This window comes from Manis pentadactyla, chromosome 3 (assembly GCF_030020395.1).
Source record: "Manis pentadactyla isolate mManPen7 chromosome 3, mManPen7.hap1, whole genome shotgun sequence".
In the NCBI taxonomy this organism is placed as follows: Eukaryota; Metazoa; Chordata; class Mammalia; order Pholidota; family Manidae; genus Manis; species Manis pentadactyla.
In genome coordinates, this window is record NC_080021.1 from 93,020,214 (window position 1) to 93,164,392 (window position 144,179).

Sequence of the window (144,179 nt, forward strand, 5' to 3'; positions counted from 1 at the left end):
CTAGAACAGGAGAAGGTACTGGGGAGGCGCAGGGTGCACGAGAGGAGGGCTCTGATGCCCTGCTGACAGTCAGCTGATCCCCAGACTGGTAACTGAGCCCAGGCTAGACCAAAAGAACCACCAGGCCAAATGGTGACCCACAGAGTTGTGAGCTAAATATATGGTTATGATTTTAAGCCAACTGAATTTTTGGATGTTGCAAAAGACTGTTTTTGCAATCAATAACTGCTATTATTCACCAACATTATGTTCAGTGTTTGAATTAAATTTCCTTTTGTTTATAGGCTCCTTGACATCTTCCTGTTCTTATTACTGACTTCTGGACTTTTTGTCTTCTTCAGAGCAGTAAGCCACACTCCTTTCCCCACCACCTGCCTTCATAAAAGGGCCTAATACAAGGTTCTGAGAGAATAGCTCCAAGAGCTTACAAGTAAAAACTACTTACTGTATATATTGAGATTCAAAAGGGGGTCTGGCACTTCTGATCAACACAATTAGAGTAAAGAAATATATAACCCAGAACCTCAAAGGAGCGGAGAATCTGAGGAGCTGAAAATCTTAAAATTCAGGAAACTAAAGCTAGACCACATGAAATGATTATGCAACAATGGCAGCTGATTTGCATGATATCGACTAGATAAACAATAGGGGTTTAAGGAGGAGCAACTGGTGTATATTAGAATAAAGTGGAAGGCTGTTCTTTGAGCAAGGGCAGGAAAGGCAAGCATTGCTTGGGAAGTGTGGTGGGAACAGCAAAGTCAAAGGTATAGAAACAGGAATGAGTTTCAGGACAATGAACCTGACATGTGCTGGGGTCATTGGAGAGAGTGTCCCTCAAAAGTACGAAGTACATGCTGGTGGACAGGGAGGACCGAGACTGATAGGACACCAGATTTCCTTGAGATGTTTGTGGTATGCACAGTAGCCAACAAGAAAGGCAGATCAGCTACAAGCCCTCACAATGCTATGCTTTTGAACCACTAAACCCAACCTTGTGAATTTATACCCAAGCAATAACTCAAAAGCAGAACAAAGCTATATACCTAAAGATATTTTGTGCCAAGGCAGGAGAGAAAAAACTTTCAGTACACAATGCCCACTAACCTGAGAAGTGACAAAGTATAGCAACTTCAGGGAATATTCTACAGCCATTTAAAAAAGATACGTGAAGACAACAGATACACAGCAGTGTGCTTATAATGCAGTATTAAATAGAAAACAACTAAATGACATATATTCACATGGGAATAAATTAAAATAGTAATTAAATAATTGAAAATAGCTATATGTGAATTTGAGACAAATATTTAATTTTTTTAAAACATCATACAGTTTAAAAATGATGTAATAACAACCACATTTTGAAATTAAAACGATGAGTTATACAGAAGTGACATAATAAAAGTGGAAAAGTTTAGCCAAACTGATCTGAACAGCTCTGTGTTCATATTTTTGAGTACTACATACTCATACTAATTGTGATTCGACCTTCCCACCTCTGTCCTTCCTTTTAATTACTTCTGTCCCCTTTCATTGCTCCCTTAAGCACTCTTAAAATATGCTGATAACACAGGACACTCCAGAACTGTACCCCTGAGCTGCCTATTCCTGGTGACAAGTTCAGAGGCACTGGACAACTTCACAGAACTGGATGTCTTTGGGAAGTTGCTCAACTTCTTATACAGGGTTTGGGATATAGGAAAGATTAATACTGTATCACAAGCTTCCAATCCTGGAGACCATCCAGAAAGGAAGCAAGCTCCCATGTCTACAGACAAGGAACTAAGGCCAGAGAAATTGCGAGAATTCAGAGCTACACAGCCAGGTAGTGGCTGGGGTGAGGCTGGCAGCCAAGACCCAGACTCTGAGGCTGGACTTATTCCCCTTGGCAGAGTCTTAGACTCTGGGACATGAAGCACTAAATCAATGCAAAGCTTTGTGCATAAAGCAATTCTGTCTGATGGCAAAGGCTTGTGACTGCATTCAGGGGAAGAGAACCAACAGGGCAGAAACAAGCACGCAGATCTCTCAGGAGGAAGCACAGAAAGATACAGGAGGAGCACCAGGGACAGAGCCCTCTTCCTGAAGGTGGTCAGGCAGCTGAGCAACCCCAAACTGAAACAAGGGCAGATGTCTTTCATGCCTATTTTTAATTCCTACCCATTGGTTATTTCCCAAGAAGTCAGTTAGTCTTGGCATTATGGAATGAATTATGCTCCCCCAAAAGTTGAATGTTGAAACCTAACCCCCATTGTGGGAAGACATTTGCATGTTAAATGAGGGAAAAACAGTAGGTCAGTCTTCTTCCTTTAGTTCTTTCTTGTCTTATGGAACTGATATTTATACTGATTATTTATCTTAATTTAACAAGTGTCCTTTTAGGTAAAAATTAACGTTCAATACTTTTGCAATAGCTATTGAAGTGATCATTTTATTCTTCAATCTGTGCATTGATGAATACATTTATCAATTTTTTAAAAAGATTCCAGATATATATTAAAGATCAAGTCTACAGGATTTGCTGGTAGGTCAAATGTGAATCATGAGAGAAATGGGAAGTCAGGTATGATGCCAAAAGTTTCAGCTTAAGCAAGTGAGTAAATAAACTTGCCATTAATCCAAACAGGAAAGGTATAAGAAGGACATTTGATTTGGTGGGGACAGGGAGCTTCCAAATCAGAAAGACAGTTCTGAATTTGTGAAATGTGAGATGCCTGAAAGCATTAAATGGAGATGTAGTCAAGGCAGTTGGGTAGACACATAAAACTAGAAGACAAGTGTGGCCACAGGTGGAAATGTGTGGAGTTGGGGGTCATCAGCATTTGAGGAAATTGAGCTGAAAGAAACATTCTTAAGAACCTACATACACAAGAGTAAGTACATCTCAACATTACTTGCAAAATGCTTGTCCCTTCTCTTGTTTAGGAGAAAGTGTGCACACAGACAGGACAGCTGTCATGGTATTATCCAGCAAGCCTGTTTTTCAGGGTGTCAGGGATATTTCTCACCACGCATGTGAGTTTTTCCTGTGAGTAGTGACTTTGTCTGATAGTTTGCCTTCAAGAGTACATTGATCTATAAAATGTGATGGAAATTTTGCTATTTGGCACTTGACCTGAAACAGATCACACACATACATGTCAGTATTACTCTAGGCAAATTTAAATTTTAAAATATTGTGAATGCCTCAACCTTACAAGTTCTGCCTTGGAAGTTTTCCAAAGGCACCAATCAGTCTAAAGAGAAGGAATGAACTCTTTGGGTAAAGAGTAGGTACTGGTATTTATAAAGCAGGGTGGCCTATGACTATGGGCCTCTCCTTCTTTATAAATTAAACTACGGGGAGTCTGAGCCAAAGATAAAGTCCTCTCATCCCACGGGTTCTTGAATCTAACTTTATAGCATCAAAATTGAAGATTGGATGTGACCTCCAAAGATGGCAACTACCCAGAAGTTCGCTCCATGTCCTGCCTCTAAGCGACACTGAGCCCTTGTAGACTGAACTGTGTAACAGTCTCGTAGAGTTAGAGCCGGAATCCAGAAGGACAGGCAACGGTTAGGGAAGGAATTCAGAGCTTTATACCTGGAAGCTTTCTTTCTTATACCTCTCCTATAGGTCCAAACTTCCTAACCATTCCTTCCGTACAAGTAAGGGCCCAGGCCTGACAGTGCTGGGGGCCCCCAATGCCGCTCAAAGCCTCTGTGGGGCCCTTCAGGCCCACGCCGCACCCAGCTGCAGCGGCCCTCTGTGCGCTTTGTTTCCCAAGCCCGGCAGCTCTGCTGCATTCCTGGTGAGGATACACTTCCACGCCTTCCTGTGCCCTCTGCTCTCCCATCCCTGAGTGACGTGCGACCTTTTTGGACTGAATTATTGAAATCTATTAGTGCTTTATTGCTTCTGATTGCTGACATTTGCCGATTGTGCTATGGCGTTTGTGAGCCTGGCCAACGACCACTTCCGTCATTGATTTAAGCTCCAGGAACTAATTTTCCGTAACCAGAATCAGCTCAACACCACTGTCCTGGCTAATAAGCTACTAATGAATTTGCATGGAGTTTGCAACAAAGGAAATACACAGAATTAGTGAGTATTTAGCAAAGTGCAAAAGGTATTGAGCTTTCAGAAGATGGGATCTTTCTCTACAGTCTGACAAGATTTGGGGTGATAAACCCCAGTGGAGTCCAAAGCACTGTTTCATGCAGTCCCTTCTTGTGGGAAGTGCTAGGCTGGCAGGAAGTTGCTTTACCTCTGGGGTACAGAGGTCTCACATTCCCCTTCCTTTAACCCTAACCACCTGCTGTGCTGGAGTCTAAGATGACCTCTGGTAATCCAGAGCCCCCAAAAAGAAAGACATTTACATCAATGTGAAATAGCCAGGAAGTTGAGTCACACCTTGGAGAAACCTCAAGCTGATCTCACTTTACTGCTCAAGTAGTTTCAGAGAGTTTGAGAAAGAGTCTTGCCTTAGAAGTCAGAAGATCCAGGCTCTTACCAGCTGTTGGGCAAACCACCTATCCACTTAACCTTGGGTCCAGTTACATATCCAGTAATAGTAAGGGTGATAAACCTTACCTGTGACCAAGAACAAAGTTTGGGCAGATGAGTTCCACCCAACATCTCCTGGTCAGATATAAACACAGGCTATATGGCAAAGCTCTCAGACTGGGTGCTCCACGGCTAAAAGCTTTGCTTAACTCTCCACTGGCCCTTTTGCTGATTCACTTCCACCTGAAAGAATGACTGACCCATCTTTTTCTGCCTGAGTCCCTCAGTATAAGAAACAGATGAGCTTCTGACAAAGCTGACCATCAAGGGCCCCTGAGAAGAGGGACTCTGCACACACAGAAAGGGTGGCTGTGGAGCAGAGCTGGGGCCAGGGGCTTCTGGAAGGGAGCAAGTAAGCGCAAGTCAGTTCAACTACTTGATCCCCCTTTTCTCATCTCCGCTGAGCCCTGTGGGAGCCCCAGGCAGGGCATCTGGAAATGTCGAAGCCCTAAAACAAGGAATCAAAAGTTTTAGGTCAGTCCCAAAGTGGGAAAAAATTCAGCCCCCATGAGCCCAAATAAAGTGTGTTTAAAGGCTGGGAAGACCAACAACAAGTGCGATTTTTATCTCCCTGAAAGGTCTGTGCACCTAACTGAAATAATAGGATGAAAACAGATGTTGTTGCCTTTTAAAGCCATGGTAGGAAATCCATCCAAAGGACTCAACCCTGCCTAAGGATGTGGAGCATGAAAGGTCAGGCCTGGGGGGTGGAAATGGTAGAAAAGGCGATGGCTCCCAACGTCCTGTGTTGGGAGTCTTTCTTCCAATCCCATCCCAGTTACCTCCTCTCCTGTTTTCTTCAACTGGTAATCCAGATCTCCAAGTACTTTCTAGATAGTCTGTGATTGATATGTTAAGCCCATGTCATTGTGTCACTTACCCTATCTACCACACTGCTCCCTGCTTAGTTTTAGAACCAGTTTGAACCAAGTGTGACTCCTGTCTCCTTCTTTCACTCATCACTTATGCCCTCATCCAACCACGGGGAAGGAGCCCATCTATTTCATGTCTCAGAAGGACCTCTATATGACCTGGCTTGGCCCCCGGGGTCCTTACGTGATAAGGCACTAGGAGGGGCAGCATCTGCCACAGTCAGCCTGCTGTGGCCTGTGTTGAGGGACTGGGCTGCTGGGAGCATCTCCTGTGACCCAGGACTGGGCACTGAGGTTTCCACCTGTGCTTTGCCATAAGCATCAGCATGCAGCTATGGAGCTACTTGGAAACAGTGTTGCTTGGAAAGTACTGGCACATGTAATTTTTAACGTGGTTAGTAGGACCATATTATCAGTCAAAGTGCTTATATTACGGGCTTACTTGGTGGAAATAGGCATAATTTCTTCCTCAGGAATCCTGAAACAAAAAAACCCATATGAAACTCATCTTAAAAGAAATGCTCCTGTCCACTCCCAAAGCCACTGCCCTAGTTAAGACTCTCATTACCTTTCATGAAGCCTTTGTTAAAAGTGCTCTCCTAATGGCTCCCTGCTTCCTGCCTTTGTGCTCTCCAGTATTAATCCTCAAAGTCATCATTCTGAAGCACAGCTATGACCACACCTCAAAGTCTGCTTCTTTGCTGTTAATATCCCCTGTGTTGCAGAAATTGCCCAGTCATCACTCCAAAAATCGGTCTGCAAAAAGAGGTTCTATCCTTCCAGCCCTGTCTATCCATCACCACACCCTCTGCTTGTCCCAACGCACCAGCCAAAATGTGCCATGCTGTCCCATGAACATAGAGCTTTTGCATATTTCCTTCTCTCCCCCCCAAGAATATTTCCCATGACCCACTCACACAATCTTTGCCTTTCAAAATTCTTCCCAGATGTCAAGGCCCTGCAAAAACACCCCCACCATGAAGCTTTAATATCTTTTTATTCAAATGTGGTATTTTTTCCATTGAGTCCCCAGATCACTTTTTGGGAGGCTCTCTTGTGATCCTTCTCTTAATAGCTTTGTGACCTGGCAAAGTCACTTAGCCATGAATCAAGAATAACACCTACTTTACATTGTCATTGAGAACATTAGATGAGATTAAAAATAACTGAGTAGTGCCTGTCATGTAAGAGGTATCCAGTCTATAGTAGGAAGTACCCACTGTATGGTAGGAGATACCCAATGTATGATAGCTTTTCCAGAAGTTACTTTTTTGTCTCTAGTATCAAACATACACACACACACACAACCATAAGCCTTCAAGGTGCCAACCTCTGTTAATATGTGTACCCTTGCAGAAACTCTCATGTGGTATGTCCTGAACTGAAAATGCCAACTCCCACACTGAGATTCCAATTTTTAAAGTCCAGATAAGGGAAAGTTATGAGAAGGGGACTAGCTCACCTACCTTGTCCATAACACCTAAGATTTATAAATATATTTCTCTTTTCTCCATTTGTGGGTCAGGGAGGACAGTGGAGTAGCCCCTTCATCAGAACCTGGTACAAAATTGTGTTCCAGAAAATGCTTTCTGAATATCATTGAACAAGATTCTCATTCACATTTCTTAGTGAGGCCATCAGGAAGGAGAAGCAATAGATTGGGCTTGGCATGGTCAGAGGCTCAGCAAAGCCTTGGCATTTTCCCTCATATTTCAATCTTGTCTTTACTTCATTATCCTCAGGAATTTGGTCAGGTGTATTTCTACATAGGCCAATTTAGGGCAAAGTTCTCGGATCTCTGAAAGACGTCAGAGCTGTATTAAGTAACTAAGGTTTGACAGAACATATATTTAGAAGCAGACTTGTTACTCTTGTGTTCACAAATTTCTTCTGTTTACTCATCAACACACCAGAAACTTACTGTAGGAGAGAATATTAAACAATCCATCACAGGTCTCTGTTTGAGGGAAATCAATCATAATGAATGTATTTGTTAAAAGTGCTTCTGTTCTAAGTACATGATTAAGAAAGGGGGAAAAAAACAATCCCTCCATTTATGCAGAAGACATGGAATCTTATTTTTGTCTAGGATCTGGGTGGAAAACATGAGTCTCCCATGAGAGTTTATAGCCATGATCCCAGAACTCATGCTGATGTGGGATCCACATTCATGCACTCTATAGATATGCACGTCATCTGCTTATTTTCATGCATGAAATATGCCTGGGTAGAAGCACAAGAAATGTGTGAGTTTGGTTTCTTCCAGAGGAAAAACTGGATGGCTAAAAGACAAGGGTGGAAAGGAGACTTTTATCTGTATTCCTTTATGCAGCTCCTGTATTCTGAAACGTGAATGCGTTACTTATTCAAATAAACAAATTATTTTTAAATTGCATGTTATATTTGCTCATGATGCAAACAAGTAACACACCTTTAAGTCTGCCAAGAACTTTCACAAGACTTTCCCTGCCTTCTCTCTGGCAAGAAGAATTAAACACAGAAGCCCCTTGTGTAGAGAGGAGCTTTCGAGTCTGAACAAGACAGCCACATCTCTGAGAGCAAGTGGTACGTTCACTTCTGTTGGAAATGAGGAATTCTTACTCACTCCTCAGTTCTCATAGTAGGTGTGATCTTTGATGTCTTAGAATCTTTGGGTGGTCCCCAGATTGGATGAGGGGCCCTGCAGGATACCCTCATGCACCCTGGTCCTCCCTCTGTGGTGGTCAGCCATCTCACGGTCCTGCCCATACCCTGTCCATCTACAGCCAACTCCAGGTCACCCAGCAAGGGACAGACTTGGCAACCTTCACTTGCATTCTCATCTACTGCTATTAGGAGGGCAAACTGGTGCAATCACTATAGAGGGCAATTGGCAATATGTTTCAATTATTACAATATCTTTTAAAATTACAAAAGTGCAGATCCTTTGAACCAGCAGTTCTTAGACATCTAACCTAACAGTGAATCTGAGAACTGAAGGATGACTAGCATTATCCATTCTCAACAGGAAATGAGTTCATCGCTTATTCTGAGAGACACGGTTCCTAGAGCAAGATCACGACTGCCTCACTCTGTTTTCAATCACCAACCAAGACTATCCCTTACACCAACAGGCATTCAGTAAGTATTTAAGTGAATAAATGACCTTGCCAAAAAATTCAGATTTTTTTCATCTTGTAAAAGCTATTTTTAAAAACCTAGTGTGTTCGTCCTCCAAAAAGGACAATTAACCGGTCCCATAATTTTGAAGTGACAAAACAGAGCATCTCTAAAGCACTTTCCTTGTTGAAAGTTGAAACATATTTACTGTTGACATTTAGCTTTCTTCTACCTACTCCCCCCTTTGCAAATATTTCTGAAGAAAATCCCTTTCTGGATAGATTTATCCTCATTTACATCTAATTCTCTTCAGACTACAATCAGTGGAGGAGTGTTAGAAAAGGTTAGGGCGTTGGAGAAACGTGACAGCCCAAGAATCACGTGAATGCAGAGCTTCAATCCACAATTAGTCAGGATAAGAATGAGACAGAGGAACCAGATGCCTATCTGAAAAATCATGTTTTCTTGATTATTGATCATTTTTCTGATTAATACTGTCAACAACTTTGCCATCTGCCTGCTACCACCTTTATTCTTGTTTAGAGAAATGTCTGTTTGACTCTTTTGCCAATTTTTATGGAGTTTGTCTTTACTGTTGAGCTGTAAGTGTTGTTTACAGGTTCTGGCCTTTGTCGAATATGCATTTGCAAATATTTTTTCCAGTCTGTGGCTTGATTTTTCATGTTTTAAACAATGTCTTTTGATAAGCAGAAGACTTTTTTTTAACTTTAATTTCAGTTTATCATTTTTTCTATTATGGTTCATGCTTCTCGTCTCCTGTCCAAGAAATTTTTTCCCAATACAAGGTCATAAGGATACTCTCCTATGTTGACAGATAGAATCCTCATACTATATACTGCTGCTACAAGTTCTTTTTTGTGTCTGATGTGAGGTAAGAGCTGGCACTTCTTTTTCTCCATTTCTCCAGTTGCCCCAGTGTCATTTGTTGAAGATATTTTTTTCTCATTTAATTGCCTGTGTGCTTGTCAAAAATCAATTGGCCATACATATATGGGCCTATTTCTAAACTTTCTATACTGTGCCACTGATCTATCTATAGATTCATAACTATATCCAGTACTATAGCTGTATAATAAGTCCTGAACTTGGGCAGTGTAAGTTCTCAAACTTTGTTCTTCTTCAGAACTGTTTTAACTATTCTCAGCCCTTTGCCTTTTCAAAAAAAAAACAAAACTTATCATCAGCTTGTTAATTTCCACAAAATGCCTTTTTCAGGATTTGGATTAGAATTGCATTAACTATAGATAAACTTGGGAAGGACTCATTATTTGTTCAAACATGTTTCCTAGCTCTGTCCATAGAAAAGACCTAAAAACCATAATATCCCAGCAGCAAGAAGCATGCCTGGAGTTCCCCACTAAATACCATTTCTAAGTACCATTCTCCACTAAGGAAACACAGGGCTTCTTGGGGCAGTGTTTGATCCCAGGCTTTCATAGTAAAATCATAAAGTAAATGTAGAACGTCTTGTTTTACCAAAAAGTAAGGATGTATATATTTTTTAAAAACTAATGGGTCATCTCAAAAGACATAGGAGCTAGGTTGAAGAGCCATTATTGGACACATTTTACATAACTTGAGAATTTCTAAAAAATCATAGTGATGGATTATAACACATGAAATTTTTAAAAGGAAAAGAATCTGAGTCTGTGGTGATATTCAGAAATGAGAGAGAAAGATAGAAAGTGAGGAGAGAATAGGAAAAGGTATGGGTGGGTTTCCTACAGAAGAACACCAGCCAATAAATGTAGAAGGAATTATAGAATTAGAAGGTCACTGTTTGCAAACCCCAATGTTATCACTGATTCAATCAGATGTTATCATTAAATGTTAAAACCACTGGGAAACAGGATATTCACCTGCTTTCAAAATATCAACACACACTATTTACTAACTAAAAGGAGGAAAGGCACATTACAATGGAGACATCTAGCAATACCACCTTAACGAAGTGATCAAAATTAACACTACCAGTAATGGAACAAACAACTGACATCATACACTTCTTGATGTGATACAAGAAGCACATAACATCACTGAAGTTGTATTCTTGCAAAAAGCATTTAACCTGAATCAAAATATGAGGAAATGGACATTTCCAGACTGTAGGGCATTGTAGAAGATTCCTGACCTGTAGTCTTCATACACACACACACACACACACACACAATCACAACATTAACAGTTGGTTAATTTAGGTAAAGAGTACACCAGTGTTCATTATACTTATAATTTCTACTCTCCTGGAGGTTAGAAATTTTTCAAAATAAAAAGTTAAGATTAACAAAGGACCCATTTGGATGACTCCCTTGTTTTGCAAAGGGGATGGCGCAGTTACAATCAGGGCAGAGCACTGACGAGCCTGCCAGCTCTTCAACAACAAAGTCTGCAAATAAGCCTAGGAGAGAGATGAGACTGTTGGGAATTATTGCTTAGGGAAATCTTGTTTTCACGGTTGAGCTGCTGCAGAAAGACTTCAGAGAGCAGAGATATGTTCTCATTAGCAGCTCAGGTTCAACCCAGACTGCTCTGTGTTCTATGTGGTATGACGTGAGTGATGTTCCCTGCAACCACCGGAGCCGAGCAAATGCCTGCTGCTCACTGAGATGACTGCTCAATCCTCCTTCCCCACGGGGGGACTTGAGGAACCCCAAGAAACTCAGCAAGCCATCTGTCTGACATACAGCGTATGAAATAAGAATTGGAATGGCAGAGTGGGAGAAAAAGTCTCAAATGAGCAGAAAGAGATGTAGCTTTCAAATGTTTGAAAATGCAGTGGGAAGGGGGAAAGGCAGAATGTAAAATAATATCTATGTTTTAGCTATAAATACCTGTAACCCAAGTTTTCTGAGTCTACAAATCCAGGTGTACATGCCCTCATCTGAATAACATGGGACCAGTGGTACCACACACAATAGGCCCAGTGAGATATTTCAGAGGATTCTTACCAAAATACTGAAGGGTGCATTTAATTCTTCTACTTCCAGCCTCCCACCATGATAACTTGGAAGTCCTTCCCAAGGCTACAGACCCTAAAGTGACCAAAGTGACATATTTCCCCTCAGCTTGCACTGGGGAAAGCTGCATTCTGCAAAGAGTGTAAAAGCTGATCATTTCTAATCTTCTTGAGAGGTTAACTTTCCATTCAATCGCCTGATTCCTCAAACTTGTCTGCAAAAATATCCTTCTAATAAACCCATCTGCTGGTGTTTCCCATAGCTGCTTTTCTCACCTGAGACTCTACTTAAAATGCAGATTCTAGTTCTTCAGGTGTTGGGTGAGGGCTGAGATCTGGTTTCTCTAACAAGTTCCTGGGGATGCTGCTGGTCCATGGACCACACTTTGAACAGCAGGCTCCTACAGTAGGTAGTACTAAGTAATATTGTACTTAACACCTACATTCCTCACACTTAGTAGGTACCCAATAAATGTGTTTTGGAGGGATGACACAATATATCAAATATTTCTACAATAGCAGAATAAAGGAAAGAAGCTTTATCAAGATACCTGCCTTTCATCCTACTCATGGGCCTCATTTTTGAAGCAAAGAGGCTGGGGCATTGTTAGGGGACGCAGAACTGGCAACTGGCAAAGGGATTATCATTTGGCCTGTGAAGCAAAACAAGAACTAGCATCACTAGCTGAGGGCCTTGACCCTCCTGCCCAGGGCCCTGGCATCACAGAACCAACCTGCTTTCCTACCTGTGGTGGCTTCCCTCCTCACCCCCACACCAATTACTGCAGAGGCATTTACTGCTTCCTCCCCACTGTTTTCCCTACCTTAAACACATATACAAACAAGCCTACTCCTTTTTTTATTTAATTGTTCCTTCTGCTTCTGTAATGAAAATTAACTGCAGGACTACACTATCTAAAGCAAGCTCTCAGTGGCATGACTGCCTTTTAACCTAGCCCTAGATCTGCATAGGGCAAAACACACATTCTTCACCCTTCCTTGATAAAATGTAATCTCAATGTAATCTGACTCCCTACATTTGTCTTCTTGAATAGCTAATAATCTCTCATTTTTATTTAATTTCAATTACATTATCTTCAATTATAGACTCCATGTCTGAAGCAATGACTCACTCTCAAGCAAAGTTCTGTTCCCTCCTCTTGCAGAAATGCAGTAGCACACAGTTTGCAGCCAAGATGACCATGGAGAACGTTCGTATCAGGAGGCCTGAGCTCTGGCGATAACCTGTGTGTGACCCTATCAGCGTGACTGAACTAGACTCAAGGTTTCTTAGGCCAAATGTTCTATGAGTCTAGGGAAATTCAAAGAAACAAAAGCATTTAAAATACCTAAAGAATATCTGTTCAGGTATATGTGACTGATTGCAATTGTATATACATGTATTCAGTATATGTAATTGTATATATATATATATATATTCAATGTTCAGCTTAATTTTATATATATATATATATATACATATATATATATATATATATATATATATATATATATATACACAAAAAAGAATTGCTAGTTCTTCCTTGTTCTAGATATTACAGCTTAAGCAGATTAAAATATGTCCCACACAGGTAGGTCTAGGAATCAAATGGTTTTCATTCTTCCCTCTCTCTGCCACAGCACTTCTACCACCACCAGCACTGCCAGCACCACCAGCACCACCACCTCCACCTCCACCACCACAACCACCACTACCAGCACTGCCAGCACCACCAGCACCAGCACCAGCACCACCACCCTCCCTTTAGCAATGTCATTTTTCAGACTTGTGTCTTAGGAGGGTTGTTTGGTTTACATTTGGGTTTGGGTTTATTTTCTTTGTTACAATAATAAAAGCTTTGTTTTGAACAAAATTTTATGCAGGACCCCAGTATACAAAACAAGGAAAAAGAGACATTCTGGTTAAAGCGTGGAGGGCAATCTAAAACACCCCCGCCTCGGTCATGCTCACTCTCATGCCCCCCACTTAAGAAACATGCCACGGAACCAAAAGTTTCAACATCCTGATGGATGGTTATTTAACTGTTGTTTACTCCTACCAGCAGGAAACCTGCTTTTTTGGGTTTTTTTGGTTATATGAGAGGAAGTCTTACAGCTTCAAGACTAAGAAAATTCTGTCCTTCAGTAACTCTTATTCATTAAACCTATTTCTATCAACTGGAATCACATTCTTAAAAAAATCTACTCTCTTCTGTCTTCTCCTCTTCAGATGAAACCCCTGTTTATTTGGCTGCTGTAGTATATTCTCAGGTGTTTCACCATCTTACTCAGTCTCTTCAAGTCAGACTCCAGTTTATCAACATCACTTTAAATACATAACACCCAAACCCAGTGATGTTCTCAGTATATATGTGTCTTCAATGGCATTCTCAAATGAAATGAATTTTGCATTTTCCATTATCCTATTATCTAGAGATTTTATCTCCTCTCTTAATTTGCCAAATTACACATTTGAAGCATTTGTAATAGTAAAACTTTACAAAAAACATCCTGCCTATGGAGGACATGGTGAGGATATCTTTGCAAGTAGCTATTCTGACACTTGTAGAGCAATTCTACAACCATCTTTCAGATGGAAAACTGAGCTCACTTTGCTCACTCACTGCGGGAGCAGGTATGTAGCCCTTAGGGTTCAGTGTTCAATCTGTGGTGAGCACACAGTCACAAGTCCTGCTCTGCTACTGCCGTCCTACATGCTTGTTTTAGAAAGTAAGGATTAGGGTATGCTAGTAAAAGATCCTGCTTCTATGACAGAGAATTTTCTCCATATCATTTCCACTCTACTGTCCAAATAATCAAGTCTTATATGGATTACAGTACATATTCTTTACCACAGTTACAAGAGTAAGGAAATTCATCACTCTGAAGTCAAATGAGATTTCTCTTCTTTTTCTTTTTAAAACAGGTAATTCCTACCAACATCCATCTGAACCCTCTCGCAGCTGGGTTCTGCTGTCCTGTTGGATTCAGGAGAAGCAGCAGGACAATACTGATTTAAGGAAAAATGGCATCTCATGATAAAGAGCACAGATCACTATCAATAAACTAATATTTGGGCAAGGACTAACTACTAATATATGTTCAATTATATGTTAACCACCTGTCTGAATCATTTTATTAATATCTCATGCATTGTCATAAGCCATACAGAGAAGAGAGAAAATAAAAATAATTAGATAAAATAACATACAGCAAGTGGGATTTCTAAGGAAGTGAGGGAGAGAGTTTACTGAGCAAAGGTCTTGCTCCCACACATTCATGCAATAGGTGTAGAGGGATAATATTTTGATGTATTGAAGTCTTTGTGTTTCTCAAGACAGTACATTCTTTCTTTCCCCATCTCCTATCTAATTGGTTGGGCTAGCCTGTTGTTACTCAAGGGAGGGTGGGACAGGCAGATAAATGACAAGTGTGGTCTTGGCTTTGGTTTCAAAGACCCAAGCATAAACGAGAGCAGAGGGGATGCCTGGCACAAAGCAAAATGTTTGGGAGAATCACAGAGTCGAAGTAAAGGAGTAAGGGTCTTCCCTACAAAAATGTCACCAGGATTAAAGCGGGTGGTGAGTGGGAGGGAGAGGGTGTCTGGAGGAGGAGGGGCTGCGAATAGAAAGGTTAGTGGGGTCTGACATGAAAAAGAGGGACATTGCAGCAAAGAGCCACCAGCAACACAGCCTGGGCTTAAGTGAGCACTCGGCACCCCCACCCAGGCCACTCCGCCGCCTCTCATAGAGCTCATCCACTGCTGGGCAGAAATAACATCCCAGTTCAACCTAGACTTAAACATTCTGACCTGACCTTAAGCATGAAGATTCCGGGACACAGCCCTGCTTCGCAAACATGTGTCCTGATCTTCATCTCTGACTTTTTTTTTAAAAGATTTGGAGAAAAGGATAAATGAACTTTCTGAAGATTCTTGATGAAATTTCAGAAAACGTTTGTACTACCACCAACAGTGTCAGAAAAATGACCAGCCTCACTAACACGAAGAAAAGCAAATGAAAACAAACAGGGAAACATTTTTATAGTGTTAATGTTCAAAGCTAAGAAGCATCTGAAAAGCTAGGTTCTCACATACACTATGACAGTATTGGCTTAAGTTAATAGAGTTTTGATTTCCATTGCCAGAAAGAAAGGGAGGAAATTTAGACCTTGTAAGCATTTTTCAGGCTAGGTACTGTGCTGGCTGATAAGACACATTTTATTTAATTCTCACAACCCCCCATGCTAGGTATGCTCACCCTAACTCTTGAGGACAGCGGTCTGAGACCCAGAGAGTATAAAACACTGGCAGAAGACCAGCCACATTCAGGTTGTGAAAACAAACTTGTCTAATTTCGACATACACCGTCTTCCCATGGCATAGTTTTGACCTCCCCAATATGACATCATTTCTCCAGAAGTGCACTGTCCAATCAAAATATAAGGTGATCATGTTATATGTAATTTTAACATGTTTGGTAGCCAAATTTTTAAAAGTAAAAAGAAATAATTGAAATGAATTTGAATAATATACTTTACCTAACCCAATACATCCAAAATATTATCTTGTCTCATACTGCAAGATTGTCCATTTTATGAAAAAATTCAAAACATGTATTTATTGTAATTTATTTGTAACTCCAAAGTTAATACCTGTGGCACTGGCGCAGTCATTCGGGGACACGCACATGTGCAGAGTGGTGAAAAGTTTGAGCCTCCCAAAGTGCACATTCCCAGCTACAGTGGAAATGAAGTGCTGCCCAGTGTTCCTACGTGCGAGAAGGCTGACATGCCTCGTGGAGAAAACACGTGCTAGATAAGCTTTGTTCATGCTTCAGGTATAGTGCTATCAGCTCTGAGTTCAATATTAATGAATCAATGATATATATTAAATAGGGCATCTCTAAACAGAAGCACCTATAAAACAAGGTTCTGTATTGATCAGTTGATGAAATAATGACCACAGGCTTGCAGGAACCTAATTCTTAGGATCAATAAGGCAGTATTTGCTAATTCGTTGTTCCTGGGGACTTTACAGACCACAACCACTTGGAATAATTATAGCCAACTTTATTTCTTGCCTCTACTGATGTTCAGATTCAGTGTGACTTGTACCTTTCCTGGGGACCTAGTGGTGGATAAAGCTCAGTGTCAAGCCACTGACAGATAACAGACAGAAATAGACCACAACCAGCTCCAAAGCCTAGGCTTGCCAAGGCAAACAGATTAAAATTCACAGCAGATAGGAAGAGACTGGTTTTATTTCTTATTGATTGATTGACTAATGATGGAGCATTGTACCCAATTAACCTACAGGCATGTGGACTGAGGCTCCAAAACACATTTAGTGGTAGAGGTGATGGTTAGAAGGGCAGGAGTGGCAAAGGTGAGCTTATTGCCCTTGGAAGGATTGTATCTTTTTGACCACATTACCACTGACTTCACTGCTCCATGGGGAACCATGGGAGAACTCACAAACCTGGACCTCTGTCTGAGAGCAGGCTGCACAGTCTGTGGCTTTGTGTAGACACTTCAAAGAGTTCCCACTTCCTTTGTCACTAGAGAAAACATATACCCTCTAAGCAGAACTGTTGGTATTGATAACTTTGTCTACACATCAAGCAAACAGACCAGTGACTGGGCCTGAGTGTAAGAAGGTGGCAGAGGACAGCCATGCCAGGTCATCCAAGAAAGCACACATCATCCCTTTCCCTAGGGAAAGAAGGAAAGCTTTTGATTCTGTTTCATGTGCCCTGATGGAGGCAACTGCATCTTGCCCATGGCCCCCAGGAACTTTGCTCTATGAATCAATCAGCCATCAGAGAGGACCATAAAATGCCTGATAAGTCAGTTGTGCACCTGGCTGTGGAGATGCCCACAACTTTCCCCACAAGTTTCCACTGCTGCTGGTTTCAAGGTGGATACAAAGTTCATGAAAACAATTTCTGATCTGGAAGGAGGCATTAGAGAACCTGTATCAGAAAGGGCCGGAAATGACTGCAGGGTAATGGGTGTGTTATTTCTGCATGAATGCTAATTATGAGCCATTAACCCAGCCTGCAGGTTGGGAGAAACCCAGGTCAAGGCAAGGCTCTCTCCTACCCAATGACTAGAACAATTTCACCCGGTTATAAGGGGGCTGTATTCATTTTTTTGTGGGATGCAATGAAAGCAGAGCTTAGAGGAGAAGTTGTAGCTTTAAATGCTTATGTTATAAACTAATAGAGAGAAAAATGAAAACGAAATGAATTAATCCAGCAGAATACAGAAAAAGAAAACGGGAATAAATAGGGGGAAAAAAGGGGGCAAATAGCACAATTAAGATGACAGAAAGTTCAAATATATCAGTAATCACTGTTAGTTCAAACGTGTTAGAGACCTTGATGAAACAGAGATTGCTAGACTAGATTTTTTTAATTTTAATATATACTATTTAAATTATATTAAATTATATTTAAATATATTAATTTAAATTAATATAAAAGAATTTTGACACAGAAAAGACTGGAAAAAATACACTATGCAAATGTTAACCAACAGAAAACTGGAGTAGCTATTAAGGCAGATTTTAAGACAAAAAGTGTTACTGGGCAAGAAGGGGTTTACAGCAAAATGATAAAGGGGACCATTTTTGTGTACCCAACACTCCAACTATAAAAAGAAAAACTGACAGATCCACAAGAAGAAAGTGACAGATCCACAAACAATGGGAGATTCACACACATCCTCTAAAAACTGCCAAGTCAACTAAAAATCAGTCAGGGAAAATAAGGGGAGGTTGGAACAATCAGGGTGACAATAATAGTCTTGTGTGCATGTAAAACTTTACCAACTTCCTACAACTACTATCTTGACATCAGCCTTGTTGGAAAAATTGGGGAGGTACACTAATCTACATTTTATAAAACAGGAAACAGGAGCGGAGAATGTGACAGTCACAACCAGATGACCAAGCCAGCAACAGAGGCAGAAGTGGGAACTCTTTCCTGACGGCAAGGCAAAACCTCTCTCCTACAAATCAAGCCCTATGATTCCCTAATTCCCTTTTCCTGTCTTTTTCTTTTACTGTCTAGCTCAGGAGTTGAGACAATAATTACTTTATTATGTGTAAGTGCTCTGAGCACTTTGGGGAAATGAGCCATTTCTATTCATATATGATGCTGATCAGCTTTCTCTTAAAACCTTGGCCCTCCACATACTCTCTGCAGAATAGTCTCATCCCTAAACAACATTCTCTAATGCTGGCATAGAAGATACAATGGTTCACCAAGGCCAGAGCAGAGTGCCAGAGTAGCAGAATACCACATGCAGAGTGGGAAGGGAAATCATCATTTACTGGAAAGGCCACCCTAGGAGGTTTTGCTCACTAATCACTCTCTTTCTGTCCAAGACTCTTTCCAATCCTCCATCAGATGTAGCCAGATGCAGTCTTCAAATTATAAAGCAAATGGACTGCTTCTTGAGGCTTTACTCTCCAAGGAAGTTACTGTTAGGACCACACCTCACTCCTGGCCCAGCTCTGTGAGGGCCCCACGTGGAGCCCTGTCCACTCACACACTGACAGCTCATGGGAACTTTTGCCAGTCCCAGAGCCAACCCAGAATGGGCCAAGGGGCTGACGGCTCCCACCTCATCCATGTGAAGTCTCGGGGTCCTTCTCCACAAGCGCTTTCCATTTGTCCCGCAAAATACCCATGAGTATTAGAGAGCTTTGATCATTCCAGAAATCCACTCACCCTTTCATCTAGAGGGATTTCAGGAGATAAGAGTGCCCCTCTAGGACAGAAGCTGAGATCTTGCCTGAAGGCCAGGGGAAAACATGGGTTCAGACCAAGGTTCAGGGTGGATAGGAAAAGAGCCCTGGGCACACCTGAGGCCTGGAGTTTCATTCAACTGTCCCCAAGTGCCTCTGTGGTCCCCTGTGTGTCACTCCTCTCATAGCCCATGCCCTCTTCTGGAAAATCAGGGCATCACCTGCCTCAATTCCCCTCCACCTACACCATTACATTTGGAATGCAATCCAGATCCCCAGGCCCAGTTCTGGCTCTTTCCAGTGTGACCTGGCCTTCCAACCACCACTGCCCACCCTCCTTCCACTGGCGCCTCTCTTCTTCCTCTGTCTGAACCTCTGCTCTCCTCCCTGGCACATGCCACCTGTTCTGAGTCTCCAGGACAAGGGTACTCCTTCTGTAGGACGGCACTGGCCATGCTGAAATTAGGCTGTTTTTACATATATTTCCAACTTGCAAGTGCCCGGGAAGAGCAGGGGCCTCAACTTACTTCTTTGAATTCCTGAGTGCCCTGGCAATACCTGGTATGCACAGGTTCTCAAAATATATTCATCAGATGGACGAACAAAAGTGGGTAAAATTCAAGTGATTTCCATCAAAAAATTAGGTACTTTGTGCCTGCCCGTTTGTGTGGGTAGCTTGAGATAACACTGCAGGTCAGGACCCATGAGATTTATAGGACAAGAGATAGCTTCAGGCTACCTTCTCTACTTTCAAAGGGGTCCTGGCTCCAGCTTTCTAAAGGGAGGTGTAGAGTGATGGGATGTAGGAAAGCTGAGATTAGTAGGAACTTTGATCAGCAGTGAAATCTTCAGAGGCTGCTTCTCAGTTTAATACTGTTCTTTCTGTTCATCAGCGAAGCAAGTTGCTGGGCAGGAGGGAAGGCAGGAGGTAATGGGAGGGTGGGTGGGGACGCAGGTAGGAGGGGTCAAGGATGCACAGTGCCTGTCATCTCCATGATACAGGCAGCTCGTGTGGTTGTATTTTAAACGAAATTGCATCCCCGTGTAGACACAACGTCTGGAATTACAAGCCTCCCTGTGATCTGTCACTTTTATATATATGCTCGAGGGAGCGGAGTGGTTTCCATAGAGAGGAAGTCTCACAGCCCACTTAGGAACAATACAAGAAGGAGCCGTGACCCAGCGGACACAGAAGTTCTGGGGGATGTCCCTGGGGCCCACCTCCTGGTCCTGAACTGCAGCCGCCTCAGTGAGCATTTCCACTCCGGAGAGAAGGCCACACTCTCAGGTGAGTCTTGGCTGGGGACTTCTTCATGAAGGATACATTCACTTGTCTTAACTGAGGCAGGAGGGGTTGGGGGAGAGATGAGGGTGCCCGCTGAGGGGCACAGTGCTGAGCACCATGGCTGCATGTTAAAGAAGGAGAAACCGGCCCCCAAGACACCAGGGAGATGCTTCTTAGGTGGCCAAGAGACCCTCCCTGTGTTGGGAGATAACTGCTGTGCAAAAGGTAGAAGAGGGGAGGCAGAATGGGCTCAAACAAATGCACTTTTCTGAGCAAAGTTTGGCTGTGAACATGACAAGCCTGTTTGCAAACAGACTTGGGGTGAAGAGTTGAAACTAGGGGACATTATTCCCCATGCTGGCAGGATGCCTACACTGGCCACTTAGCTGCAGAGTCTACAGCCATAACATCTGCATTCCTTCCCTCCACATACCTGGGAGGCAGGTGGTATCTCCTTCCAGGGACATGGCAACTGGGAGGGTGGGGGGTTCTCCAACCCAGGTCCTCTGCCCCTAGAGCACAGAGTCCTTCCCCCTGGCTATGCTGGGGCACCAGAGGAAGGGGCCAGATACCTGTAATGAACAGGTACTCCCTGTGAAGGGAGGAACCATAACAAGAGATGTTTGACGTCCAAGCTTTCTGAGAAAATGTGTCTACAGTGTTCTCAAATGTAGCAACCTGGCGCATGCACACACACAGGGACATACATATACACCCAGAATGGCTGAGATAAGGAAATGAATATGAAGACTGCCGAGAATCAGTGTTATTTGAAACATATCAACTTTCTCTGGCTGTTCCTCCCTCCCTAGGGGATAACTCCGTCATGTATGAGCCCTCACTGTTCACTTTGAGGATGAATTGTTAGAATTCTGTACATCTGTGTGAGTGAGTGTGTGTGTTACACATAAATACCTCCAGAGTCTAGAAAACATCTCATTACAAGAATACCTGTTGAAATGCTTAAAGGTTCCCTAGGTCCTACAGCCAGGGTTTTATAAAATGTTTTTTAACTCAACTTCTTCCTAGTTTGCAGATGAACTGAGTAAAGTGGGGGAGGCCTCTGGCATCCTCTGGCTCATGGCCCACCCTCTGCCCGCCACCCTCTTCCCTCCTAGGTGCTCAGTTTCAGTCTGATCCCCACCAGCTTGCATCCTAGGGCGTGACTCTGCTGCAGCTCCAGGGAGGGAGTGCGAACCTTGGAAGCTCCTAGAGGCCCAAAAGCAAGTGAGCTTCAGGTTTCAGATGGAGCAGACTCAGTGGAGAGCTTCCCCCTGAAATCTAATAGATGGGGTCACCTCTTTGCGGCCAGCAACAGAAAAAGCCTTAACCTTTGTGTTAACCTTTGCCAGCGATGATGGCAAAAGAATCCAATGAGTGTAAGAGGAAAAAGTGCCTAGGAAGTAGACTTCAGAGCACAGCAGAGCATGTCCTGTGGAGATGTTCCTCCTTTAACACTGAACCCTAAACAAAGCTAAACAAAAGACAGAGAGAGGATCTGGGACTCAGGCCCTGATATACAGATGGAAACACGGGGACCCAGGGCAGTTAGTTGGGGAGCTAATGAGTGGGAGGCAAGACAGAGTCCAGTCTGTAAAAGGGACAGGGACAGAGGGACTGATAGAGAGATGGGCCTCTTCAAAGCCGTTCTGCCAGCATCGGCCCTTTTTTCTGTGAATCGGTTTTTATTTATTTTTTAATCCTTTCAGGCTAAACAAGCCCTTTGAAATTGCTCCCAAACTTTCAGAGCCTCCACAGGGTAAGACAGCTAGAGCCACAATTCACACTACGATCTGGATCCTCAGTAAAACAGCAAAGCTTAACATCTGGTGATTGAGCACAGCATTTAAAGATAGGATAAGGCCATTGTTCCATAGAGACAGCCAACACCCTGTACAATGTCCTCTGGGAATTTGGCACGCAGTTCTGAGGAGCTCAGAGATGGACTGAATTCTGAGAAAGGTGGTTTGTGTTGCCAGTTAGAGACCCAGATTCCCAGGTCTCATCCCAAACCCACTGATTCAGAAACTCTGGGGATGGGGCCCAGTAACCCATGTGTGAACAACCCCTTTACAGGATTCTGAAACTGAGAACTGCTAACTTGGACTGACATCAAGGCAAGAAGAACCTGCCTGGGTTAGGATGGAGAAAGCATTATATAGACAGAAATACAACACAACAAAGACACTGGCGCACAGGATCAAATTAGCTGCCATAGATACATATCTAGATGTAGATATAAATCATTTCAGAAATGGTTGTGTGTGAAGCAAATCTTACCCTAATAGAACCTGCAGATTATTTATGTGTAAACAGATATGAATCAGACTTCTTTAAGTGTGGTTCAACCAAGAGCTTTTCCATTTTAATTTAATTTTTCACTTTTTGAGATAGCTGTCATCCCCCTTTACCTCCATTTTTAAGCTCCAAATTTTTGGGATGCAAAATAAATGAAGAAATAAAGCAACCTGGTTTCTTAAGAAAAAAAGTTAAAGGAAGGCAGTGGCTGTAATGTGGAGTACCTAGGAAAACAACAGGCTTATATAGACAAGCAGCCAAGTCAATGTGCAGACGTGTGTCCAGGGTAAGGGAAAGAGCAAGGACTGATATGACTCTCCTCTAGAGAGAACTAGGGTCAGTTTTTTAAAGGGTCAATCCTAGTCCTATCTATTCACAGTATAAAGAAGGTTGGAAAGGGCTTGAGTTCAGTCCCATCCATTTTATGGGAAATGACCTGCTCAAGGCCATGTTGACAATAAGCTGCAGAGTGAGGTGAGACCTCAGCCTCTATCTGCCAGCCCCTCCCAGCTTCTCTGCACTGTCACCACAGAAAACGAAATGACCCTATGCCAGCCTGCTCTGCTTACTGCCCAGAAGAATCCCCAGATGACCCCAGGAATCCCCAGGTGGATTTTACTTACTAAAAAATCCCAGTGTTTCTTATTTACTGCAAAACTGTATTAATAAAAGAACTCCCCCAAGGTCCATAGCTAACGTCTTTCTTGCTTCCTATTGTGGAAGATAATGATGCCTGAGGCAGAAAATAAATTTCAAGTCCAAGTGAAGCACCACAGTGAAAAAGTTCAGGCTTTCCCCTTCATGTGTCATCCTGACAATGGCACTTGGGAACAAGTGATGCAGGGACTCAGCCTGCTGGGCATGCAGGGCAGCCAGCTCTGCCCCCTCTAGGAGAAGACAAAATCCCACACATTCTGACCTCACATGTTTTCCACATGCATGACAAAGGGGGACAGCGAAGTTAATGATTTCATGTCTTTATTTCAGAGCTGGAGAGAGTGTGCCCACAGAACAGGCAAAGGGGTCCATGGAGTGAGTTTGGTCCTGGGATACAGGAGATAAATTCTGCCAACTTCATAATTTTCCTAAGGCACAGTGACCAGAGACAAGCCAAATTCTGACCACCTTCTGACACAGTTGTGAGCTGTTATTGCAAAGGAGACTGGGCAGGCAGTGTGAATAGCCCAGCACAAGCCTCCGGGTCCTGCAGGGAAAGCAATTGAAGTCCTGGTCTGCACTGTGGATAGGTGGCCCAGGGACTACTATGGCTTCAAGCCCAGTCCATCCAAGTTACAGGAGGGCCACCGATCTGGCTGTTTGCATAGCCCCAACATAAATCATACACTGAGACTTAGATTTGTTTTCTTTTATCCTTTTTTAAATAAAAGAATAGATTCAAATGGTCCCTGTAGACTATGATCCCTTCATACCGCTCAGTACCGCTGCTAGCCCTGGACAATTGCACAGCCTACGCAGCATTTGGAAACACCAGCAAACAAGCACCTGGACAAGACATTGACCCACTCTTGGTTAAGCATGTCTTTGAACATCAATGTCTCTGCATTAATTCTCAGACCATCGTTCTCATTCAGAATGATGATAACCAGGAGCCCACATGTTCTCAGAGACAACCAAGAGTTTTAGATCGCGGTCCCATCAGCCCTAAACATGAGAGAATATAGGTGTTCTTTGTAAGATACTTAAAGTCCTACATGGAGACCAAATTCACTTTCACTTCATTCATCTAGTAGTGAAACCAACCAAAATAACAAACCTGAAGGTTTCTAAGAAACTCCGATGGCCTGGGGGGGACAAGCCTTAAAACTCTGCCTCAGGAACTCCACTGTCTTTAAGCACTAAAGACACATTCAGTCAGCCTTGCTAATGATGAGAGAACTGAAATCAACCATTATAAGCTACTAAATGCTTACTTGGCACATGTGATGCTCATTTTGCAGGGCTGGTGGTACATGCAAGACTGTATTAAATAAACATCAACACTTGTATTGGTTCTCAAGCTTTACTGATCAGAATCATCTGAAGGTTTGTTAAAACACAGATTGCTGATCCCAGAGCTTTTGATTTACTAGTTCTGGGAAAAGACCTGAAAATTATTTGCATTTCTAATAAACTTCCAGATGCTGCTGCTGGTTCAGAGACCACACTCTGAGAACTGTTGTAGAAGATTCATAAAGCCCTGCTGAATTTAATCCATGTCCTCCTGATCCCTCTCCTCCACCCCTGCCCACCCTCTCTTCTACTGCAGGGAGAGATGCTGGTGCTGGCCCACTTCCCACTGCTGCTCCTGCTCCTGGGGGTGCCCCAGGCCGGCCTCTCCCACAGGTCCTACAAAGCCAAGCCCCTCTCCAGCTGCATCGATGTGGCCCTGGTTGCAGCCACTAAGAGCCAGCTGGAGGATGCACCCCTGCTGAGCAAGAGGAGCTTCCCCTACCTGCCCGGCCAAGACCCATCCTCAGGGGAGGATGAGGAAAAGGAGGAAGAGGAAGCAGACAAGGGGAAAAGGACCTTCTCTGGCTCTGGAGGTGGTGGCAGGGCTGGAAGCACCCAGTACAAATACCTGTCCCAAGGAGAGCTCAGGGGGAGGCTGTACCGGGACAAGGCCAAGAGTGACCGGCGTGCCAAGTTCACTCTGTCCCTCGACGTCCCCACTAACATCATGAACATCCTGTTCAACATTGCCAAGGCCAAGAACTTGCGAGCCAAGGCAGCTGCCAATGCCCACCTGATGGCCCAGATTGGGCGGAAGAAATAGAAGCAAAGGCCAGCAGGGGGCACAGCACAGGAAGGCAAGGACCCGGCTCGCAGGCCTTGTGGACGGTGAGGGTGTCCTAGGGTTATGGGCTGCTGTCCTGCCTCCTGCCCATCTCCCTCCTCCCTGTATATACACAGCATTGCTGCGGTCACACACAGGCCATCACAGGCTCATCCCTCCTTCTGGGTCTTCCTCCCCATGACAAGTGGCAAAGGTCATGCAGGCCTGCACCCCACTTCTCCCTGATGACCCCATGCCTAAGAAGAGGGTGCTCGGGGCCCCTCTCTGCATCCAGCCTGGCAGAAGCCAGGAGACCAGAATACGCACCGCTCACCATCCTGCCACCAGCTCCCTTCTTCCCTCTCACCCCCATTAAAACCCATGGCTTCTTGAACCTGGGCTGGTTTTTATTCCTTCTTGGCCAGCTGTGTTTAAGGTTCTGCATGGGAAAGGGGAGGCAGGTTAGCTAGGTTCTGACCAGCGAGTCCTGCCTCTCCCAGAGGCATGGCTCCTGGAGGTCTGAAGAGGAGTAAAGAGCCTGGAAAAGCCAGGCAGGTAGGACTCTGTCAGCTGTCCTTGCATCCAGAGCCACACAGAGCCTGATCCCACCAAGGGGGTGCTACCTGAGTTCTGCTGCCCCAGGGGATGCAGTTATCCCCCTTGTGGCACCCAGACCCCTCTAGGCCTTGGCCGGGTCCCTAAGCCTCTAGGAAGTGCTTATAGAGCTCAGCGGCAGGAGACACCCTGGCTGAGCCCTGGGTCAGCTGTTTCCTCACATAGTCACACTCTAGGCTCCCCATTCTCTCCTCTCCTCACACCTCCAGTACATCCTCCCCTATCCAGCCTCACCTAGTGACTTAATTCCTATTTCACTAAAAAAAACTTGATGTTTCAGAAGCAAAATTTCACAGAATCCCCCATCTACCTTCCTAAAAGCATCTCTATTATATACTCTGCCTTCCCCCACAGGTCAGAGGAGCTGTCAGGCTCCCAAGGCCTGCACTAGGCTCCCGTCCCTTCCTACCTCCTCGGGGCACCATCCCAGGACATCCCAACAGCAGCCCATTGCTCTGCTCCTTTTACAGCAGTTCCCGTTGAAGCTTTGCTTCCTACTTTCCCCTCAAGTCCACTGAACCCACCTGAGGCAGCTCTGCACCTATCACTGCACCGAGGCTGTTCCTCAAGGCCAGCCAAGACCTCCATGCTGCTAAACTCAATGGTTGAGTGACAGCCTTCAGCATCATGTGACACATGAACCACCACCTCCCCTTGATACATTTCTTTCTGGCCTGGTTTTCAGGACACTGTGCTGTGTCCCTTCTTCCTCAATGGCCACTCCTTCTAAATCTCCTTTGTGGGCTCCTTTGCCAGGCTTGTTCTCTCTCCAGATGCTGCATTCTCCCTGAATTCTTCCTTCAAGTCCTTGTCAAATCCTCTTTCTCATTGAGGGCATTTATTAGGTGACCACCCCATTAAAGCTGCAGCCTCCTTTCCCCCTTACCACGCTGTGTTCCTTCACCTTGTCACATGCAAAACAATTCACTTACTATGTTTACTGTCTCTTCCCCCCAACCCTCACCACCACATGAACTCCCTGAGGACAAATATGATTTTTGTTTCGCTCAATGTTGTATCCCCAAAGGCCCAAATGGTGAGTAGTACCTGACAGGCACTCAGTAAATAACTGGGGAAAATGAATAAATTCATCAGGGACATATTAAAGTTCTTGTGATAAGGAATCTGTACACACTGAGCATTTGAAGTGCAGTGTTTATAATACTTAAGACTATTTGGCCTAATAGAATCACATTCAGTTTTATAATTCCAATTTTAAAGTATGTAAATTGAGTAAATAATTTACATTTGTGATCTTAAACAAAAAACTTATTAGTTTGTAGGCAGTTTGGAATACTTCAAACTACTTAATCACCTAATTCATAGTATATTAGATTTTGAAAGAATTACTTAGAGCACTTGGCAAGATTCATCAGACTTTACAAATAAAGAAAATACATTAAATTTGTCAGTGCAGTCCAAGATATTTAAGAGCATTTATCTAAGATTGCTCTTAGAAACCAAAAATTCCCTAATTTTTGCCATTGCAAAGGGGATTACAGAGGGGCCCAAAAACTCATGTATATGCCCTTTAAAAGTGATTAAATTTGCTAAGCTTAGAAATAATGTCTCAAGCTGAATTCTAACAATTTAATCCATAATTAGGTTTTTATCTTAATTTTAGTAGATTTTTAAAAACAAAACCTCTAAATGGTCTTTGCTGAGTGTATGAATATGCACACTCATAAATGCCCTCCAGAACACCAAGACATGGACTGAGCAGTGATTTAAGCATTTCACTAGTGCCCTCCAGTGTCTGAAGAGAGAAATAACACATGTACATAAAAGTGAAATAGTTCAAAGCACTATGTGGGAATGAATGCACATGAAACAAGCATATTTCATCAATGAGTATTTATTACAATATTTTCCTTGGACAGAGACATTCAGAGTGTTTCTTGACTATCCCTAAATCCTGGGGTGGAAGAAAATGGAGTCCAGGGGCTCCATGGAAAAGACAATGTTCGAACTAGGTTTGAAGTAGGCATTACGTCACATGGTCACAGAGGGAAAGCATAGAGGAGAGCAGAGGCACGGGAGAGAGGCAACTGTGACTTAGGGAATGGTGAGCAGTCTGGATGCATGGAATGCAGGATCACATGGTAGTGGATGGGATTGGAAATTATGCAGGAACTGGTTGGCACAGGCTCTGCATGCCATGTGCAGGAGATCAGACCTTAAGCTTAAGACAATGGGGACTTTTTAAAGCTTTGACTAAGTTAAAAGAATGATCCAAGTTCTGCTTCCGAATGTTCAGTCACAGATGGATCAGGAAGACAAAGTGGAAAGGAGAAAAGCATTTAGAGACTGGTATGCTACTTACAGAGAGGATTTGATGACCTGAGCTAGGACGACTGCACTGGGAAGAAAGGGAAGGCAATGGATGCCTGAAACATTACAGAAGTAGAGTTGACAGCACCTATTCTATGTTGAGAGCAAGAAGGAGACAGCAGTGAAAAATGACATCACTTAGAATGTGCTTATGAGAGATGATGACACAAATAGGCAAGTAGAGAATGCTAAAGGAAGAGCAGATTTCTTCTGAGGAAATTGGTAAATTCTTAGAGGTTTAAGTGTGGGCAATACATCTGGGAGGAAAGGTCTAGCAAGTAGGTAAGAATTCTAGTATAAAACTCAAGAGAGAAGGAAAACTTAGAGTTTACAATGTCCCCCACACAGAGGTCGTGAATAAGATACATAAGGGCCAGAGAAGAGGGCCAAGGTGTCTCCACTAGGAAAAGACAGTGCAGAAGAGAAGTCCGTGGAGATGTCAGATGGAGGAGAACCAGGTAGGGCCACAAGAGTCAAAGGACAAGTTTCAAGAAAAAAGAATAACCAAATGCTTATGGTCAAGAAATCTGAAGGCTGAGAGTCATTGTTTTAATAAATAAAGTACAATCAGTGGTCTCTGAGATAACAGTTTCTGTAGAATGGCGGGGAAGACACTAAGTTACAAAGGTTGAGGAGTAAGCAGAGGATGAGGCAGCGGTATGGAATGCATATCCTTTTGCAACGTTTGGCAGAGTGCACAGATGTGACAGCACATTATGGGAGTAGTAAAATCCAGCAAAAAGGGTTGATTTTTTTGAATGAGGGAACCTTGACATACTGGTAGGGAGAAGAAAACAAATCAATGAAGAAAAGGAGAGAGAATATACAAGGGAGACTGAAGGAGCAATCTTCTAGAAGGTAAGTCAAAGGGAGAAGGTTCAAAAGCAACAAATGGCCCTAGAAAGGGGAGCATTTTTCCTCTGCAGTGGTAGAGGGTATATGAAGATCCAACCTAATTTTAGGGAGAGACTGAAGAGGAACATAAAATGGTAAAGTCAGATGGGTGGTATTCAATAAAGTAGTGGGTAAGATCATCTCCTGGCACTTTTCAATTTAAAAGACATTTGAGTACCTACCCATGCCTGACCCTATAGGTACCCAGTGAATAAGAGGGTCCCTGCCCCAAGGTCGCATTTAGTTAGCACGTAAACCCTCATCTCAGGCGATCTCACTCTTTGAATAGTCAAATGTCATGTCCTCTCAACCCCAGGTCCACAGTAAGAGTAGAAAAGGGAGTTATTTTGACAGAAAGAAAATGACCCCAGATGGAAGTATGGTAATACAGGAAGGAATGAAGAGTACCTTTGACATAGCAGGTGGGCAAATCTAAGCAAACCGTGCTGGTTAAAGCAATAGTAATCAATGTCTGTGGGGTTTAAAATACACAGAGCATCAAACCATAAAGTAACAATACACAAAAGGCAGAAGGGTAGTAAATGAAGGTGAGGTGTTCTATGGTCTTTTCATCATCCAGAAAGTGGTAAAAACACTTATGTGTGGCAGATGCTCATCAGTTCAATTTCTAGGATATACACTAAAAGAATTTTTTAATGAATGTTTAATAAGCTAATAGGAAATATGAATAAAGAAAAATATTTGGTAAATCTAATATTTATATATGTCATGTAGAGGCAAGCAGCATCACACATTAATCAATACTTAGCCTGACAAAATCTTGAAACTGGAAAGAACCTTAGAAATATCCTTATCTGAGATGAGGACTTTAAGATATGGAGAGGTATATATTTTAAGATTACATCATTATAACAGTGCCATGACTTGGATCTATCTTTCCTAATATCTAGTTAAATATTCTTTCCACATTAGTCATTGCCATTTGACAGTGATAAACTTTATTAAAAGGAAGAGCCTAAAGAAAAGTATTTGAGTCTTGATGACTACTCTTTAAGAGACCTAATCCTAAAACTCACAATTATGTGAAATGTCCATATGTAGGGAAAATGGAAGTCCACGGCCAGGATCCTCACCTGGTCCTAATCTACTCACTGTGTACATGTAATGATGTAATACTTAGCCTACTGCATAGGTGAATGCTTGCACTCCCATTGGCAATAGGCCTTTATTGCAGGTATTGCTATAAAAAGAGCTCCACCCAGTGCTAAGGGCAGAGGGAAGCAGCCAAGGAGGAGAACAGAGGCTGGAGGTGAGGGCAGAGCCTGGAGTGGAGGCAGCACCTGGGGCAGAGGCTACGACAGAGGCAGGATTCTAGCGCTTGATCTGCCACCATGAGAATAAAGCTTGGTATAAGCCCCTTTTTACCCCCAAAGGTTCCATTGTCATTTCTCAGTCTCACCAAATCCAGAATGAACTTGCCCGGGGCTGAAACCCTCAGGTGAGACACCATAGTATTTAGGTTATCAAATACCTTTACTTACTACTGAATAAGAGACATGATTTTAAAATGCAAACATGAGAGACACAAGTGAATTGAAAAATAGAGCCCCCAGGAATTTGGATACTAGCAGAGGCCTCTTCAAGCAGTGAAACAGGTTTTCTTCTACCCTTATGTAGAGCCCGATAGTCCACTTTCAGATTTGGTGAAAGTGACAGTGGGGTTCACCAAGTCACTCCTTTTATTTGAAGAAAAAGTATTTTTTACTTTCCTCCAAATGTTTGATCACAGCAAGTCAGAGACATGAGAGTGAGAATCATATTTCTTTCCCTACTGCTATACTGGAAGTCCAGGCAGACCTTAAGGTTAACAGGCCTCAAGTTCCAAAGTGAGCTCTGGCATGAAGCTGTTTTCATGTCAGCAAAGATTGAGCCCTTGGCAGAGGGCCATGGAAGTAGAGCTCAAAGGGGATGCAGCCAAATGCTGAGAGGCTCAGGATCCAGCAAAAACCCACTGATGGTTGGGTAGGCTGGACAGCCATACCTTTATGGGCATTGGAGAGTACCTGAATATTATTTCCACCAAACTGTGCTCATTGGGTTCCACGGAGACAATGGCTGGGTCTAAAAATAGACAGAATGGTATATCATGTGACTGGTGCTCTTGAGGCCACATGTCAGGGCAGTGGTTTTTCATACAGAAGAGCAGCTAGTGGGAAACTGTTAAGGACAGAGCAGCAGTCCTGGGGTCCAGGTGACACCTCCAGCAGGCAGTAGTGTTGCAGCTTGGTACACCTCACACAAAGACACCCAACTGCATGCCCCCAGCCAACGCGTGAGAGCCTTTCCTCTGAGTGTCCACGGGACCAAAGCACTGGCCATGCTGAGGCTACTGGTTTTAAGGCATTAATAGCTCTTTGTTCTATTTTAAATTCTCACTTGTTTAAAAAAATGGGAGAGTTTAATACCAAAAATTAATTCCATTAAGTGTTTTCTAAACTTGAAACTCTCAGGTCACGCATGCCCCCTCCAATCCCCAGGGCTTGATGTTTAGCAAGTCTGTGGTGAAGCTTAAGAATCTGCAGTTTATCTAAACCTCTTAAATGGCTCTGATGGGGGGTTCTGCTGGCCACACTTTGAGAACACCTCAAGGGCAGGGGAGCCAAAAGAGGTCATTTTCACCTTCTGGGCTGTAAGACACAGGTTCACATTGTTAAAAGACCAAGAATATTCCTGTTGTTTCTTTATTTGTTTGAATGAAAAGCAAACTGAGATGGTAAGGCCCACATTTGGAAGAAGGAGAAGAATCACACTGAAAATCTTCATTATTTGATCAATGTACAAATCATAGATATGGGGGAAATAACATTAATAATCAATATGTGCTGTGTTCTGCCTCAGGTGCAGGAAAGGGAAATCATTGACTTTAGGGTTTCATAGTCCCATGGTTAACAAAGCGAAGAATAAAGTTAGGTTTCTATCATGACCAAAAAAAAAAAACACATAGAAATGATCCAGAGGTTCAAAGGACTCCAAACCTTGCAGGCTCCCAAGTAGCAGTGCTGGATCCCAGGGACAGAGAAGGAAAAATGTGCTCTTTGTTAACAGTGCCCCTTTAATTTATGGTGGAGCTGGGGATCTTGCTTGATTTGATTTCCTTTTTCTTGCAATCAAGGCAACTCTACCCACTAATGTATAATCTCTCGGAAAGAAAGCATGACCCTTCAGCTTAATGTTCATTTCCATCAGTCACATTTGCCTCAGAGACTTTGCCCTGCTTCCTCATAGTCCTTCTCCAGGGCTGCCAAATCTTCTCTGGCCTCTAAGAACTCGCCTTCCTCCATGCCTTCTCTGATGTACCAATGTAGAAATGCCTTCTTGGCATACATGAGGTCAAACTTGTAGTCTAGGTGGGCCCAGGCATCCACAATGGCTGTGGTATTGCTGAGCAGGCAGACAGCCCACTGCACCTTGGCCAGTTCTCCCCCTGGCATCACCATGGGGGGCTGAGTGTTGATGCCTACCTTGAAACCAGTGGGGCACCAATCTACAAACTGCACAGAGTTTCTTGACTTGATGGCTGCAATTGCTGCATTCACATCCTTAGGGACCATATCTCCTCTGTAGAGTAGGCAGCAGGCCATATACTTCCCCAAGTGAGGATCACACTTGACCAGCTGGTTGGAAGACTCAAAGCAAGCAGCAGTGATGTCTGACACAGAGAACTCCTCATGGTAGGCACTGTCAGCAGAGATGATGGGAGCAAAGGTTGTCATGGGGAAATGTATTCTTGGAGAGGGTCTAGGTTGGTCTGGAATTCAATTAGGTCCAGATTCAAGGGCCCTTCAAATCGTAGGGAAGCCGTGATGGAAGATACCACCTGACCTATAAGCCTATTAATGCTGGCATAAGAGGGGCGTTCAGCACCAAGTTAATGATGGCAAATGTCATAGATCGCCTCGTTGTCCACCATGAAGGTGCAGTCCGAGTGCTCTATGGTGGAGTGGGTGGTGAGGATAGAGTTGTAAGGCTCTACGACAGCAGTGGAGATCCTGGGGGCTGGGTAGACAGAGAACTCCAATTTCATCTTCCTGTCATATTCTGTCGAGAGCTGCTCCAGTAAGAGGGATGTAAATCCTGATCCGGTGCCTCCTCCAAAGCTTCAGAAAATCAAAAATCCCTGCAGCCCACTGCACTGTTCTGCCTGGGGAAAGTGAATGAGATGTGAGAACTCAGCCAAGTTAACCAGAAGCCAGGGTGGTGGCAATACGAGTTCCTAAAAAAAAACAAAAACCTTCAGAAAGGACTGGTTTTACCATGCTCAAGTCCAGACAAACATCCATGAGGGAACACATTCGAGGGCCTAGTTCTGTAGTGGGGGAAGCACTTTAGAGTGTTACTCCAAGTTAAGCATAAACATTCAACTGTTGTTCGCTGCCCTCCATGGATTTATCTGTATGTGATCTAAAGCAAGGTCTTTATCAATAACAAAGAAGAGAAAATGACTAGCAAATGTTGAACTATCACTTTCCCTCCCAGTAGATGAAGTACATACCACTTCTACACCCAGCCTACTGGGCTTGTGTGAAGGCATGGCATCACCTAAGAACTATGCCAAACGCCAAAATGTTTACTGGACAAGGAATTCTCCATATGGAGGTCCTTGGAGAAGAATTAACTGTTAGTAAACAGAGTCAGCTTGTGGGGTGTTCCCCGAGCTAACTTTATAAACAGTGGTCACTATTGGAAATGACAAGTTTTAGCATGCTTTGGAAGTCTTGGATAACAAGATAAACTAAGAGCAGCAGAAGAGTAGATGGGGCACTGTCGATATGAAGGAGGAAATCCTGCCGTTTGCAACAACTCGGATGGACCTTGTGGGCCTTGTGCTAAGTGAAATGGAGTAAGTCAGAGGAAGACAAATATTGTATCATTTCATTTATATGTGGAATTTACAAAAGCCAAACTTGTAGAAAGAGAGAGGAGAAAGTAGTTGCCAGGGGCGCAGGGTTCAGGGAGACAGGGGGATGTTGGTATAAGGGCACAAATTTTCAGTGAGAAGATTAATTGAGGTTCTTGGAATCTGATGTACAGCATGGTGACTGTAGTTGAAAACATTGTACTATATACTTGAAAGTTGCTAGGTGGGCAGATCTTAAATATTGTCACTACAAATAAAAAAAGAGAGAAAGGTAATCATGTGAGCAGATGGGTGGTTAAGTATAGTGTGGTAACCATTTCACTGTGTGTGTGTGTGTGTGTGTGTGTGTGTGTATACACGTGTCAAATCATCATTCTGTACACCTTAAATTTACAGAGTGTTACATGTCACTTATATCTTAATAAAGCTGTGATGGGGGAGGAAATAACACGTTTCCTCATAAGTCTAACGAGAGGGAAAAAGAAGATGGGGCTTTACAGTAAGTAAAGAGGGTACTTTTGCCCTTCGTAAGTAGCAAAGCCACTCAAAGCCAACACCAGGACGCCTCCCCACTGTGACAGCCTCAGGAGGCTCCAGGGTGCAGGCTGGGTGGTGTGACGTCGAGGCCAGAAACACAGGGGCTGCTGGGGAGGTGCCTGCAGACCCCCAGGCTCTTGGGTGTGGTCCTGCCTAAGGAGAAGGGAGCCACTCGCCAGCTTCCAGATCCTCTCCAGCACGAGGTCAGTGATCCTTGACCCCACAGAACAGCGACCTCTGGCATAGTTGTTGCAGCAGCTTCCTTTCCGTTCAGGAGCTGCTCAGGGTGGAAGAGGGAATGGTACTTGCCAGCACGGATGCCATCTGCAGAGGGAGGGGAGGGTCAGTGTGCTTCACACCCTTCAGCTGCCAGCCCCCTGTTGATCCATGCACAGCCCTGTACCCTGACCCCCGGTCTTCCCCCACATGGTGGGAAAGGGATGAATTTAAACTGCTGACCCAGACTTCCTCAGGCTAGTGAAAGGAACCAGCATTTCCCTATAAACTGACGGTATGTTTTCCCATCATGCCCCTTTGTTACTCTCTTAGGGCTGCCGTAACAAATTACAACCCATTCAGTGGCCTCAAACGAGAGACATTTTTTCTTCCACAGTTCAGGAGGCCAGAAGTCCAAAATCAAGGCATGGGCAGGGCTGGTTCCTTCTGGAAGTTCTGATGGAGAGACTTTTCCATCCTCTGTCCAGCTCCTGCTGACTCTGACAATCCTTTGGGTTCCTTGACTTACAGCCACATGCCAGTCTCTGCCTGCAAAGGTACCCCCTCTTTCCTGTCTTCTTCTCATAAGGACACAGATCACTGGATTTAGGACTACCCTCATCCAGTATGACCCCATCTTAGCTAAGTACATCTACAAAGACCTGATTTCCAAATAAAGTCATATTCTGGGGTGCTAGGTGGACCTAGATTTTTGGGAGACACTATTTAACCTACTACACACCTGATGGTACCTTGGCATTCTAAGACAACTATTTCTATCTACAAACAGCCAACTGTACACTGGAAAGGCATGACAATCTGTATTAAAAGAGGCTTTAACAAAGAAGGCCCATATGGCAACTCAAACACCCACGAGACTCAAATACAGTTCACATAAATGTGTGAGGCAGGGAAATTGGTGTTAAGATGTTGGCAGTATTGAATGTAACCAGTGCAACTCATGCTTAGTTTCACTGCCTTCAAACCCTGGGTAGCATGGGAAGACAGCAGAACACAGCGTGTCTGAGGCCTGGGTCCCAATCCCCCACCTTAGAACGCCCAGACAGAACAATTCCTCAGGAGTCACATAGCAGTGTTAGAGGACTAAGTAGGCTACAGCAGGAGTTCATGAATTAGTTTCCTGGGTTCACATCTTGTCTTCCTCATTGGACTACAGAGCAGTTACTTATCAAATCTATGCCTCAATTATTTCATCTCACTAAGCAGGATATTAACAAGACCTGCCCTACTGAGTTATGAGGATTAAACAAGTTCTCGGGGCATGGTACACAGCCCACATAGCAACAGTTACACAAAGCAATAATAACACAGGCCTCATGGCATGTATTTATGCAGATCTGCGTCCCAGGCCTTGGCACCAGATATCTATAGTTAGTAGGAGAAGCTCACTGCTTAAGAGCAAATGCTCTAATTTTCTAAGAGCAAGGCAGTTTTCGCAATTCACCGTGCTCTCCTGCATATGACCGTGAATTCCTAAACCCAACTATATACTCCCAAAGAAGCCTGCTTCATATGCATACCAAACTGCCACTCTAACTTCCTGCCTTTTAGCACTTTGTTTGGAGACTTCAGTGCCTGGCCCAGCATCTTCAACCAGCATCTGCAGGGGCTTTGATGGTTTTTAAACACAATTATTGGATGGCTTTTTGGCTGCCTCACCTCCAATGCCATTTAGCTCCTCTCCACTTGATTGTCCATCCCTTACAGCTGTTCCCTGCAAAGTCCTTTCTCTGTCCAAATTCCTGACTTCCCGCTACCAGGCCCATGGCCCAGACTCCTTTCTCATCGCCCTCCTGCCCACACCCTCCATTCCAGCCACACTGAACTATTAGGCTGCATGTTCCTCTACACCTCTGTGAATTTGCAAATTCTGTTCCCTCAGGAGCAGACATCTGATGACTATCCAGTCAGCTTTCAAGCACCCTATTTGTCTTTTATAGGTCTGCACCTGACTATGTGGGTTCCATGAACACCGAAACTATACATGCCTCCAATGTCAAGAACAGTGCCTGGCACGTGTGCTGGACAGAACAAGGAAAACCAGGGCCTCCTCCCTAAACCCTGGACCTTAGGCCTTTTTGTTTGGACAGCTCAGGACCCTCAAAATCACCCTCCTACCAGGCTATATTCTAAAGGATTAGGGAATTTCTTCTGGGTCTTTGCCTGCCCCTGTCTCTTCTCTTACTTGCTTAGCTTCTGATCTTGGGCCTTAAGCCTCCTATAGGCCTAGCATCTGTGCATTGGCACAAATTAAAATGTCTGCTACAATAATCCTAATACTGGGATGTGGCCTCTCACATGGCTCCTTCAGCTACATTTACTGAAGTCCTCTGGGGACATATTCCACCCTGCTCAGGTTCTGGGACAGCAGACTCCAGCTAACTCCCATGTGTCTGAAACAAAAAGTCAGATATTCTCTGAGGACACATGTAACTCAAATCTGAACATACCACAATTGCTCCTCCTCACCTCTGTACTAGTCTCCTCTGTTCTTGAAGTTATCAATACCTCCTTATTTTTAATTCTTTCACAGCATCTACCAGAGTAAACACTAAATCTTTATTGAAGCATCTTGGCCTTGACAATTTGTAACTTCCCCCTTTCAATAAAACCTTCTATCTTTTCCTTCACATTGACATCAATCCACTGTTCTGATGGACTGACTTTGTTCTGATAGGGAAATGGACTCCAATCAGTCCAGTATGTACAGATTGCATTTTCCAAAGAAGGCCACAACAAGATTTTTCATCTCACATGTGCTTCTAGAACCTATTTCCACATTAAGAGGTGAGGCTTATACCCCTTCCAGGGTAGATCTTTGTAACCACCTTGACCAGGTGAAAATATCTGAAGTGACATCGTGTGACTCCCAATGCTAGGTTATTACAGTACAATGAACCTCTGCCTTGTTCTCATGGGATGCTTGCTCTTGGCATCCAGCGCCATGCTGTGAGGAAGCCTAAGAAGCCCAGAGAGAGGCCCATGTCCCCCACAGCCCTGGCCTGGCTCTCAGCCAACAGCCTGAAACAGCTGGCCACCAAGTAGATGAGCCTTTTTCAAAGCAGATCCTCCAGGTCCCACTTGAGCCTTCCTAGCTGATACCACATGGAGCAGAGAGAAGCTGTCCCCTCTGAGCCCTGTTCAAACTGCAGATTCATGGACAAAATAATGATCATTATTGTTTTAAACCACTCAGCTTAGAGCTAGTTTATTACACAGCAATAACTAATTAATACATAATCCCAAACCCAAATCCACCCTCCTTTCCACACTGGGGCCACTTCTCAACCCAGGATTGCTCCAGCTCCACTTTAAGTGTTTTTTGCACAAGATACTACAAAGGCAGCCATTAATCATCATAGAATTGTATTGATTTTGCCCACAATTAGATTTATTTGGCTCCTTGCTTCTGTAGGATCATTTTCAAATATTCTACCCTTTATAAGAAGCTAATGTCAAATTTCAGGTTCTTTGTCAGAAGCTTCTAGCAATTGGCTTTCAAATCCAGGAGAAAATTTAAAGTTTTGTTATGATAGATGTGTGTGGAGAAATTAAGAATTAATTTGCTTCACCACACAGAAAAAGGCTCCACCAGTCTTCCCTCTGGGTGTGTTTGCCATGCTGCTCATCATAAGTGCCATCGAGTGATCCTCTAAATTTGGAAAACGTGCACATGATGCCATTTACATAGATTTGTATAATCTGATAATCCCACCATTGGATACTTGGTGTGTTTGTTTTGATTGTGGGCCTGAAAAGTGCACTAGAATGTAAACTTACATTACCTATAACAGTTGGCTCCAAGTCCATGAAGAGTGCTCTGGGCACATGCTTCCCAGCTCTTGTCTCACAAAAGAAGGTATCAAAAGATGCATCCATACTATCCATTCTAGCATTTTCCAACTGACCCTTTTCACCGTTGAGAACAATGTCATCTGGCTGGATTCCATGTTCCAGACAATAGAGTTCCCAGCAAGCATCCCCAATCTGGATGCCAGCTTGGCCAATATGAATGGAAAGGCACTCCCTCTGAAATAAGCCACAGTAAGTTAGCACTGAGTGGGCCTTCTCAGATAACATGAGCTTCATCACTCAGCATTCAGACACCAAGCTAGCCTAAGCCAACAAGAGAAATATATTATAAGGCTAATTAAAAGTATCTCATGGAAACCAAAAGTCAGGGTACAGGAACAGTTGAATTAAGGACAACAATTCCATTAAAAGGTTTCAACAACATAAACTAAGCACCTATTGTATAATGGGCTAAGAACAAGTCAAGACTATATATATATTATATACCATGTATGTATAAAATCAAGCTGTCTTACCCCCCAAAAAATTAGCTAGTTTTTGGAAAGGCACAAAACCAAAATCCATGTATAGCCTTGACACAGTTTAAAACCCACTACAGATAAATTAAAGATGTTACTTTTTCATATCTCAAGATTTTTACATTTACTGTTCATATGTGCTCTAGATAAGGAAGGATGGCCTAAGCTTTAAAGTAGTGAAAAATTAATGGGGGGAATCTAGTAACCACAATGTTGCTCATGTGATTGTATATTAATGATATCAAAAAAATAAATAAAAAGATTTTTAAAAGTAGTGAAAAATTCACCAAGGAAACATGCAATAGATTTGACAACTCCAAAATGTAAACATTCTATACCATAATAAATACTGCTGTATACAAAAATTGATTTATATACAGCCCTTCATATATAAGGGTTATATATAAAGCAGTTTTATATTCATCAGTTACAAAAGAAACACTTGCGACATCTACTAGGTAAACAGGCAAACGACATAAACAAATGAATTACAAAAGAAAGAAATAATCTAAAACATAAAGATTAGGCACAATGGCATTCACAGTATTATTAACTATAAGAGTGAAAACATCTTCTTAACCATTCACCTACTGCTGGGCATTTAAAGGAAGATCATCAATACAGTAGTATGTTATACATTATTATCCTTAATATTACCTTAATTAATATTATCTTAAATATTTACCCCCAAAAATGTATGAAGTGGGAAATGTTCATAACATATTAAGTACAGAGTACATAAGCTGTATGTTGATTGTATATAAAGTATGTCAAATACATTTAAAACTAAGCATAGAAAATAGTCTTGAAAAATGCGAAGTATTGGCGGGGGGGACTTGATAATATGGGTGAATGTAGTAACCATAATGTTGCTCATGTAAAACCTTCATAAGATTGTGTATCAATGATACCTTAATGAAAAAAATGCAAAGTATTAACTCTAGTTATATCTGGGTAGTAAGTGGTCTTTTTTGGTTTAAATTTCACTGTTTTCCTTCACCCATATGAGCCCCCACATCTCCTATCCCACTTTTAAATCACTATCCACATTTTTTTTAATAGCAAACAACTCTTTTTGTAATTTAAACAGACACAGTTTTAGTAGACATCTAAGAGAGGGAAAGGAAAAGTTAAATCCTAAAAATCTGAAGGGATTACACTCACTGACTTTAATATCATTGAGCTTTGATTGCCAGGGTCATGGAACAAGTCTACACAGGAGGTCTTAGAGAGTGAGAAGGCCATTTTTTGCATCATCAGGGCCCTTCAGGAGGTTTGCCTGTTGATGTGCTAGGTAACCCTACCCTCTTTTCCCAAGGCCTGAGCGTCAGCTACAAAAAGCCTACCAGTAGCCGGTGGGAGGGAGCTCTGGCTGTTCACACCCCTGCAATCTGACTTGGACTCTCTTCCTGCTCAGCCCCATCAAACCTTGTACTTCGTCTCCTTGATTCTCAAGGCACAACTCAGCTCTCTTTCCTCTTTGAAGAATTCAAGTTCACTGCTTGAGCAGAGCTTCCCTCTTGTGTTACTTTTCTACAATTATCAGTCTCATGACAGTGGTTGTGAACTCAAATTGCAGTGCACTTAGTACCAATCAATACTCCCACCTTTATCTGGCACATAAAAATCAAAACAACACATTCCATCATAAACAGCTTTCTACCACCCCTATCTGCAAAGAACAGTTTCATTCCTTTCACCTGTGGGACTTAAAATGATCCCAGTACATTGTAGGCTACTGTAAACAGATTAGACTCACCTAAATCCCTAGTTGTAGGTAAAAATTTAAAAGTTAGGGGGCATTTTGTGTCTCTACATCATTGAAACCATGTACATGTAGATTTCTCTCACAGCAGTCTTCCTCAGCTGTTTACCACCCAGTCGTGTGTGGTGCACACATGCCATGTGCTCATAATACCAACATAAAAAAAACAACTGCTGCTTTGCATGTGATCTGCTACCCACGTAGTTCAGACAGAGGAGTGATACTGTCCTTTTTAATTTGGCAGGAAAACTTGGCCCAAGAAGAATCAACTTTGCCCTTCCTGGTTTGAGAAGCAACTGAGCTTACAACATCACTCTGTTCCAAGGTACCGAAGGCTGTCTTCACCTTATTCTTCCCTCCTTGCCAAACTATGTGTTAAAATATTAGTCACACTCTAAGACTATAAAATGCCCACTGAATATCAACAATGGTAAGTCACAGCACATTAATAAATGCTACTACAAAGCTTCTTTGAATTACTAGGAAGGCATAATCTTCTAGTTAACTCTTTTTTTGACATAAATAGGAACTGCAGATTCATACACAGTTGTAAGAAATAATACAGAAAGATCTCATGGGCCCCTTAGCCATTTCCCCCAATGGAAATATCTTGCAAGACTATAGTACAATATCACACCCATAATACTGACATTGATACACTTAAGACAGGATATTTCCATCCCTCATGTGGGAAGGCATAATTTTAAGAGCAAAACAATTTAAACATCTTTACAATGTCAAAGAGAGGGTCCAATGGGGTGAGAAGATCAAAGATGAAAAAGCAGTTTGAAAGGTTTCAATTTAAGAATTAAAAATTCTAAGATGTTAAACATTTGTATGACTGACACATAAGTGATTACAGGGACAGTGGATCTTAAAAGGTGTCCCCGAACAGAATCACTGTAAGTAACTATCGTCATTATTGTCCCCAAAGAACTACAGAGAGGACAGAGAAGATGTTGCACTTTACCCTGCCAGGCATTTATGAGCTTGGCAATGGAAACCTGGGTCTGAAGTCCCCAGAAACTCTAAAAGCATAGTTAAAAGTGAAACGATTGATTCCTACAGGAATATCAGCACACCAGGTCTCAAACAAGCACAGAAACTGAAGGAAGCAGAGGTGCTCGCTTCAGCACTTCAATTAAGTGAACAACTTCAGATCAACTACTTTTCCAAAAGCAGCAAAAGTGGAGATGAATAGAGCAGAGCCTATCCAGATCTGCACCCAACATGGATATTGCAAGAACCAAATGTCTTCTCACGTATTAAGAATTAAGTAAAGAATTGTTTGGTGGGAAGAGGGCCAAATCCGGAGTCAAACCTGCTTCAACAGGAAAGCAACACTGCCGGCACCCTAGGAGTACAGTAGCCACTTACCATGCCCTCGGGAAGCTGCTCCACTGCCCGCAGGAGTGACGGAGAAGTGCACCCAGGTCAGCTTTATCACAGGGCAGGAAATGACCCCACCTGCGGACTGAGACACCTGCTCCACTTAAAGCAGTACAGACTCTTCGCCGTTTTGTCAGTTCAGTCTCAGAGTAGTGGAGGTGGGCCTGAGCACACCCTGAACTAAGTTTGTGCAACACTACAGATGAATTACTTCCATCTTATCCCTAGATTGAAAATAACAAATGCATTTTTTAAAAATCCACCTCACATAATTAAGAATGTACTAAGCATTTATGGGGAAAGGAAAGTGAGCAGAATCTGCTGTGCCAGCAAGGAGCTCTTTCTATTGCTTAAGTACTGTACGAAATATCTATTCCTTAAATAAGATTCAAACAATCCCTAATACGTAAAGCAAACCAAAAAAGTGGCCTTTTTACCTCTACCTTTCACCCTTTCACGTGGACCACCACCACTTCCAAGTATATGGGGATAGTCTAGGTTTTTATTATTTATTTTATTTTTAATTATATCATACATTTTTTTTGGTTCATTAATTTCAGAGAACATACTCTAAATAATTTCTCTCTTTATATACTTAAGACATCCTTTATATTCTGCTATATGGTCAATATTTTTTTTTTGTGGGCATGTATTCTTTATTCTCTCTTCCAATTTGATATTAAAAAAATGATGCTTCTGGTGGGGGGGAGGGCAAACATTCTATAATGTAATCCCTTGCAATAAGCTAAAATGCTGAATTGTAACAATCATGGAAATTAGTGTGACTGAGTTCTCTAAACTGACACATCACTGATGAGAATACCCGTGTGCCTAGGGTCAGTCAGGGTCTGTGAGCTGTGGTTTCAGGGAGGGCAAAGTAGAACAGTGGTAGGAAGAGCTCAGTAGAAAATCAGCATGGGGTGGAATTGACAGGCCATGGAGTGGAGTCGTCTGGGTCTGCATCTGCTTTTGAGGTAGTTGACAGGGTTGATGGCTGTGAAGCATTGGTCCCTGCACTGAATGAACTTCATCAGAATGGAAAGCCCTGGGGAGTAGAAAGGAGCATCATGGCTGGGCTGGTGAGGCTTGTGAAGATGCCAAAACGGAGAGCACTTCTATTGTCCATGTGGCTGGTGGCCTGGAACCTGAGGCCTCGCCATGACTCCTTGTTACTACTTGTGCAGGTGACCCTTGGAAAGGGAGCTCCATAAAGAGAAAGATAATGAATCTTCTAATGCCATCTCCTAGGAAAGTGCTTTGTGAACGAAATGCATGTCCTGGGGTGAGGTGGGCCTTATTGCTTAGCCAAACGCATGTTGCAAAGAACGCAGGATGTGTGTACCATCTGGATGGAGAGGCAATGCACAGCCTGGCTAAACAGCTCCCTCATTTAATTCTCTTTCCTTTATATCTGTCCGGGCGCCCCTGCCGTGCCGGAGGGCGCGGTCTCGCTCCTGGCCCCACGCGACCGCCGGGCGTCGCCACGAGGTCCGGAGGTTGGTGCCAAGGCACCGGGAGAGTGAGCGATTTTATATGGTCAATTTTTAAAAATGTTCTGTGAATGCTTGAAAAGAATGTGTATTCTGGAGTTGTTGGATGCAATGGAGATATATGCATCTCCATTACATCAAACTCATTTATTGTGTAGTCTGAATTTTGGGTACTGATTATTTTTAAAGATGTATTAAAATTTCCCATTATGATTGTTGATTTGTCTATTATTTCTTTATCTGACAATTTTTGCTTTATCTATTCTCAGAATGTTATTAAAAGCATGTGAATTTTAAATTGTTATAGTTCCTGAAGAATTGAAACTTTTTGTACCATTTTTAAATAACTATCTTAACTGGATTGTTGCCTTAAAGTTTGTATTATTGAATATTAATACTGTTGAACTACAATTAATATTATTGAATATTAATAAAGAATTACTACTTTAATGTTGTTTTCTTGGTTAGTGTTTGAATATCTTTTTCCACTTTTTACATTCTTACATTCTTTACATACTTCATTGTTCTCACATTTTTTATGTGTCCTTTGTAAACACACTGATTTTTTTTCTATTTTTGTCTTTAACTTGAAGAATTTAGTCCATTACATTCAATGCAATAACTCATATAGTTGGGTTTAGATATAGTTTTTACTTCTGTGCTGTTTGTCCTCATATCCTAGGTTATCTTTTGCAAGAAAAGGGTAAAGATATTGATTAAATTTATATATGTAGTAATATCTTGGATAATTGCTAAAAATAGAAATGGAGTGTTTAGCTTTCAAATAGAATAAGGAAAAAGGAACAATAAAAATGCTTCACTACCCCAAAGAAATGAGAACATATGTCCACACAAAATTTGTAAACAAACATTCATAGCAGCATTTTTGTAAGGGCAAAAGTGGAAATAACTCAAATGTCCATCATCTGGTGAATAGATAAATAAAAGTGGTATATCCATACAAGGGAATACTATTTAGCAGTAAAAAGGAATGATAACGATATGTGGTACACCATGGATGAACTTTGAAAACATGCTAAGTGAAAAAAGCCAGACACAATGACCACATATTATATAATTCCAAATTTTAGCAATTATCCAATATATTACAACATATCTAAATTTAATCAATATCTTTACCCTCTTCTTGCACAATACCCTTTTCTTAGACCTTAGAATAATTGAATTCCATTTATCATTCTTCTGTGTTTTTTTGTTGTTATTGTTGTCATGTATTTGTTTGCAAGGTAGTATTGTTGGTTTAAACAATGTTTTAGATTCACCCACATATTTACCACTTTCTTTGCTTTGCATTCCTTCTCCCATTTTAGATTTTACTTTTCTTACTTGGGCCTGAAGTAAATCCTTTAGACTTTCTTTGAGAGCATCTTTCAGTTACAAACTTTTTTTTTTTTTTTTGCTTTTGCCTGAAAATATCTTTATTTCACCCATATTCTTGAAAGGTATTTCACTGGGTAGATTTCAATGCTGGTATTTATTCCTCAGTCTACTGTTGCATATGAGAAGCTGTCAGTATAAATCTTGTTCCTTTTAAGGTCTTTTCTCTCTGGCTCCTCTGGAATTTTTGTCTTTGTCCTTGGTTTCTTTGGTTTTACATAATGTGTCTTTATGTGGATTTCTTTTTATTTGTTCTGCTTTGGATTCGCTGGGTTTAATGATCTGTTGGGCTTAATGATTCATGTCTCTCTTGAGTTCTAGAAAGTCCTCAGTCGCTATTTTTTTAATATTGCTTTCTTCCCATATTCCCTTTTCTCTCCTTTTTGTTAGACCTTTTTGCTGTACCTTGTAGAGTCCTTCACATCTTATATTTCCAATCTGAATGTCTATGCTACATTCTGGTTAATTTCTCCAACTATAATCCTGTTCACTTACTGTCTTTCTTTGGCTTTATCTAATCTTTTAAAGTCATGCAGTGAGTTTTCTATTTTAATTACTGCGTTTTTTTCATTTCTACAAGTTCTTCTAAGTTCTTTTTCAAATCTGCTCCATTATGCTTATTTTTTTGTAATTGTATACTTCCTGAAGATATTTTCCATCTTGTCTTTTCTTTCTTTCAACATAGTAATTGTAAACGTTTCTGTCTGATTATTCAGACAAAATCTTTGCAGGTCTGTTTTTTTCTGTCAGTTATGTCTTCTGATTCTTACCAGCAGTGGTTTCTTTCCTTATCTGCTTGGTTTTTTGTGTGTGAGCTAGTGATTTTCCTTGAAAAATTATTTGAGGTAAGTCTCTGTAGTCTGGGATAAAAGTGTAGTTCTCCAGAGAGCATTGGCATTTTCAACAAGACACCTGAGGGATGTTTATTTGTTTAAATACATTTGTTTAATTTTCAGACCATCCAAGTGATGTGATTCTGGATTGCCCACTGGTCTTAGTGCCAGCTTGTGGTCATAGCTTCTGAGAGACAGTCCCTCCTAATGCCCAGCCCTGCTCAATACCAAGGAAAATCACCTTGTGGTCTCATGGGTGTTGTGGAGGTGGGTGGGTTTACCCTTATTTTGAAAGTATTTTGGTGGTTAAACTGTATGGTGAAAAGTCTCCTATTAAATTACCTTGGATTGGGCTCTGGGCATTGATTCCTCTCCCTTGCACCAATTAAATCCATGAACACTGAAATTTCCCTGTTTGGAAAGTACCTTTAACATAAAAGGAGTTTCTGGCCTCCACTTATCTTCTCATTTCCTCAAGATTTGGCCCAATAATTCTTTACTATCTTATTCATCAAAGCCTCAAGATGTTCTTTTGCACTTTAGTTAGCATTTTTTGTTTTGCTTAATAATCAAAATGGTCTCGATAACTTATTGCATCATATTACTGGAGCTGGAACTCCATTTGTTTATTTTTAAACTTGTTTTGGATGTGTCTTAATATAGTGAGAGTCTCTGTCTTTCAATGGGAAAATGCAATGTAATCACTTTTATTGTGATTACCTACATTTGGCTGGGTTTTCTATTAATAGAAGTTTTCTATTTCTTAATGCTTTCTTTTAACTATGCTTTTTTCTTTTTTCCATATTTTCCTCCTATTTGACAGATTGATTGACTTTTTGTTGTACCACAATTTTTCCTCTTATGGAACGCCTACAAAGTTGTAAGACATTTTTCAGTACTTCTAGCTGTTACTCTTAAATTTTTAATGTGTATACTTAATTATGTATGTTTATATACATATATTATCTCCATCATATGTATTTTAGTCCTTTAGAAATATTTTCCCCAAAACACACATATGCGTGCGCGAGCACGCGCACGCGCACACACACACACACATTTTCAATACTCCCTTTTTAATCCCTACCCTTGCCCCCATTGCTTCCACTGATAATATTTTGGAACTTTAGTGCCAAAATGTTATTAAAATAAATTTTTTACCAACTCCCTAGTGGACATTTCTGTATTGTTTAACTGCTACAAAGCAATATTTCCTTCTTAATTTGGGAGGAAGGGTATGATAAGGCAGAACAGAGGTAGTTCTCAACTATGGGCATCTTACTCCCTAACTTCTTTCCCTTTTTAAAACTAAACATTCTTAACCTTGTGCTATAAATGTAATATAAGCTCAATACTTCACAATTTAAAAATTATAAAATATAAGTAAAAAAAATTAATACCCAAAGTCTGACCACATGGAGACATTTTAATTCATTGATCTCTTTTTCCTATTAAATCTCTTATAATTCATAACTCTGAATATACTAGATATACCTCTAGATTCCATGTATTTATTTAAAAATTACAACATATTATTCTATTCCACACTTTATAGTTAATTTTTATTGGCTGAAAATATTCTTTCCAGTGAATCAACCATAATTAACCATTTCCCTATCATTGTTTTTTTAGATTGCCTTTATTTACTCTTTCTGATATCATAAACAACAACCATGCCATTAATATCTTCATGTTGTAGGGGAAACAAAACTTCACTTCTACCCTGTTAGGGTGTCCAGCTGGGCATGACAGTTAAAATGACAGAAGACAGATTAATAGGAGAAAAGTAAAGGGATTTTCACACAAACAAGGGAGATAGATCCATAGGACAACGAAGACCCACAGGAGTGGCAAAATCTTAGTGCTTATTTATATACTAGAGTAGGTGTAGAGAGGCAATTGTGGGAAAGTAACTAAAATATATAAGGAGACCAAAGGAAGATATTATTTTAATAAGGTCTGTTTGTACATTATTCTCTCTCCCTTGACTTCCCCCCATCTCCGGGAATAAGAATGTTTCTTTCCTCCTGGTATAGAAAGGGCAGTTTTCACACCAGAACTTCATCTTCTGCTTTCAGTAAAAAAAGGGAGGCCAGAATGCCCTTCCTGCACCTGGTGTTCTTCAACTGCCTGTAGCGCAAAATAATCCTAATGCCACAGTAGCATGTTTTAGGATGGCATATTCTGCCACCCTTCAGTGCCTATGTAATTTTATTTCTTAGGACAGATTCCTAAGTGTCAAAGGAAAAGTTATTTTTGAAAGAGTTTGAGACAAAAAAAATCAATATTTAAATTCAAAGAACGTGCTATTTAACAACTTCATTATTTGAGAAGGTCCATTATTTGACGTTGTGCCTTTTGCTGCCTTCTTATAATTAGAGGATGAAGGCACTTTCACTCCTCCCCATTGGGAAGCAGGAGGGCTCAAAATTAGGTTTTACTGGTTTCCTAGACAGCCCTGAGAACTCATTTCCATTTCCTTTGATAACTGGGATTTCTCTCACTTTAATAATTTGGTGTGTATGTGATCAACACCACCACCTCATATTCGGTCATTACTTTCTACCTCTCTTCTCCTCAAATACTGGTAAGGAATTAAAATGCTTGCAATTTGTCTTGGCCTGTGATGAAAGTCCTAATAAACAGTGCAATAGGTATTGGGCTTTGGGGATTTAGGAACGGAGTCATTATTAAACCAAGGCCATCCACTAATCTGCTGGACTGCCCAGGGCACCACCTCACTCTTTAAGCTTCGGTCAGGCGCCGGAGGGCCTGGGAGGGTAGAGGACGGGACTCCACGCATCCTAGCAACGACCTGCTGTCCTCTGATTGGCTGGCCCCTTCGCGGCCGCCATTTTCAAACCCCGGAAAATGGTGGCGGCGGCGCGCTCCTGACCGGAACTGCTGCGGGGGCAGAAGCGGCCGCGCGAGGTGCCCGTCCCTGCGGGTCTCCTGGGCACGCGGCCACCTCCTCCCCGCCACCTCCGCGCCATGGGGCCAGAGCAGACAACCCAGAAACAGCCCCCGCCGCAGAGGCGAAGCCGCCGGGCCTCCAGTCTTAGTGCTGGCGGCGCCGCGGGGCCTTCCGCCGACACCCCCGACCCCAGGCCGGACGGCAGGTGAGAGCAGGAGCGGCAGCGACCGGGAACCCGGGCGTCCGGTCCGAGGCTCGGGGTCGGGGGAAGCGGGTACGGGGAGGGGCGAGCTGCTCACTCCCTGTCTCCTCCCGCTCCTCCTCGACCCCAGCCCTTCCCCCGCCGGGGGCTCCTCCTCCTTGGGCTGGGCGGGGACGGTGGAAGGGGTCAGCCTTGCCCACCCCGCGCCTCTGTGCTGGGATGTGGGCGGTCCCTGCATGCAAACGCAGGGCCCGAAACTGTCAGGGAGCCTGCTGGCGCGCGGAGAATTGTCACGGGAGTCGCAAGACTCCTAACATGCACCAAACTTTTAGCCTAAAAGCGAGCGTTAAATGTTTTGCCGAGGCCAGAATCCCATCTTTCCGAGAACCGGCCAAGTTGGAACGGAGCACACCGCACAGTTCCATCCTCCCGGGCAAAGAGATGGGGGAGGACGGTCGCTGACTTTTTCGCTGTTTGTCACATTTCATATTCTGCCTTGCGTGTCTGGAAAAGGTCGACACTAGCAGAGGATTTCAGAAGGCTATATCTGGAAGCGGAACAGTGTAAAAATAAAAGTACTGAAGACATTGCTTCCCATCACAGTATTGGAGGTGGTAGGTCCCAATGACTGGTTTTGGGACCTTTTGTCTTTAAAGCTATGTCCTCATCTGTAAAATGGGGTCATAATAGTATCCATTTCCTATGTATAAGTCGTTGTGAAATTCATTGAGATAATGCATGTAAGGTGCATACGCATACCAAGTGCTTGTACACAAAGAACTCTCAATAAATGTTAACTGTTGTCGATTTCTATCTTAGAATATTTCCATATCTGCCCCATCTTTTTAAAAGTCCCTATGGTCCGTTTCACAATATTGCTTTAGATAAACTACAATCCCTTAGGTAATTTGCATTCCAGTCATGCCTGGATGTGCGATCCCTATTTGAGAGAGAGGAAAACCGTACTTTCATCAACAATAAGCCCATTGTAAGTTACTCTGCAGAGAGCTAGACTTTTCATCGTATACTGAGACTTATTTTGAAGTTTAGAGTCATCCTTGCCTGACTATACCTTTGTGAAACCTTTATACTGATTATAGCCTATACTTTAGTAGTCAAAGAGCAAAGAAGTTATCATCTCTGACAATGAGAAATGGGAGAACCAGAAAAGGCTAGTGAAGAGAGAAGGAAAACATGTCAAAAACAATGAAGAGAGGCAGTGTTAAATTCTACACTAATTCAGTAATACTCTTCAGCACTTGCCTAATGTCAGATATTATAGATACTGGGAGTTCTGGTGAGCAGAACAGATAAAGTCCCTGCTCTGATGAAGCTTAAATTCTGGTTGGGGAGAAAGACAGTAATCAAATATCTGCTGTGAAAAAAGTTAAGGCATTGTAAGGGGGATAGAGATAAGGAGAGGATGGTGTTGCTATTTTTAAAAGCTCACAAGGAAAAGCCTCTTTGATGATGATGACACTGGAGCAGAGATCCAAAGAAATTAAAACTAAACCACGGGACTGGAGAGAAGCACAGCAAGTGCAGAGGCTTTGCGGTAGAATCATCTTTGGTGCGTTTAAGGAACTGCAAAGAGGCCATGGTGATTGGAGTGGAATGAAACAGAGAGGATGGTAGATGAGGTCATAGAGATGGCTGGACCGAGACCATCCAGAGGACTTTAAATTTGAATTAATGAGCTGGGAAGCAAAAGGAAACAATGTGACCTATATTTTAAAAGAGTCACTCTGACTGCTATGTGGCAAGGATAGAACAGGGACACCAATTATGTTATTTTAGTTGAGACATCATATGAGATGTGGAAAGTATTCATTTTGGGCATATATTTTGAAAGTAGAGCTAACAAGATTTGTAGATGGATTAAATGTAGAATTAAGAGAAAAGGAGGAATGAAGGTTGAGTCTGAGGGTTTTGGCCTGAGCACTACTAGAAGAGTCGGTTTCCATGGTGTCAGAAATGAAAGACTACAGAAAAGGCTTGCTTTGGGATATGTTATAAGACTTCTGTTAAGAGCTCATGCCAATAGTTGTTTTTCTTTTCTCTTTTTTTAACCATTTATTGAAGTATAACACTCAAATGAGAGAGTGTATGGATCATAACTGTTTAGCTCAGTGAAATTTCATAAAGTGAATGCACCACATATAAATTTGGGAGTTATCAGCAAATACATTTGAAATCATGGTACTGGGAAGTCATCTAGATAGTGAATATCAATAAAGAGTTTGAGGAATAAGCCCAGAGGCACTCCCAACATTTAAAAGGTCAGGGTAATGAGAGTGTTCTGGAGAACCAAGTGAGAACAGTATCCAGGAGGCTAAATGAGGACAGGATTTCAAGAAAGAGGACATGATAACTGTGTCAAATGTTACTTACAAGGAAGGACTGGAAAGTTTAAATTTGATAAGGAATGAAGAGATCATTAAATCTGGTAATGGGAAGAGCATATTCATCTTAACTAGTTTCATAGAGTAGTAAAAATATTGTATTTACAGTGTTTGCAGTGGGTTGACAAGGGAATAAGGTATGATTTATCTGGGAAATACATGAATGCCATACACTAGTAACATGGAGATGGAAAATACTGTCCTTAACTCTATAAGAACTTGTCATCTTTCAGGGAAGAAAGGTAAGTTAATAATTATAATAATGTATGATAAAAGTTACTATATAAGTATACACAGGATGCCATAAATGCAAATAAAAAGGATACTTAATCCTGATGGAGAACAGGAAATTCATCCCTTTATGTTGCCAGGCAGCTGTGTCTGGGGAGGCCTTTCCCTGTGCACTAGGTGAAACCTCACCCAGACTAGGGAAGTCTGAGGATGAGTGTAGGTAAGGAAGGAGTTCATAAAGCAAGAGGATTAGTGGATGTTAGCAGCTGTGCAGACAGTAGAGCACAGGAAAGAGCAGAGGGAGAAAAGGGAAGTTCACTGAACTGCTAAATACTGCTTGGCAATTCCTAAAGCCAAGGTCACCTGGCATCTAGTGTCCACTTGATCTGCACAGTGTGGGAACTAAGTAAGCCCCTACCACTCCAGAATTTGAGGGAGCCACGGAGCACTGGATGGAGTGAGATTTTGTTATGAGAACTTCCCAAATCAAAGAACGATTTTTCAGGCAGGCTACGAAGAGCATGATCATGAAGCCACAGTTCTGTCAGAGTCACCCAGGTGACAGAAACTTGCAAGCCCAAATCAGAGATTTCAGTAGCCCTTTCCTACTTGTTTGCAGCAGAATAGAGAGAAGACTTGGGTTTAAGGCTAGAAAATTGAATGAAAAAGCAAAGTGACAAAGACATTTACCTCCAGAGGAGGTCAGCAAGTTCTTGTCTTTAAAATGAAAAGAGTTCAGAGAAGTGCAGCAGGCTTCTGCAGCAAGAAAGTTTAAGACAGTGCACACTCAGGCGGTTGTGCAGGTGATCTCAGAGAGGAGGTGCACTTAAGTTTTAGGGTTTGGGTCTTTAAGGATTTCAAGAATAGGGCCAGGGGAGCATAGGCTGATGTGTGGCGTCATGATGTTTGTCTCCAGTGAGAGACATTACATCACCAACCATCATCAGCCCTCTGAATATTCTGTCAGATAAACTTAACACAATGAATTTATTAATCGTGTTCTTCTGCAAGATAATGGTTACCCTCAAGCAGTGAAAACACATCACTGAGAACTGCTTACGTTGCATTAGGATGGGGTCTTTTGTTGACGAATCATGATAAAATATGTTAAGAATCTTACCTCCTAACTCCCTGGTTTTTAAAATAGAATCTTAGCCTTAAGATGGAGTCCCTCCTGTTCTTACTATACTAACCATTATATTGGCATTTCTCATCATAGGCAGGAAAAATTAATCATGATACATGTCCCATGTCCCTGCTCTACCTCACTTATGTAATCTCAGTTTAGAGAATAGGTTTGAATGGGTGATTTCATGTAGAGGAGGAGAAACATGCTAAAAGGCCCTAAAGCAAATGAGAGTTATGAATTCTAGGTATCCAAATAATTCACTGTAACTAGATGGTAGTAGTGTAGGGGAGAGGACTGAAATAGGGATGGAGAGGAGGTAGGTAGTGATGAAATACTGTGCTAAAGAGGTAAGATCCACATCATGGAGGGGTTTGGGGTTTATTTTCAAGGTGATGGAGAAATACTGAAAGACAAGCCAATGACATGATCGTTTTTGCATTCTTAAAGTCGCTCTGTTTTCCATAAGAAAAATAGGTAACATTTTGGCATCCTAGCACTATTTAAATTTTATGAAAATGACTCCTGAAAAAAGTGCTCATGTATGTAAACTTTCGAATTTGTGAAACCTTGCAGCCCACCTGTGCATTCAAATTAAAAATCTCAAGTATAGATGATAAGTTCGTGGCTAGTCAATCTGCAGTAGCCTAGATGAAAGATGATGCATGTTTAATCTGATAGCTCATAGTGACATTGGAGAACAAGAAACTTTGTGGATTACACTTTCAAGAGGTTTCACTGCAACAGGAAAGCAAGAAAGAATAATACAGGGAGACCACCCAGGTTTGTGGGCAGACTTTTCATAAGGGACAAAGTTGATATGCTGAGAGAAATAAGTAAGTAGAGAAGAGGTTGAGGAGATAGGAAAGAGCAAGTGATTAAACAAGCAACGGAGAAGGCAGAGAAGGATCAAGATTCTCTCCAAATTAAGGGTAGAGAATTTAACCTGGGTAAGAGCTATGGATGGTCTAGTTTTAGGTAAGTTTGGGGAGTCGGGTAAGTTGTGAGCAGTAATTTGAGGGTTTTCACACCAGGTTTCTACTTTTTGTGTGAGGTTGAAAATTATGTCTGTCGGAAAAGGGTGTTGACATAAGCAGCATGAGAGTACTGACTTGAATTACCAAGTCTTCTGTCTTTTTATCTTGGTCAGTGTGCCTGAGGATTTATCAGTCATGTTGTTCTTCACAAAGAACCAGCTTTGGGCTTTATTGATTTTTTTTCCTACTGTTTTTTCTATTCTCTATTTCATTTATTTCTATTTTAACCTTTATACTATCTGTTCTGCTTGGTAGAGGTTTAGCTTGCCCCCTTTATCCCAGTGTCTTAAGGTGGAAGGTTATTATTTGAGATTTTTTTCTTTCATAATGTAGACATTTATAGCTATTAATTTCCCCATAAGCACTGCTTTAGCTGCATTCTAGAAATGTTGATATTTTATATCTTCACTATCATTCATCTTAAATTATTTTCTATTTCCCTTTTATTTCTTTTTTGACCAATTGATTATTTAGGTGTGTTGTTTAATGTCCACATATTTGTGAGTTTCCCAATTTTTTTCCTCCTGTTGATTTACAATTTCATTCCACTGTAGTTGGAGAAAATAGTTTATATTATTTATATCCCTTTAAATATATTAAGGTTAAGGCTCTGGAATGTGGTCTATCAAGAAGAGTGTTCCATGCATTGAAAAGAGCATATATTCTGTTGGATGTCATACTCTAGATGTCTATTAGATCTAGTTGGTTTATAAGTTTGTTAAAGTCTTGTATTTCCTTGTTGATCTTCTGTCTAGTTATTCTACCATTACTGAAAGCAGATATTGAAGCTATTATTTTTGAAATGTCTATTTTTACTTTCCTTTATGTCAGTTTTTGCCTCAGGTATTTTATTATTAGGTACATACGTATTTGTAATTATTAAACTTTACTGATGAATCAATCCTTTTATCATTATAAAATGTCCCCCTTCATCTTTGATAAGTGTTTTTGTTGTTGTTTTAAACTATTTTGTCTGATGTTAATGTAGCCAATAGCTTCTTGTGTTTTGCTGTTTATGTGATACCTTTCTCTATCCTTTTTTCAAGCTGTTCGTATCTCTGAAACTAATGTCTCTATAGACAATATATAGTTAGATCATCTTTCTCCCTCCCATTCCTCTCCTCTCCTCTTCTCTTCACTCCTCCCTTCCCCTCCCCTCCCCTCCCCTCTCCTCTCCTCTCCTCTCCTGTCTTTCTTTCTGTCTTTTGACTGGGTTGCTTACACCATTTACATTTTATGTTATTATTGATGTAGTTTGATTCATGCTTGCTATTTTACTTTTGTTTTATGTCTTTTGTTTCTCTATTTCTCCTTTATTGCTTTTTTTTTGCCTTAAGTGAATGTTTTCTTATTTATAACATTTTATTTTGTTTGCTGACCTTTTCATTTAAATTGATTTTATTGGTGCTCTTTTTTGTGTGGATTCAGATTACATCTGGGCTGACTTGCTTTTAGTGTAAATACTGCCTTTTGTACTTCTTTTAAGACAGGCTTACTGGCAACAGATTTTCTCAATTTTTGTTTATCTAGAAATGTATTTATTACACCTTCATATTGAAAGATAGTTTTCCTGCATATAGGGTTATTTGTTGATAGTTTTTCTCTTTGAACACTTTGGGTTATCCCACTGCTTTCTGGTTTCCATTGTTTCTTGATGAGTCAGCTATTGATCTTCTTGGAATTCCATTTTAAGCAGCAAGCATTAAAGGTTTTTCTCCTGTTATTGACCGTTTTTACTGTTTAAGTCTGTGCATCTCTTTTTTATGGTACTTGGAGTTCGTTGAGCTTTCTGTATGTGTAGGTTATTGTTTTTCTATAAATTTGAGAAGTTTCCAGCCATTATTTCTTCACATTATTTTTTCTGTTCCTCTCTCTCCTCTTCTTCTAGTACTTGTGTTACATACATGTTGCAGGGAAATCTGGTAAATAAAACACATTTTTAATTATGTACTTAAAACCAAGCAATTTCTCTTAAGGTAACTGCGCCAGCATATATGGGTGTAGGTACATGAAAGTAATCATATTTTTTATTAAGGTATAATTGATATATACTCTTATGAAGGTTTCACATGAAAACATTGTGCTTACTACATTCACCCATATTAACAAGTCCCCCCCACACCCCATTGCAGTCACTGTCCATCAGCCTAGTAAGATGCCACAGAGTCACTACTTGTTTTCTCTGTGCTGCACTGATTTCCCCATGACCCCACACACCATGTATGCCAATGATAATACTCCTCAATCCTCTTTCCCCTCCCTCCCCACCCAACCTCCCCTTTGGTAACCACTGTTCCCTTTTTGGAGTCTGTGAGTCTGCTGCTGTTTTGTTCCTTCAGTTTTGCTTCATTGTTACACTCCACAAATGAGGGAAATCATTTGGTACTTGTGTTTCTCTGCCTGGCTTATTTCACTGAGCATAATACCCTCTAGCTCCATCCATGTTGTTGCAAATGGTAGGGTTTGTTTCTTATGGCCGAATAGTAGTCCATTGTGTATATGTACCACATCTTTATCCATTCATCTACTGATGGACACTTAGGTTGCTTCCATGTCTTGGGTATTGCAAATAGGGCTTCAGTAAACATAGAGGTGCATATGTCTTTTTGAATCTGAAATCTTCTTTCCTTTGGGTAAATTCCTAGGAGTGGAATTCCTAGGTCCAATGGTGTATCTATTTTTAGTGTTTTGAGGAAACTCCATATTGCTTTCCACAATGGTTAAACTAATTTACATTCCTACCAGTTGTGCAGGACAGTTCCCCTTTCTCCGCATCCTCACGGGCATTTCTTGTTCCTTGTCTTTTTTGATGTTGGCCATCCCAACTGGTGTGAGGAGATATCTCATTGTGGTTTTAATTTGAATTTCCATGATGATTAGTGATGTGAAGCATCTTTTCATGTGCCTGTTGGCCATCTGAATTTCTTCTTTGGAGAAGTGTCTTTTCAGATCCTCTGCCCGTTTTTTAATCAGGTTGTTTGCTTTTTGGGTGTTGAAGCATGGGAGCTCTTTACATATTTTGGATGTCAACCCCTTATCGGATATGTCATTTATGAATATATTCTCCCTTACTGTAGGGTGCCTTTTTGTTCTGATGGTGTCTTTTGCTGTACAGAAGCGTTTTAGTTTGATGTACTCTCATTTGTTCATTTTTGCTTCTGTTTCCTTTGCCCAAAGAGATGTGTTCAGGAAAAAGGTGCTCGTGTTTATATGCAAGAGATTTTTGCCTGTTTCCTTCTAAGAGTTTTATGGTTTCATGACTTACATTCATGTCTTTGATCCATTTTGAGTTTACTTCTGTGTATGGAGTTAGACAGGAATCCAGTTTTATTCCCTTACATGTAGCTGTCCAGTTTTGCCAACAGCAGTTGTTGAAGAGGCTGTCATTTCCCCATTGTATATTCATGCCTCCTCTATCATATATTAATCAACCATATATGCTTGGGTTTATATGTGTGCTCTTTAATTCTGTTCCATTGATCTATGGATCTGTTGTAGTGCCAATACCGAATTGTCTGGATTACCGTGGCTTTGTCATAGAGCTTGAAGTTTGGGAGCATAAACCTCCAGATTTATTCTTTCTTCTCAGGATTGTTTTGGCTATTCGGGGTCTTTTGTGGTTACATGTGAATTTTGGAACAGTTTATTCTAGTTCGTTGAAGAATGCTGTCAGTATTTTGATCGGGATTGCATTGAATCTGTAGATTGCTTTAGGCAGGATGGCCATTTTGACAATATTAATTCTTCCTATCCAGGAGCATGGGATGTATTTCCATTTATTAATGTCTTCTTTAATTTCTCTCATGAGTGGCTTGTAGTTTTCACGGTATAGATCTTTCACCTCCTTGGTTAGGTGTATTCCTAGGTGTTTTATTCTTTTTGATGCAATTGTGAATGGAATTGTTTTCCTGATATTTCTTTCTGCTAGTTCATTGTTAGTATATAGGAATGCCACGAATTTCTGCATATTAATTTTGTATCCTGCAACTTTGCTGAGTTCAGTTATTCCAGTAGTTTGTTGGTGCATTCTTTAGTGTTTTTTATGTTCAATACCATGCCGTCTGCAAACAGTGACAGTTTAACTTCTTCCTTACCAACCTGGATGGCTTTTATTTCTTTGTATTGTCTGATTGCTGTGACTAGGACATCCAGAACTGTGTTGAATAAAAGTATGTAGAGTGTCTTGTTCCCAATCTTAGAGGAAAAGCTTTCAGCTTCTTGCTGTTAAGTATGATATTGGATGTGGGTTTGTCATATATGGCCTTTATTATGTTGAGGTACTTGCCCTCTATACTCAGTTTGTTGAGAGATTTTATCGTGACTGAATATTGATTTGGTCGAATGCTTTTTCAGCATCTATGGAGATGATCATGTGATTTTTGCCCTTCTGTTTGTTGATTTGGTCTGATGTTGATGGGATTTTCTCATATTTACCATCCTTGCATCCCCGAAATATATACCACTTGATCATGATGGATGATCTTTTTGATGTATTTTTAAATTTAGTTTCTAATATTTTGTTGAGGATATTTGCATCTTTGTTCATCAGGGACATTGGTCTGACGTTTTTTTTTATGGTGTCTTTGTCTGGTTTTGGCATTAGAGTGTTGCTGGCCTCATAGAATGAGTTAGGAAGTATTCCCTACCTTCTACTTTTTGGAAAACTTTAAGGAAGATGGGTGTTAGGTCTTCTCTAAATGATAAAATTCAGTGGTGAAGCCATCTGGACCAGGGCTTTTGTTTTTAGGTGGTTTTTTGATTACCAGCTCAATTTCACTGCTGGTAATTGGTCTCTTCAGATTTTCTGTTTCTTCCTGGGTCAGTCTTGGAAGGTTGTATTTTTCTAGAAAGTTGTCCATTTCTTCTAGGTCATCCAATTTGTTAGCATATAATTTTTCATAGTATTCTCTAATGAATTCTTTATATTTCTGTGGTGTCTGTAGTGATTTTTCCTTTCTCATTTCTGATTCTGTTTATGTGTATAGACTTTCTTTATTTTCTTGATAAGTCTGGCTAGGGGTTTATCTAATTTGTTTATTTTCTCAAAGAACCAGCTCCTGGTTTCATTAATTCTTTCTCTTGTTTTATTCTTCTCAATTTTATGTATTTCTGCTCTGATCTTTATTATGTCCCTCCTTCTACTCACTTTGGGCCTCATATGTTCTTCTTTTCCTAGTTTCATTAACTGTGAGTTTAGACTGATCCTATGGGATTCTTCTTCTTTCCTGAAAGCCCTGTATTGCAATATACTTCCCTCTTCGCATGGCCTTTGCTGCAACCCATAGATTTTGCAGTGTTGAGTTATTGTTGTTATTTGTCTCCATATATTGCTTGACCTCTGTTTCTATTTTGTCATTGATCCATTAACTATTTAGGAGCATGTTGTTAAGCCTCTGTGTTTGTGGGCTTTTTTGTTTTCTTTGCATAATTTATTCCTAGTTTTATATCTTGTTAAGGTGGTTGGTACAATTTCAATCTTTCTGAATTCACTGAGGCTCTTCTTGTGGCCTAATGTATGATCTATTCTTGAAAATGTTCCCTATGCACTCGAGAAGAATGTGTATCTGCTGCATTTGGGTGGAGTGTTCTGTAGATGTCTGTTAGGTCCATCTGCTCTAATGTTGTTCAGTGCCTCTGTCTCCTTACTTATTTTCTGTCTGGTTGATTTGTCCATTGGGAGGAGTAGTGCGTTGAAGTCTCCTAAAATGAATGAATTGCATTCTATTTCCCCCTTTAATTCTGTTAGTATTTGTTTCACATATGTAGGTGCTCCTGTGTTGGGTGCATAGGTATTTATAATGGTTATATCCTCTTGTTGGACTGACCCCTTTATCATTATGTAATGTCCTTCTTTGTTATTTTCTTTGTTTTGAAGTCTATTCTGTCTGATACAAGTACTGGAACCACTGCTTTTTTCTCCCTATTATTTGCATGAAATATCTTTTTCCATCCCTTTATTTTTAGTCTGTGTATGTCTTTGGGTTTGAAGTGAGTCTCTTATAGGCAGCATATAGGTAGGTCTTGCTTTTTTATCCATTCTGTAACTTTGTGTCATTTGATTGGTACATTCATTCCATTTACATTTAGAGTGATTATCGATAGATACTTGTATTGCCATTGCAGGCTTTGGATTCGTGGTTACCAAAGGTTCAAGGGCAGCTTCTATACTATCTAACATTCTAATGTAACTCGCTTATTACGCTATTTCAAACACAGTCTAAAGGGGTTTTCTTTCCTCCCTTCTTTTTCTTCTTCTGCCACTCTTTATATATTAGGTGTCATTCTGTACTCTTCGTATATCCCTTGACTGACTTCGGGAGAAGTTGATTTAATTTTGCATTTGCTTAGTTCTTTATTGGTCTAGTTCCTTTACTGTGGTTTTATTTTCTCTGGTGACAGCTATTTAGCCCTGGGAGCACTTCCATCTAGAGCAGTCCCTTTAAAATATACTATAGAAACGGTTTTTGGGAGGTAAATTTCCTCAACTGTTGCTTATCTGGAAATTGTTTAATCCCTACTTCAAATTTCAATGATAGTCTTGCTGGATAAAGTATTCTTGGTTCGAGGCCCTTCTGTTTCATTGCATTAAATATATCATGCCACTCCCTTCTGGCCTCTAAGGTTTCTGTTGAGAAGTCTGATGATAGCCTGATGGGTTTTCCTTTGTATGTGATCATTTCTCTCTCTCTGGCTGCTTTTAATGTTCTGTCCTTGTCTTTGATCTTTGCCATTTTAATTATTATATGTCTTGGTGTTGTCTTCCTTGGATCCTTTGGTCACAAGATCTGTGCACTTCCATTTCCTGAGAGACTATTTCATTTCCCAGATTGGTGAAGTTTTTGTTAATTATTTCCTCTAAGAGACTTTCTTCCCCTTTTTTTCTCTTCTTCTTCTGGTACCTCTATAATATGAATATTGTTTCATTTGTATTTTCATTTTTAGAGATCCTTTTTTCTTTTTGTGCCTCAGCTTCTTTGTATTCCTGTTCTCTAATTTCTATTTCATTTACTATCTCCTTCACCTCATCTAATCTGCTTTTAAATCCCTCCGTTGTATGTTTCATTTCAGATACTGCATTTTTCAAAGTTTCTATCTCTTTCTTGAAATCCTCCCTGAGAACTTGAATATTTTTCTCCAGTTCCATTAGCATGTTTATGATTTTTATTTTGAAATCTTTATCAAGAAGATTGGTGATTTCAGTTGCACTTAGCTCTCTTTCTAGTGTTTGAGGGATTTTGGTTTGTACAAGATTCTTTTGCCATTTCATATTTCTAGTGATTACTATGGACTAATAACTTTGTGTAGGTCGCGGTGCCCTCTTTTGCCTGGAAGCTCTACTCTCTGGACCTGTCCAGCACCTGGAGCGATGGCAGGTGCACAGGTGAGCGTTGCTGGTGGCTACTGGGAAGAAAGAGCTCTTTCCTGCTCACCAGCTGCAGTGCCTGCCTTCATTGCCAGGGCCAGTTGGCTGAGCACGCATGATTGAGCCTCTGTGTTACGCCCTTGTAGCTGCTGTAGGTGGGACCACCCTCTGGCTGGCTTGGCGCTATGGTGGGGGCAACAGTTTTGCAAACTGGTACCAGCCGGGAGGAAGGAGCGTCAGGCTGCATGTCACATTAGGGGGACTCAACGCTTCGCCTACCAGGGGGATAGAGCACCTGAAGCTCCTGAAAGTTCCCAATCTGCTGAGCTGAGTGTGCCAGGACAATTTAGTCCACCTGTCCTTTCTCCTGAGCAGTAAGCTCTGGGTAATCCTTACCCCTTTTGCAGTCCACTCACTACTGGGGTGTCTTTCAAAGTGCCCACCTTTCTTTTGTCCCAGAGAATCTAGTTGTGGGTACCTGTTCTTCACAAGTGGCTGGAATCTCAGTGTCTCCATGTATTTTGCCTGTCTTTGCTTTCCAACCCCACTAATCTTCAGAACACTATGTAATGTGGGTTCGTGTTCCCAGAGCAGCTCTCCAGGGGTAGTTGTTTAGCAGTCCTGGGCTTCTACTCCCTGCCCACTCTGTTTCTCATCCTCCTTCCAGTGAGTTTGCAAATGAGGAGGGCTTGGGTACCACTGAATTGCAGCTTTCCTACCTACCCTTTACTGTAAGGTCTTCTCTTTTCCCCAGTTGTAGGCTGTCTGTTGCAGTCTTCTTTCTAGTCGCTCTTTCAGGTTTATTTATATTTGCTGTATTTTCATGTTATTTGTGGTTTGGGGAGGAGGTTTCTGCCTCACTTCTTTCACTGCCATCTGCCGTGATAGATTTTTAGTTCAAAAAAGCATGAGATCTTTAATAGTCTTTTCAGACAATTGTGGATATTTCTCTTTGGTAATATGCTAGGACTGACAAGTGGTAATTTCTTAATAGTTGGCTGCAGTTTGGAATCTGAAACTGTATTAATGAAGTTTTCTTTTTCTGTTACAGTGAAATCCATTGGTCTTTTAAATTTTAAATTAGTCTTTTTTACCAATGCATATTTTTGTGACATTAGGCATTGATCATTTGGAAAATATTGGTGCACTGCATTATGCAAGTCTTCCAAAGGTAAATATATACTGTTACATGCCAGCAAAAAATCACAATTATTAATATCACCACCAATCTCATGTGAAAAACTTTTTAGTGTTGAGAAGATATCATGCTTATGGAGATGGGCACAATTTTCAAAAATTCTGATTTTCATTTGAAAGCTCAAATTTTATCACTGGCAGCAATGCTCCATTGTACCATTATAGAGTTAAATGTCTGCAAAATACAAGTTCAAATAATGATGATAGTTTATCTGTTGGCCACACTGTCACATAAAAATATTGTACTATGGAAATGAACAGCTAATATAGCTCACAATTCAATCACACAACTGCTTTTCCTCAAGACAAGCTGATTACACTGTTACCTTATTCAGAAAGGATTTCCCCTTCCTGGAAATTTGTATCTTTAAATTGATACATATGATCCATTTACATTTAATGTTTAATTCTTGTTCCTTTGAAGTTAATGTGTTTTGTCTTCGGCTGCTTTTAAGAATAGGAAAGAGAAGTTATGACCAAGTGTACAAATAGAGGTTTTGGCTTTAGATAATACATTATTAAAGAGAAAAGAAAAAGTTTATGGTATGTTGGCAGATTGGACAGTATAAGCATGTGGCATATAATACAATAAGATTCATAAGCTGCAAATGAGGTGGGGATGAGGAAGGAGTATTGAAAGAGTAAAGAGAGAAATATTTGAAATAGTTATTTCAGAGGGTAGGAGAGGAAATGATAAGGGAAATATAATAGCTTTTTGGGCAGAATTCAAGACCCATCTGAAATTTGTAGTCAGGAATTTAAAGTGAAACTTGTCAGCTTTTGTTGGGGGTGTATATACGTACATGTGCATGCATAACTACTTTTTACAGAGCCGGCCCTTTAATCAACCTGGCCCAAATGGTTGGAGCTCATTGCTAACTACACCCATTGTTAATTGTCAGTCCTCCCATCCTAGCAAGAAATTGGCTAGACTAGAGAAGGAGCTAGGGAATAGAAATGGCTAGGATGTGCAGAACCTAAAAGAAATAACTTAGTTTTAAATATGTACCAAGTTAAATAAAGAGTTGTGAAGCTGATTCGCCTCTGCTAAATGTTCATACTTGGAACTACTCCATGCTGAGGTAAAGAAAAAAATTTTTGGACATAATGTTTGTGTGCTGACTGCTATAGAATTATAGTAAGGGAAAGATAATTAGGGGGAGAAAAGAGCAGAAACAACCAGAATCCAATGAGATGTAAGTTTTCTATGTTAGGCTTTTTATGTCAGGCTTCTGAACTGCATTCCCCTCTTAACTTCCTCCTCTGTCTGTTCTGGGTAGTAGGAAAGAGTTGTGTCCACTGACAGCCCTGAGCCACACCACGTGGTTCAGAGCTCAGGAGAAGGCCTGTTTTTCTGGCCTAGTTTTCCTGACAGTTTGTTCTGGCCCCAGGTTTGAGTCAACTCTTTTCTCTGGGAATGTACATTCTTTTAGAGTGAGACCCACAGCCAAATAAAACATCAGTGTTTAAATAGTTTAGGCTTTACAATCACATTTCTTGGGTTCAAACTCTGGCTTTCAAGGACTTAATCTCTTTACATCTCACTTCATAGTATCTGTCTCATAAGGTTGTGAAAATTATGTGAGATAATTCATGTAAAGCACTAGAATAGTACCTAAGCATGCAAATAAATACTAGATATCATTTTCATTTTCTACAGGAAAACACTTGAGGTATCACCTATGTACCCTTTATCAAAGAATATTTAGCAATTAGCTCTACAATCAACTTTTTTGTAGAGTTGGTATATGTAATAAGTAACAACACAATACGCTAGAGCGAAATGAACTGGATATGAATCCTGCTTCTCTACTTTGAGGCCTTGACCAGGTTAATTAATGCATGTCCCCCAGCTTCTTCATTTATAAAGTGGAAATTTTAATAGTTCCTGCTTTATAGAGTTGCTATGAGGATTGTAAGTTAATGCATGTAACTCATATCAGCACCTAAAATGCTTAGATAGTACGTGGTACATAATAAACATTCAGTAAATTTTTTGCAGCTGTTACTGGTTATTCATTTAAAACAAAAAACACTGGTTTGTTGATTTCAGTACTGAAAGAGAGGGCCTTACAAAATAGTACAACTTCTTTTATATATGAGGCATTTGAAGCTTAGTGAAATTCACAGTAAGATGCTGGAAAAATTTTGTCCTGTGTTTTCTAACTCTTAATTTAATGTTCTGTTTGCCATGCTTCCTCCACTGAATGTCTGTAAAGAGATGCATCAGTAAAATTAGTGGAACAATTACTATCACTCAACCACATTTAAGGAGCTCTTCACAAGTATTAAAATACTGCATATAAATAGCATTTAAATAATTCTGTTCCTGCCCTTTGGGATCTTAGGAGAACCCATTGACTATTAGGCATCACCTGTATGGCAGAAATCTAAAAACTGATCTTTATAAGGATTTTATATTTTCCTTTTTAATAGATTATAAGTAATGCTATATATTGGTAGAAAAATAATATGTCTGTGTCTGTGGTCTACCAGTAATGATTGGACTTACTCTTTCAATTTTGTTTTTCCAGTAAAATTGGTGAATTTGTAGAGTTGATATCCAGGGTTACGGCAGTCTTAAGCCAGGATAGCTGCTGTAGAAACTCAGATCGAGGATTCTCTTCCCTTTTGGGGAATTTAACTTTTGGGATGGGCTATTTTTCACAATATACTTCAACCTAAATCAGTGCATATAAGCACAAATAGTTGAGTCAGTTCTTGATAACCCAGGATTGTCATTATTATTACTATTTATACTAATAGTTGCTAAAAGTAAAAGGATGCCCACATTAGTTCCTGCTGCTGTTTGTTCCCACATCAAATGACTGTACTTTTGATCAGTTTTATTAACATATAACTTGAATATCATAGCACCCATTATAAGTGTGCAATTCAATGATTATTAGTAAATGTTTTGAGATGTGCTTCCATCACCACAGTCCACTATTAAAAGATTTTATCACCCCCAATACTCCCTCACTAGTTGTCGTTCCTTATTCTCACTCCCACGCCTAGGCAGCCACTGATCTACTTTTTGTCTTTATAATTTTCTGTTTCTTGACATCTCATGTAAATGGAATCATACAGCATACAGTCTTTTGCATCTGTTTTTGCAGTTCATCCATATTATGGCATGTGGGAATATTTCATTCCTTTTTATTGCTAAATAGTATTCTGTTATATGAAATGAATATATCACATTTTATTACTCTTTTTATCAGTTGTTAGAGATTAAAATTGTTTCCAGTTTTGGCTACTATGGATAATGTTGCTATGAACATTTACATTCAAGTCTTTGTGTGAATGGCATGTTTTCATTTCTCTCCAGTAGTTTCCTAGGAGTGGAATTGCTAGGTCTTAAGTTTAACTTTTTAAGGAGTGGCCAAAGTGTTTTCAAAGTCTACTAGACTTTTAATGATGTATGCTTTTAGATAATTTTCTCTTGCCTCACAGTTAACTTGCTGTATCCCCTCTCCTGAATTTGATGCTATGGCAAGGCATCCTGATGAGTGTATTAAGTTTGCATAATACAAAGTCAGTGATAGTGTGGGTATGGGTATAAAGGACATTGTGATGTCTGGAATGTGTGTGTGTGTGTGTGTGGTTTCTAGATACTCAGCTGTGTTCTAGACTAGAGATGTTCCAGGATGTATCTATTATTTGGGAATTTCAGATACAGAAAGCCCCCAGTGTGGCAGGGGATATAGTCTACATGATTATCCACTCCTCTAGAATTTTTATGAGGCAGGAGAAGAGACTAAATAGCAAAGATGAGGGGCAATCAAAACAGATGCTATCAGATGTTTGACCCAAAGAAATGAGTTGTGTCTGCAATAATTGTCATTATTTTTTGCCTGAATTGCAAAGAAATCAAGAACCTGAGCAACCCAAATATCAACAAATGTTAACTATGTTATTTTATACCATTTTCTCTATACTTTTGGTGCCCTTGGCATTTACAGATTAAAATTTTTATTTCAGCTATTTGTGCGTTTTGCATAGAAGTTTGTAATTGAGCTGAGGCATTTATTTGGGTTGCACTGCTGATGTGTGGAGACAGTTTACTTAGCCCATCTACTACATTTCTGTACTACTGTATTCTTTTCTTGTTTTCACATAGGAAGTAATTCTTAACAAACCTGGAGGCATCTGACACAATTTTCAATTATATTTTGTCATATTTTGAGTGTCCCTATGCTTCAAGTCGTCTTTCTTGCCACTATCAGTGACCTACTCTGCTATATTCCTCTAGTCCTTCTATTTTGCTTGCTTTTTAAAAACATTACTTTGCTAGGTCATTTTGGTTCTCATTATAAACCCCTAACTAACCTACCTAGTAATAAGCCAGTAGCTTTGTATTTTTGTGGATTGTTTTCCTTTTTCATTGGAAGACTTATCTCACATTGTCTGCTATATTTTAGGAAAATGTTCATTGACCTACCTTTCTGCCATTTATATTCCAGTTCAGGTCTTAATTATCTGCCATGATAGAGAAGGGCAGAGACACAAATATAATCTCTGAAAATATAATTTGGTTTAAAAATGAATCAAATTCTCTTTTTGAACATCAGCTTTCCCATTGTAATTATGCTCTATTTAGACTAAAACTAGTTTAGTGTAAAAATAATTTATATTATTCAAAAACACATGAAATGATACAAAAGGAAGTATGTTAGAGGCCAAGAAAAGTCACAATGGGGATAATAAGAAACACAGTTTAACACACCAAGCTGGTTACTTCATTTTTTTTATGCCTTAAATGTTAAAATTATTTAGATATATGAAAAAAGGGAATTGGACAAAAGTTCTTGAATTCTTAAACCTCTCTTTAAATGGACTATACTGGGTATCTTCTAGAAAGCTACTTAAAATCTTAATGTTTTGGGAGATCAGTTTTTTTCCCACAAGGATTTAAAATAGCTATTATATTTTGAGTCAGACCTCTGAAAAATGACTGTATGTCTTTCCAAGATTTTTGAAAATTGGCACTGTCTTGCATGCTTTCTGGGCACAGTTTGTTTTTTGGGTTCGTTTTTTTCATGGGTGTTCAAAATAAATAGAAACTTGTTATTGAAATGGGAAAAAGTAGCATTACTGTAAAGCTGATTACAGCTAATGCTGGAAAGAATCTTGCCCTCTGATTGGAAATATTTTTCCAGTTTGTTGACCTGCTTAAAATTCCTAAGAACTATTTTTCTTTCCAACTTTCAGACATAAACCCATTCTGAGGTCAGTATGGTCGATTCTAGAGAATAAAGAAATGAATAACTTTGGTTTTGTGTTCGCCTTAACATTTGTCTTATGCCTGAAAGGAAGTATCTACTGAATATTTTAAGCACCACCATGATTACCATCTTGAAATGAACATTTGTGCTAGATTAAAAATAATCTGAGAAATCATAATTGCTGCTTCTCAGCCCATTCCCCCACTGATGGCTCTTTCTAACCATGTAGGATATGATAGCACTTCACTTACCTTGAGCAGTGTTTTTTAAAAATGCTCTGAGAACTCATGTGATATGAAGGTCCTGTTGTCCCTATAATCTTTTAGCATTTGTTTATGATATATATGTGCATTGTTTAGTCATATGAATTATAATTTATTTCAGATGCCTTCTTTGTTTAACTTAAATACCTTACTCCATGTTTTATCAAAAATCATGCTCTTTTCTTCATTTTTGCTTGATTTTTCTGCAGTGGCAAGAAAAGTCAGTTCCTGAAGTTACTTTGCTCCACTGAGAGGCCCTCAAAAAAAATCTGAACTCCAAGAGTAATGAAAAGCTTTTAATTACTTTTTATTTTAATCTTTCTCAAATAACTATTTAGGAAATGTTTACTTTAAATATATTAAAACTTTTCTGCCTCTATTTCTAATTACTATTAGCAGTACTATATTTCACTATGCCAAAAGCCTTGGTAGTAACTGATCAAGCATAGAGAGGAAAAAAAGAAAATCTCCTACCAATTTTGTTGTTGACCCCTCTTTCTAATCTACTTTTCTCTGACCTTGCTTGCTGTTGCCTCAGCCCCCTATCATCTACTGTAAGAAATATTGGATCTTTCTCCTAATCGGCCTTTCTCATCAGTCGTGCCTTCTTCCAGTCTGTCCTTATTGTTCCTTAGAAATCAATAGCTGATAACTACCATACATATTCAGAATCAAGCCCCAGACTCTTTAAGGGTTCTGTGTAAGGTCTTTGCTCATGATTTAGCCCTTCCTTATGTCTTTGGATGCTCAAACCAGAGGAACTACTTGCAGTTTCCTGAATATATTTCATTAATTTAAAAATTTTTTTTTGTATACTGAGAAAAAAAACAAAAAAAATTTTATCAAATGTATATCACTGTGGTTCAACAGTTTCCCCCCCACCTCTGCCCACACCCCTCCCCCTTGGTGACTACTAGTCAGTTCTCAGTATCTATGAGTCTAATGCTGTTTTATGTTTTTTCTGTTTTGCTTTGTTTTTATATTCCACAAATAAGTGAAATCATTCGAAAGACCTGAATGTAAGTCATGAAGCCATAAAACTCTTAGAAGAAAACATAGGCAGAATTCTCTTGAATATAAACATGAGCAGCTTTTTCTTGAACACACCTCCTTAGGCAAGGGAAACAAAATAAAAAATGAACAAGTGGGACTACATCAAATTAAAAAGCTTCTGTACAGCAAAGGACACCATCAGCAGAACAAGAAGGCATCCTACAGTATGGAATGAAATTTGTCTTTTACCACCTGGCTTATTTCACTGAGCATAATACTCACTAGATCCATCCATGTTGTTCCAAATGGCAAGATTTCTTTTCTTTTTATGGCTGAATAATAATCCACTGTGTATATGTACTACATCTTCATCCATGCATCTACTGATGGACATTTAGGTTACTTCCATATCTTAGCTATTACAAACAGTGCAGCAGTAAACATAGGGGTGTGTATATCTTTTTGAGTCGGAGATTTTGTTTTCTTCAGTTAAATTCCCAAGAGTGGAGTTACTGGGTCAACTGGTATTTCTGTTTTTAGTTTTTTGAGGAACCTCCATACTGCTTTCCACAACAGTTGCACCAATTTGCAGTCCCACCAAATGTGTAGGAGGGTTCCTATTTCTCTGCACCCTGACCAGCATTTGTTATTTCTTGTTTTTTGGATAGTGGCCATCCTAACTGGTGTGAGGTGATATCTCATTGTGGTTTTAATTTGCATTTCCCTGATGATTAGCAAGGTGGAACATCTTTTCATGTGCCTGTTGGCCATTTGTATTTCTTCAGAGAAGTATCTGTTCAGGTCCTCTGCCCATTTTTTGATTGGGTTATTTGTTTCCTGGGTGTTGAGGTATATGAGTTCTTTATATATTTTGGATGTTAAACCCTTATCAGATGAGTCATTTACAAATATATTCTTCCATACTGTAGGATGCCTTCTTGTTCTGCTGATGGTGTCCTTTGCTGTACAGAAGCTTTTTAATTTGATATAGTCCCACTTGTTCATTTTTTATTTTGTTTCCCTTGCCTGAGGAGGTGTGTTCAGGAAAAAGCTGCTTATGTTTATATTCAAGAGAATTCTGCCTATGTTTTCTTCTAAAAGTTTTATGGCTTCATGACTTACATTCAGGTCTTTGATCCATTTCAAGTTTACTTTGTGTACGGAGTTAGACAGTAATCCAGTTTCATTCTCTTACATGTAGCTGTCCAGTTTTGCCAACACCAGTTGTTTAAGAGGCTGTCTTTTCCCCATTGTATGTCCATGGCTCCTTTATCATATATTAATTGACCATATATGCTTGGGTTTATATCTAAGCTCTCTATTCTGTTCCATTTATCTGTGGGTCTGTTCTTGTGCCACTACCAAATTGTTCTGATTACTGCAGCTTTGTAGTAGAACTTGAAGTTAGAAAGCATAATCCCCCCAGCTTTTTTCTTCTTTGTTAAGATTGCTTCGGCTATTCAGGGTCTTTTATGGTTCCATATGAATTTTAGAACTATTTGTTCTGGTTTATTGAAGAATTCTGTTGGTATTTTGATAGGGATTGTTGCTTTGAGGGCGGTATGGCTATTTTGACAATATTAATTCTTCCTATCTATGAGCATGGAATAGGTTCCCATTTTTGGTGTCTTCTTCAATTTCTTTCATGAGTGTCTTGTTGTTTTCAGAATATAGGTCTTTCACCTCTTTGGTTAGGTTTATTCCTAGGTATTTTATTCTTTTTGATGCACTTATAAATGGAGCTGTTTTCCTGATTTTCTGCTAGTTTTTTGTTAGTATATAGTAATACAATAGGTTTCTGTGTATTAATTTTGTATCCTGCAACTTTGCTGAATTCAGTTATTAGTTTTAGTAGTTTTTTGGTGGATTCTTTAGGGTTTTCTGTGCACCATTATCATGCCATCTGCAAACAGTTACGGTTTAACTTCTTCCTTCCCAATCTGGATGCCTTTTATTTCTTTGTGTTGTCTGATTGCCATGTCTCGGACCTCCGGTACTATGTTGAATAAACGTGGTGAGAGTGGACATTCTTGTCTTTTTCCCAATCTTAGAGGAAAAGCTTTCAGCTTTTTGCTATTAAGTACAATGTTGGCTGTGGGTTTGTCATATATGCCCTTTATTATGTTGAGGTACTTGCTCTCTATACCCATTTTGTTAAGAGTTTTTATTGTGAATGGATGTTGAATTTTGTCAAATGCTTTTTCAGCATCTATTGAGATGATTATTTGTTTTTTATCCTTCTTTTTGTTAATGTGGTGTGTGATATTGATGGATATACTAATATTGTACCATCCTTGCATCCCTGGAGTAAATCCCACTTGGTCAAGATGGATGATCTTTTTTATGTATTTTCAAATTCAGTTTGCTAATATTTTGTTCAGTATATTAGCATCTGTTTTCATCAGGGATGTTGGTCTGTAATTTCCTTTTTCTATGGTTTCTTTGTCTGCTTTTGGTATTAGAGTGATGCTGGCCTCATAGGAAGAGTTGTGAAGTATTCCCTCTACTTCTACTTTTGGAATGCTTTGAGAAGGATGGATACTAGGTCTTCTTTAGATGTTTTTTTTTGGTACATTTTTTGTAGGCATAACAGCCATCTGTGGTGTTTGTGTAACTTATGGAGGGAACACAGCCCATGAGAATTAAGGATGAGAGGCAGGATATACCAATGGACAATATGCCTGGCAATCCAGGAAGCTAAACAATAAGAATTGACCCAAAAGGACCAGGACTTGATTGATAATTGCCAGCTTCCTTAACTATTGTTCTTGCTTCCAACTTAGAACTCACCAGAGCAAGCCAAATAACACACATGATGCCTGCTACTGGTTAGCCTGCCTACAGCTTCCCCACCCAGCAGGCTCCAATTGGGGCACACCTGAAGCCTTCTTTTTTCCAATATAAAGCTTTTCCACCTCTCAGCCTGCCTTTGAGTCTGCCTAAACAAAGTGATGGTGGCTGACTCCCTTGCTATATATAGTAAGCTCTGAATAAATAGTCTTTGTCTCTCTTTTTTAGTTGGTCTTCATTTCCACAATGGCAGAAAAAACCTATTATTTTATTTATATCTGAAGTGATTAACAATAAGTATAGTTTTAAAACTTTTTAATTCCTGTGCTAGCTATGTTTTATGATTTTCTCCATGTTTTGTAAACATAGAGGCTTATATTTTATAAAGGTGAAGACAGGTTTTGTCATAAGGATTCTCTTACTTTATTTCTTTAAAAGATGATACAGAAGAAAAATCTGTCACTTAATAGTAGAAACAAAATTGCAGTCAAATTTTAATCTTGAGGTCTTTGTCTTAGATGTAGTTATTCAAAGCTTTTCATTTGGTGTATTAAAGCATACTTTTAAAAGAAATCAGTGTATGGTAGAGATTTAAACATGATAATTAAATGCATTTTAGGTTTTATTTCTTATGTTAAGAATATCCTTTCATTCTTTTAAAATATTAGGTATGAATGTTGAATTTTATCAAATAATTTCTTGCATTATTTACTGTTTTTTATTTAACCCATTGGTGATATATATATCAAAGGAAAATACAGAATTGCATTAAAAGCAGGATATTCTTGCTATGAACATTTTATTGACCAATTTGTGTATGTAGTTGGTATAAGAGTAAAGATACATTGTACAGGAGTATATTTTTTATATATTTTTTCTACATGTAGATTTCATATAATTGAACCATGTATATGATCCAAACTAAACTGTTTGGTTTAGTGAATTATTATTTTTGCTTAAATAATCTTAACTTTATAAAGGGTCTCTCCCTTTTGTAAAGATCCTGAAAGTACCAGAACCTATACCTTGATTTTTGTATACCCTCCCTCTTGTTTCTACAATTGAATGACTAATGAGGCTACTTTAACTCTAAAACTATGGAAAGAATAGTTTTTTTATCTATCTAGTGTTTTATTTTACTGGTTACTCTCTATTTATTGTTTGCTTGTCTATTAACAGATATTCCCTTCGGAGAGGTAGCTCCTTCACATTTTTAACACCTGGCCCCCATTGGGACTTCACTTTGGTGAGTAGATAATGGGTTTTTATTTCAAGTCATTAGAGAGAATTCACTCATGGGCTGTCTTTCAGCCTGGTATACAGCTCAGTTTTCTGTAGTTCTCGGAATATGTTGAGGTACAGAGTTTCTTTTGCCATCTTTAGCAGCCTAATTTAATTTTTTCTGCAAACAAGCTGAACTTTTTCTTTCAGTTAAATATGAAACATATTTTGAAAAGTTCCAGATCTATTCATCTTTACCTCAATGCAGTCCTTTCTCTTATTCCTACCAGTGTTAAAATTAGGAGACTATATCATGAAATATGAAGCTTTTTTTTGGTACATACTCTAATGGCTTTTTTCTTGTTTGAAAATGTAAAAATCACTGCAGATAATAAATATATTGAATGAATTTTCTCTTATTAATCATCAGTATAGAAGGAGTGCATTATTTTTAGAATGAGACTTTACAGAGGCATCAACTTTGTGCAAAGTAACACTGGAGAATTGATTCTTTTTATAATTAAAAACTCATTACCTAGTCTTACTACTCATATAAATAATGTACAAATAAAGCATGAGTCTTCTGCTTTTCTTATTTGGGGAACATAGCAAAAAATGACTGTTTCTAGTTTGCCAAACTATACTTGTCTACATGTATTGATGTGCTAATGGATTCATCAATACATATTTAATTTGTATCCTGTTCTTTTGTGTTTAATTTATATATCTGTCAGGAAGTCCTGTACAGTATTTCTTTACTCTTATACCAATTATATACACTAGTTGGTCAGTAAAACATTCACAGCAAGAATATCCTGCCTTCAATTCTGCATTTTCCTTTGAAACTTTCATCTTGGTCCCTTTCCTTTACTGCTTTACGAACCTAAACTTAAAATCTTTAGTGGAGAATTGTCTCCAAACTTGATTTTTCAAACATATCAGCAAACATATTTTGATCAAGTACCCCTGATATATTTATTTGTAATTTTTATGTATGTAGCACAATTATTAGCTAATATCTCAAAGCACAGTACTCATTTAGGGTAAGGTTAATGATAGTGACCATAAATCTTTATTTCAAATAGCCATGATAAATTCACAGTTTGAGGCTGACTTTTTATTGGATCTGATTAGATTGCTATTGTCTTTAACCTTATATTATGAGTGATGATTAACTCATCTGTATATTAAACATTATACAGCTTATTTTTAGGATTAAGAAATGCATAAAAGTAGAAGTTCTAACATTTTCCTTCTACACTTTAGGGAAGTTATCTCGCAAAAACACTTTTGTAGAGGTCTCCCATGACAAAGGATGGTTCATGTATTAAAACTTTGGAATGCAGTTAAGAAGTATTTAAAGGAAGATGTGTAACTTTTAAATACATAGTTTAAGAAAGAAAAAGCAAAAATAAAGCATATAACTCAAGAGATTAAAAAAACAACAATGGAGTAAACCAAAGAAAACAGAAAAAACAAGAGTAGAAAATTATAAAATCAACACCTATCATGATAAAATTCTTGACAAACCGAGAATGGAAAAGAACTTCCTTAGCCTGAGACCTGCCACAAACAGCATACATAATGGTAAAATGATGACTGCTGCACCATATCTATTTAGAATTGTACTAGTGCTCCTAGCCAACACAGTAAGACAGGAAAACAAGCGGTAGCAAATTAAAAGAGATAGTATGATTTCATTACTTAGAGATGATTGTCTACATAGAATATCCAAAGAATGGCAGTAACAACAGCTATTAGAACTAACAGGAATTCAAGCAAGATTACTGGCTATAAAAGCTATAAGAAGAAAAAAATAGAATGTATATAGCCTAGCAGTAAACAGTTAAATTTTATTTAAAACAGTAATTTTAAAGATGCTTTTATTGAAATAAAAACAATTTTAAAAACTAGGAATAAACTTAATAAAAGATCTGTGAGACTTTTAGGGGAAAAATTGGAAAGCATTAGTAAAGAACAAAGGACACCTAATTAAATGATTATACCATAGTCATTCAAGAAAAGACTTAATAGCATAAAAATGTCAATTCTCCCCAAATTAATTAATAAATTCAGTGCAGTTCTGATAAATCACGTTAGAGTATAATAGATCTCATTTTATACTTCCTGTTGAAAAGTAGAAAACCCTGAACAGTGAGAGTAGGATACAAGTCAGGGAACATATGTACTGTATTAGCTATTAAGACAACACCAAGGGTACAATAATTACACAGCATAATGTGCGTGCAGGTATAGACAAATAACTGATGGAACAAAATAGAGAACCCAGACACTGATCTACATATATATGAGAACTTACTGTATCATAAGCACTATGAAGGAATGGTGCTGTCAGTAAGTGGTGTTGGGATGGGGGCAATTGGCTGTGTTACCCCATAGCACATACATACAAAAGTAAATTCTAGATGGATTGAATATATAAATATGAAAAGCAAAACCTTAAAAAATTTGAAAGAAAACATAGGATGTTTTAAAATCTGTTAAATTTCTTCATACATATGTCCATGCACATGTATGATTTTATGTAAATGTATAAATATTATCATGTGTGTGCTTTTTCCCTCAGTGCACTCTTCTTTTTGCCTCGAGGTGTCCTCCTTTCCTCTCGTCTCCTCTAAGTCTTTCCATCCTCCCAACCTCTACTTTAATCCATGTCAGCAACATTATATGTACCCTTCTCTGTTTTGCCTAGAGAATTATTTACATAGCCTCACAAATAAGAGATGTGGGGTTTTTGCTTAGTTTGCTTTCAAAACTAGGATCAAATTATTCATACTTTTCTGCATCTTCTGGACATGACCTTAAGATGAGAAAAGATTTCCTCATTTTTTAGTTTTTTCCAATCGACTTGTATTGTTCTTTCCCATCTTATCATTTTCTTAGTGTCTTTTAGTTAAATTTGAAATTGTATGTTATAGTTTTGCTTTGCAGCCTTGAGCATTTCCTTCTGAGGTGCTTTCCCTGTAGGGATATTATTCTGCCTTTATTCTTTTTTTTTCTTAGGGTGATTTTGTATTGGATTTGACTTGGAAAATTTTCTGCTCATTCTAATGTGAATTTAGTTTTCCTGAACTTTTACAAAGGAGCTTGGTTCAGATAGCTTCTCTAACTTCATAGATCTCTCTCTCTTTTCATGGTGGCTTGTTCCTGAGATGCTATCTTCATGTATTTTCCCCACTTCCATCTGGATTTTATCTTCCCTTTTTTCTCCATTGTTCTGATCCTGCTCAATTTTGATTGCACTCCCACCAGTTTCTCCTCAGGGTGAGCCAGGACTTGGTAGGGAGCCCTGGCTCATCAGTTTTGAGAGTTCATTAAGAACTAGGCTGTACCACAAGTAATCTGAAGAGTTATTTTGAGATGTGAGAGAAAGAAGTGTTACTTAAGGACTCTTCTTCAATATTGGTTAAAGACCAGAAGTTAAAGATACATACACAGTTTTTGCTACTGCTAGCACCAGTAGTGCTGAATGAAGGGATAAATGGTTCCTGGAAGGTATGCCAGGGATGTGTATATTCATCTTCCAGCTGATAAATCCTGCTTCAAACAACAAATCTTACTTCGGGCCATGAGAAAAGTTTTATGGTAAAGATAACTCTCCCCATGGGAAAAATATATATGTTCCTTTAAAAAGAAAACTTGTTTCCCGTTATGTGTAAAACATATTTTACTTTTTTTCTAACATTCCTTGACTTACGTAAGAGTGGTGTTCTTACAAACTTTACATAAGTAAATTACTTAATAGGGTGGAATCACTTCACAAACACATGATTTGGTCAGGGGGCTCCTTAGACAGTATGTATGCTAAAGATAATTTATGAGCATCCCAAATAATTTCTTATGAATACAGCCAAAGGCTATTTTTTTAAGTAATTTTACTAGTTGTATGCACTCTAATGGGTTACATGCATTCCCCTCCATGTAAAAATGAAACCATTTTTTTCTTATAGAAAAGAAAACGAAGAGAGAAAGATGATGATGTTGTAAGCCTTAGCAGCCTTGATCTGAAGGTAAGCCTTATACTACTCTGTCAAAGAAAAGCAATTTAAAAATACACAGGTAGAATTTTATTTCTGTGCTGTAAGAATATGAATGCTGATTTCTTTTGCATTTTTAAAGTGCAAAGCTGAATAATATTGGCTCTCATAGATAAATTGTTTTTTCTGCTCTACTACTTTGTTAAAAATTAAGAGAAAACCTCCCATAAATGATGTTAGGTCATATCTAGTAATCACAAACTCAAATGCCTGAGAAGACCAGACATATATCTGCAAAGAAGGGAGGTATGGATATGAACAGACACTTCTCCAAAGAAGAAATTCATATAGCCAACAGGCACATGAAAAGATGCTCCACATCACTAATTATCAGGGAAATGCAAATTAAAACCGCAATGAGATATCACCTCACGCCAGTTAGGATGGACAACGTAGAAAAGACTAGCAACAACAAATGCTGGTGAGGATGCAGAGAAAGGGGAACCCTCCTACACTGCTGGTGGGAATGTAAACTAGTTCAACCTTTGTGGAAAGCAATAGGGAGGTTCCTCAAAAAACTAAAAATAGAAATACCATTTGACCCAGAAACTCCACTCCTAGGAATTTACCCAAAGAAAACAACTTCTCAGATTCAAAAAGACATATGCACCCCTATGTTTATCGCAGCACTATTTACAATAGTCAAGATATGATGCAACCTAAGAGTCCATCAATAGATGAATGGATAAAGAAGATGTGGTACATATATACAATGGAATACTATTCAGCCATAAGAAGAAAACAAATCCTACCATTTGCAACATCATGGATGGAGCTAGAGGGTATTATGCTCAGTGAAATAAGTCACAGAGAAAGACAAATACCAAATGATTTCCCTCATTTGTGGAGTATAACAATGAAGCAAAACTGAAGGAACAAAATAGCAGCAGACTCACAGACTTCAAAAAGGGACTAGCAGTTACCAAAGGGGAGGGGTGGGGGAGGACAGGTTGGGAGGGAGGGAGGGAAAAAGGGATTTTGGGGTATCATGATTGGTGCACATGGTGTGTGTGGGGTCACGGGGAAGATAGTGTAGCTCAGAGAAAACAAATAGGAACTCTGTGGCATCTTCTTACACTGATGGACAGTGACTGCAATGGGGTATGTGGGGACTTGATAATAAGAGTGACTGTAAAAACCACATTGTTTTTCTTGTGAAACCTTCGTAAGTGTGTATCAATGATACCTTCATAAATAAATAAATAAACAAATAAATAAAAAGAAAGCAGGTATGGTGAAAGAAGAGTGCCATGTCCTCCCTAGAAGAGGTAGCTGCTGCTGTGCTCCAGCTATTGCTGTGTGTGGCACTGTCAAAATAAAGATTTTTATGTGAAATCTCCTGATTTTTAACTGTTGGACCATGCAAGCCGGACAACTTGCCTGCAAGTCAGTTATAGCCCATGGGTTGACAGTGTGTGACCTACGATAAACTAAAACTCAGTGCACACTTAAAAATAATTATGTATCCTTTTGTGTAAAATTGTAGTTAAGTCCAAACACCTGGCATCTTTGAAATTGCTTATTCTATTTTTGTGATTTGGCAAATTTTATAGAGCCATCTTGGTTTTAAGGAAACTTTTTTAAACATTGTTATGAAGAAGTTACATATTTTTCAGTAACTTTTTTAAAATGTTTGACATGTTTAAGGATGACAGCTGCTACTTCTTTGAAGCTAAGTTATTTTCTAAAAATTAAATTTTTATAGGTGTGTCATCAACATTTTAGCAAATACAGGAGGCCAGATTGTGTGCGCACATGTGTGTGTGTGGTTACAACATCTTTATACAAGAATTATGTATTTTAAGTGTTGGGCTTTTTCAAAACAGTTTTAGTTACATTTTTTAAATTTGTATTTAAAGGAAGAAAATAGTGTGAAAGGACAACCTTGGGTATTAAGATATGCTTCAAATCAAATACAAAAATAAGACGGTATTTGCAGTTTACCACAATAAAATCCATGGTCAACTGTACTTAAAGATCATCCTCCTTTTCTTCACCCCAGCTCCAGCAATTATCAGTGTACCATCAGATCCATTTCACATCATCTATCCACTCACCTACCCTGCCCTAGATTACTTTTTAAGCAAATCTTAGACATTCTGTCATTTCATCTGTATCATCAAATTCAGTATTCACACATTTGGTTTTGTTCTTGTTCATCTTGTAAGTTTGATTAAAATTCATATAAGGTCCATACACAGTGATTGATTTTATCTCTAAGTATCTTTTAATCTATAAGTTTTCTCTCTAGCTCTTTGTCTTCTTGCAATTTTTTTGTTGTTAAAGAAACCATGTCTTTTTTCCTATAGAGCTTTCAGCAGCCTGGATATTGATGAATATATCCCCCTGGTATCATTTTCTATGTTCCTCTGTCCCTATATTTCAACTGATTGGTGGCTAGGTCTGGAGATTCTTTATATTGACTGTGTGCTTCACACGGGGAGGTGTATATCTTTTTGTGCTATTTTCAAAATTAGTTATCATCTCCTAGATCCATTTTTTCATTGGAGGTGGCAAAGCGGTGGTACTGTACTTTATCAGCCCTTCTGTTTACTAACTGAAACATTTCAGTAAAAAGAAAATTCCCCTCATAACCACTTGGTTACTACAAAGTACTAATTTATACTAAAGGCAGAACAAGTGCTTGATTCATTCCTTTACCAGTTTTTAAAATCATGAATTTTATTTATTAAAATTCTCTAATGAATTTCGGTAGGACACAGGAAATCAACATGTCACATACCTTAAATTTATACCATGTGAATTATGCCTAAGAAAGCAGAGGGGGAAAGGACATAGGAGCCATCCTGAAGTAGCACCCAGTGGCCAAAGATGTGATGATTTGATCATAGTAAGAGTTATAATTGAAGTGGATCATGATACAACAAGTGTATTCATATCCATAAGTTTATAAAATAGTACAAATGAAAAAATCATAGCTACTTTCTGGGGGGTGAAACCCATTGCAAGTCACAGTGTAACCAAAGAAGATGACAGCAAACGTTCTTTTGGGATGAAAAGCTTTATTACCAAGTGTCTTCCCCTAGTGGTAGGTCGAGCACTAGTGTCTCTGTCTCCGCCCAGAGCACTGGGCTGAGGTTTCTATATAGTGCAATAATAGCTTATTCCATAAAGGTAGCCTAGCAACAGGCCAGTTACATCATCAGGTGGTTTAAGTTCCCTGAGAATCCTGGCCATAGGAACCCCAACTGGCCCACACAGCGAACTTGCCAGGGGCTGAAAGCCTTTGACAAGAGAAGTGGCGAAGTCCACAGTGTTCATTGATTACTAAGGAGAAAGAAAGGCTGCCCTTATGGGAGGGGTGCTTCAGCGGGCTGCCCATAGGAGGGGGCAGACAGTGGATTGTCTCAGGGAAGCACAGGAGGAGGCACGAGAACGCCAGATGCGGAGAACTAAGGTGAAGGTAAGAGCTGCTGAAGACTGAGCTGGCATTGCTGTGAGGCACGGTAGAAAAGCTAAAGGTCATAGCAGAGAAGGCACTCGGGGCAGGGGAGAGAAAGGTGCCATCAGCCCCGGAAATGGAGGAGCTGGGGAAGGATGAAGGGGTGGTGCCCGAGGCACTGACCCCTCCTGTATTGAAAGCACACCCAGTGGTTGTGAATAAAATGAAGACCCAGCAATTGAAAGTTCCCCTAGGAGAGGAGCAGTCCCCTCATGGAGCACTCTATGTCCCACCCCTATAGTCAGACTGAGCTGGTGGATTTGGGCTCCCGCTTTAGGCAGAATCCGTCAGAGTCAATAACAGCTTGGCTCCTGCGTCTGTAGGGTGGATGAAATTGTTCTGTTGGGATCAGAGATGGGAAAGCAGGAAGCGATTACAAAATGCACATCAGACCCCAGGGAATCACTCCCTCCTCGATTGGCTTATAGCTGCACTTCGTGCTGTGTGGCCCAATCAGGGTGATCTACCATCCTCTCCTGTTAGATGGCAGATGTATGTTGAGCTCCAACAGGTGTTATGAGAGCTAGGCATAAGAAATGCCATGTATAGTCCAGAGAATTATGGCCAATATGAAGAGATTTTCACTACTGGGTTGAGAAATACTATGCTTAAAATACCTCCCATATCCATCTTTGGGTCTCTACTGGCCATTCTTTCCCTTCACTTAGGCCAGCCCATAAGCAAGGTGACACATACAGTAGCTGACTTAGGAGAGGTTGAAGCAATGAGAACACGGAGAGAAATAAGGTCTTCTCCTCACAAGAAAAACTTAAAGGATCCCATGAAGGTTACCAGGACCCAGATGTGGATTGATTTAATACTGGCAGGAGCAGATGAAAGGAAATTAGATGGAAAGTCAAATTAGATCTTACTAGAGCTATGGCAACAGCTGAAACCAGAGCAGCAGTTCCAGCCATTAAGACCAAAGAGGCAGAGGTCAGAGCCAGAGCTACAAGTCCGACCTGTGTGTTTGCAAGACTTCCTCCTGGAGAGTGAGCCAACCTCACTCGAGTCCACACAGGAAGACAATTGGGGAACACAGTTTGACTGAGGGGAAGGTCAAGGTATCTTCCCTGAGGGACCAGGGGGGAACAGGAGGCCACATGTTTAAATAACTATCCATTGGTCCCCAGTGAAGTGAACATACAATGTGTCCTGGCTCTGGCGGACACAGGGGCTGAATGTTCACTGATTCATGGTAACCCTGAGCAGGTTCCCCGAGACCCCAGTATCATAGATGGATATAGGGATAAGGCTGAGTGAAACAAGCCCAAATCCCTTTGGGAATAGGGTGTCTACCCCAAAAAGAGCATACTGTGTTTATATCTCCTATGCCTGAGTATATTTGGGGGATTGATATCCTGCAGGGTCTCTGGTTGCAGACCACTGCAGGTGAGTTCAGACTGAGAGTATTTGTGGTGAAGGCAGTTCTGAGGGGACATGGTATGCACCTGCCCATAACTCTGCCTGTGCCTCAGCAGGTGACTAATACCAAACAATACAAACTGCCTGGACAACATAAAAAGATTGGAGAAACTCTCCAGGAGCTGGAAAAGGTGGGTATTATAAAGCTCACCCATAGTCCTTTCAATTCCCCAGTGTGGCCAGTAAAAAAGCCAGATGGCTCCTGGCATGTGACTATGGATTACAGAGAACTGAATAAAGTCATACCCCCTATGCATGCTGCTGTCCCCTCTATTGCAGGCCTGATGGATACCCTCAGCCATGAACTAGGAACATACCATTATGTGGTAGATCTTGCTAATACCTTCTTTTCCATTGACATTGAGCAGGAAAGTCAGGAGCAGTTTGCCTTCATGTGGGAAGGATGGCAATGGACTTTCACCATCCTTCCACAGGGATACCTCCACAGCCCCACCATCTGTCACGGACTTTTAGCCCAGGACGTGGCTACATGGGAGAAACCGCCAGTGGTGTGGCTGTACCATTGTACTGATGATGGCATGCTCACATAAGATTCTCTTTCAGATCTAGAAGGTGTAGCATGTAAACTCCTGCAACATCTACAGGAGAAAGGATGAGCTGTGAACAGTACCAAGGTTCAGGGACCTGGTTTGTCTGTCAGATTCTTGGGCGTCATCTAGTTGGGTGAGACCAAAGTTATACCAGAAGCAGTTATAGGTAAAGTCCAGGCTTTTCCTACACCTACAACTGTAGCATTGCTACAGGAGTTTCTGGATCTTCTAGGCTACTGGAGAGTTTATCCCGCACTTGGCACAAATTCTGAAGCCCTTATACCAGTTGGTATGAAAGGGCATCAGGTGGGACTAGGATGAGACTTGTGCATCTGCCTCTACTACAGCCAAATGGGCAGTCAAGGCCATTAAGGCCCTGAGTGTGATAGACCCATCAAGGCCCTGTGAGCTGGATGCACATGTGACTGAAGACAGTGTCTCTGGCAGCAGCCTGAAGGAACTCGCCAACCTATTGGATTCTGGTCACAACTCTGGAAAGGGGAAGAGGTACGATACACTTTGATAGAAAAACAACTGGCTGCCGTATATCATGCTTGCTGGCTACAGAACCCATCACTGGAATGGCCCTGATAAACTTAATAACCAACTCTCCCATCTTGGCTTGGGTGTGAGACTGGACCCAAAAGCCAAGGAGCGGTGTGGCACAAACGCCCACACTGGCCAAGTGGGGTGCTTACCTACAGCAGCATAGTGCCCTCTCTAGTAACCCCTTGAGTGAAGATCTCCCAATGTTTATCGAGGCCGGTGACATATAATAGTGAAAAGCAGGAAGAACTTGCTTTTGAACCATTAGTAGCCAAAAGTCCTTATTGGGCGGGAAGAGCCCCTATACACGAAGATGCGTGGTACACAGACAGCTCCAGCTGTGGGCAGGCCCCAAAACGGAGGGCCATAGCTTTCCATCCTAATACTGAGACAATATGGATGGAAGATGGTGAAGGGAAGAGCAGCCAATAGGCAGAGCTGTGGGCTGTGTGGCTTGTGGTCAGCCAGGAGCCCTCCCCTATAGTTGTCTGCACTGACAGCTGGGCTGCCTATCAGAGCTTGACCCTCTGGCTACCAACCTGGTATCATGCCAACTGCCTGGCTGTTCACTGACCCATTTGGGGACAAGAATTGTGGCAAGACTTACGGACCTGTAGTCAGACTAAAATAATTACAGTTTACCGTGTGACAGGTCATTTGCCACTGGCATCCCCAGGAAATGATGAAGCAGATGAATTGGCCCTGATACATTGGTTAGAAGGAAAGCCTGCCTCTGATGTAGCCCAGTGGTTACATCAGTGTTTGTTGCATGCAGGGCAAAAGACAATATGGGCTGTAGCCAGTCGGTGGGGCTTGCCTTTGACTTTTGAAGAAGTGAGTAGAGCCTGGCAGGGGTGTGCCGTGTGCTCCAAATGGGACTTATGCCGAGTTCCACAGCAACATGGGACAATAGCTAAGAGGGGTATACCCCTCGTCAGGTGGCAGATAGACTATATTGGGCCTCTACCTGTGTCAGAAGGATATCGTTATACCATGACTTGTGTGGACACAGCTACTGGAATGACCGCAGAATGGTCCCCAAAGGTCACAGTAGTGTATCCTGAAAGGCCAGAAGGTAGGAGATTCTTACCGGGCAGTTTGTTTTATCATTATGGCCAGTGCATGCACCTCCAGTAACACTATATATAGACCCTTCAGTAACCCCGGTGGGGAAAGGAGTAAAAGTATGGTATACTAGACCTGGAAGGGACCCCCTTCCTGCTACAGTCCTATCACAGAACCACTCTCTTGCATGCATCCTACCTCATGGACAAGATTTGCCTATGTTGTTGTCATTAAAACATGTGTTTTATCGCCCCTAAGGTCTTTTGTGGATTAGGAACCTCCTCTGGCTTGAGGATTATTATAATTTTTGTTATCTGTGTCAAAATCTTGTTGTACTTAATTTTTGTTAACCTCTAAGTTGTTTTTATCGCCTGTTACTGTTGTGGAATCTGGTTACAGTGCCCCAGCTTTCTCGCACAGGGACCATTGAGGAAGATTGAGAGCATGTAGATTGTAAGGCGAGAATCCTTGAGGGGTGATATTTTGCCAAAGGGTTTCAGCCCCAGGCCAGTTCGCTATGGATTCAGTGTGACCAAAGAAAATGACAGCAAAATGTTCTTTGGGGTGAAAGGGTTATACCCAACTTTATTTCCAGGTGGCAGGTCAATCAGTAGAATCTCATTAACTCAGAGCAAGTCTGTATGCAGCAAGCCAGTCTCTGCCTCTGGGCCCCTTTGTCCGCACAGCCAACCTCTGGGCCCCTCTGTCCTCACAGCCATTCACCGGGCCTCTCTGCACAGTCATCCTGCACAGCCGCCCTCTGGACCTCTTTCCTCAGCGCTGCCACCACTCCAGCCTCTTCTCTGTTCTCCAGCAGCCTTGCAGCCCTACCACCGTGTTGTGTGCAGAGCACTGGGTGGAGCTCTTTATATAGAGTCAACAGCCATGTATTGCCCACAGGTGTGCAGTGAGCTAGTCAACCATGGCCAGGTGAGAATCCTGGCCACAGGAACTCTCATTTTATGCACAGGTGGACTGTGGGGAAGTTAGGGTTCCTATGGCCAGGATCCTCACTGAACTTAAACCACCTGATGATGTAACTGGCCTGTTGTTAGGCTACCACTTCCACACCTTTAGGCAATGACATATTATTACACTATATAGAGAGCTCCACCCAGTGCTCTGGATGGAGGCAGAAATGCTAGTGGTCGACGGCTGTGATAACAAACCGGGTAATAAGCACTTTCACCCCAAAGCATGTTACTACTGTCATTTCTTTGGTCACATTGAATCCGTAGCGTCTGAAACCTATTGGCAAGACAGACCCTCACCTCATATCTTAGAGGTTTGATAGACCTTTTCTTCCAAGAGCTACAAAATATATGTAATTTTTTTTTTCTTTGTAGTATATGCTACCATTTATCTAAGGGCTGAAATATAAATACATATTATGTATTTACTTTTTCTTGTTGTTGCTGTTATCATTAATCTACAATTACATAAAGAACATTATGTTTACTCGGCTCTCCCCTTCACCAATTCCCCCCCACAAACCCCATTACAGTCACTATCCATCAGCGTAGTAAGATGTTGTAGAATCACTACTTGTCTTCTCTGTGTTGCACAACCCTCCCCTTTCCCCCACCCCCCACATTATACATGCTAATCATAATACCCCCTTTCTTCTTCCCTGCCCTTATCCCTCCCTTCCCTCCCATTCTCCACAGTCCCTTTCCCCTTGGTAACTGTTAGTCCCTTCTTGGGTTCTGTGATTCTACTGCTGTTTTGTTCCTTCAGTTTTTCTTTGTTCTTATACTCCACATATGAGCAAAATCATTTGGTATTTGTCTTTCTCCACTTGGCTTATTTCACTGAGCATAATACCCTATAGCTCCATGCATGTTGTTGCAAATGGTAGGATTTGTTTTCTTCTTATGGCTGAATAATATTCCATTGTGTATATGTACCACATCTTTTTTATCCATTCATCTACTGATGGACACTTAGGTTGCTTCCATTTCTTGGCTATTGTAAATAGTGCTGCAATAAACATAGGGGTGCATCTGTCTTTTTCAAACTGGGCTGCTGCATTCTTAGGGTAAATTCCTAGAAGTGGAATTCCTGGGTCAAATGGTAAGTCTATTTTGAGCACTTGAAGAACCTCCATACTGCTTTCCACAGTGGTTGAACTAATTTACATTCCCACCAGCACTGTAGGGGGGGTTCCCCTTTCTCCACAACCTCGCCAACATTTGTTGTTGTTTGTCTTTTGGATGCTGGCCATCCTTACTGGTGTGAGGTGATATCTCATTGTGGTTTTAATTTCCATTTCTCTGATAACTAGTGATGTGGAGCATCTTTTCATGTGTCTGTTGGCCATCTGAATTTCTTCTTTGGAGAATTCTCTGTTCGGCTCCTCTACCCGTTTTTTAATTGGATTATTTGCTTTTTGTTTGTTGAGGTGCATGAGCTCTTCATATCTTTTGGATGTCAAGCCTTTTTCGGATCTGTCATTTACGAATATATTCTCCCATACTGTAGGGTACCTTTTTGTTCTATTGATGGTGTCCTTTGCTGTACAGAAGCTTTTCAGCTTGATGTAGTCCCACTTGTTCATTTTGCTTTTGTTTTCCTTGCCTGGGAGATATGTTCATGAAGAAGTCACTAATGTTTATGTCCAAGAGATTTTTGCCTATGTTTTTTTCTAAGAGTTTTATGGTTTCATGACTTAACATTTAGGTCTTTGATCCATTTTGAATTTACTTTTGTGTATGGGGTTAGACAGTGATCCAGTTTCATTCTCTTACATGTAGCTGTCCAGTTTTGCCAGCACCATCTGTTGAAGAGACTGTCATTTCCCCATTGTATGTCCATGGCCCCTTTATCGAATATTAGTTGACCATATATGTTTGCATTAATGCTTGGAGTCTCTATTCTGTTCCATTGGTCTGTGGCTCTGTTCTTGTGCCAGTACCAAATTGTCTTGATTACTATGGCTTTGTAGTAGAGCTTGAAGTTGGGGAGTGAGATCCCACCCACTTTATTCTTCCTTCTCAGGATTGCTTTAGCTATTCAGGGTCTTTGGTGTTTCCATATGAATTTTTGAACGATTTGTTCCAGTTCATTGAAGAATTCTGTTGGTAGTTTGATAGGGATTGCATCAAATCTGTATATTCCTTGGGGCAGGATGGCCATTTTGACGATATTAATTCTTCTTGGCCAAGAGCATGGGATGAATTTCCATTTGTTAGTGTCCTCTTTAATTTCTCTTAAGAGTGTCTTATAGTTTTCAGGGTATAGGTCTTTCACTTCTTTGGTTAGGTTTATTCCTAGGTATTTTATTATTTTTGAGGCAATTGTGAATGGAATTGTTTTCCTGATTTCTCTTTCTATTGGTTCATTGATAGTATAGGAAAGCCACAGATTTCTGTGTGTTAATTTTGTATCCTGCAACTTTGTTGTTTTCTGATATCAGTTCTGGTAGTTTTGGAGTGGAGTCTTTAGGGTTTTTATGTAAAATATCATGTCATCTACAAATAGTGACAGTTTAACGTCTTCTTTACCAATCTGGATTCCTTGTATTTCTTTGTTTTGTCTAATTGCTGTCGCTAGGACCTCCAGTACTATGTTGAATAACAGTGGGGATAGTGGGCATCCCTGTCTTGTTCCCGATCTCAGTGAAAAGCTTTCAGCTTCTCGCTGTTCAGTATGATGTTGGCTGTGGGTTTATCATATATGGCCTTTATTATATTGACGTACTTGCCCTCTATACCCATTTTGCTGAGAGTTTTCATCATGAATGGATGTTGAACTTTGTCAAATGCTTTTTCAGCATCTATGGAGATGATCATGTGGTTTTTGTCCTTTTTGTTGATGTGGTGGATGATGTTGATGGACTTTCGAATGTTGTACCATCCTTGCATCCCTGGGATGAATCCCACTTGGTCATGGTGTATGATCCTTTTGATGCATTTTTGAATTTGGTTTGCTAATATTTTATTGAGTATTTTTGCATCTACATTCATCAGGGATATTGGTCTGTAATTTTCTTTTTCGGTGGGGTCTTTGCCTGGTTTTGGTATTAGGGTGATGTTGGCTTCATAGAATGAGTTTGGGAGTATCCCTCCTCTTCTATTTTTTGGAGAACTTTAAGGAGAATGGGTATTAAGTCTTCTCTGTATGCCTGATAAAATTCTGATGTAAATCCATCTGGCCCTGGGGTTTTGTTCTTGGGTAGTTTTTTGATTACCGCTTCAATTTCTTTGCTCGTAATTGGTTTGTTTAACTTTTGTGTTTCTTCCTTGGCCTTTTCCTCTCAGTGCGTCCATGTCCTTACTTACTTTCTGCCCGGTGGACCTATCCTTTGGAGTGAGTGGCGTGTTGAAGTCTCCTAAAATGAATGCATTGCATTCTATTTCCTCCTTTAGTTCTGTTAGTATTTGTTTCACATATGCTGGTGCTCCTGTGTTGGGATCACATATATTTATAATGGTTATATCCTCTTGTTGGACTGAGCCCTTTATCATTATGTGATATCCTTCTTTATCTCTTCTTACTTTCTTTGTTTTGAAGTCTATTTTGTATTTTGTCTGGTACTAGTACTTCAACACCTGCTTTTTTTCTCCCTGTTGTTTGCATGAAATATCTTTTTCCATCCCTTGACTTTTATTCTGTGCATGTCTTTGGGTTTGAGATGGGTCTCTTGTAAGCAGCAGCATATAGATGGGTCTTGCTTTTTCATCCATTCTATTACTCTGTGTCTTTTGATTGGTGCATTCAGTCCATTTACATTTAGGGTGACTATTGAAAGATATGTACTTATTGCCATTGCAGGCTTTAGATTCTTGGTTACTAAAGGTTCAAGGTTATCTTCTTTAGTATGTTGGTTGTTTTATTCCTTGCTCTTTTGTGTTTCCTTTAACTGCTTTTGTGGGTAGTTGATTTTATTTTTTACCTTTAGTTAGTATTTGGTTGGTCTGCTTTCCTTGCTGTGATTTTATTTTCTCTGGTGACATCTATTTAGTCTTAGGAGTGCTCCCATCTAGAGCAGTCCCTCTAAAATACCCTGTAGAGGTGGTTTGTGGAAGGAAAATTCCCTCAACTTTTTGCTTGTCTGGGAATTGTTGAATCCCTCCTTCATATTTAAATGATATTCGTGCTGGATACAGTATTCTTGGTTCAAGGCCCTTCCGTTTCATTGCGTTAAATACATCATGCCATTCTCTTCTGGCCTGTGAGGTTTCTGCTGAGAAGTCTGATGATAGCCTGATGGGTTTTCCTTTGTAGGTGACCTTTTGCCTCTCTCTAGCTGCCTTTAAAACTCTGTCCTTGTCCTTGATCTTTGCCATTTTAATTATCATGTGTCTTGGTGTTGTCCTCCTTGGGTCCCTTCTGTTGGGAGTTCTGTGTACTTCCGTGGTCTGATCGCTTATTTCCTCCCCCAGTTTGGGGAAGTTTTCAGCAAATATTTCTTCAAAGACACTTTCTATCTGTAATTTTTTTAAGATATAATAAATCTTGAATTTATACTGTTTCAAATTCAAGGCTAAGGGTTTTTCACATAATCTTGTCAGTCTTATTATCTAGATCTCTTTCAACTGCACCAAAAATCTGGGTTCCTGGAGATACTGACTTAATTATTCACTTGATTTCCCCATGGTTCAAAGACAGCAGCAGTCTACATTTTTACAAATTACTATGGCATTACTATAAATGTTAGATTCGTGGTTACCAGTTTTATGTTTTACTTGTCATTTTCTTTTGCTTTTTACATATAGGTCATAGTAAGGATGTACAAATTACCGTGTTTTCAAATTACTGAACTAATTCTTTTCTGTGTGTAATTATGACAAGTCACTTATTGCTTTTGTGCTATAAAGACATTATTCTACTCCACATTTTCTGTTTCTTTACATAGTTTTCAATGGGGCGCATGACTTTTTTCTGTTACTTTTTAAGTGCAGTAAGTTTTCCTGTAATTTTAGTTAAGAGGAGTGGGTCAAATAGCCTCTTTTTCCGCTTTGTAACTCTGAGTTCTCTCTTCTATTGTTTTCACAAAGTGATTTTTAAAACTACAACCCTCAGGCTATCTGAGAGCTTTCCTTTTTTTGACCCACCTACCTCTCCTTTATCTGAACTTTTTCTTGTCTTTGTTTCTCTTATTCTGTTTTGCCCAATTTGGATCCTACTCCTTAAAGTTTTTCTCAGAGCAATGTTAGTTTCGAGAGTTTCTAGGGCCCAGACTGCTTCAGAACCAATAGACCTTACTGCATGGCGGTGTTCTTACTCTCAGCCTGAGAACTCAATCCTTGGAGTCCTTCCCAGGCTAGTCTCCTGCTTTCATGACACTGAGGGCCCTTCTGCTCAGGGCCACCAGAGAAGTCCAGTTGTCTTCTCTCCACGTCTTTGTGCACAAATGCTGACAGCATGTAGGTCTCAGTGCTGTCTGACAAACTAAAGGTTTTGGGGGAAACACTTTCTCTTCATTTTGTTGTAGCTTGGCTTTTCTGTTTTGCTATGCATTTTTTTTACTTTGAAGAGTGAAGACCTATTAAAGATTTAATTTACGTAGTAATGAGTGAGCCAGCAGAACAATGAAGCTGGTCAGAGTGCTGTGGAAATGTGGAAGAACTGTAATCACTGAAGAGTGATGGAATAAGGTTGCTAAATTAGGTGCAAGCAGAATAATGGCCTGTGCATCTCTACCTGCTAAAATATTTGCAGTGCTATCAGTTTTCTACAGAGTTAACATCTTACAGATGTAACCCTTATGGTTGTAATAAAAAACCTAATCAATAACAAACAGTGAATCAAATAAAAGGTACATGGCCCTAGAAAATGAGGTAATCCATTGAAAAGCATTCAGGCATCCTTTTTGTCTGATTTCAGGTTCTGGATATTTCTAATTCTTTCCTTAACTTTATCACCCTTCTGACATATGCTCTTTCATAGCTAATTTTGGAACACACAGTTTTTTTTGTGAGCATGTTTTTCTATTATGCTTTTTTTTTTCTTTGTAGGTATGTTATTTTTTTCCTTATACTTTTCTTCTTATGAAAACCTTGTAGATTTCACTGTTCTTTTCTATTGCTCATTATTTTATAAAATTAGTTTTAGAAAGTAGGACTGACATGATATATAAGTCTTAGGACAGGTATTATATTATACTTTATTATAAACTAATACTCATCAAAAGACTCAGATTACTAAAATCAGAAATGCAAATGGACATATTAATACCAATTTACAGAAATAAAAAGTATTATAAGAGAGTACTATGAACAGTTTTATACTAGCAGATTAGATAATTTAGCGGAAGTTAACAAATTCCTAGAAATGCCCAACCTGCCAAAACTGAATCATGGAGAAAATCTGAATGTACCTAGAACTAGTAAAGAGATTGGATACATAATCAAAAACATCCCCAAAACAACAAAAAGACCTTGAGCAGATGGTTTCACTGGTGAAGTCTGCCAAATACTTAAAGAAGAATTAACACCAATCCTCAAATTCTCCCAAAGACTTGAAGAGGAAGAGCATTTCTTAACTCATTCTGTGAGGCCAGCATTACCCAGACACCAAAGCCAGACAAAGATACTACAAGAAAAGAAAACTATAAACCAACATCTCTTCTGAGTATATATACAAAAGTTTTTAACAAAATACTGGTAAAATAGTTGCAGCAACATATTAAGCAGGATTATATACAGTGACCAAGTAAGGTTTATTCCTGGCATGCAAGGGTGGCTCAACAAATGAAAACCAGTCAATATAATAACACCACATTAACAGAATTAAGGAAGGGAGGAGGGAAAATACATGGTTATTTCAGTTGATGCAGAAAAAGGAATAAACGAAAATGAAAATATCCTTTCATGATTTAAAAAATCCAACAATCTAGGAATAGAGAGAAAATTCCTCATGGATAAACAAGAGATGGTATATACGTATATACATTGGAATATTATTCAGCCTCACAAAGGAATGACATTCTGATACAAGCAACAACATGGATGAACCTTGAAAACATTACACTAAGTGCAGTAAGCTGAACACAAAAGGAAAAACATATGATTCCTCTTATATGAAGTATTTAGAATAGTCAAATCCATAGTGACAGAAAGTAGAATAGTGGTTACCAGGACCTGAGGGGTGGGGAAGATGAGGAGTAGTGAGTACAAAGTTTCAGTTTTGAGAAGATGTCAAAAATTCTGGAGAAGAGTAGTAGATATAGTTGTACGACAATGTGCATATACTTAATACCTCTGAACCCTACAGTACTTTACCCTTTAAAATTGTCAATTATATGTTACATGTGTTTCCTCAATTTTTAAATGAAATAAACAGGGGGAAAAAGTACTTTGAGTTCTTTATGTAGTATGGATATTAACCCCTGGTCTATTATGCATGTTGCAGAGTTTTTTCCCAGTCTTTTGCTTTTGTCTCCCTGGGATTGTTTGTCTAATATTCGTTTAGTCAGACTTTTTTGTTAAATTGTTCGTCCTGGTAGGCATTCTTTGGACTATCTTAACTAAAGAGCCATATTTATTTCAACCTTATGAAATCTTCTCATTTGTTGGATTATTTTCACCCTCTTAGTATCTAATCTTTATTTCTAGAACTTGTATTAGCAAGATTTTGGAGCATGTGGAATTATTTTATATGTTAACTCTTTTATTCCTTCGACCTCTTTAGTCTTTTATGCTATTTTCTTGGAGAATTCCTCAACTTCATCTTCTACCTTGCTAATTTCTCATTAATATCTATTCTGCTATTTAGGCTAACTATAGACATTTTCATTTTGACAATTACATTCTAATGTATTTTCTCTATAGTACTTTTCTGGTGATACATAATTTCTTTTAACATCTCCTTCTATTTTTTCTGTTAACTACTATAAAATAAGCCATAAATCAAATGAAATTATGCTAGCACCATTAAAGATTGTTTAGAGGTTACAAACGATCCCTGGAAATAAAAGCCCGTGTGCCTGTGTAGTGCTCCGCTATAGGGCTGACTTGGACGTTGCCGAACTCCCATGATTTTAAGGGATGCTTGGTAAAGCATGGTGGCACACAATGAGATTGGAGGTCTCCTACCTATTAAAAGCACTATACGAGTCCTCGATGTTAATAGTTATCAGTCCTTCAGAGAACAAGAGGTAAGACTTTTAGAGAAAAATGAAGCCAGAGGAATGTTTTCTAACTCCATGGAACTTTTAAGATTTTTAGCAATTTAATAACAATGTAATCTTACACTTTTGATCTTACTGAGTGTTAAAATATACGGCTTTGGTTTATATGCAAGCTTGAGATGTGTTTAGAAACTATGGTGTGAGTCTAAGAACTATGGTATAGATAGGTGTCTATACATAGCATAGCTTGAGTGTACATAAACTTTATACAAAAAGCAAGCTATTTTCCCTGTTTATGCTGCTCAGTTTGATTAAATTGGTGACATTTCTGGTTTTTAATATAGTTGTGGCTTACTTTAACTTTCATTTTTATTACCTGGTCTTAGAAACCGCTTTACGAAGTGAGTGGAAAACGAGTCCCTTCCTTGCAAGTCAGTGAACAGATTGCCCCTAAAATGCTGTCTCACCTAGTGCTCTTTTTTATTTTCCTTTCCACGTCTAATGCGTTCATTGTGTATGACTTTCTTTTTCTTCAGAATGAAAAATATGTTAAAATATTTCAACCAACAAATCATTATTATTTGGGGTGCTTCTACCTTCTTTGCTTTGTGAAGTCATTGTGGTTTTTAAAGGTCTTTATGAACATTTATCAACATAAGTCATGATTTTTATGACATTTATGGGATTTTGACTGTTAATATTTAGTACTACATGGGTTATTTTCTTTATACTGCATTGTACAATATATATACTCCCTGCTTCAAATACTCTATAGTGTATACTATATTACTGCTTACATGATAGATCGAAATAGCGTTCCTTTATTCAAATTAACTATATACTTCCTGTTTTGATTGTGTGATGGTTTTGTGGCTGTGTGCATATATCAAAACTTATCAATTATATGTTTTAAATATGTGCAGCTTATTGTATACCTCAGCGGCGCTGTGTGTCGTACATACACATTTTGGTAGTTAAAATAGGTGCCATCTTTAAGAGGTATGCTTTCATTTGGTGTGGCTTAGCTTTGGTTTTTGTTTCTCTGTTTGATTTTGGCTTTTGCTTCTATGTTTCAATTTTCTCAACATATGTAAGCATTTCCTTTGAGTAGAGCAAGTCCTACTTTGTTATTGTAAATACTGAAACTGATCATCTTTTGTACCATCAAGGACTAGTCTTTTATGTTTGGTATCAGACCCTAGTCATGTTTTTGGCACACCTTTATTCCAAAAATTATAAACACCAGGAATGTTGTCAGGTCTTTAGTACTGGCACTAGAACATAAATAAATAACTAAATTTGACTGTTTCTATTACTAAGTAGAAAGGGAAGAAATCCTATGTGATCACAACTCATTTGTATCTTTTTATAAATAAGTTTTCTTTTCATTCTTCTCATTTTAAAGTCTTTGCCAGTCAGAGGAGATTATTCATCCAGTAATCCAAACAAACTGACAAATACTATTTTTTTTTAAGTGTCTTGAGTTTGCTTACTATAGGCGAGACCTCCTAAAACATATCCTCTTACTGCCATTACTGGTTGAGAAAAACTTAAAAAAAAAACAGCGTCCAGCAGAATTTTTCCATGTTGTTGCTTTTATCTGCAAAGGTAGTACCAGTGAAAGTCTTCAAATTGATTCTAACCACTTTCTGTTTATAGATATCCAGAAAACTATTTCAAGACATAAATCTGACTACAAGTGGATTAGTAAAATAAATAGATTGATCAAAAACTTGGTCTAAAGACAGAGTGCCTATAATCATGTGATTGCCTAGCTAAACCCAGATAGTCTGGTTAAAAGCTAATAAGCAAAATAAACGATATGAATTTATATTAGCGGGTGTTGAGGTTTGTTCTCATCTAAGTGAACTTTAGCCCTGTTGAAAGGAGCATGTAACTCTAGTTGGCTTATTCTGTGTTTATCCTCATAGATTTTCAGATTGTATTTTGAGGTACCTATAGTTTAACGACCTGCGCTCATTCTTTAGGCTGCGTGTATGCATCATAACGCCGTTAACAACACTTCACAACAAAATAAACACTAGCAACACCATTATGGGAGCCCCATTTGGGTGACAGTAGGATGGGTCTCTCTTCCCTTCATCACCTCCAAACACTGTGTTGGCGGACCAGCAGATGTGGGTGCAACACCAGCTCTCAAAGAACTTTGTTTTTAAAGTGTGTTTGGTGACAGTGCAATGTTTAGGTTCTTAATAACCAAAGCAAATTGATTTAAATGGGCCAGCTGATCCTCTACAGAAAAACTGCTTTTGGTTGTAGCTCACACATGGGCCAAATCCTAACCTGTATTGCAGAAGTGAGAAATTTTTGACCCAACCTTATAGGTGATCCATGAATACTAATCCATATCACTTACCCACAAAAGCTTTCTGTATATTTTTTCTCAGATAGTGTATATGTATCCTGAATTGGTAGTGAACCATATCCAATATTAACACCTTTATATTTTAATCACACTTTTTATGTTATTCATTAAAATCTTTCTTACTTCTGAAAAGTTTGTGTTGTGTCTGGCAAACATTCTGCACACATATCCTGTTAGTAAGGCAATAAAGTTAGTATTGGATCCCCAAAAGCATATGTGAAAACTACAAAGGTGTCCTCCACCCCAAGCCCTGTATTTCCCACCTTAGTACCATACTTTCCTACCAAGACATTTTAAGATCTACAGACTGAGCTAGCCGGTTGCTCTTACGAAGACATTTTAGACTAGAACTCTTTAAGAATAACGTACCTTGTGAAGAAGTGAGATTATAGATGAATTTCTAAATGTTAAACACAGAACGTATTTAAACACCAAATACTACTGAACATAATATCCTGCCACCCAAGGGAGGCTGCATAAACAAAGTCTTTTTTAGTTTCAGAAAGGTGCTTTAAATATATTTATGTTTAATTATCTAAATCTAAGTTCTGTAGTTTTAATTTTAAACATCACATAATGTTGAGTTACAGGGTATTAGTTGTACAATACCTGATACTATAAAGGTAAGTATTTCAAAAATTTCTTTCCTCCCAGCTAAACTAACTTTTTCCTTTCAAATTTGGTGGGAAGAGTACCTTCCCAAAGACTTTTAAATTGAAATTAAATGTTTTGTGATGCACTAGGAAGTCAAATTTCTTAGGCTTTAAACAGGGAAGAGAAATTAACCTCTGTTTATAAAAAGGAGAACACAACTTTCTGACAACTGCTTTGTTTCTATTTAATATTGGCCTGTCTTCCTTTGTGAGGTAATTGCATCTCCATTCATCCAGAGGACTCTGTACTGTCTTTACTGAACAGAAAGGAATGCCTCATACTGGACCTTCTGCCCATGCATGTGTCACCCCAGGCTTGCACAGATGTGTGTTATAAAGGCAATCACACATATCTCTGGCCACACAGTGTGCATTTTTACTATGTATCTTGAAGGTTTCTTTCTCATTCCATTTAACATTTGCACTTTAGTGGCTTTATATTCAAAGTGTTACTCTGGACTTAATTATTTTGGCAGAGCTGGGTTGGTCTCGAGCTCCGCCTCTTAAGTCTTCAAAGGTCTGAATTGTCTGATTATCTTCAAAAGTCTCCTTACTTCGTAGGTCAGTCCTTTCTGATACGTCTGTAAACCCTGAGGAGCTTTAATGAGCCTAATTGCTTCTTTGAGTAATCAAGTCACTTAAGTCTCTTTCCAGAGAATGTTAACTGTTTCTGCCACTTTATTCTTAAATTATTCTAAGAGGATTATTTTTACTCAGTTTCCTCACCCCTCGCTCACTTTTTTATGTGACATTAGTCATATCAAAGAAGTTTGAGGAAAAAATGTGTCATCTGTCATTTTTAAATGGTAGTTTTTACTTTTAAATGGTAATTTTAATGTGATTTTTAATTATACGTCCTTCTGAAGTCTCATCAAAATAATTTTTTCAAGAATGCCACAGTTGTCAAAGGCATCAAATACAAACAAATGACTTTACTGCACAAACATTATAAACATACAACTGTTTTATGATCAGCCTTCTTGATTTCAATAGCTATGAGTCATGTAATTGTATGCCTCCATTTTCCTACCAGTAAGAGAAGAATAATGCAGTTTGTAAAGTTTGAGACCCTTGAACAATAAGTGATGTTTGCTATCCTACTATTATTTTTGAAACAATACGTATAGAATTATAACTACTCTGAATTTGTGTTAAGTTAATGAGTTAAATGTATGAGTGAGGCTCTAATTATTTATAAATCCCAACCTTTACTGGGAAGTGGGGATAATTCCTAGAAACTTTAAATTTAGCAAATGGCTAATACATCCTGTGTTCCAAGCACTGTTCTGAGCCCTTTCAGCATAACTTATTTAATCTTCATAACAACTTCGTAAGAGAAGTTTCAGTACTCACTCCTTGCTACCGAGGAGAAAATGGAGGCCCAGGGTGTTTCCTTGCAGTCTGGACTCCTGAGCACTCACTCCCTTGGCCACCGTCCTTCCCTGCAGAACACTTCCCACGACAGGCTCCTCCCTGCCTTCAGAACTGACCATTCCACCAGACGTGTGCAATTAAACGCTAGTCTCTGACTGAAGTATTTAAGAATGAAATTATATCATGTCTAGGATTTGCTTTAAAATACTCCACCAGGGGCAGAGATGAAACAGATTATTTCACCAGAAACTATTGAAGCTGAATGATAAGTACATGGGATCCATTCTGCTGTTCTCCACTTTTGTGTACTTTTGAAATTTTTCATAATCATGTGGTTTTTTGTTTTTTTTGAGAGGGCATCTCATATTTATTGATCAAATGGTTGTTAACAACAATAAAATTCTGTATAGGGGACTTAATGCACAATCATTAATCAACCCCAAGCCTAATTCTCAACAGTCTCCAATCTTCTGAAGCATAACGAACAAGTTCTTACATGGAGAACAAGTTCTTACATAGTGAATAAGTTCTTACATGGTGAACAAGTTCTTACATAGTGAAGTTCTTACGTGGTGAACAGTGCAAGGGCAGTCATATCACAGAAACTTTCAGTTTTGATCACGCATCATGAACTATAAACAATCAAGTCAGATATGATTATTCGTTTGATTTTTATACTTGATTTATATGTGAATCCCACATTTCTCCCTTATTATTATTATTATTATTATTATTTTTAATAAAATGCTGTAGTGGTAGGTAGATGCAAGATAAAGGTAGAAAACATAGTTTAGTGCTGTAAGAGGGCAAATGTAGATGATCAGGTGTGTGCCTATAGACTAAGTATTAATCCAAGCTAGACAAGGGCAACAAAACATCCACAGATGCAGAGGATTTCTCTCAAAACAGGGGGGGTGAGGTTCTAAGCCTCACCTCTGTTGATCCCCAATTTCTCACCTGATGGCCCCCCTGCGACTGTGCCTGTCTTAGGTTGTTCCTCCCTTGAGGAATCTTACCCGTGTGGTTTTCTTAAATTACTCTCTATGTTAAACTTAAAAGGTCTATAGTGTTCTAGAGGTCATTTCTTTAATTTTAGTTTTTCTCGTGTTTAATGATAGTTTTTGGTATGTTCTCAGTGATACTCTGGTATTTAACTGGAATTTTTTGTACCATTTATTTTTTTATAAATTATTGCTACTCAATAGTGTTTTTAGTATTATAACAATGAACAAAACATTCATTTTCAGAATCCCATAAAGTTCTGTACTTTACAATATGTAAATACTAGCTTTTGAGAGGGCTCAATTTTGTCCAAACTTGTTTAAAATCATTATACCTAGACACACATTTACTATAACCTGATTTTGTTTTTACAGGAACCAAGCAATAAAAGAGTTCGACCTTTAACTCGAGGTACATCCTTGGCAAATTTAATCTCTCCTGTGAGAAATGGAGCAGCCAGAAGCTTTGGTCATGGAGTACAGGTAAGGGGGAGTGGGGCTGGCGGTGAGTAATGTAGTGAGAAGGCTTTTTTCTAAAAGCCTAAAATTGGTATTTTTTCCTTGAGGTGTACAAACAGGTTTGCACTCTTACTAAGCATAAATTTCCCTTTGGAATATGCTGGTAATAAATACCAGAACAATATTTATCTAATCTCACTATATTAGTTTACATCTTCTATCAAAGCATGATCTTGGATAGCTTTTATTTCTAAAAAGTAGTTTTGGCTGATAATACTTTACAATGATAGATTGAAGCTTGGATAAATGCCTGGAGAAATTTCTGAATTTTGTTTTCTAATTTGTCTATTTTTTTTTTAAGAAAACAAAAGAATAATTCCTGTGTCCTCCAAAGCTTTGCTCTTTTGTTCACCTCTTTTATTCTTCTGTTTAGCCATTTACACGTCATGGTGACAGCAGATCCCCAGCCTCTGCCCAAAAGTCATCACGCAGGTCAACAGTCCCAACACCTGCCAAAAGGAGAAGTAGCGTCCTGTGGTCAGAGACGTTAGGCGTCAACACGAGAGAGTCTTTAACTGCCCAAGAAATCAAACGTCAGGAGGTAAGCTGCCATCCAGTAGTGAGAGCATATATATTGGCCTATACTAAAAAAAATAGTACCTGTTTGTTAATAGGTGTTTTGCCAGAAGATTAGCAAACTAATGCCTAAGGCAAAATCAACTTGCATTTTTGTATTTGACAGTAATTCTTAATACACCTAAGCAACACTTTGTGATTAGTGGGGTTCATCGGATTGAACTCTTAATGGGGTAAAGTTATAAAACATAGGGCACTATATAAAACATTGAGACTCCATTCTGAATTTTAGTTTTCAGACTGAGACACTTTAAAAAGGACTGTTTGAAACATCAGTTAAATAATGGTGAATATCAGTTGTACATAATTTTCCTTTCTCAGAGGAAGGGATGGTGACTTATGATGTTTGCTCCATTTTTTTAGGCAATATATGAAATGTCCCGAGGTGAACAGGACTTAATTGAAGATCTCAAACTTGCAAGAAAGGTCAGTGTATAACTTTTTATCATACACTCTGCTTTTTAGAAATTATATTTAACAAATTCTAACATAGTTTTCTTTTTAGAAGCAGAAAATATCTACTAGTGAATACTTTTTTTTTTACATGAGCTTTATTAGACACATCTTCAAATATGAATGTCAGTGAGAGAGTCTTTTAGGGGAATTAGCAAAGATATACTTTAATTTTTTCTATGTTTTACAGTAGAATCCACAGTGGCTTTTGTACAGTTACTCAAACTTGCATTCAAGTACAGATCTCTCGTAATGTCTTCTTTGCTTGATCTCTGTGTGACACATTTCTCCCCCTTTGGTAGGCATACCACGACCCCATGTTAAAGTTGTCTATCATGTCAGAAGGGGAACTCACACATATATTTGGTGACTTGGATGCTTACATACCTTTGCATGAAGGTGAGATATGCTGCTTAATTTTCTTTAGAATCTTGAACAGCAGGAATACAAGTAAGTTTAAATCTCAACTTCTAATTTAGTGCTGAATTATTTTTAAAATAAACCTGTTCTTGGTATTTCTGCTTTCTTTTGCTTCAGATTTGTTGGCAAGAATAGGAGAAGCAACCAAGCCTGATGGGAGAGTGGAGCAGATTGGTCACATTCTTGTGAACTGGGTATGTAGTGAGTATTTTACTCCAGATAGTTTTTCACAAGTACATGCCACACTTGTCATTGTAATGAATATCAGAACCACTTGATCCAGGAACTGAATTATAAAAAGAGATAAACAATGCATTAAAATTGAACAAATTTTTGTAGCTATAAGAACTTACAGTCTCTGTGTAAAAACCTACTTGATGAATGATACAGTTTTATTTTAAAAATATGTTCCTCCTTGTACAGAGTTCTCACATTATATGCCATTAATTTTCTGTTTCATTCCTTCAATTAATATTTGAGTGCCTGCCAGATGCTTGGCACTGTTGTGGGAGGGATCACTGGGAACTGAGAGATAAAAGGCAGTCTCTGCATGAGTAATCCAGTGAGGGATAGTCCAGTAGAGAAACAGTCTGTAGGTTGGTGATGAAGGTGATACAGGAAGGCTACGGTATCCTGGGACTAGAGAAGACTAGCATCTAACTAGTTGGGGAAAGTAAAAGTCATGAGTGTTTGGTTGAATTTAGCTAACTTAGGGAAATTAGAAAAGGATGTTTGGTGTTGGCCCAGAATACTCTACTCCCCCTAATATCACCTGCAGGACAATGCTCATAGCTTGTCAGAGCTTTCCAGAACAGCTGTGAGCTCTATGTTTCATGTTTAAAAGCTTACTAATGGACTGACCATAGCAGGAACTTACCGTACTTTGTTTTCTCTTGTCACTCTTCAGTTGCCAGGCTTGAATGCCTACAAAGGCTACTGTAGTAACCAGCTGGCAGCCAAAGCTCTTCTTGACCAAAAGAAACAGGACCCAGGAGTCCAGGACTTTCTCCAGCGATGTCTTGAGTCTCCCTTCAGCCGAAAACTAGATCTGTGGAGCTTCCTCGATAATCCCCGAAGTCGCCTAGTCAAGTACCCTTTATTGTTAAAAGAAATTCTTAGACATACTCCAGAAGACCACCCTGATGTTCAGCTTCTGCAGGAAGCTGTAAGTAGTCCAACTAATGATTCTTGTGTTTTCCAAATTTATACATTAACTTGTCTAGAAAGTTATGCAGTGCTGCTCCCAATTACGCATAGTGACTCAACATCGGGAGGTGTTTGGTGGATGTTTTAAGCACCCCATATGCTCGTGCCCCACACACTGTAATAAAGAGGCAGGACACAATCTGTATTAATATTCTAATCAAAAGACTGGATTCTGGTCTTACCACTTCCACTAGCTAGCTGGAGAACTTTGGGCAAATTACCTAATTAGGCTGAAACTGTTTCTTCATCTGTAAAATGAAGGGACTGGCTGAATTAACTGATTTCAAGAGTTCCCTTCAAGCTTTAAAATTCTATCATTTTGATGTGGTGTTTTAGCCCTGTAGGGACACTGACTACATTATTCTGAAAAGGCTCCATCAGTTTTTTGATAATTTTTAGATATTGATAATACAAGGACTTCTCTCTGATATCAACTTGAAGAAAGGAGAATCAGAATGTCAGTATTACATCGACAAACTGGAGTATCTGAATGAAAGGCAGAAGGATCCTCGAATTGAAGCAAGCAAAGTATTGCTTTGCCACGGGGAGCTGAAGAATAAAAATGGACATGTAAGTGTATCTTAGAACTAACAGGAAATGAGCCATTGCTTCCCTTTCTCACCCAGTTTGTTTCCACATAGATTATGAAGCAGGTTGTAAAATAAACTCATCAAATAGTGAAAGAAGGTTCCTGGTTTTTGTTCTTTGTTACCAGCTTTCATAACGCAAACATTTGGTTTCTGTCTTTACAGAATAACTTAGATGTCTCTGGAGAATCAATAATATTTTATTTTTCAGTTTTGGAGCATAAATCAATTTGACTAGCAGTTTTTCTGAATAAATTATTAGTTCCATGTTTCATAAAAAAATAACATATCCGTCAGAAGATTTTTCTGAGGAGTTGGTAGTGATGGAAGCAGTTGTAGCATTACTAACCAGATTTCTGCAGCAGACTAACTGGAAGCAAACTTACTTTTAGAATTTTAATTGAAAAAGTACCTGCCAGAGCTGAGTTTAAGAATGAGTGGTATTTTTTGTTTCATTACTTGCTTTTCAGGAGCACGATTAATAAGTTGAGGTTCTTTTTGGAAAAAGATGAGATCTGACGTCTCTGATTTATAGTTAGTCCCAGCTGTTCTATAAAGACTTAAATTTGTGTGGGACAAAGCAGAACCATTAACATTTTTACCAGCTTGCATTGTTTAAATCCTTACTTTGTTATTAAACTTTGGTGTACAATCCTGGCCTTTCCAGGCATGTTCCTACTGCTAGGCCTTTGTGGGGTGCAGTGATTACTCAGCTGCTACCTCAGCTAATGTCATACGCCAATGAAAAGTTTTTATAGTCTGAGATTAGACAGGCTCTGCATCCAGAACATGCATAGCCTTAGAATCCTGTTTCTGAGGTCATCTACAAGGGGAATCTCAAATAAATGTGAGGAAATCAATCATGTCTAAATTCCAATCACTTAAAATCACAGGGTTCCATACTTAGGAAGTATTTGTTTCTCATTTCTGCAGAAATTTTACATTTTCCTGTTTCAAGACATCTTGGTTTTGACTCGGCCTGTTACACGAAATGAGCGTCACTCTTACCAAGTTTACCAACAACCAATCCCCGTCCAAGAGCTGGTCTTGGAAGACCTGCAGGATGGAGATGTGAGAATGGGAGGGTCCTTTCGAGGGGCTTTCGGCAGCTCACATAAAGGTAAAAATACAAATTGTAAAATTGTTTAAATTAACAAACTCAGAACCTAAGTGAATTTAGTTTTAATCTTTAAAAATTCTGTCTCAGATTAAAATATAAGATACATTTAAAAATTCACACAATTCAACCCCCACAAAAAAAAATCTGATTTAAAAAATGAGAATCTGAATGGACATTTTCTGAAGATGTAGATGGCCAACAGACACATGAAAAGATGTTCAGCATCACTAATCATCAGGGATGTGCAAATCAAAACCACATGAGATATCACTTTACACTAGTCAGAATGGCTAGTATTAAAAAAATGAACAAATAACAAGTATGGGCAAGACTGTGGTGCACTGCTCGTGAGAATGTAAATTAGTGCAGCCTCCGTGGAAACAGTGTGGAGGCTCCTCAAACAGTTACAGAGAGGAATACCATATTACCCAGTAACTGCACCTCTGGACACTTACCTGAAGAAAACAGAAACACTAATCAAAAAGATATGTGTACCCCTATGTTAACTGCAGCACTATTAACAATAGCCAAGATATGTGTCCTTCAATAGATGAATGAATGAGGAAGATGTGGATACATGTGCAATAACTCAGCCATAAAAAAGAATTAAATCTTGCCATTTGTGACAGCATGGATGGACCCAGAGGATATTGTGCTTAGTGAAAAAAGAGAAAAACAAATAGCATATGATTTCACTTCCATCATGCAGCATCTGAAAAACAGACAAAACAGAAATAGGCTCATTCAGACAAAGAATAGGTTATTGCCATGGTGGGGTGGGGTAGTAGGCAAAACAGGTGAAGGGGATAAAGAGGTGCAAACTTCCAGTTACAAATTAGTCACAGACTGAAGGTACAGCATGGAGAAAATAAAAAAGAATTCTGTGTCCACACAAAAAATTACAAATGAAAGGATTCCATTGTCCTATAGCTGCTGCTGTCATCAGGTTGTGCTCTGACACGAGTAGGTGCATCTAATAAATAATGTCCTAAGGCTTTATTTAATGCATCCACCTAACAAGTGTACATGTACAGAAATTCCAGTGCCCACACTAAGATTATATGACCACTTCATCTACACAAACTGTTTTTAAGTCTGATTTCCTTTCTTTTTTCCAATTTTTCTTTCCTAGCTAAAAATATCTTTAGAGTTGGCTTCCAAGACCCCTCCCCAGGCCAGTCTCACACTCTGCAAGCCAATGATGTGTTCCACAAGCAGCAGTGGATCAACTGTATTCGAGCTGCCATAGCCCCTTTCCAGCAGGCCACCAGTCCAGCCGAGCTGCAGGGTTTGCCTGAGCTCCATGAGGAGTGCGTCGAGAACAACCCCTCTGCTGGGAATGTCAAAACCCAGAGAAGGGCGTCTACAGCATCCAGTGTGACTCAGGTCGAAGTTGATGGGGACGCTTCAGCGTGTATCACCCCTGCGTGCACCACAGACGACATGAAGAGTGTCAGAGCGCAGCGAGCACAGCCTGGCTTCCCAAAGCCAAGGGACAAATCTCCATTGGGTGGTGAATGGAAAGAGACTTCAGTATAAAGGAAGTTGTGTGTATTACTGGTGCAGAGTCTGTTTATTTATAAATGTATACAGTTTGGGTTTTCTTGTAAGTGAGCATGGAAGCGTTGCAGGGTTACTTAATACTAGTCTTAACATTTTCGGTTTTTGGTTCTTTTTGTTTTTTTTTAATGGCAGCTAAAGATACATATACAGATTACTGTTAAAACTGCAACCTTTTTTTTAAGATGTAGTCTCATATTTTGGAACATGCAAGCCTGGTATTTTTAATCAAATGAAATATTTACGGAATGGGTTTCTTCTTCATTCTAAATTCATCAGAACCTTCCAATAACAGCCTATTGTGATATTTACAATATCTACCAAACCTAAAAATTTTGCAAATACTAGGATTTTACCAGTGTTTCTTTGATAAACTGTGTGTGCAGAATTTGAAATTTTAACATTGGCTCCTAAAACCTACACAGAATACAGGTGTGTAATACATTAGAATTTATACTGAAACATAAGTTCCTTTTGAAACGAAGTATAAAACTTTATACAGATTTTCCATTTTATCAACTGGAATACTTTATATTAGTTTTTTTCACTCCACATTCCTCATTTTCATTCACTTAACCTGCCAAGTATTTAATTATTTTTTATTGCAAAGTAGTTTTTAATATTTACTTCATGTATTTATTTTTTTACTTCGCTACCTTTACAGATTGGTAGCCTTTATTTGTCCCCCTTGATAAAAATGTGTACATATGTGCATATATATATATATATGTATATGTGTGTGTGTGTGTGTGTGTGTGTTTTAAATCATATTACCTTTATCAACTGAAACCAAGCCATACTGTTTTTGAGCCAATGAAGAAAATTGTGATTTTTCAAGTGTAGCATTGCAAGGTGGTGAACACACATGAACTGACTCGGTGTATTCTGGACTACCGAAAGAGAACCACCTTATGGGTTTTGTTGAGAGCTTTAGTGTTGTCTGAAAAGCAAGAGGGGAGGCAGTTGGCTGCTAATACATAAAAAAGAGGGAAAAAGAGAGTAGTTTGGTCTTAAGGTAAAAATGTCTGGTTGTGCTAGAACATGCAAGAAGATAGTAAAAGCTAAACTTGAGGGTGTATAGTAAGTTATAGAAGGCTTTGGGAAAATGAATTTTATTTGTGTTGGTTTATAATACCTGCAAATAATGAGTTTGAAAAGAAGCAGGTGTGTTGAAAATCTGATCATATTATATCAATTTTGGTGGATTTATTCATAAGAGGGAAAAAGTAATGAATGTTTTACTGTAAAATGTTACTGTTCAAATGAGATCAGAGTCTTTAAGTGGAGGACTAAATGCTCTTGTGTCATGGCAGACTTATAATGTTGATCATTCAAGGAAATGTTGACTATTCTGTGAACTGTATTTGACCAGTACAAGTGAAAATGGAGAAAGATTGTAAATAGATCAGTCCAAATGACTTCTCTGTATAAGTGAATTATACAATTAAAAAAACACACACATAATCAGCCCTTAAAAGCTTCTTGGCTGGTGGATGTTTGGGAGACATGTGCCAGAATGTGTTGGTATGGCAAAGGAGGTCATGCCAAGCCTCACAAGGGTTTAAAAATCATAAATACTTAAACCTTTGAAATTTATTGGTGAGTAAGAGAAGGATTCAAGTAAGTCAAGTTTTGTAACTTATTAAACCATTTCGAAAGCAGTATAATCAGAAATAGCAATTAGATTGAAGAGGGGTGAACATCTAGCAACTTTCTGGATACACTTGTAAATCTAATAGGAAAGCATCCTGATTTGACTAATTTAAGGTTTTAATTTAGGGACCGAAGGTTTCTAAGTTTGGATATTCAAAGTCAAACGTGTAGATTATACCAACGTTCTCATCAGAAAAATCAGAAAGCAAGTTTCTAACCATTTCTAGAGATGTTATATAGATTATCATTCCAGAGTTACCTTGATCAGCTTCTAAAGTTACATAAGCAATTAGTACTTCAAACATTCCCTCCTTGGGTCAACATCTGATAATCACTGACCTAGCCAACAGTCATTATGTAAATGATACATAAGTACTGACATACATCTACCGTCTTCAGCTTGCCTAAGCTGTTCAGAGTCTGAGTTGAAAGTAGCCTGATTTTTCTTTTTGAACTTCATAAAAAACAGTGAGTGTGCTTGTATATTTAGGAGCAAAAGATAGTCTCCACCTGGCAAGGTCTTTTTAAAGCTATGCTCCATCCTGGGATGTGTGCTCACAAGGTGGTAAGGGAATCGAAGGCATCTGATAAACTAGCAGTCAGTGGGGTCATAGTGTCACTGAATCACCCATGAATCAGCACTGGCATTTCCTCACCTGCCCCAGGAGGTGGGGACTGGCCACCTTTGTGCTGGCTTGTCTGCCTTTATGCTTTTCTGAATATGCAGATCCAGCACAGTACTTCGTTTTTAATTATATGTATATACATATGTGTGTGTGTATATATATATATATGTGTGTGTGTGTGTGTGTGTGTGTCTATATATATATACAGCTACCTACCATGTTACTAAATTAATTTTATAAACATCAGCAAATGCCTAGTTAAGCTCCCATCTATCAACCTTGAAGACAGACACAGAAAGACTAAACTGAACATTTTATAGTTTGCCTTCCTCAGACCCCTCAATTAAAGGTTTTGCCCATCCCTAGAGATGGACCAGCTGGTAGCATTGCCTCCATTGTTTAGAAGTTCTGGGAGTTCAAGGTAGATGATATTTCAACCTATAAATTTAGGCTTTTCTTAATCAGCATTGGAGACACCAATGAAAAAGGTTATATCCCTTTGTCCATAGAACCTAATTCCCATGAGTGGAATGTTCTAGCAAAGAGAATCTCCCTTGATACAAAAGCATCTAGAACTTCCTAGATCAGGAGTACTTTTGGTATTTGCACATTTGAGCAACTCCAGACCTGACTGCAAGTCTGAAGACATCGCAGGTGATTCCTTGGGTCCAGGAGCACATCATCTTATTTAGAGCATGATTATCTTGAGACTAATGATGAGCCCTCTCTCTAGAAATGCACAAATTAGGGGGCCAGGGGTAATTCCCCAAACCTATCTATGACCCCAAGTTAAGACTGGCTAAGTCTGTTGTGACCACAACTTTCTTTAGGGAAACATGCTGGAGAGCAAGGATGCAATTTTTTTCATATGGATTCACAAAGCACTAGTTTCACACCTTTTTTATAAATACTGGTTGAAAAGTACCATCTACCAGACTTCTAGTCAGTCTTCTCACACTTGTACCACTTTTGACAGTTCTATAATTTTTTTTGAAGTAATATGTATCTCTTGAGTGTGCTTTTTAGAAGTACTTAAATTTGGTATCACAAATACCTGAGACAATGGGAGCATCAGTTAGAATAATAAACAAGTTTAAATCCATACCTTCAGAATGATTCTATTTAAAAAATTTTTTTTGTTTTGGAGTGTCTCAGGAAACCAACTTACTACCCGGAAAACTGATAAAGGAAAAAAACAAGCACTCATTGCACCCTTGTCAAACCACGTCAGGGTAACCAAACTGAGCAGGGGAAGGTTTTCCTCACAGCAGTCGCCCAGCCAATCAGTGACGAAGGAATGACAGAACATCATTTTGTAAGCCCTCACGAGCACTTGGACCTGGGTGTTGGTTCATATGGAACGCGAGACACGACGTGCCTCCTGATGCAAGTGCACACTGCCACCTGAGCCATCTTGCCAAGAAAATCAGCCTGAATTGCTTCTGCAGGAAACTTGAAGACAAATGACATTATTTCTTCAACAAAATAAAACCATAAAAGAGAAACATCTATGACTTAACAGACATACCAAACAATTGCAATGTATAGATTTGGCTCCTAAAACAAATTTTTATACAAAATAAAACAATCCAAAAGTACCCAGTATTGATGATATTTGCAGTCCAGTAGTTAGGTTTTCATGTGTGATGGTAGTACTATGGTTACAGTCCCTTAGGGACAAATACTGGAACATCAGTGGATAAAACTACTGTCTGGGATGTCCTTCAAATAATGGAGCAAGAAGAAGGGGTAAAAGTGAAACAAGATTGGCCGTAAATTAAGAATTGCTGAATCCAGATGAGATGTGATGAGAATTCATTATATTTTCTGCATCTTTTTGTATGTTTGGAACTTCTCATTTAAAAAGGTTAAAAAGGAAAAGAGCTTATAGAATCTCCAGTATCTGTAAAGTTTCCAATCTCTCAACCTAATTCCCCAAACCCCAGCCATCACTTTTCAAACTAAAGGCAGAATGTTCATCAAATACAGCAGCATTTGCTATCTACCACCGCACAGAAACTCAAACCTCTTACCTCAAATCGATGCTCATACTCTGTCTCTTACAGCTTGGCAATCGTTTAATTCATATGACCCCTGTCCATCCTCTACTTTCCTTTTCCCTAAATCTCCCTCCGTCTGTCCCCTGATCCTTGGCCCGCCCCTTTTCCTCTGACACACGTTCATGCTGCCCTTGGTGAGCCGGGGCTGGGTGGCAGCAGGTATGTTCCCGCTCCCCAGTGGAGCAACCCTGTGCAGCCCGACCTGACAACTTCCAGCAAGGGCCAGCCTGTTAATGACATGCCCGCTTCTTAGGGAGGAAAAAGCATTATAATAGTGTTTGTGCTGTTGAGGAGACCAGAAGGTAGGCAAATTAACTACATTCAAAGAATTCGGATAATCTCCCGCAGAAGTCCAATTTTTCCACTGCTGCTGCCTCTCAGGGAAGAGCAGGTTTTTGATTCCCTTCTCCCCTGGACAAAACAGATGGATGAATCAAGTTAGGCCTAGAGACTCAGAGCATTTAATCTCATCCCCTCTTTACCAGCTAGAGCAGCTAAAATCTAAAAATGTCCAGTGACTTGCCCAAGGTCATACACACACTTGGTGTGTGGCACAGTTGGGGTTAAAGGCAGCTATGTGCTAGGACTCTGTGCCACTGAAGGCACTGCCCCAGCTACCAGCCTGCTGTAAAGTTTGTCTTAGTTCACCTTCCTTGTCAACTTCTGCAGAGAGACCTTGGGGATGAGAATATCATGGATAGAGAGTATCAGGGACAGTCATACCTTCCCCCACTGAATAGGCAGCTGGTAACACCCACATTTTTAGACAGCGCTATAGAAACATTACATTCTGTTTCCAGAAGCTAAACGCTTCTCAAATTAGAAACCAAAAATCAGAGTTCTTTCCATCCGCTTGAGCCCTTACACTTTTCAAAGCAAGTGTCACTTTTACAGGGACTCTGAGATGAGCAGAATGTGCTGTTTTCCTGGCTGTACAGATGCAGGCTCAAACTGTAAGCCTTACCCAAGGCCACAAAGCTAGCAGTTCACAAAGATGGAACTAGACACTAGGCTCCGACCCAGTGCTCTTTTCCCCTCTCACTGTGTTCATGATGGGTCCCCCAAGTTGTGCAGGTGGGAGGGGAGTGTTTTACAGCTGGGCTGTACAGCCCAGAGGGGAGGCTGGCAGCGGGCGGCCCTCACAGCCCTACAGTGTTGTGCACTGACCCGTCCCTTCCAGGACAGCTGGTGGGCTATTTCTGTGTGAAATGGAGGAGAGTGGTGCAGGGTTGGCAGAAGCAGGGGTGAAGGGCAATGGATGTGACCCCCTCTTTCCCTGGTTTAGATCATTGGAGGGTTGGGCCAGACTCTGCAGCCCATTGCGGGAAGGATATTCCTGTACCCCCTGGCTTGCCCTGAGAAAGCCTCAAACTAGAGACCAGTGTGGTCCAGCCCTGAGACTACAGGGTATTACTGAGCACCGAAAGGAAATGAGCCCTCAGCCATGAAAAGACATGGTAGAATCTTAAATGCACATCCTAAGTGAAAGAAGCCCATACAGAAAGGCCCATACTGCACAGTTTCAGCTCTTTGACATTCTAGAAAAGGCACAGCTGTGGGGACAGTAAGCAGATCAGTGGTTGCCAGGGATGGAGTTCAGAGTGGGAGGGAGGAACAGGCAGACACACAGGAGTTTAGGGCCTTGAACCCATAATGACGGGCACATGTCATTACGCATTTGTCCAAACCTACAGAATGTGCAACACCAAGAGTGACCCCAGTGTCATGGCCTTTGGGTGAGAATGACATGTCCATGTAGGTTCTTCAGTTGGGACAAATGTACCATCTGGTGGGCAGGGTTGACAGGGGGCTTTAAGAGAGGGGGGACAGAATGTCTGGGAAATCTACACTTTCCATCTAATTTAGCTATGACCCTAAAGCTGCTCTAAAAAATGCCTGTCCATCACGAGCAGAAGACGGAGCAAGTGCAGGACCCAGGAAGGAGGGTGACATTGTCAGCAGCACCCCAGTCTGGGTGGGGAGAGAAGCTCCTCGCTGCTTTTGGTTCCCCCACTCAGTTGAGTGTCAGACTCTGGCCGAGGCCCACGGCCTTTGCATCTGCCCCTCCTCATCTCTGCGTCTGGTGGGACAGGCGCCAGGCCGCCTCCTCTGAGGTCAGGCACAGGGCTCCTCCTCTGCCCACCACACAATGGTCCCAGGCTGCAGCCCCAGCCCTCCCCCAGCAGGTCTGAGCCCTGATATCTGAGGGCCAGGCTGCCCCTTTTGTCACATGCATTTCTCTCTCCCCTCCAGGCCCATCCTCTGTAATTCAAACTGTCCATTGAACATGATGGGAGAGGTTGACGTCTGTCCTCCCTGCACTGCAGGAAACTGCTGCAGGGCTGGGAAACATTCTGTTATCTGATATCACCTACGTTTGCCAACCATCAAGCACAGACCTTGGCGGGCCCCCAACACACCCTGCCCACTCGACCTGTCTGGTTGCTCTTCATCTTGGGTGGCTTCCAGGCATGAGCTTAGCCCTCAGTTCCCCACACAGCTGTCCAAAGAAAAACGTGGCATCTGTGATGATGGGGAGGGAGAAGGAGGAAGACTACAGGCGTGAGGGACGTCATGAGGCAGGGGGCAGGCTGATGGGCCCAACGGACTCAGTAGGTCCCAGGGGAACAGGCACAGGGTGGAACTGCATCCCTGTTGTCGACCCTTTTGGGTGCACGGGTCAGGAGGGAAGCGCCCATCCAGCACAGGACCTCTGGCCCAAAGGAGTGTGTGATTCCGACCACAGGACAAACCTTGCTGACCACACACAAGACAAACAGCATGTTACTTTTCCACAGCATGAGGGTCTGGTGCATTTGCAGGGCAGCAGATGTAGCTGAAAACTCCACACAGCCTTCACTCTCAGGTCCAGGCGGGCCCGCAGATGCTGCGTGTTACAAGGGCAGGCCGATGCCCGTGGGTAGTACACTTTTCCAAAACAAAGGAAAACGACACATAGGCCGAGAGATACACAGTCCTGCACACCCTGGGAGCTGCTGGGAGGGCTCCCTGAAACCATGGAACCATGTCTGCCAAAGGGAAGAGCATGAAACAATCTTTCCACAAATGGAATTAGTTGTGTCATTCTTACAGGCCAGCCTTCCAGAGCTGCCCTTCCCGAGGACTTCCCCACGAGCTCCCTAGTTGGCAGTGACAAACAAGGGCACCCCTGGCACCTCCTACCCAGCAGCGCTCATTCAAAGGATGTTTCACATCCAGTGGCTCTGGGAGGTTCTGAAATCAGAGCACATGGGGAAAATGACACCGTGGCCTATCAGCACCCAGCACCTCGAGTCCCCGTGAGCCAGGCTGGGACGGCTCCACCTTATGCTCACATGCTTCCCTCCCTGGAACTCTGTCCCTCTGTCTGCTGCCTCCCACTGCCTGGTGACCTCATGCTTCTCCTTCAGGACCGTGTGGGGCCCCACCTGTTGTAGGCAGCCTTCTCTGATCCCTGTACACCCATTGCTCCCACTTGGCCCCCTCGTCCCACCAGGTGTCTGTTTCTGACCCTATGACACTGACCTCTTCCCAGGCTGAGTGTCACCATCTCTGCTCATCTGTAAGCTTCTTGGTCTTCATGTCCCAAGTATCTACCACTTTCCTGACACAGAAAATGTGCTCAAATGTGTTTGCTGAACAAACCAGACAGGCTCACAAGGTGGTAAGGGAAGCTAAGTCATCTGATAAACTAGTATTCAGTGGGGTCATAGTTTACTGGGTTGACTTCTACCTGAGGTTGGCTCTTAGGCCCTGAGTATACACTCAGCCTGCTCTTGCTGAGAACATTTCTAGTTGCATGAGATGGAAGGCTTTTCTGCAGTATGAGAACTCCTACCACCTTTGAACTCTTACCTCTCTGAAAAGCATCTGTCCACAGCACATCATTTGGCAATCTCTTTTCCTTTTTATTCAGTCAGAACTGTCTGAAGCCATTTTCTAGATTAAGTGTAATTGCTTTTGATGCAGTTTTCAAATATGAATGCCTTAGAAACTGTCTCTAATTCTCTTGAGTTAAAAAAATTTCTTCCTTAGGTCTTTCTTTAGGAATGAGGGGATTTCCAACAGCCCCTCTCCTTTTCAGGATCACCTTCTTTTGGTTGTATTTAGTGAAAAGTAGGCTTTTGAAAAATATTACTAAATTGAAATATAATTCACATATTGTATCGTTCATGCTTTTAAAGATGGACTGCTCAACGGTTTTTAGTATATTCACAAAGTTGTGCAAACATCACTACAATCTAATTCCAGAACATTTTTATCAGTCTGAAAAAAAATGGTATATACATTGGTAGTCACTCTTCATTACTGGCTTCTCCCAGGTCCAGCAACCACCATTTCACTTTCTGTTTCTGTATGTTTGCCTATTCTGGACATTTCATATAAATTGAATCACACAGCATGTGGCCTTTTGTGTTGGCTTCTCTAACTCAGCATAATACTTTTAAGGTTCTTCTGTATTGTATCATGTCTCAGTACTTTATTCCTTCTCATTGGTGAATAATATCCACCTTGTTGGATATACCACATTCTGTTTATGCAGTCATTAACTGATGGGTTTGAGTTGCTTCTACTTTTTGGTGATAATCAGCAATGCTGCTATCAACATTCATGTACAAATTTTGTTGTAGAGATATGTATCCAATTCTCTTGAATATATTCCTAGGAGTGGCATGGAATACATTCCTAGGAGATCACATTGCAGCTTTTTGTTTAACTTTTTGAGGAACTGTCAAACTGTTTTCCAAGTGGCTGTATTTTACATCCCACCAGCAATATATGAGGGTTCCAATTTCTCCACATCCTCCCCAGCAATTGTGATTGTTGATCTTTTGATTATAGCTATCCTAGTAAGTGTGAATATATCATTGTGGTTTAAATTTCTGTTTCCTTACAGACTAATGACATTTGGCATCTTTTCATATGCTTGTTGGTCATCTGTGTATTCTCCTTGGAGCAATGTCAAGAATTTTTGACCATTTTTCAATTGGATTGACTTTTATTTCTGAGTTATAAGAGTTCTTTATATATTCTTTATACAAGTCTCCTGTCAGACACACAATTTGCATAAATATCCTCCCATTCAGTGGATTTGTCTTTCACTTTCTTGGTCCTATCTTTTGAAGCACCAAAATTTTCATGAAATTCAATCTCTCTGTTTCCTTGTTATTTGTTCTTTTGGTGTCATGTCTAAGAAACCATTGCCTTACCTCTAATCATGAATTTTTGTGCCTATGTTTTCTTCAGAGTTTAATACTTTTGACTATTACATGTGGGTCTTTGGTCCATTTTGAATTAATTTTTTTATACGGTGTGAGATAGAATCCAAATTCATTCTTTTGCATATCTGAGTACCATTTGTTGAAAAGGTTGCTCTTCCCCATTAAATTCTCTGCCCTTCTTGAAAGTCAGTTGACCATAACTATATGATTTTACCTGGTCTCTCAATTCTACTGCTCTTTATGTGTTTCCAGTAGCACACTCTCTTGATTACTGTGGTTTTCTAGAAAGGTTTGAAATCAGGAAGTACTACTCCCCTCCAACTTTGTTATTTTTCAAAATTGCTTTGGCTACTGAGGGTTCCTGATACTTCCATATCAATTTTAGCATCAGCTCATCAATTTCTGTGTAGAAGGTAATAAGAATTTTTATAGGGATTGTGTTGAATCTATAGGTCAATTTGGGGCAAATTGTCATCTTAATAATATTAGGTCTGCCATCTAAGCACAAAGGATATCTTCCCATTCAAGTCTTCTTTAATTTTTTTCAATGATGGTGTATTATTTTCAGTGTACAAGTCTTGCACTTCTTTTGTTAAATTTATTCTGTTTTATTTGTTTTGATGTTATTGAAAATGGAATTATTCCCTTAATTTCACTTTTGGATTATTCATTGATAGTGTATAGAAATACAACTGACTTTTATATATTGACCTTGTTTCTTGCAACCTTGTACAAGTTTTTTATTAGTTTTGATATTTTTATTGTGGATTCCTTAGGATAGTTTATGTACAAGATCATATAATCTGGGAATAGAGGTAGATTTACTTCTTCCTTCCCAACCTTGATGATGCCTTTTATTAGTCTTGCTCACACAGTGACCTCCTCCCTCCATCATGGCTCTTGTCTCCTCTGGAGCTATTGCCCTCTCCCAGGATCTTGCAGCACAGCAAATAACTTTGAACTTGATATCAGGAATCACAGTCCTAAAGGCCATTGACAATCTGTCTCTCTGCTGGGGATTTTCTTTCTGGCCAATTTTGTCTTCTTCTGGTCTCAATGCATGGACATTTTGGGCCTCCTCCTCTCTCTAGGTGGCATTTTACTTCTTCCACTTTCAATATCCCAAGCCCCTTATCTTCTTTCTTTGAGATTCCCTTGAATTTTTCACTTTATTACAGACAAGTTCAACTTTCATCTTCTCACATACTCGTATCCATTTATGCTCTGAGACCTTTCACAATAACAGCAAAAAAATTAAAAAGTAAACCAAAATCAAGCCCCAAATAAAAATACCCCATTAAAATGTATCAAAGTATTTTTCTAAACTAAAGAATTGTCTCCTTTGAAGAGGAATTTTGCTTTCCCCTAGAAGTCAGAAGTAGCTGCCATCAGTTTTGCTAAAGATAGTAGTTCCTCCCAGTCCACCACAGGGGAGTTGTACAGTGAGGAGTTAAAAGCCACCTTTTTCTTTTTTGACAGGCTCTGGTCTGATAAGAGTACATGGGAAATAGAACATCCCCAGATCTCTGGGAGTCTGATGGTGCCACTGCCCACCTGTCTTCTCCTGAAGTGAAGCAGGCTGAGGCTCAAAGTGAGTGTGAACCTGCACAGTGCAATCCAGATCCTGTCCGTGTGGTTTGTGATAGGGAGTCAGGGGCATTCCATGTGAGCAGGTGTCTCTTCTTAAGTCTTAGGAAGAGAAAGTAAAATTAGTACTGCAGAGTAGTTAGGAGCTTGGACTCTAGAGCCAGACTGCTTGGGTTCAAATCCCAGCTCTGCTACTTAGTAAATGTTTGACCTTGGGCAAATTATTATAAACCCTTGCTATGATTCTACTTTATGTTTATATTACCTTATTTATACCTATGATTTTTTTAAATTTAAAATGAGGATAGTAATAGCAACTTCCTCATAGGATTGTAATGAGGATTAAATGAGTTAATATATGTAAAGCTCTTAACACAGTTCTTGGCATGAAACTAAGAAAGTGTTAAGACAACAATCACTATAACAATACCCTGAAATGCATGAGGCTTTTCTTGCCAGATTGTGAGTTTCTAGGTGGGCTAGGACTGTGCCTTATTTATGGAATTTTGCATCTCAGTATTGGTGCCTGGTGAATAGCAAAGGTCTTTGTCAAATGTCTGTTCCATGAGAGAATGAATGAATATCAGGCTGCAGATCAAAAGGAGAAGTTATTAAGTGTCTTCTCACATCTCAAAGGTACTGGGGAGTGTGTGGGTGAAATGTTAACAGAGAATTAAAATTCAGAAGTTAAAGAAGATGCTAAAATTTAGAAAGAACAACCCAGAGAGAAGAAATGAAAACATTAAGCAAGGGAAGAATAAAGGTCATTATTTGTAGGGAAGGAGAAGTCAGATGAAAAAACCCTAGTAGACCAGGGATTGGCAAACTTTTTCTATAAAGGGCCAGAAAGTAAATATTTTAGGCTTTGTGGGCTATGCAGTCTCAGTTGCAATTACTCACCCCTGCTGTTGTAGAACAAAGCAGACAGAGACAGTATGTAAACAAATGGGCATAGCTGTGTCCAATAAAACTTTACAAAAACAGGAGGTGGGCTGGGTTGGTTTGTGGGCTGTAGTTTGATGTCTGCACTAGAATAATGTCAGGAATGAATAAAGGATTATCAGAGGGACTGTGGCAGCTGGAGAAGCAACTCGCATAGAATCTTTTATTAGGGAAGGAAGTGGCTTTAGCAAGGTCCTGGGGAATTCTCCTGCCATATGCGTGGCTCCAGGGAGCACTTAATATGACTACTTCATTCTTAAATGTAGTGAATGTGGAGCAGAGTGGACCACAAGATGTGCAGTCCCATAACTTTTTTGATAAGAAAGGGCACTTCAATTAACTTGAAGCTCAGTTATTTAGATTAAAAGTAGAGAATGCAGATAATCCAAAACTGAGACTCCTTAAATTATTTCTATTTATCTGCAGAGTAGATTTTTATATTTATGTTAACGAAGAGACTTATGATCTGGGTATTCACAGAATTTCAAGCACAACAATGAAACCAAACCCTGAAAACATAGTTTTCAGGCCACCACCTCAGCCACCTGACTTACATCTCGATGCTCCAGAGATGCTTCAGCCTCTCCTCAGGCAGGGATGGGACTTACTCAAGATGAAATTGTTCATTGGTAGCCTAGAAATGAAGCCTGTCCTGGACCATATGCCCACTCAAGAGCACATGACCTATAAACAAACCTGGAAACCATCTCCTTATACCTGAACAAATTTCTTTCTATTTGACCTTATTTTCCTCTGGGAAAAGAATGGAGAAAGAGGAAATAGACTATTACAGAGGCAAGCTCTTACCTCCTCAACCCCATTCCATGGAATGGCCCTACAGCACTTTGAATGAAGTAGCTGAGAGCATTTGATTTTAGCTCTAATAGTCAATTCTGGTATTTTAGTTTCCTAACCATTGAGGCCTTCAATATAGTTATTAAGTTTGCTGAGTCACAGAAGAAATATACCTTCAGCCTGCTGCACAATTATCTTAGGAATTATAAAGGCAATAAATGAATGATTGCTTTTTTATTAATACATTAAAACAGAGATGCATAATTGGCCCTTTAATGATCTGGTGGCCGCAAATTAGATAATAGTGTGATTACAAAATGACAATTACTCCTGACAATCACTTGGCATCACCTTTCAATAGCCTTTTTCAATACATTGTTGGGGACTCTCACTGCCAATGAGAAACGGATCATTCTGAGACTGAATGTGAGCTATGGGGAAGAGTTAAGATAATTACTCAACAAAGCAAGTGGTTGATCTTTATATTCTTGATCAATGGGTCTTGGGGGTTTAATAACAGCAGTAACATACTGTACCTTTTTCCCTGAATGGTGCCCAAACAATGTATAACTTTGTATTATAATTACCATCCTTAAATCACTTTATTTCTGAAATATGGTGGCTTTTGATCAGATAAGATTGCTTTTTCACAATCTCATTAGTTAAAAAAAGAAAGGGAAGAAAGTCTTCCCCTAATAGAGAGGCAGGGAAGGATGGAAAATGATTTCAGTACATGTTACATGCTAATTGGCTGGGAAAGAAACAGTAATGTTATCATACATAGACTCAAATGTTTGGAAGGCACTTTCACATTCACAACTAAATTTAATCCTCATAGCTCTGTGTCTTGGTTGTAGGGGGTTTACATAAATTGTTCTAGAAAGTGTCCTAAAACATAAATCTAGTGATTTATCAACCAGGTGAAATATCTATATCCTGTATATCTGATGGGGACATTTGACTTGTTTTTAATAGATTAAAAATGTTAATATGTAATTTTTAAAAAAATTCTTATAATGCTTTGATTAAATTATTTAATTATTGACAAGTAAACTATGTTGAAATTGGTAATTGCAACATTATCCTCTGTTGCTGACTTGAAGCTACATATATTGTCTGTATTGAATTTCACTATATTTCTCCTATTCTCTCCTGAAACTGTATAATGAGATTAAGCATCCCTCAATAATGAAAGCAGTCACTGTATTGACTGATTTCTAACTGCTCAGCTCTATCTTTGATTTCTTTTTCTCTAAACAGTCCTTTCTGCCTTTTAATATCTAGTACCAGAAACCATTTTACAAGACAACTGAGAACAGGGCAGAGATCTGAAATTGAGGCCACCCCACAGGACCCTCAAATGCCATTTTGCAGGCTGGAGAAATGGCTAGGTGACAGCCACTAGGTGCAAACCTAGGAACACTTGTGTCTGGAATTTCTGTTCCAAGCACCCAGAATCAATGCATAAAATCACCTTTGTATTTTCAAGTTCTTGGTTGCAGGGTGAGTATTTATGACTCTAGAGACATATGCAGCATTCATTCATTTATTCATTTGTACATTCTACAGTTGTTTACTACACAGCTATGATGTCCCAGGCACTGTATTAGTTATGGGCATAAGAACTCAACAAAGCAGCTATAGTCTTTGCCTTCACAGGGAATATAGCACAGAGAAGAAGACAGTCCCATATCAATCTGTTTATTGAATGATAAGCAAACTTTAATCCAAATGGAGTTGATTTCTTTCTCTTTCTTGTCTTTCTATGTCTTCCCTTCCCCTCCCTTTTCCTCCCTCCTCCCTGCCTTTCTATCTCTTACTAATATTGGGGTTCCTAAAATTATTCTCAAGACGATACAGATTTGGTGTCATTCGGTTTATCGGATAATGTTAATTTGGGAATGTGAGCTAACAAAGTTCTGGGGCCAGCCATGTTTCTATTCTAAAAGCTCACATTCTTTTTCTGTTGGGCTTTAGGTTTCCAGGCAGTATAAAACATCCCCCAGGAGGAATGTTAGTATTTAAGAAAGCCTTTGTTAGTTGCCATTCTCCTTTCATTCATTTATTTTCAACTAAGGAGGAATAAAAAGAAAGGCCAGTATCTCTTCCACTAAGTAAGTACCATTCATTGAACTCCTACTGTGTGTTGAGTACTTTCCACAGATAATCTCTTATTTCTCACAGGTAACTTTCGAGGTGCCATTGTTATCCTCTTTCCATAGATGAACCAATGGAAGCAGAGTGAGGTCTGGTAAGCTGGCGGGGGTCACACAGCTTGTGTGTGAAGGAGCTGGAGTCGGAACTCAGCAGCACGGGCGAACGAAGCCCTTGTTGCTCTCGCTGGTTGCTACTGCTTCCAGCTCCCTAAGTGCCCCTGTGTCCACAGCCGCATGATTACTTGGGCTCCGCTTGTTTCCTTTAAGTAAGGGTGAGACACTGGATGCCTCTCCTTCTCTCTGAAGGCTAAGTTAACTACATTTTTGTATCAGATTATCATATGGTGATTTTAATTTTGGTTTAATCCTAGAAAGAACTGGTTCCAGTTATGGTACAAGGTCTGGCCATGGCTTCCAACCTATGAAGAAAAACGAAAATTTTATTTTCTCTCTTTCTGGGATAACAAGGGAGGTGACCCATCATTAAAGTATCTTAGGAACATGGGCCTCTATAGGTTCTAATTTCACATATCATTAGCAGCCACCTTTTGTAGGTCAAAAACACAAGATACAAAGGAATAATCAAATTAATTTTTTTCACTCTGAAATTGGGGATTAGTTGCAAGCCTAATTAAGTTTGTTTTGTTGGGGTTATCACATGAAGATGATAATATTTTTAAGGAAAAGGTCAAATTGGTTGTGTTGATATCTTTAGAAGTTTTACCCTCATTTAGTATTTCTTACAAGGTGGTTATAGAGCATTTGTAAATAAATATCACTGGATGCAATTTCTTCTAGGAACATTATTTGCTTACCATGAAAATGAAGGTTTTTAACCTCACTTTGAAGTCTGCTTAACTGGAAAACTGTTTTTATAGCTGAATAAAAGCATTTAATTCTTAATATGTTGATTTTGGTTGCTTTTATGCCTGTTTGCAATAATTCCTATAAGATGAATGCTTAGCAAACTTGTGTCAATAGATAAGGGTTTTGGAGTTAGAATTAATTTCAAGGGTCTAGGTGAGACACAGTGATCATTTGCTTCAAGGTTTGTCTGGAAGCTCAAGGTTATATGCTGAAACTGCTTACAGTCACAGTTGCTAACAATGGTGGCTCAAAATGTACATGCTGGAAGGATTCTATTGAAACAGCTGCACACACTTTTAATATACTGGGAATATATGAAGTATCCATTCATTCCTTCAGTATTTTAACAATGACTTAATGAATGCCTATTATTATGTACCAGGCACTTGGATAGATAGAGATGAAACAGAGGGGAACAAAAAACAGTCATGATTCTTATGATTCTTGTCTTTGTGGAGCTTTCAGTGTAATGAAAAAGACAGAAGTTTGAAAAGTATAAATACAAAATAGCATAGCCTTACAAATTAGGGTAAGAAGTTTGAAGGAAAAGTATAGGGTTCTGGGAAAGCAAAGGATAGGGTGGCCCTGAAGGGTTCTGTGTGGAGGCATCATTAAGCTGAATCCTGTACATTGAACAAGCATTGGCTAGGGAGAAGCGGGGAGAAGCACACTGCCAGTAGTGGAGGTGGTGCTGAGGAGGCAACTAGCTTGGCAAATTCAAAGCGCTGAAAGAGGCCAATACGACGTGGTGGGGGAGGGGAAAGGGATGCTAGCATGAGGCATGGAGGCATGCTGACCCTGATAAAGATTTGGATTTTTTTTCCCTGAGGGCAGTGGGGAATTGTTAAGCAAGCAGTGATATAACCTGACTGACATTTTAATATTACCACTTTCTGATAAGTGGATTTGGATAATGGTTTGGAGGGGACAAGAATGGTAACAGGGAGATCAGTTATAAGTCTATGGTAGGAGTCGAGGTGAGAGATGGCAGTAGCCCAGAGTGGTCAGGAAAGAGATGGAATACAGTGGGTGAATTCTGGAAATGTTTGGAAGTAGATTCAATAGACTGGCAATGGATTAGGTGTGAATCTGGCAGCAGAGACCCTGAACTCTAATAACTTTCAGATATTCAGTTTTATCCATTGGGTGGATGGAGATGTAATTTTGCTGAGGTGGGGAAGTCTGGATAGTGGATCTGGAGCAGATAATTAAAAACTTTGGTTTATCCTAGGTTTTTTCTAGATACCCTTTATCAGAAGAAGGATGCTACTTTCTATTTCCAGTTTGCTACAACTTAAAAAAAATCATGTATGTTCAATTCTATAAAGTGCTTTTTCTGCACCTATTGAGGATATCATACGATTTGTCTCCTTATTTTAATAATGGAGCAGATTGCATTGAATAATTTTTTACTGTCAAGCCAACTTCGCAGTTTTGGAATAATCCTGGTTTGGTTGTGATGTATAACCTTTTTTACATGTTGCTGGATTTTATTTGCTAGAATGTGTGTAGAATTTCAAAAAATGTTTAAATCAATGTCATAAGAGATATGGGCCTCTAATGTTCCTCTCTTGCAATGTCCTTGTAATTCCAGTTTTTGAATTAAGAACATACTGGCCTTAAGAAATGAATTGAAGAGTGATCTTTCCTTTTCTCTTCTCTGCAAGAATATGTCAAAAAACTGGCATTGTTTTTCCTTGAAATATTTTGTAGAATTCACAGTGAAGCCACCTAGGCCTGTAATTTTCTCAGTGGGAAGTTTTTTTTTCCAATTTTTAAAATTTTGGTATCATTAATACACAATTACATGAGCAACATTGTAGTTACTAGATTCCCCCCATTATCAAGTCCCCACCACATAACCCATTACAGTCACTGTCCATCAGGGTAGTAAGATGCTATAGAATCATTACGTGTCTTCTCTGTGTTGTACTGCCTTCCCTCTGCCCTCCCACAACATTATGTGTGCTAATCGTAATGCCCCTTACTCCCTTTCTCCATCCCTTCCCACCAACCCCCAGTCCCTTTCCCTTTCTGTTAGTCCATTCTTGGGTTCTGTGAGTCTGCTGCTGTTTTGTTCCTTCAGTTTTTGCTTTGTTCTTATGCCTCACAGATGAGTGGAATCATTTGGTACTTGTCTTTCTCCACCTGGCCTATTTCACTGAGCATAATACCCTCTAGCTCCATCCATGATGTTGCAAATGGTAGGATTTGTTTTCTTCTTATGGCTGAATAATACTCCAATGCATATATGTACCACATCTTCTTTATCCATTCATCTACTGATGGACACTTAGGTTGTTTCGATTTCTTGGCTATTGTAAATACTGCTGCAATAAACATAAGGGTTCATCTGTTTTTTTCAAACTGGGCTGTTGCATTCTTAGGGTAAATTTCTAGGAGTGGAATTCCTGGGTCAAATGGTATTTCTATTTTGAGCTTTTTGAGGAACCTCCATACTGCTTTCCACAATGGTCAAATTAGTTTACATTCCCACCAGCAGTGTAGAAGGGTTCCCCTTTCTCCACATCCTCGCCAGCATTTGTTGTTCCTATTCTTTTCTATGTTGGCCATCCTAACCGGCATGAGGTGATATCTCATTGTGGTTTTAAGTTGCATTTCTCTGATAATTAGCGATGTGGAGCATCTTTTCATGTGCCTGTTGGCCATCTGAATTTCTTCTTTGAAGAGTTGTCTGTTCATATCCTTAGCCCATTTTTTAATAGGATTATTTGTTTTTTGGGTGTTAAGGTATATGAGTTCTTCATATATTTTGGATGTTAACCCCTTGTCAGATATGTCATTTACAAATATATTCTTCCATACTGTAGGATGCCATTTTGTTCTGCTGATAGTGTTCTTTGCTGTACAGAAGCTTTTTAGCATGATGTAGTCCCATTTTTTAATTTTTTGTTTTGTTTTCCTTGCCCAAGGAGATGCGTTCAGGAAGAAGTTGCTCATGTTTATAGTCAAGAGATTTTTGCCTATGTATTTTTCTAAGAGTTTTATCATTTCATGACTTACATTCAGGTCTTTGATCCATTTCGAGATTACTTTTGTGTATGGAGTTAGATGAAAATCCAGTTTTATTCTCTTGCATATAGCTGTCCAGTTTGGCCAACACCAGCTGTTGAAGAGCCTGTCATTTCCCCATTGTATATCCATGGCTCCTTTATCATATATTAATTGACCATATATGCTTCGGTTTATATCTGGGCTCTCTAGTGTGTTCCATTGGTCTATGGGTCTGTTCTTGTGCCAGTACCAAAGTGTCTTGATTACTGTGGCTTTGTAGTAGAGCTTGAAGTTAGGGAGCATAGTTCCCCCTGCTTTATTCTTCCTTCTCAGGATTGCTTTGGCTACTCGGGGTCTTTTGTGGTTCCATATGAATTTTAGAACTATTTGCTCTAGTTTGTTGAAGAATGCTGTTGGTATTTTGATAGTGATTGCATTGAATCTGTAGATTGCTTTAGGCAGGATGGCCATTTTGACAATATTATTCCTATCCATGAGCACGGGATGTGTTTCCATTTATTGGTATCTTCTTTAATTTCTCTCATGAGTGTCTTGTAGTTTTCAGGGTATAGGTCTTTCACTTCCTTAGTTAGGTTTATTCCTAGGTATTTTATTCTTTTTGATACAATTGTGAATGGAATTGTCTTCCTGATTTCTCTTTCTGCTAGTTCCTGTAACAGATTTCTGTGTATTGATTTTGTATCCCACAACTTGGCTGAATTTGAATATTAGATCTAGTAGTTTTGGAGTGGATTCTTTAGGGTTTTTTTTATATACAATATCATGTCATCTGCAAACAGGGACAACTTAACTTCTTCCTTGGCTGTCTGGATGCCTTTTATTTCTTTGTGTTGTCTGATTGCTGTGGCTAGGACCTCCAGTACTATGATGAATAAAAGTGGTGAGAGTGGAGGAAGGTTTTTTAATAAATGAAATAATTTTACATTAATTTGCACTGTGCTAAGTTGTATGTTTTATGGACTATGTCTAATTTATATTGGCATGTAGTTTCCTTTTTTAATAATATCTTATGTTTGTGGGATGTAGAGCGATCCTACAGGATGCATCTTTTTCATTCCTGACATTATTTGCGCCTTTCTAAAAAGGAGTTAACCATTGTATTAGTCTTTTAAACAAACCCATTGTCTTCCTTGACAATTCCTCTATTATGTATGTTTTCTTTTCATTAAAATATGTTATCTTTATTATTTCCTTTCTTGGTTCTGTGGGCTGAATTTTCTGTTCTTTTTCTAACTTCTTGAAGTGGACACTCAATGCATCGATTTTTCAGTCTCTTTTTCTATTGTATGCCTTTAGGGTTACACATTTCATGTAAGTGTGGTTTGAATATATATTTTTTTGGTCATTGGGTTAATATTGGTTCTATAATTTCCTTTGTGATTTCTTCTTTGGCCCACAGGTACTTATAAATTTACTTCTTAATTTTTGAAGATTTTCTAGTTATTCAGCTTAATTCCATTGGAATTAAAGAACATACTCCTGTATGATTTTGATTTTTTTGAAATATACTGAGACTTGCTTTATGACTCTGAATATGGCAATTTTGGAAAATGTTCTGTGTGTTTTTGAAGATCATATATATTCTGTAGTCATTAGGTTAATGTTCTATATGCAAATCCATCAAGAAAGGTTTATTTATAGTGTTTAGATTATTAGTATCCTTATTGATTTTTTTTGACTGCTTGTTTTAACTATGAGAGAAGTGTGTTAAAATCTTTCACTACAATCTATCAAACTGTGGATTTGAACATTTCTTTTTGTATTTTTTGCTGTGTATGTTTTGAAGCTGTATTACAAGATACAAGCAAATGTAGAATTGTATCTTCTGAGTATATGGGCATTTTTATTATTATGCAATATTCTTCTTTAACTGTAATGTTTCTTGTTCTAAAGTCATATTTATCTGATAGCAGTATAACTACCATAGCTTTCTTTTGATTTGTGTTTTCATGGTATATCTTATTTTGGAGTCTTGCTTTTGACCTTTCTGTATTATACCTAAATGCATTTATTTAAGTAGTGTAGTTTTTTAAAAATCCATCCCTGAAATATTTATCTTCTAATTGACATATTTAGTTCATTTACATTGAAGATAATAACTGATGTATTTGGACCTAAAACTGCTATCTAACCATTTGGTTTTTATTTGTTCTTTCTATTCTATATTCTTTTTAAAATCTCTTTTGTCTTAGGATTATTTTCTGTATCCTAGATTAAGCTTTATTTTACTCTCGTATTGGTTATCCTAGAGATTATAGTATGCATCCTTGTCTTATTAAAGTCTAATGTAAATTAATACATTTTCCTCATACCAAATAATTTGGAAATCTTAGACCAGTGCTACTCAAAGTGTGGTTTTTGGTTCAGTCTGTGGTCTGTGATGGTTATTCTTTCACAGTTCTGGATGCCATAAATCCCACATCAAGGTGTCAGCAGGGCTGTGCTTCCTCTGAAGGCTTAGGGGGGAATTTTCCCTTGTCCCTCCCAGCTTCTGGGGGCTTCAGTGTTCCCTGGCATGTGACCACTGAATGCCAGTCTCTGCCCCGTGTTCATATGGCCTTTTCCTGTGTGTCTGTGTCTTCTCTTCTGTATCTTATAAGGACACTTCTCATTGGAGGTCGGGTCCACCTAGATAACACAGAATCATCTCCTCATCTCAAAGTCCTTAACTATCTGCAGAATCCCCTTTTTTAAATAAGGTAGCATTCAATCTTTTACCCTGTAAGGTAATATTCACAAGCTCTGGGGATTAGGCTGTAGATATGCCTTTTTGAGGCTCCCATTCAACCTACTGCATTGATAATTAAAAAACAAAATGGGTAGTTGTTTTAAAAGCTTAAAAGTTGAAATTTCAGTTTATTGTATTTTCTTCTGAGTCAAAATATTCCTTGGTCAAAACGTGTGCCAATATCAGAATGTCACTTACCTGACTCCGGAGCCCATCTCTCTATCAGCTGGAGCCGCTTACCTATTTGGGGCCTTTCTCCAGCAGCTTAGACTAGAATAAAACTTATACAACTACATGTAAGTTTGGTAACTCCTACTTCTTGCCTAATAACTTCATTTTTTTCTACGAGGAAATGAAGGCCCAGAGGTTGGAAAGAACACCGCTTTTGAGTGCTAAAGGCTGCAAACTTTGTTCCATTGCCACCAATCACCAGTTCTGGGACTATGGTTACATCACCTAATTTTATTGCTCTTTAATCTCTTCATTGATAAAGAGATGCTAATAATGGTTCTGCCTCTCATTGGATTGTTATGAGTGAAAAAATGCTTTAAAAGTAGGTATAACATTCTATTTATGATATTATGAGGATTTTTCAGCATATATTTGAAATCACCCTGGAAATGTGTTTATGCCTTGACATTAAAAGTGACCAGGGAAGACAGGTAATTATGAACTCTTGAGCTAGAGAGACTTACTCTTCCATTATAACCTGCAGCTACCTGGGGAGCTATTGAGAACACAAACACAAATTATAATAATTTAAAGGTTCAGAAAGGGAAGTAAGGAAGAAGCTGTGAATATTAGGGCCCATTTAGAGCAGAGGTGGCAGATTCACAAGCGTAAAGAGGCCAGGCAGGTAGTAGAAACAAATAAAGCAGCTTAAGCATAAGAAAAATGGGGACAGACATGTAATGGAAAATGGTAATGGATATAATGGGATATAATGGTTGGGTAAGAATGAGTAGTGAGGACTGTAGAGAACTGGGAACTGGGGAACAGTACTTGGTTCTGTCTCAGGGAAGCTGTTCATCTTTAGTTGTCTGCTGATTGTTGCCACCAAGCAAGCTAGATCTTCCAAGGAGGAAATCTGGATTTTTACATGAGCTATTCTTGTATCAATAGGTGGGTAAGCCAGCCTATGTTGTAATAATAAACAGCTCTCAAATCCCAGTGGTTTAACAATGGTTTATTTCTGCCTCATGTAACCTCTGGGAGTCTGACAACTCTTTAGTGCAACTTCCCACTGTGCATCAACCCAGCATCCACGCTCTGGCATCTCAGCACCAGGCCTCCATGTTCCCAGTGGCCAAGTGTTATGGGCTGAATTGCATCCCCCAAAAATATATATGTTGGAGGCTTAAACCCTAGTAGTAGAAAATGTGACCTTATTTAGAGATTCAGTATTTATGAGCTAATCATGTTAAAATGAGGTCATCAAGTGGACCCTAAAGAATTACCAGAAGCAAGGAGAGAGCCCTGGATGGGTCCTTCCCTAGTGCCAGAGGGGGAATGACCCAGCCAACACTTTGGTCTCAAGGTGAGACAATGATTTCTGTTGTTGGAGTAATTCAGTTTGGGGTACTTTGTTACAGCAGCTCTAGGAAATGAATACCCCGAGAAACAGAAGACTAGGGAACATGCATAGGGGCTTTTCCCTGCCTCAGCCTCAAAGACACATGTCATTTCTGCTCACAGTCCATTGGCCAGATGCCGTCATATGGCCCCACTGACTGCTATGGGGCTGGAAAATATGTCCAGGAGAGGTTAAGTGGATGTTGGTAAGCACTAGTAATATCTATTTTCTACTCCTGATTTTAGAGTGTTAGCATCTAATATAGTTTGAAAGAAAGAAAACAAGACTGAACAAGCCTACATCGAATGAGCCAAACAAACCCTCCTTTGCTCTGGGGTCTCACCAGTGGGTTCTGGACTGGGACCTGTAGGCAGTGCTGGACTGTTTATGGGTTAATATTTTTGCTTCTGAAGGAATGTGGATTTTGGTTATGGGCAGACATCAGCACAACTGGAGCATGGCACCTTTGGTATCAAGTGGAGGTCTGAGCTTGGGACAAGGATTCCAGAACATGAGACAGTGCAGATGGAGGTCTTGGAAAGTGGAGGATGCAAAGACCACCACCCACTGATGGTTTTTGGCTGGAGCCGATTTTTTTTCTGTCCTGTGTCCTCTTTTGCTTCCTTCCTGAACAGGTACTCCATTCTCTCCAAGAACCAGACCAGTCCTACCTAGTTCATGTGAATTACAGGTGAAGTTGGTTTATGCAGATAACCTGGGGAAGCTACCTACTATTCATGGCATTATTTCTGGAAACACACAATCTAAATTTCAAATCACCGGCTTAGAAAATAGGTTTCACAAAACAGCTCATGGGTGAATTTGGGAATGTGGGTGTATGAGCATGTACATATTTACAACCTTGATTTATACTCAACCTAGCAACAGCATTTTAAAATTATTGGTGTGCAATATACTTTATTCATGTGCATATAATTTAAAAATAATATATCTGGATGCTTTCAGCTGAATTTCTCTCAAAATATATATCATATTAACTTGGCTCATGGATCGTGCTCAAAATTATTCTTGAAGAACATGCTTGGTTGGTTTCACTGAGCCAGTTTTTTTTTTTTTGAGTATTTTAAAAAGCAAGAGAAAGAAATGAAACAAATTGTACTGTTCATGTACTGTGGCACAAGCTAGAGAAATATAATTGGGCTTCAAACCAAATTCTGAAGGCAGTTGGAGCTGCTTATGTCAATTGGGCATAATTATTCCTCAGCTCGTATTGACAGAAAGAAAAATTGGTAGCGATCTGTTTCCTGATGCTGGGGAATCAGAGAGAATATATGGGCTGCAGATCACAGCAGATGGGTGCGTGCAGAAGCCACTGATGTGTCATGTGTCAGGAGCAGGGAATCCTCCAGTTTAGAGGAGTCCTTGTGAATCAGTTGCCTTGGGCCATCTGTTCTATGGCTGGAGGCAGCACCATGCACTCAGCATATGTTTGTGGAATGAACAGTGAATCTTCTTCAGAGACTGTCCCTGCAAGTGTGTCCTCCTTTTCTCTCCACCTGACTGCTGTACGGTCCATTCTTTGATGACCATAGGAAGGTACAGGCTAAGGCTCCACCCTTAGATTCATTTATTCAACAATTATTTATTGGACCTACTAGGTGTTGGGACTGTGCTAAGTCCCAGATGTCTAGCTAATAATAGTCCAATCTGGGAAAATGTAGTTTGTCTTGAAAATGAGAGAGATGTCTGAGCAGGACAAAGGTCTTCAGTACAGCAGAAATGGTTCCATGAGAGGTCGGAGCCTCGGCATGCTGATTTTCTTTTTAGGCTTCAGGGATGTAATCTGTCCATGCAAAAGATTGTTATGCCTGATGCCATTCCTTCCTCCTGGACCTTGCTGCCTTGGAATCCTTATACCATCAGTTTCTTACCCTCTGTTACATTTTCAGTCTGCTGTTTACTGGCACACCTCCCCCTCAGCATATAAATGTGTTTAAATATTTTACCTGAACAGAACCAAGTCCTTAATTTGCTTTTCAGTTCCTCTTCAGTTTCCACTTTCCTTGTTGTTTCCTTCATGCAGAAACAAGCAAATAGGAAAGGTTAGTTTACTCGGTACCAGCCTTTCCTCATGCCCTTGTCAGAGCCGCCAGCATGGCTTCTGCTTCTTGCACTGTGCTTGGAACTGTTCTGATGGGGGTCATGCATCACAATTGCATGCTTAATCCTTTTAAAATCGACATCGTTAATTGTTTTGGTGGCATTTGACCCTGCTGACCAGGCTTTTACTAAAACCCTCTCCTCCCCTGGCTTTTCTGACTTCTTGCTTTCTCAGTTACCTTCCTGGTTCTTTTTCTCAGGTACCTGCACAAGCAACTCTTATTCCACCCACTCTTTACATGTCCTTTTCTGAGTTCTGGATTTTGGACACCTCTTCTTTGCACTCTGTTTACTTTCCTTGGGTGATTTCATCTACTTGCATGTCCTTAGCCAGCCCCTATGCTGACAATGTCCCAATTTGTATTTCCAGCCTTGGCTTTTTTTCTGGGTCAGACCACATACCTACTATTGTTAAATTTCTCCACTCATATGTCCCCCAGGGACTTCAAATAAACAATGGAAAAGTGAACTCCTCATCTTTCCCCTCCATGTTTTTTCCCTCTACCACAGGCATGTTATAATTATTCCCTCAGTTGCCTATCATACTGCAATTAACCAGCCACTAGGTCTCATCAATCCTGCCAACTTGAAACACTTCCCCCTTTCTGCATCCCTACTCCCACTAGCTTCTGAAGGCCTCATAACCTTCTGCTTGGATCGCTGCTGCAACTTTCACCCCTCTGGCTGGCCTGCCACCCAGGTTGCCCACTGTCATAGACCACATGGTGACCCACTCCCCCACCAACCCCACCAAAATACATGTATTGAAGCCCTAACCTCCAGTGTGACTATATTTTGAGATAGGACTTTCAGAAAGTAATTAAGGTTAAATGAGGACATAAGGGTGGGGCCCTAATCTAATGTGACTGGTATCCTCATAAGAAGAGGGAGTCAGCAGGAATGAATACACCACAGAGAAAATATCAAGTGAGGATGCAGCAAGAAGGTGGCCATCTGTAAGGCAGGGAGAAAGGCCTCAGGAGAAGCCCAACCCGCTGACACCCTGGTCTTGAACTTCCAGCTACCAGAACTGTGAGAAAATGAAATTTCTGTTGTTTAAACCATCCAGCCTCTGGTATTCTAGTATACCCACTGTTGGGTAAATGGAAGGTTTCAACTAGAATGTCCTACCTGGCCTTGATAGTGGTATGCATATAAGGGCCTATTTATACTCAGTGTGAAGTTTACCATTGCTGGTCCATCTCAGGGCAGGTCAGGAGCATGAGGTGGACAGAAAATGGCCATTTTCTCCTCCTCATCCCTCTTGGTGCCCCATTGGTCAGGCGGTCACCAGTCACAAGAGATGTGCCCATGATTACTCCCAGAAGAAGGGGTGGGGTGATGGGGAGCGCCCACCAGTGTCACAGGGATGGCTGGAGCTTGATTTGTAGCGAGGCCAGAGAGGGAGGGCTAGAGAGCACCACAGCAGAGGGGACTGAGCTGTGACAAATAAAAACTCTTTACCTTAATCTCTTATCCTCATCTTCCTTCAGTCCTATCAGATCCATAAGGAACTTGCCCTTGGCAGGGAACCCACTTCCTCTTGGAGCCACACCCACTGAAATAGATTCTTTCAAAAACAAATTTGATCACATTGCTGTCCTGCTTAATCTTCTTTTTTGTGTAAAGTCCCCTCTGCATTTCCTGCCCCTCCCCTGCACTCAGTACTCTGGCCTTGCTAAATAACAGAATGGGCCAAGCTCTCTCTGTATCTTTGCAAATGTTTATTACCTGGCTGGGTTGTCCTCCCTTGTCTAGACCATCCCCCTTCCTTATAACTTCCATTTGCCTTCTGTGACCTGGCTCTCGCCTCTCTGGCCTGCGGGGTGCTGTCCTAGAGCTTCCATAGACCTAGGCTTCTCCATTCTCCAGACTGTGAACTCTTAAAGGTCAGGACAGAGTTCTTACTCATCTTATTTTCAGCATTCTGCGTGATGCTTGGAAGATAGCAGGCATTCAAAAGTGATTTTAAATGAATGGGCAAACAGTAAAACTATTCTCAGGGGTACAAAAGAAAATTTGACAAATTTTCACAAATCACCATGTTAAATTATGTTAATCACATGTTTATCACAGTGATAAAAGCCAGTCAGGGAGTAACCTATTTTTGGTCCTGAAATATATTGGATCTTCACATGTTGGTGGCCCAAAGACTAAAAAAAACACAGTATTGTCATTGTTGCAATAACAATAGCAGTTTTCACTTACTGAGCCATACTCTATGCCTGAAGTATATCATGGGTTATTAAAGAGTCTGAGCCCAATTCTTTGTATACATGTTGCGGGGATTACCCACCACTAATTCTCTGACACCACCAATGGCGAGGAGGAGCAGACACCACCCCTCACCCTGTCCACTGCATGGATATGTAGTATGAGTGAGCAATAAACTCTTGTAGTCTTAACGCTACTGAATATTTTGCTACAGCATGTTAAATTCCATCTTGACTCTTAAAGATCCTTGTCATCCCCTCCATAGGGCAGCCCTGGGGTCCATTGCAGCAGTTCCATCCCCTGTATAAAGAGAATGTACAAAGCAGAAGGGAGACCTAGTACTTCTCAACAATAGAACCATTTCTGCCAACACAGAGTAAGTCTACTGGATTCCAACTGCTCAACCAGGTCTTGCTGGGTTACTAAGTGTCTGAAGTATCATCTCTTTAAAGACCTTAAATTTCTAAGTTGGAGAGACAAGAAGGATGAAACTATAATCAACAAAAATATGAACAAATACAAGCTGTAATTATGTGAATGCATTGTGGAGGTGGTTAGCCACCAAATGATATTAATTATAATACATTAATGACATTAATCAGGGATGATGGGTAGAGACCTTGAACTGTCACTTTAAAGTTGGAGGAGTTTACTGCAGGGTTTTTCAATCTTAGCATTACTAACATTTTAGGCCAAATAATTGTTTGTTTTGCAATTCTTTGCTGTTCTGCACATTGTAGGCTGTTTAGGGTATTACAGTATTCCAGCCTCTATTTGCTAGCTGCCAGTAGCATCACATCCGACTCCAGTGGAAAACCAGTGATGTCTACATCATTGCTACAAGTTCCCTGGGGCCAACACCACCCCACCAGCTGAGGACCACTGGCTTACTGAATGCAGCTGTGGATGATCTGATCTTATATTTCTCCCAGGAGGTAGACCAGTGTAGTATGGAGAAAACAGCAGTTGCTTAGGCAGAGGCTTGAGGAGCAGGAAGGTGATGCCCACAAATGTTTCCTCTCCATGAAAGACATATTCCCTGGAGACCTTGGCCAGGGATCCCTTGTTGTGGGTTAAGCAGAGAGGCCTTGCTTTCTGTTTTAATGTTTAATATCCTTGGAAAGGATTGCACAGGAGGCTCTGACCAAGTATTTATAAAGCAACAAAGGGAGAATCTAAGAATAAATTAGAACTAAGAGAAAAAAGTAGCAACACACTGCAATGAAAGAGCAGCAGGGCTCAGGAGGCAGAGCTGATAGCAGAAAGGACAGGGGCACTAGAATAGTGTTGTCTCAGGCTAGCCTAGGATGAGAGCCTGGGTGTTTTCATGGGGAGGAAGGAGGGTGAGAGAGGATTTTGAAATGTAAGAGGAGAGTGTGCAAAGCTGAATCAGAAGCAAACTTGGGGAAACTCGGAGGGCCCTGGGTGCTGGGGTGAGAGGAGAAAGGAAAGCCAAAGGAGAGAAAATCCTCAGCACCCTGGCATGTGTACAGGGGTCTGTTGGCCTGACTGTGTTCCTTCTATGGCCTCATCTCACTGCACTCCCCTCATGCTTGGGGCCTAGCCACTGGGGCCTTCACCTAGTTGTTAAAATGCTCTGAGTTTCATCCTGCTTTCGCACATGCTGATCTACTTCCCTTATACCCCTCCCCCTTACCCTGCCTGAGTTTTTATCTATATCCCTTTTCTGACTTAATGATTACCCATGCTTCACAGCTCAGCTCTATCTGTTACTTCCTCTGAGATGATTCATAGCATCCTGCTTTTCATAGAACATTTCTTATTAGTAACTGGACATTGATTTGTGGGATTACTTTATTGCTGACCATCTCCCTCCCAATTTAAGGCCCTAATGATAGCAGAAAGTCTCTCAGTTTTGTTCACCATCGTCTCCACAGAACCTAACTTCAAGCCTGGAATATAGTATGTGCTCAATAAATAATTTTTGAATAAATTCATAAGGGCCAGGATTTTTCTACCTCAGAATTGTGCCTGGTTGTGTAGCAGCAGGATCCAGAGTGGTATAGAAAAAATAGTAGGGGATAAAGAAAGCAATCATAACAAAAGATACAAACTTATCACACCAATAGTCTTATCTTTATTATTAAAAAGTTTTGTTCTCATTAAAATTCTAGGTTACTAAAAAATGGCATTGCTGGCTTATATGGTCAAAGTTCCCATAGAAAGGTGCTAACAATTAGGTCAGGGGACTGTTTTGGCCAGACACAAAGTTTCTGTTTTATTTTGATTTGAACCCTACTGGCCAATGGAGCCCTGGGTATGTGGGCTCAATGAATCTGATCAGCTATGCTCCCTGCAACTGGGAGTTTGTGAAACCCATTCTCATGGCTGCCACAGCTGATAATTTATCAGAAGTTGGTTTGTAAAGCATGGCTTCTCTATGCAGCAAATGGAATTGTTTTCAAGATTCTAAGGAAACATTGGCAGGACAGATCCCAGTCACAATTTCCAGAATGCTGGCTATCTTCTGTCTTCAAAATGGATAAAGTCATAGAAGAAATGGTATTTGTGGAATGGGGTGACTTTCTTCTGTATCTGATATAAGCAAGTTTTATAAATCCAAAAAGGCACAATGAAGTCTGATGATGGATGCAAATATTTGAATTGGAATAATACTAGAAAAATCAAGGTTGTAAGGATTACATTTATCTCCTAGCTTTGCCTGTTGGTTCTCTTTCATGACTGAAACCTGTTTCCTTGTTAGACTAAAATAACTTCCTGACATGGATTGGCTCTTTTGGACTTCACTCCACCCTCTTTCTACTTTGTTATGTTAAAAGCTAAAAAAGCAATCTGAAGTATCATGGTGGCTGAGTCATTTCTCTTTTCTCACTCCTTTGGTTACAACTAATCAGATATCCATAACTGAAAAAGAAGCACCTCTGCACAGCATACCAGGACATCTGAGTGATCCATGCATCTGAAAGTGGGTGGACTGGCTGTGTAGCAGGTTGGAATGAGGAGGTGGCAGTGGAGATGGCTGTGGAAGAGGCAGTGACAACAGAGAAGGTGTCAGCAGGTCCATCAGCAGCCATCGTGACCTTTTTGGTAAAGGGAGTGGAGGGTGAAGGTAGAGAGCGGGGGTCTGCCTGGCCATGCCTGCTGCAGCTGGAGGGGCCGGGTACTCTCTAAGAAGATACCACAGTGACTGGGGGAGGAAGAGGAAAGGGAGCTCAGCAGACAGAGAGACTGAAGGAATTCTCCTTCTGCTGTCAGCCCTGGGAAGCAAGAGGACCACCCAGGGACCTCTAGACACTCCCTAGTCTCAAATTTGAGGATACCCCTATTTTGCTGTAGGCGTACCCGGAGCCCCAAAGCTCTGAGTGCTGAGGAAATATACCCTGTCCTCACCTTTGCTTTTTTTTTTTTTAAATCGGGCATGCACCCAAACTTGACAGCAAGTTGGCTCCAATAAGAGAAACCAAAAACTTGTGCCCTAGTGCCACCTTCTGGATAACAAAAGGATGGCTTCTAACTACCAACCTGTTAAACTGTTAGACTCAAAGTAAACAAAGCCTTGCTTAAAACAAGAAATATTCACTACTTGAAATGCTGGGGCAGAGGAGTTCTGAAACATTGTAAAAAGTCATGATAATATGGTATCAGGAAAAGGAAATGACAATTTCCCAGCAACTAAATCCAAAGACATGAGATACTGTGATCTAACAGATATACAATTTAGAATAGCTGTTATGAAGAAATTCAGTAAGCTACAAGAAAATGCAAGGAGATGATACAGTGATCTCAGGAATAAAATGAACAAACAGAAGGAATGACTATTTTACCAAAGAGAATGAAATTCTAAAAAAGAACCAAACAGAAATTTAAAACAGAACCAAACAGAGCTGAAGAACTCAATAAATGAGATGAAGAATTCATTAGAATGCATTGGAAATAGAGCTGATCATACGGAAGAGAAAATTTGCAAGCTTGAGGATAAATATATAGAAATAAGTCAGGTGGAAGAGGAAAGAGGACTTAGACTTTTGCAAAGTGAAAAAAAACCCATGAGAGCTGACTCTATTAGAAAAGCTAACATAAGAATAATGGGGAGAATTCGGAGAGGCGGAGCCAACATGGCGGCATGAGTAGGACAGTGGGAATCTCCTCCCAAAAACATATATACTTTTGAAAATACAACAAACACAACTAGCCCTAAAAGAGAGACCAGAAGACGCAGGACAGTGGCCAGACTGCAGCTACACCAGCGAGAACCCAGCGACTGGTGAAAGGGGTAAGATACAAGCCCCGGCCCGGCGGGACCCGAGCGCCCCTCCCCCCAGCTCCCGGCGGGAGAAGAGTAGGCAGAGCGGGAGGGAGACGGAGCCCAGGACTGCCGAACACCCAGCCCCAGCCATCCGGGCCAGAGCGCAGAAACAGTACGTTCCCAGGGGGCCCTGGATACTGGGGAACAGGGAGTAAGACCTCTGAGCAGGTGCCGAAGCTGATGCCCCTGTGACAAAGAAAAGCGGGGGCTTTTTGAAAGTCTTAAAGGGACAGGGACTTAACAGCTTGATGGAAACAACCCAGGTCACAGAACAGCAGCTGGAAATTACAGGGAAAACCGGGTGCACTAACCCCCCGGGCAACAGCTCTGAGACCCCTCACGGAGGCAAACAGTCAAGCAGCCCCCCCATCCATTACCCCAGCGGGCGCTGCGAAAGCAGAGAAGCAGCCTGAGACAAATTCCGCCCACAGAAAGGGAAATTTCTCCCTTCCGGCCAGGCAAGACACAAAGACCCAGTCTACACGCAATTACCCAACAAAAGCCACTAGGGGTCGGAGTTGCCCCAGTAAAGAAAGGCCAGTAGCAAGTGAAAATTTTGGCCCTCTCAGCTGACCGTCAATAGCACCTGTCAACATGAAAAGGCAAAAAAATATGATCCAGACAAGACTAACACCCAGACAGCTTCGGCATCTGCTACATCTTCCCCTGAGAAGGAATCTGGGGAGATAGATTTAGCCAGTCTTCCTGAAAAAGAATTCAAAACAAAAGTCATAATCATGCTGATGGACTTGCAGAGAAATATGCAAGAACTAAGGAAGGAGAATTCAGAAATAAAACAAGCTCTGGAAGGACTTCAAAACAGAATGGACGAGATGCAAGAGACCATTAATGGACTAGAAAACAGAGAACAGGAACGCAGAGAAGCTGATGCAGAGAGAGATAAAAGGATCTCCAGGAATGAAAGAATTTTAAGAGAGCTGAGTGATCAATCTAAAAGGAAATATAAGAATCATAGGTATTCCAGAAGAAGTAGAGAGAGAAAAGGGGATAGAAAATGTCTTTGAAGAAATAATTGCTGAAAATTTCCCCAAACTAGGGGAAGAAATGGCCTCTCAGACCACAGAGGTACACAGAACTCCCATGACAAGGGATCCAAGGAGGGCAACACCAAGACACATAATAATTAAAATGGCAAAGATCAAAGACAAGGACAAAGTATTACAGGCAGCCAGAGAGAAAAAAAAGGTTACCTACAAAGGAAAACCCATCAGGCTATCATCAGACTTCTCAACAGAAACCCTACAGGCCAGAAGAGAATGGCATGATATACTTAATGCAATGAAACAGAAGGGCCTCGAACCAAGACTACTGTATCCAGCACGAATATCATTTAAATATGAAGGAGGGATTAAACAATTCCCAGACAAGCAAAAGTTGAGGGAATTTGCCTCCCACAAACCACCTCTACAGGGCATCCTACAGGGACTGCTCTAGATGGGAGCACTCCTAAAAAGAGCACACAACAAAACACCCAACATATGAAGAAGGGAGGAGGAGGAATAAGAAGGGAGAGAAATAAAGAATCATCAGACTGTGTTTATAATAGCTCAACAAGCGAGTTAAGTTAGACAGTAAGATAGTAAAGAAGCTAACCCTAAACCTTTGGTAACCACAAACTTAAAGCCTGCAATGGCAATAAATTCATACCTTTCAATAATCACCCTAAATGTAAATGGACTGAATGCACCAATCAAAAGACACAGAGTAATAGAATGGATAAGAAAGCAAGATCCATCCATATGCTGCTTACAAGAGACTCACCTCAAACCCAAAGACGCGCACAGACTTAAAGTCAAGGGATGGAAAAAGATATTTCAAGCAAACAACAGAGAGAAGAAAGCAGGTGTTGCAATTCTGGTATCAGACAAAACAGACTTCAAAATAAAGAAAGTAACAAAAGACAAAGAAGGACATTACATAATGATAAAGGGCTCAGTCCATCAAGAGGATATAACCATTATAAATATATATGCACCCAATACAGGAGCACCAACATACCTGAAACAAATATTAACAGAACTAAAGGAGGAAATAGAATGCAATGCATTCATTCTAGGAGACTTCAACACACCACTCACTCCAAAGGACAGATCCACCAGACAGAAAATAAGTAAGGACACAGAGGCACTGAACAACACACTAGAACAGATGGACCTAATAGACATCTACAGAACTCTTCATCCAAAAGCAACAGGATACACACTCTTCTCAAGTGCACATGGAACATTCTCCAGAATAGACCACATACTAGGACACAAAAAGAGCCTCAGTAAATTCCAAAAGATTGAAACCCTACCAACCAACTTTTCAGACCACAAAGGCATTAAACTAGAAATAAACTGTTCAAAGAAAGCAAAAAGGCTCACAAACACATGGAGGCTAAACAACACGCTCCTAAATAATCAATGGACCAATGACCAAATCAAAATGGAGATCCAGCAATATATGGAAACAAATGACAACAACAACACTAAGCACCAACTTCTGTGGGACACAGCAAAAGCAGGCTTAAGAGGAAAGTATATAGCAATCCAAGCATATTTAAAAAAGGAAGAGCAATCCCAAATGAATGGTCTAATGTCACAACTATCGAAATTGGAAAAAGAAGAACAAATGAGGCCTAAGGTCAGCAGAAGGAGGGACATAATAAAGATCAGAGAAGAAATAAATAAAATTGAGAAGAATAAAACAATAGCAAAAATCAATGAAACCAAGAGCTGGTTCTTCGAGAAAATAAACAAAATAGATAAGCCTCTAGCCAGACTTATTAAGAAGAAAAGAGAGTCAACACAAATCAACAGTATCAGAAACGAGAAAGGAAAAATCACGACGGACCCCGCAGAAATACAAAGAATTATTAGAGACTACTATGAAAACCTACATGCTAACAAGCTGGGAAACCTAGGAGAAATGGACAACTTCCTAGAAAAATACAACCTTCCAAGACTGACCCAAAAAGAAACAGAAAATCTAAACAGACCAATTACCAGCAACGAAATTGAAGTGGTAATCAAAAAACTACCAAAGAACAAAACCCCCGGGCCAGATGGATTTACCTCGGAATTTTATCAGACATACAGGGAAGATATAATACCCATTCTCCTTAAAGTTTTCCAAGAAATAGAAGAGGAGGGGATACTCCCAAACTCATTCTATGAAACTAACATCACCCTAATACCAAAACCAGGCAAAGACCCCACCAAAAAAGAAAACTACAGACCAATATCCCTGATGAACGTAGACGCAAAAATACTCAACAAAATTTTAGCAAACCGAATTCAAAAATATATCAAAACCATCGTACACCATGACCAAGTGGGATTCATCCCAGAGATGCAAGGATGGCACAACATTTGAAAGTCCATCAATATCATCCACCACATCAACAAAAAGAAAGACAAAAACCACATGATCATCTCCATAGATGCTGAAAAAGCATTTGACAAAGTTCAACATCCATTCATGATAAAAACTCTCAGCAAAATGGGAATAGAGGGCAAGTACCTCAACATAATAAAGGCCATCTATGAAAAACCCACAGCCAACATTATATTGAATAGCGAGAAGCTGAAAGCATTTCCGCTGAGATCGGGAACTAGACAGGGATGCCCACTCTCCCCACTGTTATTTAACATAGTACTGGAGGTCCTAGCCACGGCAATCAGACAAAACAAAAAAATACAAGGAATCCAGATTGGCAAAGAAGAAATCAAACTGTCACTATTTGCAGATGACATGATACTGTACATAAAAAACCCTAAAGACTCCACCCCAGAACTACTAGAACTGATATCGGAATACAGCAAAGTTGCAGGATACAAAATCAACACACAGAAATCTGTGGCTTTCCTATATACCAACAATGAACCAACAGAAAGAGAAATCAGGAAAACAACTCCATTCACAATTGCATCAAAAAAAATAAAATAGCTAGGAATAAACCTAACCAAAGAAGTGAAAGACTTATATTCTGAAAACTACAAGTCACTCTTAAAAGAAATTAAAGGGGACACTAACAGATGGAAACGCATCCCATGCTCATGGCTAGGAAGAATTAATATCATCAAAATGGCCATCCTGCCCAAAGCAATATACAGATTTGATGCAATCCCTATGAAACTACCAGCAACATTCTTCAATGAACTGGAACAAATAATTCAAAAATTCATATGGAACCACCAAAGACCGCGAATAGCCAAAGCAATCCTGAGAAAGAAGAATAAAGTAGGGGGGATCTCACTCCCCAACTTCAAGCTCTATTATAAAGCCATAGTAATCAAGACAATTTGGTACTGGCACAAGAACAGAGCCACAGACCAATGGAACAGACTAGACAATCCAGACATTAACCCAGACATATATGGTCAATTAATATTTGATAAAGGAGCCATGGACATACAATGGCAAAATGACAGTCTCTTCAACAGATGGTGCTGGCAAAACTGGACAGCTACATGTAGGAGAATGAAACTGGACCATTGTCTAACCCCATATACAAAAGTAAACTCAAAATGGATCAAAGACCTGAATGTAAGTCACGAAACCATTAAACTCTTGGAAGAAAACATAGGCACAAACCTCTTAGACATAAACATGAGTGACCTCTTCTTGAACATATCTCCCCGGGCAAGGAAAACAACAACAAAAATGAGTAAGTGGGACTATATTAAGCTGAAAAGCTTCTGTACAGCAAAAGACACCATCAATAGAACAAAAAGGATCCCTACAGTATGGGAGAATATCTTTGAAAATGACACATCCGATAAAGGCTTGACGTCCAGAATATATAAAGAGCTCACACGCCTCAACAAACAAAAAACAAATAACCCAATTAAAAAATGGGCAAAGGAACTGAACAGACGGTTCTCCAAAAAAGAAATACAGATGGCCAACAGACACATGAAAAGATGCTCCACATTGCTAATTATCAGAGAAATGCAAATTAAAACTACAACGAGGTATCACCTCACACCAGTAAGGATGGCTGCCATCCAAAAGACAAACAACAACAAATGTTGGCGAGGCTGTGGAGAAAGGGGAACCCTCCTACACTGCTGGTGGGAATGTAAGTTAGTTCAACCATTGTGGAAAGCAGTATGGAGGTACATCAAAATGCTCAAAACAGACATACCATTTGACCCAGGAATTGCACTCCTAGGAATTTACCCTAAGAATGCAGCAATCAAGTATGAGAAAGACCAATGTACCCCTATGTTTATCGCAGCACTATTTACAATAGCCAAGAATTGGAAGCAACCTAAATGTCCATCGATAGATGAATGGATAAAGAAGAGGTGGTACATATACACAATGGAATACTACTCAGCCATAAGAAAAGGGCAAATCCAACCATTTGCAGCAACATGGATGGAGCTGGAGGGTATTATGCTCAGTGAAACAAGCCAAGCAGAGAAAGAGAAATACCAAATGATTTCACTCATCTGTGGAATATAAGAACAAAGGAAAAACTGAAGGAACAAAACAGCAACAGAATCACAGAACTCAAGAATGGACTAACAGGTACCAAAGGGAAAGGGACTGGGGAGGATGGGTGGGTAGGGAGGGATAAGGGGGGGCAGAAAAAGAGGGGTATTAAGATTAGCATCCATAGCGGGGTGGGAGAAAGGGGAGGGCTGTACAACACAGAGAAGACAAGTAGTGATTCTACAACAGTTTGCTACGCTGATGGACAGTGACTGTAAAGGAGTATATAGGGGGGACCTGGTATAGGGGAGAGCCTAGTAAACAAAGTAATCGTCATGTAAGTGTAGATTAATGATTAAAAAAAAAAAAAAGCAGTTCCTATGTGGTGACCTCTAATGAGTTCTACACAATGATATAAAGGGCATATAAAAGTGTAGGCAAAGGGTCTGTTTGTGTTTATACAGAGGATCAAAGCCTAATTTGGCTACCCCGAAAATGAACTAAGATACGATATGAAAAAGAACTTCCAACATCAGCACTCTCGGGAAGACTCATGACAGAAGATGATCAGCAAAAAAAAAAAAAAACCTCCAACAAAGATCCATGCACTGTCACAGGTGTAGATGCACTCATCCCACCAGTTCCTGGACCTGCCATGGGAAAGATGAAGGAGATATCTAAGCTGGCCTGTGCATACAGTAAAACAAAAATTGGACTGGATCTATACTGTTGGAACTCAACCAAGAATTAGGAGAAGTGCAAATTGTAGCACTCCAAAATCTTACAACCACCGACTATTTATTGTTAAAAGAACATATGGGATATGAACAGTCCCCAGGAATGGGTTGTTCTAGTTTATCTGAATTCTCTCAGACTGTTTAAGTTCAGTCGGACAATATCCACCATATCATAGATAAGTTTTCACAAATGCCTAAGGTCCCTAACTGGTTTTCTTGGTTTCACTGGAGATGGCTGGTAATTACAGGTATGCTTTGGTTAGGTAACTATATTCCTATTATGTTAATGTGTGTTTGCAATTTAAGTAGTAGCTTAAAACCTATACATGCTGAAGTTACTCTACAAGAAGATATGTCAAAGAAATAATCAATCTTCCCATGTTTTCTTCTGCCTGCTACTTCTATAGCTTTTCTTCTTCCTACCTAATCACAACCTTTAAATAGAACTCGTGCCACATGTCGAATTTACCAAGCATCATAATTCTTCCAAGTGGTAAAGACACCTCAAGACAAATGCTGGGCATAGAAGCCACAGGGCATAAATATGCAAAGAAGTAAAAAGCTAACCTTTTCAAACAATAAGGCTTCTCTCTCACTTACCAACTTCACATTTCCCTGTATGGCCCCGGAAGATGACTGGTTAGCCAGAGATGGGTAAGATTCCTCAAGGGAGGAACAACCTAAGACAGGCACAGTCGCAGGGGGCCATCAGGTGAGAAAATGGGGAGCAGCAGAGGTGAGGCTTAGAACCTCCCCCCTCATGTTCTGAGAGAAATCTTCTGCATACATGGATGTTTATTGCCCTCGTCTAGCTCGGATTAACA

At 40.0% G+C, this 144,179-nt stretch overlaps 3 protein-coding genes across 4 annotated transcripts; 2 read left to right on the forward strand and 1 right to left on the reverse strand.

Annotated features, from left to right (window-relative positions):
- The first annotated feature begins 20,302 nt into the window (after positions 1-20,302).
- UCN3 (urocortin 3) lies at positions 20,303-25,966 on the forward strand. Its single transcript, XM_036888279.1, has 2 exons — positions 20,303-20,535; positions 25,097-25,966. Exon 2 carries the CDS (start codon positions 25,103-25,105, stop codon positions 25,601-25,603), a length of 501 nt encoding a protein of 166 aa, XP_036744174.1. The 5' UTR covers positions 20,303-20,535; positions 25,097-25,102; the 3' UTR covers positions 25,604-25,966.
- Positions 25,967-32,211: 6,245 nt separating this feature from the next.
- On the reverse strand, positions 32,212-49,295 carry LOC130683085 (tubulin alpha chain-like 3). The gene is given in 7 exon segments (XM_057499344.1): positions 32,212-33,203; positions 33,206-33,601; positions 35,032-35,112; positions 35,115-35,183; positions 38,882-39,125; positions 42,570-42,592; positions 49,118-49,295. Coding segments are annotated over 7 exon segments (1,533 nt in total). The 3' UTR covers positions 32,212-32,661.
- LOC118913913 (neuroepithelial cell-transforming gene 1 protein-like) lies at positions 49,090-106,029 on the forward strand. Of its 2 annotated transcripts, XM_057498124.1 has the most exons (12): positions 49,090-49,421; positions 73,228-73,294; positions 77,241-77,300; positions 99,240-99,347; positions 99,757-99,924; positions 100,323-100,385; positions 100,715-100,811; positions 100,950-101,026; positions 101,740-101,997; positions 102,438-102,608; positions 103,559-103,745; positions 104,878-106,029. In XM_057498124.1, exons 1-12 carry the CDS (start codon positions 49,294-49,296, stop codon positions 105,282-105,284), a joined length of 1,791 nt encoding a protein of 596 aa, XP_057354107.1. In that variant the 5' UTR covers positions 49,090-49,293; the 3' UTR covers positions 105,285-106,029. The 2 variants fall into 2 exon arrangements, with proteins under 2 accessions (XP_057354107.1, XP_036744125.2); XM_036888230.2 differs by lacking the exons at positions 49,090-49,421; positions 73,228-73,294; positions 77,241-77,300 and adding an exon at positions 93,264-93,477.
- The last annotated feature ends 38,150 nt before the right edge of the window (positions 106,030-144,179 follow it).

Coding starts and splice junctions, on each gene's coding strand:
- UCN3 (XM_036888279.1), top strand. CDS start 25,103: ATGCTGGTGCTGGCCCACTTCCCACTGCTGCTCCTGCTCCTGGGGGTG.
- LOC118913913 (XM_057498124.1), top strand. CDS start 49,294: ATGGGGCCAGAGCAGACAACCCAGAAACAGCCCCCGCCGCAGAGGCGA. Junction 100,386..100,714: donor ATCTCAAACTTGCAAGAAAG/GTCAGTGTATAA, acceptor CCCCTTTGGTAG/GCATACCACGACCCCATGTT. Junction 100,812..100,949: donor TTACATACCTTTGCATGAAG/GTGAGATATGCT, acceptor CTTTTGCTTCAG/ATTTGTTGGCAAGAATAGGA.